This window comes from Schistocerca serialis, chromosome 5, assembly GCF_023864345.2.
Source record: "Schistocerca serialis cubense isolate TAMUIC-IGC-003099 chromosome 5, iqSchSeri2.2, whole genome shotgun sequence".
NCBI lineage: Eukaryota > Metazoa > Arthropoda > Insecta > Orthoptera > Acrididae > Schistocerca > Schistocerca serialis.
The window spans coordinates 423,438,120-423,582,298 of NC_064642.1; the positions used below are offsets into that span (position 1 = coordinate 423,438,120).

A 144,179-nucleotide genomic window follows, 5' to 3' on the forward strand; every position below is an offset into this window, starting at 1 on the left:
AGGTAATTTGTAGAAGATAAAAATAGTATAGCATCGACAAAATTTGAAAAAATATATAAAACATGTAGCCATTAAAAGGTTATTGACAGGGTGAGTGAGTGTGAACACTTCTATAAAGAACCAGAGATTGTCATTACTGAAACCCTCCTAGAAATTGAATAAAAGGATCATTCATTGCTTAATCCATACTCCTGAAAATAAAGTATCTGAATTTAAATAATATTAGAAAGAGGTGTAAATACAAATTATTCACTGATCTCACTATTTATTGTTACATTCTCAGTGGCTCCCAAATTAATGAATAATGTAATATACGTGTTACACACTTAAATTGTACTTGTGCCTCTGGTGAGTTCGCAAAGTTTCTAGCATACATACAATCTTATATAACATTTAAAAATAATGTACAAAAATGTTCTGCTGTAACGAACAATGTTATTGTCTGTCAAGCAACAATTTATACAAAACTACATCCTTCAGCAATACATTTAAAATCCAGCCATTTATTCAGGTATGCGTTCTCTGACCCAATCACTCCACGCTTTAAGCTCTTGCTTCTTTAGTTCATGCAATGCATTCTTGATAGTGTGGAACTGACCCTTCACACCAAGTTTCTCTAGATTCTTAAAGGTTTCTTCACCCCATGTCAAGGGCACTAGGTCATCTCTATCACCATGACACATAAACAAAGGTGGGAATTCTTGCTGCTCCTTGTAGTTCTCCAAATGCTAAAAAAAAGTTACATTGCAAATCAGTGTCAACATTACACATAGGTTCTCATAAATTAAGGAAAAAAATTGCAAAACAGTAATAATTCAAGGAAACAGAAAATAAATGACAGAAATTGGGTGTATTACCACAGCTGTGCTGTAGAAAGTTACCACATTCAAACCAAAAGTGTTGTAATTTGTATCATTTGTAGACAACTAACAATTGCATACTCAAAATAAAAAAAAATAAAAAATAGTTTATGCTATGAGAAAAAGAGGAGACGACTAGGACAGCATGCTTGAGCAAAAGGCAAAGAGGTATATGAGTGGTAGAGCACTGCAAGCATGTGCCCAATCTGCATGGCATTCTTGTGGCTGTGGTATGCAAGAGATAGGGTGAATAAACTTCACATAGTTTGACAGAAGTTGCCAAAGATGCCAGACACTAAACTGATTAATGACATAGCTGCTTGCGCACTCAATGAGTGCTCATATGGTTAGAAGCAACTGAGACCAAACCGTGCATATAACAAGTGATAACAAATAGCTACCACTGAGTCTGCTTTCCATGTGGATGCAGTTCTTTAATAAGCAGTGGTGGGGTGTGGGGTAATGAAGAGTGAGCACGACAATGATCCTTATAGCCACAGTTCAGTTAATTGAACATGTCTTTATTTTTACCATGATACATACATTTAAAAAATGCAATCTAGGTCCTGGCTGTGAACTGACTTAAACCCACTGTGGACGTGATCACAGCATGCCCAAAAACTTGGATTCCACATGGACAGCTTTTATTTGCTGCCAGTAATCTCATGTGAAGTCAGCTGACACAGGAATGTGTGTACTGATTGCTCTTAGAATTACTCTGTCAGAGTATTTCATGGATCCTGAAGTTGATGCATTCTCCAGTCTAATAAAAAACACAAGGACATCCTCAGTCATTCTTCCCTGAGAAACTGGAACTGTAGGGATCAAAGGAAAGTTCTTAACTACTGTTGAGTCCATTGCACTTTCATTGGTCAAACTCCAAGGGCTGTTATTTACTTGACTCACTTCCTTCATATCGTTTGCATCTGCTTTTAACCACCCGATTTCTTAATGTACTTGTTCTATAACAGTATGTACATCTACACCTTGCTGCCTGTCTGTCTGTCAGTCATGATTGATTACACAGTTACTCCATTTGCCATCATTGTCATTTGCACACATGCCAAGCAAAGCTGATATCTGCTGGATATCTGCTGTAGTCCTACAATCAATGTTTGGTCACTCTGCTGCACAGCCAAAGAAAAGTGCTCTGACAGAAGAAAATTGTCTGCATCAGCCAGAACTATTTCTTCATTCAGATATCACACACAGACTTCCAGGAACAGTACCAAACACTACTACAACTGATGGAAGACAAGGTTTTCTTCTCCCCTTAGGAATAGTAAAGGAACACTGGAGATCACATTTATGACAACATTTTATAAAGGATTTCATTCAGATGAATGCTGGTGGGGCATGGGGGTGATCAATACTAATAACCGTAATCTAGTTAACTGCACAAGTCCTTATTCTTACCACAATACATACATTCACATACAGGGCCAAGGACCTGGCTGCCTACAGACTTAAAAATCCAGCATGAATGTCACTGGAGGCAATGATAGCACACGCGATATCTTTGATTCAGTATAGATAACTTTTACTGGCTGCCAGTGGCCTCGCATGAAGGTGAGTGCTAGAGGACAAATGTTCTTCCACCCTACTTCCATGGGTTTTTGCAGAGGAAACATTTATTAAATGAAGTGCAGTGGTGTGACACTGGCATACTACATTCAGCTCAAACTCAGGAAGATGTCACCAAGTGGTTAAATGTTCGGTCTTTCTGTTGTTCAACAATGTTTTCTAATGCTAGTACTGGTATCCAGAAGGAAGACTTAGTAGGGTTTTATGTCACATGGGTGACAAACTCATTAAAGACAGGACACTAGCTAGTGTGGACAATGCAGGGGAAGGAAATTGGTTATGTCCTTTTTAAAGAACTCTCCTGGCATTTGGCTTAATCAATTTAGGATAACAATGGAAAATATAAACCTTTGTGCCCAGATAAGGATTTTCACCTGACTCCTCCTGAATCTCAATTCAGTGTCATAACCATTGTGCCACCTACTTTGTTGGTACCCAGAAGGTCCAACCAAGGATGCTGAAGAATAGTCATGGCAAACACTTTCTGTTATACACCAAAAGAAGACCACAATGCCATTGAAATTATGGTCTATCTTTGCTTGAATCATCAGAATGATACGATTAAGTACTGCACACATAAGGCTTTATGATAGTGCTTTGTAAGGCACATAATCAGCTATAGGTACACAGCTTGTTGCTCATAGCAACAAATAACTTTTATTGTGGATTTAGCAGGACACACAGTGGACTACAAAGCAATGAGGAAACATTCTCTTCAGACATGAGTCCCTGATTAGCTGGCAAATAACTTCAGGCGCATTTTGAGTTTGTAAGAAGCTGAAACAAATTAACAGTTACAAAACATCCATCAAAAGAATGCCTTCAGCTGAGGTGGTGTCTATGTATGGTGGTTTATATTTTTAGATGGGAGCAAAGACATCATGTAACTGCTCAAAAAAATTGTTGGACACCTTTCACTCAATACGGGAAATCCCTACATACAGCATTTGCCTAAAGTTGTAAAAGCAGGCCAGTATTCTGAGTGCAGTTCAGTAGTGTATACTGTGTTTCCAGTCACAGAAAGAAAAAAGTGTCTTTTTATGCTGTCAACAGACCTTAAAGTTAAATTTCAGTCTTAGACAATATGCACACTGTCACCTTCTGGTGAGAAAAGTTGTCAGCATGGGATGTTGCCTGTAAATTGTTGTACACCACAGAAACATTATTTGAACATCCAACCATTATTGTGAGACACAAAACACTGAAGGTATGCCTCATAGTGGTTTCCCATCAGCTGAGGGTCATTATCTACAAATTATGGCTCATAAGTCTCCAAGGAGAACAAACAGCACTGTGCATTGTCTTTTCAGAGGTAACACAGAGGGTTGTATTGATCCAGAAAATACACAGCTGATTCCACACAATCAATATGGCCTTGATGCATCCATTACAAACAACAGTACAAACCCTCACCATTCACAGAGTACAAAGACATTTGGTAAAGAGAACACCTGGGGTAGAACTTGGGTCAAGAGCCTAAAATTCTCTTTACAAACAAGTGCAGGATTTGTCTGTTGCTTGATTATCAACATAAAAGGTTGGACACAACTAGGTACCAATTCATATCTCATGCATGCAGTCCTCCACAGGTTGAGCAGGGAAGTGGGTTAGTCATATTTTGGACCAGTAACATTTACAGATGTCGAACACCTATCATGACCGTTAAGGCTAACCTGAGAGCTATTTAGTATTGGACCAACATTTTTATGGTGGATCTGTCTTGAAAAATGACAATGCTCAAGCAACTGCACCCACCTCATGAACATCTTCCCACAGGAAGCAGGAATAAATGGAATGCAATGACTTGTGTTAGTGTGACACGAACTCAACTGAGTATACATGCGAGCAATTGAAACTTGCAGTGTAATGGCACACACTGAAATCTCCACATCACAGCACTTGAACATACCACAAGAGAAACTAAAATAACATGGTGCAGCCCACAGAAAAAGTGGAGATAGGCTGCACCTTTTTGCTCATGTTCACAACCAAGTACCATGATATGGGAATTTCAACATGTACCAGGACTGCACACATGTACCCTGTAAACAAGCAAAAACTTAATTACGTAAATTTATTTTTCTAAGATGATAATTAAAACTTTATAACTATCCCTCGTATTTCAACTTGTATAGTGTCTATTCCTTGCATGTGAATTGAAGTGGAGCATTGGTAGCGTAACTGCAGAAATATAAATGAAACTCAAAAATGGAAAACTGGTCCCACTTCTACATCATAGTCAAGACTACTGGTCACCTACTGGGCATTCACACTTATACAAGTATGATCACAAACTCTGGAGGTCATTTTTTATTAAATACTGGACAACAACAATGGCCACTGAGATCAATAAAATATGATATACCATTACAACTCAACTCTAGGCAACAAAGATAATGGCAATAATCATTTAAGCCTTCAACTTTAATTTTACATGAATAATGTATCAAGTATATTTTACCAGTTACATTTTATTTGCTGCATAATACGCGGTATGGCGTTTCTATACTCATTCATTTAGTTGTCCTTTTTTGCAAAAACAGACATAATGTCTGATGGGATAGCAGCAATCAGTGATTGTATAATGCCTTGATTGCAGTTGTTTTTTTTTTTTTTTTTTTTTTTTTTTTTCATATGACCGGTTTCAGTTCATTCAGAACCATCTTCAGATCTGATATTTCAGTTACAGTCCAAATTCAGCAACTTAGCAACTTTCACATGCTGACGCAGCATGTGAAAGTTGCTGGATTTGGACGGGTTACTCCTGTAACTGAAATATCAGATCTGAAGATGGTTCTGAATGAACTGAAACCGGTCATATGAATAAAAAAAAATTTTTTGCAATCAAGGCGGATTATAGGTAACATTTAGTTGGCAGTTTATGATTGAAATCCATGCTTACCTTATACACAATTGAATTGTAGTTGAGGAAGGACGACAAGGCAAAAACTCCTGTCACCTGTGGTTTCAACCTGTATCCAACATGAATGGCCATTGCTCCTCCCATTGAAAAACCACCTTAAAAAAGAGTCGTCCAAAAAATTAGTACTTTGAATGTTTCATAATAAACATCGCTATATATTTCCTTAATACACTTGAGTTCTATTACATAATGCCACTTCAGAAAAAAACATATTATGTGTGTTCAGAATTTCATTTAATGAAGCCACTGTAATTATACTAATTATAACTACATACTGAGAATTTCTTTAATAAGAAACCATTTTGTGGGTACAGATTTTCAGTAAGAGGTAAAGTTATTGATCTCAATAAGAATTAAATTCTGGCTTATAGAGGTTTTATTTTGTAGCAGAAGTTTTATTATAAAGCACTTAATTTCTTAATATTATTCACAGTTTAGAAAACAAATACACAGCAATGCAAAAAATTTCTTTCTCAAACTTTATACATGCATTATTGGACATTGAGGTTAATTACACACATGTACTGCTCTGGGAAAGAATCATTATATAAAAAATACCTATTATTATGTGTTCAAGAGGAATTCCAGACATGACTTCCTTCTCAATCAAATTTACTACTTCTTTTCCCATTGGCTCTATTGTGTCTAGATGTTCAGGTACATCAGGAGAAATATTTTCACGGTCAAACCACACATGACTGGGCTGAAAATTACACAGATGAAATGACAATTACTTTTATATTCAAGACATAAAACAAGTGGATTATGACACTAAGTGAGCAATTAATGGCTATGGTCTTATAATAAATAGCCCAATTGTATGGTACTTTAAATTGATTCTACTTGTTGAAGTATTTGATTTGACAGGAAAACATCAGATTACAGGATGGATACCAGAGACTGAGATCTGGTTTCTGTACAAGTAGTAAATAGCCTTTCACTCCATGTATTTTACCTCTCCTACTTTCATAATTTCAAAGAGAGTATTCCAGACAACATTGTCAAAAGGGGACATGAAAAGGAAGCGGTAGATGAGAAGGGAGTGAGACAGCATTGCAACTTATTCCAGATGTTATTCAATCTGTACATTGAGCAAGCGGTAAAGGAAACTGTTGTAATTAGGTATAAGTTCAACACAAGCAGTAGACTGAACACAACTTTATTCCACAAAAGCATTAACAACTTGAACACAGTATTTAAGTAACATTCAGCAGGAACCAATTATGTACACAAAGAGCTGTAGCAATACACATAGAGAACTGAGGACTGGGGACTGTGGCTTGTTCTGACAGTGATCTCTCTCTGCAGGTGACTCAGCACTGCCACACGCTCAGTGAGTTTTGAAAGTATGCACACATATCTCTGCATTCCTCCTGTCTTAGGGAGATTACAGATTGTTGAGGTGTTCATCCTGTCATTGTCTGCTGGGCTCTGGTTAAGTTGGCATGCTGCAACTGGACCATATGGTCTGAAGTGCTTCGGGCACAGACGCATTCTGCACCCACCTTTTTGTGCCAAACCACATGACAACACTGGTGACACCGGGGCTGTTTCCGTGTCAACCTTGGGCATCGGCTATAGTGATGGTGCTGCAGTGCTGATGATACTGGTATCAGCAGTTGCCCAGGAATTGGTGACAGAATCCCTGACAGTGGTGTCAGAAGCAATAGAGGAACTGCTAGTTTGGGCACTGAGGATGCATGACATCACCTGCACTGGAGTGGAGAACTGGCAGCAGCAGGTGACGTGATGCCCGATGTGGAATTTGGTACCATAGAGAAAAACATGGTATTTCTTCACAGCATATACAGTGGCCAAAGCTTCCTTTTCTATCTGAGAGTACCTAGTTTGAGCAAAAGTCAGCATTTGTGAGGCATAAGCAATAGGCCACCCACAGTCATCGGGGACATCTATGAGCCAGTGGTGCCCCCAACCCCTACTGTGAAGCATCCATACCAAGGACAAAGTGGAGGCCTGGTTGGTATGTCACTAGGCAGGGCGCAGACTGTAACATGGTCTTAAGCATGAAACATGTGGTTTCACAAGCCAGTGACCAGAGACATTGAGCCCCTTTGTGCAGCAAAGCATATAACGGCTGCGCAACTGTTGCTGCCCCAGGCAAAAACTTGTGGCAGTAGGCGACTTTGCCTAGAAGAACCTGAAGTTCTTTGACAGACATCATGGAAGCGACACAATAGCAGAAACATGTTGATGGTGTGCTTTGAGAAACTTCACACCCAAGACAAATGATAGAAGGTTGAAAAAATCGACATGTTTCTAAATTGTACTTCAACCCAGCCACTTGGAGGACAGAAAAAAAGAGTACAGAGTTTTTGTATATGTTCCTCAGTGAAGGCACCAGGAACTACAATATCATCCAAATAGTTTGCACAACAAGATGTTCCAAAAAATGTTGAAAAACAGCGGGAGTGCTGGCAAAGCCAAAAGGCAACTGCAAGTACTGGTACAGTCCGAAAGGGGTATTCACATATAACATATGTTATGACTCTGTATCTAAAGGAAGTTGTAAATAGGCAACTGACAAGTCAATTTTTGAGAAATATTGACCACCTGATAACTTCGCAAACAGTTCGTAAAGGTGCAGTATCAGGTATGTATCCACTACGCAGTGCATTCACAGAAACTAGAATCACTGCAGTGGTGTAATCGACCTGGTGTTTTCTTTACTATAACTAAGGGGGTAGACCATTCACTTGATGCCATAGGCTGAACAATGCCAGATTCCGTGAGTTGATCTAATTCATCATTGACTTGTTCCCTGAGTGCCACTGGAATCAGAAAGGCACAGAAGAAATGGAGCTGAGCAGAAGGTTTAATGCTAACAAGCACTTGAAAATTGTTGGCACACCCCAATCAACGACAGAACAAAGAGTAAAACTCAGAATATAATGCATCTAACTGTGTATACGGCACTTGTTGAGACACTAAATTCATTTCATCTGAAATGGTAAAACCAACAATTTAAAACCATCTAATCCAAAAAGATTCTCCATAAGTGTGTTACTTACAATAAAAAAATGTAAGTGATCAGACTACTGACTTGTAGGTCACTGTAGCAGAGATAGGCCGAGAATAGGAATACTCTGTTTATTGTAATTTTCTAACTTTCAAGACACAGGAAGAAACGCAGGGGAGCCCAAGTCGATATAGTTTGTAAGTTTAATAAGTTTATCACAACTCTTGAATCTACTTGCGTGTACAGAACTTTACAAAAAACCATAACATCAGTGAAAAACTTGTTTGGTGCAACAGAAATAGTTGACACAATGTTTACATCCATATCCATATCAGGATTGTTGTGCTGAATTTTTGCATTACAAACAGAAGCAATGTGACCTTTTTTCTGAAATTATGACAGGTAGCTCAGCATTTTGGGCATTCTGGACACTCGTGGTTAATGAAAAAATAAGGGCAAGATGGGAGCATGTAACACATGTTGCTGGTTACTGGCCTGTTTACATTGTTGGTGCAGTTGCTGCTGGGAGCGAAGCCAGCAGCCTTGATGCTGTGATTGTGTGTGGACCGCTGTGACCATGTCTTCCTCCTGCAAACTATCTGAAGCTTGATCTAGAGGATTGCTGACACTTCTAACCATAACTCAATTTGGTTACCCGCAGATTGTGACACCTCAAACGACTGTGCAATACCCAAAACCTAGGAGAAGGGCGGATTTTCACAATGGAGGGCACACTCTACCACCTCACAATCCAGAGCTAAACAAATGATATAGCACCTCTCACCATCTGATCAGCATATGGCTCTTTACGCACATCAGACATAAAATGACAATGACAATTAAACCCATGGAGCTCGATATGATCGATGTTGTTGCCTCCTAAAGCAGTAAAACTCAACCCAAGATGCAATAGCATGCATGTGCTTACAATAGTACTTCGAAAGAAGTTCACAGATGTTAAAGAAGACCGAGTCTGAAAAGGGGTGAGATGACATAAGACTTCATACATTCTTGGCGATATCCATGAAGGGAACAACGCACAACAAAAAATAGTGCCTGTAATCCTAAAAGCTTGAAAGCGTTGTTGCAGATGTTTCTCGCATACATCCCATTCCTCAATGGACTCACTGTATGTAGAAAATGGAGGTGGATAAACCGTGGGGACTGCTGAGGGTGAAACTGTGGCCAAGAAACAGCTGGACCATCCAGTTGCTGAGCATGTTTCCCAACATGATGTTCTACATTTCAATGACTGCTTCAAAGCCTATGCTATCTGGATGCTTCACACCAGCACCAGCTTTTCTGATTTTCACTGGTGGGAACTCTCCCTACAGTATATCCTGCATCCCCATAATTCTCCTGACCTCAACCTTCATTAGTCATTGTCCTTAACCGACCCACTCCCTTCCCTATTCCCAATCCAGCACTACACAGCCCTCTGTTCCGCCAATGCACCCACAGTCTTTTTTCTTCTCTCCTTTTCTGCTGCCATGCCTGCTACCCATACCCTTCCCCCTCCCCACTGTCCCCCTCGCAGCAACCCCTCCCCTCCCCCCAGGCCTGCCCACCGTCTAACCATCCAACTGCACCTAGCTGCCCTACCCTCTCTTCACCTCATCCCTGCACGCTCCCACAAGCAGCACTTTACCATCCCCCACCCCTACCCTGCTACCCTCCTCATCCCCACCCCAGCCTCCTCCTTAGCCCCACCACCCAGTCGCCCTGTTGAAAAGGTTATTCTGGAAGCCACTGAGCAAACAGAGTGCAAGCAACTGCAGATTTTGATGCACATTGGAACAAATGATGCCTCTCGTCTGGGCTCCAAGGGCATACTTGGATCATTCTAGCAACCAGAACAGAAGGTTGAGAAGACCAGCACTGCGCACAGAGTTTCAACAAGGCTCACAATTTGAAGCATTTTCACCAAACTGATCTTGGACATTTGGTTCTGAGTCAAGTGAAAGGAGTGAACCAGATACTTCAAAAGTTCTGTGACAAGATGGACTGTGACTTCCTGGACTTGCGTCATGGTTTTAGAACTATAGGGGTGCCCCTAAGAGGGTCATGTGCACACTACACATCAGAGGCTGCTACCCAGGTAGCTGACTGTGTGTGGGATGCAAGAATGCATGCAAGAGGTTTTTTTTTTTTTTTCATTAGGTAATTCTGCATCCAACAAAAAACCCAGAAGTGTCAGTGTAAGATCATAAGATATTACTCCCACATGTGACAGTATTAAAATCCTAGTGGTTAACAGCCGAAGCATTCACAACAAAGTGCCACAGTTAGAACTGCTCCTGAAAAACAGTCAAGCTCACATAATAACAGGTACACAAAGCTGGCTGAAAACTGCAGTTGATGGCAGTCAGATTTTGGGGGGAAATTTAAAAGCATACCAAAAGGTTAGGCTAATGGGAAATGGAGGTAGCATATTTGTTGCAATAGACAAGACTATCCACAAAGATAGAAATTGAAGCTGCCTGTGAGGTTGTTTGCGCAAGACTCAGTGGCTGATGTGGGCACAAAATAGTAATTGGATCCTTCTATCAGCCACAAAGCTCATCTCCTGATGTAACGGAAAACTTAGAGAAAACTCCAGTTTGCTGGTATGTAGTTTCCTCGGTCATACTGTAATCACTGGTGGAGACTTCAACCATACAACAATCACCTGGGAAAATAACAATGTTGTTAGTGGTGGGCATGATAAGACATCATGGGAAACATTACTAAATGCCTTCTCTGAAAACTTTCTAGAACAGATAGTTCAGAATCCGATTCATGATGGAAATATATTCAATCTAATGGTAAAATATAGACCAAATCTCTTTGAGGATGTCCACGCTGAAACTGGTATTAGTGATCATGGCGCAGTTGTGGTAACAATGATTAGAAAAGTACAAAGAACAACTAAAACAAGATACATTTGTTCAGTAAACTGAACCTGAGGTCTAGGAGTAACTTCTTTGATTAGTAATCACAACGTCCTCAAATCCTGTGTTCAAAACCTGCCAGTGCTTAAATTTTGATTAATAACCAGCATTGGTGACTGAAGACTTCCGGTGAAAGAAGTCACCTTCATTCTGCCAATGGCTTTGTCAAAGATGGCACAGGAGCAGACAGAGGTTCGTGGCACTCTCTTGTCCTTGGGATGGGAAGCTGCTCCTACAGGCAGAAGAATCAGCAATGATCAATGGCATGAGGATGCAGAAGGCAATGGAAACCACTGCATTAAAGACAAATAACATATATCCACAGGATATGTAGCCTGTAATTAAAGAAGTGTCACAATGACCTCTCCATTGCCAAAAGATTCCGAGATATTCCCCCATTCGGATCCCTGGGAGGGGACTGACAAAGGGGAGGTGATCATGAGAAACAGATTTAATAACAAATGAAAGGATAACATTTTATGAGTTGGGACATGGAATATCAGAAGCTTGAACGTGGTAGGGACACTAGAAAATCTGAAAAGGGCAATGCAAAGGTACAGGATTTTTGTTCAGATGATTATAGAGTAATACCAAAAGCTCCAGAAAATTGTGTAACAGGAGTAGGATTCATTATAAATAGGATGGCAGGGCAGAGAGTGTATTACTGTGAACAGTTCAGTGATAGGATTGTTCTTATCAGAATCAACAGCAAAGCAACAACGACAACAATAATTCAGTTATACATGCCAATGTTGCAAGCTGAAGATGAAGAGATAGAGAAAGTTTATGAGGATATTGAAAGGGTAATACAGTACATAAAGGGAGATGAAAGTCTAATAGTCATGGGGGAATGAAATGCAGTTGTAGGGGAAGGAGTAGAAGAAAATGTTATGGGAGAATATGGACTGGAGCAATAAATGAGAGAGGAGAAAGACTAATTGAGCTATGTAATAAACTTCAGCTAGTAATAGTGAGTACTCTATTCAAGAACAACAAGAGGAGGAGATATACTTGGAAAAGGCCAGGTGATACAGGAAGATTTCAGTTACATTACATCATGGTCAGACAGAAATTCCAAAATCAGATACTGGATTGTAAGGCATACCCAGGAGCAGATATATACCCAGATCACAATGTAGTAGTGATGAAGAGTAGGCTGAAGTATCTGAGATTAGTCAGAAAGAATCAACAGGCAGCAGAGAAGTGGGATATGAAGAACTAAGTAATGATGAGATATCCTTGAAGTTCTCTAAGGATGTAGATACAGCAATAAGGAATAGCTCAATAGGCGGTATAATTGAAGAGGAATGGACATCTCTAACAAGGGCGGTAACAGAAATTGGAAAGAAAAACACAGGCACAAAGAAGATAACTGCAGTTGCTCATGGGCAACAGAAGAGTCATTTCAGCTGAAAGAAGAAAGAACAAAAATTTTCAGGGAAATTCAGGAATGTAGAAGTACAAGCCTCTGAGGAATGAGATAAATAGAAAGTGCAGAGAAGCAAAGATGAAGTGGCTGCAAGGTAAATATGAAGAAATTAAAAAAGAAATGATTGTCAGAAAGAATGACTCAGCATATAGGAAAGACAAAATAAACTTTGGTGAAATTAAAAGCAATTGAGAGTGCAATGGGAATTCCACTATTAAATGCAGAGGAGAGAGCAGATAGGTGGAAAGAGTACATTAAAGGCCTCTATCAGGAGGAAGATTTTGTCTGATGTGATAGAAGAAGAAACAGGGGTCGGTCTAGAAGAGATTGGGAATCCAATATTACAGTCAGAATTTAAGAGAGTTTTGGAGGACTTAACATCAAATAAGGCAGAAGGGAAAGATAACATTCCATCAGAATTTCTAAAATCATTGGGGGAAGTGGCAACAAAATTACTATTCACGGTGTTAAGTGTGAGAATCATCGCACAGTCAGCCTAACAGCTCATGCATCCAAATTGCTGACAAGAATAATATACAAAAGAATTTAAAAGAAAAGTTAGAATTTATTGATCACGGTCAGTTTGGCTTTAGAAGAGGTAAAGGCAACAGAAAGGCAAGTCTGATGTGGTCGCTGATAATGGAAGCAAGACTAAAGAAAAATCAGGCATGTTCATGCGATTTCTCAACCTGGAAAAAGCATTCAACAATGTAAGATGGTGCAAGATGTTCAAAATTCTGAAAAAAATAGGGGTGAGCTGTGGGGAGGGGCAGGTAAAAATACCATATGTACAGAAGCCAAGAGGGAATAAAAAGAGTGGACAACCAAGAATGAAGTGCTCGGATTAAAAAGGGTGTAAGACAGGGATGCAGTGTTTCGCCCCTACTGTTCAATCTGCAAATCGAAAAAACAATCATGGAAATAAAAGAAGATTCAGGAGGGGAATTAAAATTCAAGGTGAAAGGATACCAATGATGCGACTCGCTGATGACATTACTATCCTGAGTGAAAATGAAGACAAATTACATGATCTGCTGAATGGAATGAACAGTCTAAAGAGAACAAAATATGGATTGAGTGTAAATAAAAGAAAGACGAAAGTAATGAGAAGTGGCAGAAATGAAAACTGCGAGAAACCAACATCACGATTGATGATCACAAAGTAGATGAAGTTAAGGAATTCTACTATATAGGCAGCAAGATAACCAATGATGGGTGGAGCAAGGAGGACATCAAAAGCATACTAGCACTGGCGAGAGAAGTCTACTAATATCAAACATAGGCCTTAATTTGAGGAAGAAATTTCTGAGAATGTACATTTGGAGCACTGCATTGTATGGTAGCGGAACATGGACTGTGGGAAAACCAGAACAGAAGAGAATCAAAGCATTTGAGATGTGGTGCTACAGATGAATGTTGAAAATGACGTGGACTGATAAAATAAGGAATGAGGAGGTTCTCCACAGAATCAGAGAGGAAAGGACTATGTGGAAAACACTGACAAGGAGAAAGGATAGGATGATAGGACATCTGTTAAGACATCAGGGAATGACTTCCATGGTACTAGAGGGAGCTGTACAGGCAAAAACTATAGAGGAAGACAGAGACTGGAATATTCCCAGCAAATTATTGAGGGTATAGGTTGCAAGTGCTACTATGAATGAAGATGTTGGCACAGGAAAATAATTCATGGAGGGCCACATCAAACCAGTCAGAAGACTAATGACTCAAAAAATTTTTTATTAAAAATAAATAAATAAAATAAAATAAAATAAAATAAAAATCCAGTACAAGGCAGGAGCATGCAAAGGAACTATGGCCAAAGTTTAAAAGAATAGCTGACCATGCACTGGATAGATATGTGCCTAGCAGAATAGTTCATAATGTGTGGGACCCTCCATGTTATACAGTCACTGTAAGGAAACTTCTAGAGAAACAGAGACTACAACATAATAGGTATAAAAGAAAGCATAAGACTACAGATAGAGACAAGTTGAATGAAACATGTTTGACTGTCAAGAGGGCAAGGCATGAAGCCTTCAATGACTTCCGTAGCAGAATACTGTCAAGTGATCTTTCACAAAACCCAAGGAAATTATAGTCATATGTAAAGGCTGTTAGTGGCACCAAAGTTAGCATGCAGCCGTTGGTGAATGAGACAGAAACTGAAATTAACGGTACCAATGTGAAAGCTGAAATGCTAAACTTTATTTTCAAATGTGCTTTACAAACAAAAACCCAGTAGTAATGCCCCAATTTAATCCTCACACCATTAAGGAGATGAGTGAAATCAGTATTAGTGTCAGTGGTGTTGAGAAACAGCTGAAATTGTAAAACTGAACACAGGTCCAGGACCTGATGGAATCCCTACCAGATACTACACTGAATTTGCAGCTGAGTTAGCCCCTCTTCTAACTATAATCTACCATAGATCCCTCAAACAAAAAACTGTGCCCAGTAGTTGGAAGAAGGCAGAGTTACCACCCATCTACAAGATGGATAGTGATCCACAAAATTACCGTTCAATATCTCTGACATAAATTTGTTGCAGAATCTTAGAATGTACTCTGAGCTAAAATATAATGAGCTATCTTGAAAAGAATGGCCTCCTCCAAGCCAACCAATGTGGTTCCGAAAATATCAATCATCTGAAATCCAACTGACACTTTCCTCACACAACATACCGAAAGCTTTGGATCAAGGTAGTCATGTAGATGCAGAGTTTCTTGATTCCAGAAAAGCCTGTGACTCAGTACCACACCTAAGCTTACTGTGAAAAATTCGATCAGATGGGGTATCAAGTTAAATTTGTGACTGGATTAAGGACTTTTTGGTAGGGAGAATACAGCATGCTATCTTGGGAGGAGAGTCATCATCAGATCTAGAAGTAAATTCAGGTGTCCCCCAGTGAAGTGTGTTGAGACTCTTGCTGTTCATGTTGTATATTAATGACCTTGTAGACAATATTAATAATAACCTCAGACTTTTTGCAGGTGACATTTCAAAGTGGTGCAAAGTTTGGCAAGTTGCTTTAAATGTAAAATTGTGCTCTTCACAAAATGAAAAAACGTAATATACTATGAGTATAACATCAGTGGTTCATAGCTGGAATCAGTCAACTCATACAAAGCGGTCTGATATGTGGGAGTTGGCAATCATGTGTGCATGAGGTGTGCTTGCTTGTGTGAATGAATGATGTGTGTTTCTCTTTCTTTTTCTGATGGAGGCTGTGACTGAAAGCTTATATGCAAGTGTTTTTTAATTGTGTCTGACTGTCTGCAACTTAAGGTGTCAGCTTTAACCTATCTTTTTCTACATTGTTATTATTCCTAGCTGGAGTTTCCATTGTTTAAATACCTTGGTGTAACACTTTGTATGGATATGAAATGTAATGATCACATAGGCCCTGTTGTGGGCAAATCTGGTGGTGGACTTCAGTTTATTAGTAGAATACTGTGGAAATGCAATTGGTCTACAAAGGAGATAGCTTACAAATCACATATGCGACTCATTCTAGAATATTGCTCAAGTGTAAGGGACCTGTGCCAAACACAACTAACAGAGGATACTGAATGTATACACAGAAGGGCAGCATAAATGGACACTGATTCGTTTGACCTATGGGAGAGTGTTACAAAAGTGATGCTGAGGAAACTGAACTGGTAGACTCTTGAAGATAGACATAAACCATCCACGAAAGTCTACTAAGAAAGTTTCAAAAACTGGCTTTAAATGATGACTCTAGAAATGTACTACAGACTCCTATGTACTGCTTACAGAGGTATCATGAAGACAAGATTAGAATAATTACAGCACATGAAGAGGCATTCAAACAATCATTCTTCCCTAGATGTAGATGTAGAAATTCTTTATTTTACATTGTCATTATCAAAATAAGCATCATTGTATGCTACACTATAATGTTTACCCCTTTCTTGTTTTATGAGATTTTCTTCTTGCACCACACTGTCAATCTCATTTTTCTTTGCTTCATACTTTGTTTACTCAACTTTATCAGTACTTTAGAGGGAACTATTGAGTCTGAACATCTGTATTTGTCGAGTTATTAGAAGTGCTGTCACTAAGATTGCTTGCAGACTTGCTATTTGTAGCTTACAAATTTTGTGATATATACAACTGATATCTTCAGCCATCAAATTACATCTACCCTACCTCACGGTGGTCATTCACAAGCAGCCCCTACCATTAATGCACTGTTTGCGCAGATACATGCCAAGTTGTTTTCTGCGATTCCACATAGTAGTGAGACCTGAATTTAGCGGTAATGACCTGTTCATTATGTGAAATGTAATTAATTACTGAAGATCTAAATTCTTTTCCTACTAATATGTGGACTTGTGCAGAGGCTCTCATACTGCATTACACTCCAGACTACAAAAATATAAAATGCTGCATAGTATGTGTTCCTTTGGATTTCTTTTAAATTCTCACTGAAATCAGAATATCAGTCTTCTTTTTAACATATCACTTTGGTAAAGTGATGTGTTACCCAATGTCTAAGTAGCTGAAAAAATGACAGCAATAGTTGAAAGCATTTATTAGTTAAATAGTCTGGAATTGAGAAATGGAGGTTCCTTGTTGCTGTTTTTGAATGTAAGTTGATACTGATGGATGCTGCATGCCTTCAGGGTGGGATGGCTGTTGCAGTTTACTACCACAAGTTACCCAGGAGGACACCATTATCAGGAGAAACAAAATTGGCATTCTATGGATCAGAGCGTGGAATGTCAGATCCCTTAATCAGGCAGGTAGGTTAGAAAATTAAAAAAGGGAGATGGATAAGTTAAAAGTTAGATATAGTGGGAATTAACGCAGTTAGTTGGCAGGAGGAACAGGAGTTCTTGTCAGGTGAAGACTGGTTTATGAACACAAAATCAAATAGGGGTAATGCAAGAGTACATTTAATAATGAATAAAAAAATAGGAATGCGGATAAGCTTATATGAACAGCATAGTGAACACATTATTGTAGCCAAATAGATGCAAAGCCTGCACCCACAACAGTAGTACACGTTTATATTCCAACTAGCTCCGCAGATGAGGAGGATATTGATGAAATGTATCATGAGATAAAATAAATTATTCCGATAGTTAAGGGAGACAAAAATTTAATAGTCATGGGGGACTGGAATTCAATAGCAGGAAAAGGAAGAGAAGGAAAAGTAGTAGGCGAATATGGACTGGGGGAAAGGAATGAAAGAGAAAACCGACTGGTAGAATTTCGAACATAGCATAACTTAATCATAGCTAACACTTGGTTAAAGAATCATGAAAGAAATCTGCATACATGGAAGAGACCTGGAGACACTGGAAGGTTTCAGATTGATTATATTATCATTAGACAGAGTTTTAGGAACCAGATTTTAAATTGTAAGGCATTTCAAGGGGCAGATGTGGACTCAGGCCACAATTTTCTTGTTACAATTGGCAGATTACAACTGAAGAAACTGCAAAAAGGCAGGATTTTATGGAGATGGGACCTGAATAAACTGAAAGAACCAGAGGTTGTACAGTGTTTCAGAGGGAGCATTAGAGAACTCTTGATAAGAACCAGGGAAAGGATTACAGTAGAAGAAGAATGGGTAGCTCTGAGAGATGAAATAGTGAAAACAGCAGAGGATCAAGTACGTAAAAAGACAGAAGGCTAGTAGAAATCCTTGAGTAACACAAGAGATACTGAATGTAATCAATGAAAGGAGAAAATATAAAAATGCAATAAATGAAGCAGGTGAAAGGGAATATAAATATATAAAAATGAGATCGACAGGAAATTCAAAATGGCTAAGCGGGAATGGCTAGAGAACCAATGTAAGGATGTAGAAGCATGCATCACTAGGGGTAAGATACATGCTGTCTACAGAAAAATTAAAGTGATCTTTGGAAAAAAAGAGAAACACCTGTATGAATATCAAGAGCTGAGATGGAAAACCAGTCCTAAGCAAAGAAGGAGAAGCAGAAAGGTTGAAGGAGTATTTAGAGGGTCTATATAAGGGATATGTACTTGAGGACAGCATTACGGAAATGGAAGAGGACATAAATGAAGATGAGGAGGGAGATATGATACTGTGTGAAGAATTTGATAAAGCACTGAAAGAATTAAGTCAAAGTAAGGCCTCAGGCGTAGACAACATTCCATTAGAGCTACTGATAGCTTTGGGAGACCCAAGTATGAAAAACAACTCTTCCACCCGGTGAGCAAGATGTTTGAGACAAGTGAAACACCCTAAGACATCAAGAAGAATATAATAATTCCAACTCCAAAGAAAGCAGGTGCTAATAGATGTGAAAAATACCAAACTATCAATTTAATAAGTCACGGTTGCAAAATTCTAACATGAATCCTTTACAGAAGAATGGAAAAACTAGTAGAAGTTGAACTCAGGAAAGATCAGTTTGGATTCAGGAGAAATGTAGGAACGCGAGGCAATATTGACCCTAAACCTTCTCGTAGAAGATAGGTTAAGGAAAGGCAAACCTACGTTTATAGCATTTTTAGACTTAGAGAAAGCTTTTGGCAATGCTGACTGGAATACTCTCTTTCAAATTCTAAAGGTGGGAGGGGTAAAATACAGGGAGCACAAGGCTGTTTGCAATTTGTACAGAAACCAGATGGCAGTTATAGGAGTCAAAGGGCACGAAAAGGAAGCAGTGGTTGAGAAGGGAATGGGACAGGGTTGTACCCTATACTTGATGTTATTCAATCTGTATACTGAACAAGCAGTAAAGGAAACAGAAGAAAAATTTGGAGTAGAATTAAAGTTCAGAGAGAAGAAATAAAAACTTTGATGTTTTCTGATGACATTGCAATTCTGTCAGAAACAACAATGGTCTTGGAAAGGCAGTTGAATGGAATGGACAGTGTTTTGAAAAGAGAGTATAAGATGAACATCAACAAAAGCAAAATGAGGATAATGGAATGTAGTCAAACTAAATCATGTGATACTGAGGAAATTAGATTAAGAAACGAGACACCGAAAGCTGTAGACGAGTTTTGCTATTTGGGAAGCAAAATAACTGATGATGGTAGAAGCAGGGAGGATACAAAGAGTAGACTGGCATTGGCAAGAAAAGCATTTCTGAAGAAGAGAAATTTGTTAACTTCGAGAATAGATTTAAGTGTCAGGAAGTCCTTTCTGAAGGTATTTGTATGGAGTGTAGCCATGTATGGAAGTGAAACATGGACAATAAACAGTTTAGACAAGAAGAGAATAGAAGCCTTTGAGATGTGGTGCTACAGAAGAATGTTCAAGATTAGATGGGTAGATCATGTAACTAATGAGACGGTACTGAATAGAATTTGGGAGAAGAGAAATTTGTGACACAACCTGACTAGAAGAAGGGATCAATTGGTAGGATGCATTCTGCGGCATTGAGTGACCACCAATTTAGTACCAGAGGGAAGTGTGGGGGATAAAAACTGTAGAGGAAGGCCAAGAGATGAATACAGTAAGCAAATTAAGAAGGATTTAATCAGAGATGAAGAGGCTTGCACAGGACAGAGTAACATGGAGAGCTGCATCGAACCAGTCTTTGCACTCTAGACCACAACAACAACAACCTGAAAGGTGTTGCATTTGTTTCACATTTCAAGGTGCTGGCTTGCAGAAGCAGGGTGTTCATAGAGTATTAATGCACCATGACCATGCGGGTGACATCACAGCAAACAAAAGATGATGAGTTAGCTGTCAAATCTACGGATGACACATTTCAAGAAACCTGGGCTGGATAGCTTCTTGATCACACAAAATGAAGAAAATGCTGATAGGCTCTGAGCACTATGCGACTTAACTTCTGAGGTCATCAGTTACCTGAAAAAGCTGATAGTTTACTATAAATATCATAAGTGATGTACCCAGTTTGCTGCACCTATAATTTCTAAACATTAAAGAATTGTTTTAATATTATGTTAAAACAAAAATAAAAAAGGTGTTCTCCTTCTCATCTTATTTGTAATGTATGGATTTGCCATTTGAATATTAAATGAATTTTTAATGAACATTTACAGGCAATGTTATCAGTTCAATTCACAATTCAGTTAAAAAAATACAGATTAAAAATCTTTAAGAAAATGTCCCACAGTAACAAGATCACTGATTTCTATCTTTGATGATGTATTTTGTGTTGCTCTTTGTTGCTTTCAGTAGTCCTTCACTGTCCCAATTCTCTTCCATACAATTCAAGAATTTCAGCAAAATACATTTTATTTGAAGTTCTCTTTTCACTGAGATCATGGAGGTCCAATTTCTTTCTTCTGACCACTGGTTCTTCATCACACTGAAGATTGGTTCAGCAAATGAGATACTGGGAGTGGGGGGGGGGGGGGGGGTGTAAACTGTGGTATGCTGCTTAAAGAAATCTACCCAAGACTGTTCTTTTGCTTTATGTTTATCAAATCCAGCAAATGCATTCTGGAAATCACAGAATTCATTGTCCAGTTTATCTTCATTCAGTTAGAGATTTAATGTACTTGTAACCTTTAAAACACACTACCATGGCAGATGAAAATCTTCTTGTCCTTTAAGGAAAAAAATTGCACATTGCACACACTGTTCTCAGAAAAGTCAATGTTGGGACAAATAATCAGTGCAATGTGACAAGAAAGACTGCAGCATTTTCCAAACTCAAACCTCTGTGCACTCGATATTTCTTCCATGATTTCATGAACTTTTTTTTCTAAGAATTTATTTTATGCTGATCTCTAGATTGCTTATTATTCTGTCCAACTAAACAGAGGTAACTGAGTTGTTTTCCAGTTTTATAACAGCAGTTTCAAACAGTGGCAAAATATGCTGCAGAAAATGTAGTCAGAATTCAGGAAGTGAATGTTCAGTTTCTTCAGCATCAATCCCTCACCTGATGTCACAAACTGCCTAATCAAGCTTGAACAATCCTCCTTGCACTTGAAGTAAAATATGACTTGATGGCAGGCCAGCAGTACACAATTCTGTTAATTGCAGGAAACAGCGACAATCATCTTGTTACGACATGTTGTAATATTTCCTTAATCTCTATCTCCACAAACTCTGAAAATACTCTCAGTGACTGAAAATTTGATGCATAGGAACCAAATTCACTGTAGATTTTGAGAAATATTGCCTCTACATCATGAGACCCTGTTTTACAACATTCTTTACATACATACATACATACATACACCCATACATACATTAATCCTTGTCCCATAGATCATGAATACATTTAGGAATGATGTGGAACATGTCACTTTAAGATAAGTTTTCTTTACAGAAAATAATTAATTAATTTTTTTATTTCATTTTTTATTTATTTTTTAAAATGTTGTTTTACAGTTACTACTTCATATCTAAGAATTCACCTACTGAGTAGAAGGAGGTGTCATTCAGAAATTATTTTAATTTGCTTTTCAGTGTTGGTTGGCTATCTACCAGACTTTTAATACTATTTCACAAATGACCAAACATTTTTGTGGCAGCATAATTCATCTCTTTCTGTGCCAAAGTGAGATTTAATCTCTTTAATCATGACAAGACAGTTGCAATTACCTCTCAAAATGGATTGCTTTTCATTTTCAGTAGGATAAAAACATATCACTAGGGCACTATATGCATAACAAGGTTCAGATAAAATCCATTACATTATGCAATTTTCTTTACTGCATGAAAAATTTCTTTGTCACTTTATTTGTTGTCTTCACAAAAATTTAGCTATCTCTGAATCATACCATTGTTAAAACCACAGTACTGAGCTGCACAAGGAAAAGTTTTTATATTTCCTAGGTTTTAAAGCATCAGAGGATGCAGGAAAATAAAAAGCTTTATGACACTTGCCTATGGCTACATCTTGACTGTATGGGCCAAGAACATTTTCAGAGACAGCCATTGCCTTATTTTTTCTACACAAACTTTTAGATGCAATATTACTGTCTGGAAACAAGGAATGATGCAGTGTCGTTTGGCATTCCAATGGCTTGATGCTACAACCATGCTTTACACTGTGCTAAACAGATCCAATTTCAGCATGCATCACCGCATTTTCTTCAGAAATACGTATTCTCTTCACAATGAAAGTGTTGCCAGAAAGTGTTTTTGTGTCTTCTGATGATCTATTACAGCTTTTCTTCCTTCAAATTTTATCAAAAACATGACATGGCAAATCACACATTTCAATGTGAAGTTGCTTTCTTTCATCAGCCATGTGGAAAAATCTTTGTTTTCCAAGCACTCTTGGTTGAAAGCTGTGTACCTTTCAATTTTCTTCTTTGGATCAGTTGAACTTAGAGGAAGGAAAAAACACCTTTTCCAAATGCCGATCCTTTATAATTCTACAATGCTCAAACTGGCAACTTAACTACCCAATAATCTCTAATTTAACAGGCAAATGAGTATTTTGAATCATGTATAGTGATTGGGAAAGGAAATTCACACATAATTCATTCCGTCTGTTCACATGATTTTCAAATTTGGCACAAGGCGGGATTAACTTGTGTCCTGTGTCCCTTTACCTAGGATACTGAGCAGTACTTAAAATTGCGGGACAATGCTGCCAAAAACTGGATGGGTGGCAATGCTAGTCAAATCACTCATGTCCATCCAAATGTCATATCTCATTAACGTAATGTCAAAGTGAATGTACACATACAAACTGTACATACAATTTTCATTTACAGTTACTAACTGTATTAAGAGATGCAATCTACTTATTATCAGAAGAAGAAGAAGAAGAACTTTCTATTCATTTGTATAAAGTCTAGATTAAGAGATTTTCCACACAAGACCCAACTGCAGGGGTGAAGAAGTCGAAAGAAGAGTGCCAACATAGTCCATGCAGAAATGTATTTTACAGGCACAAAGGTTCAGAGTTGAAGATAACATCAAATCTTAATCTGAACCACACACAAACCACACACACACACACACACACACACACACACACACACACACACACACACACACACACACATATGTGGAGGAGGACTGTTACATAGAAACTGAAATATGAAGTATATATAAAACATAACACTGCATGCTGGTGCCCTAGTGCACAACTCAGAATAAATTTGTGCTGAAAAATTAAAACAAAAATAAGATTCATCTTACGTACCAATTAAGAAGAAACTGATATTTTAAAATTAAAAATATTCAATGAGTGTCACTGTTACTTCATATTTCGGTTTCTTTATAATGATCTTACTATCCTAAATGCCTTAAATTATATTTTTCTTTCACTATCTCTATCTCTCTGGCTGGAATAATGAGACACTGGCAGACAATTCCGTAACAACAAAGCAGTTACTTTTTCTCTGGCAGGCATTCTTATTCTTAGCAAACTGCGAATAAACATAATTTGTAACAAACAGCAATAGCTCATGTATTTTCAACATCTTATTTCTCAGTAACTTTAAAATGCCAATAAAGTATGGCCAAATGAAATGTTTACAAAATCAAATACTTATAAATTAAAAGCATATTTCATAACTATTACTCACTGAACAGTAAAAGACTATTTGATAACTGCTATGCACTGAAGAGCACTGTTAGCTGTTACAAGCAGAAAATATGCTTTGTTGTTTTCAGAATTTGGTCTGAGACAAAGTGAGGTTGCAATACTCATATTCGGCACACCAGTGTAGAAGTTGTCACAGATTCAGCTAAGTAAAAAAACTATGTAGTTCATACATTTATTTACATATATAAGCTCACTTCAGAATTTTACTTTGTGTGAGATCATGTGTGCCAGATTTGATTGCTGATTTGAAATTCTACATTGCAATGTTTTACTCACATCAGTTCATCATCTTTCACTGACTGTGACAATACTAGTGAAATTTCAAACATTTGCAAGTACCGTGATAAACCCATACTCGCCAAGAAGCTTCAATAGCTACTGTAGCAGAATACTGTCAAATGATCTTTCACAAAATTCAAAGAAATTCTGATCATATTTAAAGACTGTTAATGGCACCAAAGTTAGCATCTAGTCACTTGCAGATGAAACAGGTACTAAAATTGAGAGTAGGAATGCAAAAGCAGAAATGCTTAACTCCATTTTCAAATGTTTCTTTACAAAGAAAAATCCAGGAGAATTGCCCCTCTTGAATCCTCACACCACTGAGAAGAGGAGTGAAATAGACATTAGTGTCAGTGGCATTGAGAAACAGCTGAAATCATTAAAATTGAACAAAGTGTTATGGCCTGATGAAATCCACCAGATTCTATACTGAATTTGAAGTTGAGTTACTCCCTATTTTAACTGTAATCTATCATAGATCTCTCAAACAAAGACTGAGCCCAGTTTTTAGAAGAAAGAACAGGGCATGACAGTCTGCAAAAAGCATAGTAGAAGTGATCCACAAAACCACTATCCAATATCTTTGACATCAATTTGTTGCAGAATCTTAGAACATGTTCTGAGCTTAAACACAAAGAGGAATCTCAAACAGAATGCCCTCCTTCATGCCAACCAGCATAGATTACAAAAACATCAATCATGTGAAGCCCAACTCATGCTTTTCTCATATGACATACTGAGAGCTTTGAATAAAGGCAGTCAGGTAAATGCAGTATTTCTCAATTTGTGAAAAACATTTAACTCAGTGCCAAATCTAATACTTTTATAAAAAGTACAATAATATGGAGCATCCAGTGATATTTGTGACTGGACTGAGGATTTTTTAGTAAGGATGATGCAGCAAGTTGTTTTGGACGGACAGTCATCAACAAAATGTAGAAGTAACTTTGGGTGTGCCCAGGGAAGCGTGTTGCGACCCTAGCCATTCATATTACATATTAATGATCCAGTGGACAATATTAATAGCAATCCCAGATTTTTTGCAGATGATGAAGCTATCTATAATGAAGTACTGTCTGAAAGAAGCTGCAAAAATATTCAGTCAGATCTAGACAAGATTTCAAGATGGTCAAATACTGGCAACTTGCTTTAAATGTATATAAATGTAAACCTATGCACTTCACAAAACGAAAAAAAAGTATCCTATACAAATACCTGGGAGTAATACTTTGTAGGGATATGAAAGGCAGACTTTGGTTTATTGACAGAATACTGTGGAAATGCAATTTGTCTACAAAACAGATTGCTTACAAATCACTTGTGCGGCCCATCCAAGAATATTGCTTAAGTCTACAGGACCTGTACCAAATAGGACTAACACAGAATAATGAACATATGAGGGTGGTTTGATAAGTCTGGTAAAGAAGCAAGAAAAAATGTTTGTTTTTTAAACAATACACCTTACTTCTTGACCAAATGTCCTCTTTGGGATACACACTTGTTCCAGCAACCCTCCAACTTTTCAGTCTCACTAGAAGAATAGTTTCTATCAAACTGTAAAAAAGATTTATTGACTGTAGCTATAATTTCCTCATTTGATGAAAATTTCTTCCCAGCAAGCCAAAGTTTCAAGTTAGGGAACAGAAAGAGCTCACTTGGGGGTTGAGTCTGGTGAATAGGGTAGATGAGAAACCAATTCAAAGTCCAATTCATGCACTTTCGCCATTATCATCACTGATGTGTAGGGTGGTGCATTCGAATGGTGAAAGGGCATTTTTTTTTTTTTTTCCATGGCAACCTTGATCTTTTTTCAGCCAACACAAGCTTCAAAGGAGCCCACACTGAAGCATAATAGGTACTTTTATGGTTCTGCCTTTTTCTAAGTAATCTATGAGGACTATTCTATGGTAATCCCAAAAAACAGTGCCCATCGCCTTAACAGCTGACAGAATGGTCTTTGCCTTCTTTGGCGCACTTTCACTACCCCTTTTCCATTGTGGTGACTGCTATTTTGATTCTGGTGTGTAATGATGGATCCACGTCTCATCAATAGTCACAACTGGCACAAAAAATCCTGTGGATTGCAATTAAATATCGCCAGACATTGTGTTGAAATGTTGTACTGGATGCGCTTTTGGTTGACCGTGAGCAATTGCTGCACCTACCTCATACACAGCTTCTTCATAGACAATTCTCTGTGCTGGATATTATGCACTCACTCAGTTGAGGTGCCCACAGTCTCAGCAATCTTACAAATTTTTATTTGACGCTCTTGCATTACCACATTACGGATTTTGTCAATGTGGTGACCTCAACGGGATGGCCAGAGCATGCTTTGTTGTTCGTGCTTGTCAGATCATATTTATATTCATTAATCCAAAAGTAAATGGTCTTGAATGATGGTGCAAAATCCATGTGAACTTCATTCAATTCTGTTTTAGTTTGTGTGGCAGTCCAACCCTTCAAACGAAAATGATTAAGAAAAGCACAAACTCAGTTTCCTCTGTTTTCAGTTAATTCAATGTACAGACTAATTCAGATGGCTGTGAATAATGAACTGTATGCTGTACATTGTTGAAACTCTTTATATGATCCTTGAAATAATCAAGCTTACCAACCGTCAAGCTGCAGCAACAATGTTCTGTTCTTCGATGGAAAGTTACTAGACTTATCAAACCACCCTTGTATACACAGAAGGGCAGCACGAATGGTCACTGACTTGTTTGACCCTTGGAAGAATGTCACAATGATGCTGAAGAAACTGAACTGGCAGACTCTTGCAAACAGATGCAAAATATCCCAAGAAATCCTACTTAAACAATTTTAAGAACTGGCTTTAAATGATGACTCTAGGATTATACAACAACCCCCTACAAATTGATCCCATGGTGATTGTGGGGAAAAGATTAGATTAATTACACCATGCATGGAGGCATTTAAACAATCATTCTTCCCATGCTCCATATCTAAATGGAAAAGGAAATCATTTGTACCACGGGATATACCCTCTGCCATGCACTTCACAGTGGTTTGTACACTATAGATGTAGATGTAGATTACTTGCGTCACACCAATGATTTGCAATAAGATTAACTTACAGATACATAAGATTGCGATTCTCTAATAGACTTTATTTACAATCTCTCAGCACAAATAAGGAAGTGAGAGCAACCTTAGTTCAGAATTTTTGGAAGCACCTCAACCATGCAGTGACCTTGCTTCAACTGTATTGGGAGACTGTATTTATCTGAGTGCCACACAGTCAATTATCATACATTATCTTAACTTTACTATGAATCTGACTATGTCATAGTTATGGATCATAATTTTCCGCACGATATCTCATCTAAGATGAACAAACAGCTACAGAATTAAAGCACAGAGTTCAGGTACAAAAGAAAGATTACCCTCTCACACAAGTATTCTAATGAATTTTTTGTTATTTTTTTATAGTGGGGACAACTATATCTATTTTTAGAAAATTTATAATTGTGATTTGTACTTGGATAAGGCAATTAGGTGGTAAACTTGTAGAACAGAGGTGTTACCAACGAAACTGAAAAATGTAATTTACCTATTTATTTACTTTTTAAACCACAAATCCACCATTGTAAATGGAGGATGTTAGCAGCATCAATCAAGTAATGGAAGAAAGGAAGGGTGGAAAAGTACTATATTTAAACTAAGTTGGATGACATGCTAACATCCTGGCTACATCCAAATAAGATCATTACGTTCCTAGCATCACAGTTGGTGTCAATTTTGATAAAACAAAGAAATTTGATAAATAAATAAAATTTTTTGGTCACTCTTAGTGGAAGGCAGAGGAGTACTTAAGAGACAGAAAATAAAGAAACCAATCAGGAATGGATTCATAATCAACTGGGAGTAAGTCTAGCACAAGCACAAGAGTAAGAAGGTGAGAATAGAGGTATATGATGATAAACAGGATGCTGTATCCTTATATATTAGTTGTGTAATGAATAGGACAGGTGTATCAATAAAGGAGGACCTACACTTGATTTTGTAGAACACTGCAGGTTCTTGAGGCTTACTCATAAGTTGCAAAATAGAATAACCTACCTGAGTTGTAAAGGTCAAAGAAGGATACTGAATTAGAATATAGTTAATAATGATACAAGTGTCTGAGTTTTGTATGCTGTCCCTAAGGATAGTTACATTTAATAACGGAATATAACATGTATAGCTAAAAAGTTACTAGTTGTTCCTACATGTAACACCTTTTGTTCAATGGTAGTGACCATGAAAGAAGCACTGTTGTAAGGAATGAAAAGACTAAAGATAATAATGAATGTGCACATCCATAAACTCATTATGGATGCGTATTTTGGAAGTATGCCTTAGTGTGTTTTATAAAGGGATTTATATATCTAATTTATAATATGGTTAAACTTGGTAAGGGTTTGTACAATTTTCTACTGGGTGGTAGTAATAATAATTATTATTGTGGCTTTTGCACAAAGTGATTTTGTACTATTTAGAATCTACTACGCTCTATGGTTGTAACAATATTATGAAAAGGGTAGTTGCTACTCATCATCAGCAGAGATGCTGAGTCGTAGATAGGCACAACAAAAAGACTGACACACACACACACACACACACACACAAAGTCATGAAGGAGGACACTGGGGGGGGGGGGGGGGGAGAGATGGGGGGGGGGGGGGGAGATGGATAGCAGGGTAGGGGTGGGAGACGGTAAAGTGTTGCTAGTGGAAGCATGAAGCGGCAAGGTGAAGTGAGTATGGGGCAGCTAGGTACAGTCGGGAGGTTAGACAGTGGACAGGGGAAGAGAGAGGGGGGGGGGGGGTAGTGGAAAACAAGAGAAGTTGGTTGATTGTCTGCTTGATTTGGAGGCAGGCTGTGTAGTGTTGTAATGGAAACCAGGTAGGGGCTAGATGGGTAAGGGCAATGACTAATGAAGGTTGAGACACTTTACCATCTCCCACCGCTAACCTGCTATCTTTTCCCATCCCCACCCCAGCCTCCTCCTCCTCGCCACCTGACTGTCTCTCCCATCATGCTGCTCATAGTGTGGCCTCAGCTGCCAGAGATCATGGTCCTGCCCTGTGAGTTGCGTTTGTGTGAGTGTGTATGCGTATCTTGTCTATTTCTGACAAAGGCCTTATTGGCCGAAAATTCATTTACTGACAGTCTTTTTGTTGTGCCTATCTGCGACTCAGCATCTCCGCTACATGGTGAGTAGAACTATCCTTTTCATAATATTGTTACATTACATCCTGAATTTTCCATTGTTTGTTTATGCTCTATGGTTCGGTTTATGTACATTTGTTAGGTGAGGCTGTCTTAACTTAGTACAAGTAGCTGAGCTATTTGCCTCCCTTCTTGCTTAAAATAATTTAAGACCAAGTAAGAGATGCAGATGACTAATCAGAGTTTCCTTTTGCAGTTCAGTCAGTGAATATGACAGAAGTTGCTATTTTGTTGCTAAACTCTCCATAGGGTGCTAGAACCAATTTTCGGGGCCCATGAGGATAAGAATGGCAAAGATCTTCATCCTCTGGCACACCAGTGAAGTGCCCCAAGTAGATAGAGCCTTGGGGAGGGGGTGGGGGGTGTAGGACTGGTCTGTCTTCATTATGTTCCTGTCCGCCCTCAGTAGCTGAATGGTCAGTGCGCCAGAATGTCAATCCTAATGGCCTGGGTTCGATTCCCAGCTGGGTCGGAGATATTCTCCACTCAGGGACTGGGTGCTCTGTTGTCCTCATCATCATCATCATTTCATCTCCATCGATGCGCAAGTCGCCGAAGTGGCATCAAATCAAAAGACCTGCACCCAGTGAACGGTCTACCCAACGGGAGGCCCTAGTCACACGACATTTATTTATTTATTTATTTATTATGTTCCTTGGTTCCAACCTTTCCATTCTCATTTTCCCTTTCTTTCTTATCCATCAGGAGTACCATTCTATCCTCATTCAATAGTTCCACTGCATAAATCATTCTCTTGTTTGTATACTTCAACCTGTTTTTACAGAATTGCATGAGATGTAGTGATACCCAAGTCATAAAATGAACATACATTCACGTGATATCCATTTGAAATAAATAAATAAATATATAAATAAGGAACGCAAAATTTTAAGACAAAAATGGAATCTGTAAAGCCAACAGAGTAATTTAAAACTATTGAGTTCAAAGATACAGAAGTTAATGATTTAAATAGTTGTGTCAACATCATTTGTCAAAGAGAGAGGGCTATGTGGTGTAACATATCACTTCGGTAAACAGATGTGTTACCCATTGTCTATGTAGCCAATGAAAGGTGGTCGCAATAGAGAATCAAGTGAAATTCTTGTACGTGCTTATCTCATAATTACCACGAGCAATTAGTCAGGGAACTGACTCAAGAAGATAACATTTTAGACCTGCTGGTGACAAACAGACACAAACTTTTCAACTCAGTTAGCACAGAACACGGAATCAGTGATCATAAGGCCATTACAGCAGCATTGAATACAGCTGTAAATAGGAATACATGGAAAGGTAGAAAGATTTTTCTGTTTGGCAAGAGCGACAAGAGACAGATTTCAGATTACGTGACAGTTCTACATGAAAATATCATCTCCAGCACTGACAATGTTCAGCATCGGTGGAAAAAGTTCAAGAGAATCGTACAACATGCTTTATAGAGGTATGTGCTGAGCAAAACTGTGAGGGATGGCAAAGTACCATAGTGGTTTGACAACCATGTCAAGACAGCTGCTAAGAAAGCAAAGGCTGCTTGACAGCAAATACAAACACAGCCAAAGCCTCACAGACAAACAAGAACTAAATTAAGCCAAAATTTGCATAAGGAGGGCTATGCAGGAAGCATTCAATGAATTTGTAAGTAAAACTCTATCTACTCTATCAAAATCCTAAGACATTTTGATCTTATGTTAAATCAGTAAATGGAAAGTGGATGACACAGAAGAGGCCAAAATTCTGAATGACTTTTTACAAAACTGTTTCACAAAGAAGATCACACTGTAGTTCCTCCTTTAAATCATCGCATAAGTGATAAAATTACAGATATCGAAATACGAGGGCTATCCACAAAGTACATTATGTTTAGGAACTAAAAATAAATAAAGTATTGGAAATTTTTTTTATTATATACAGATGAAAGCCACACTTAAATACTACTTTTCTACATAGTTGCCATTTAAATTAAGGCACTTATCGTAGCGATGGACGAGCTTGGAAATTCCTTCATCGTAAAATTCGGCCGCCTGCGCCTTCAACCACGTGGTTACCTCTTCTTGAAGCTGTGCGTCGTCATCAAAATGCTGCATAGCCAACCACTTCTTCATTGCTGGGAATGAGTGGAAGTCGCTCGGTGCAGGTCAGGACTGTACAGCAGATGAGGAAACAACTCCCACTTAAAAGATTCCAGAACTTCACGAGTGGCATTTGTCGTGTGGGCCCGAGCGTTGTCGTGAATCAGCAAGATCTTTGAGCCCAACTTTCCCCTGCACTTGTTTTGTATTGATCTTCTGAGGTTGTGCAGAGTTTGGCAATACCTCTGAGAGTTTATTGTAGTGCCTCTTTCCAGGAAATCCACAAAAATCACACTTTTTCTGTCCCAACAGAAGAGGTAACCACGTGGTTGAAGACGCAGGCGGCCGAATTTTACGATGAAGGAATTTCCAAGCTCGTCCATCGCTACGATAAGTGCCTTAATTTAAATGGCAACTATGTAGAAAAGTAGTATTTAAGTGTGGCTTTCATCTGTATATAATAAAAAAAATTTCCAATACTTTATTTATTTTTAATTCCAAAACGTAATGTACTTTGTGGATAGCCCTCGTAAGTGTAAATGAAATGAAATGAAAAATGAAATGATCGTTTGGCATTTATTGGCCAGTATATCCCCTTTGGGGTTCGGCCGCCAGATTGCAAGTTTTTTTAGTTGACACCATTTCGGCGACTTGTGTGTCAATGTTTATGAAAATGATGATGAAGGACACACAACACCCAGTCCCCTGCCGGGAATGGAAAATGGGCCGCCTCGCATGGTAGGTGGTAATGCTACCGCTGCACTGGGGAGGCAGACAGTGTAAATGAAAGATCACTGGACTTCACAGCATACCAGTTCATCTCTATAGAGTATGCAAAAGAACTTGCCACTGTTCTAGCACCAGTGTACTGTAGCTTTCTAGAGTAATGAAGCATTCTTAATGATTGGAGAAAAGTACAGCTCATTTCCGTTTTCAAGAAAGGTTGTCAAACAGACACACAGAACTATATGCCCATATCTCTGACATCGGTATGCTGTGGAATTTTGGACCCCGTTTTAATGCCTGTGTATTATGACATTTTAGGAGACCAAAAATCTCCTCTGTAGGAATCAAAATGGGTTCTATAAACATTGACTGTGTAAAACCCCCAACTTCCTCTATTCACCTCTGAGACCCAGAGCACTAAATACATGTGCCCAGGCAGATTCAGTGTTCTTTGACTTCCATAAGGCATTTGATACAGTTCCAGTCCGCCACCTAATAAACAAAAAATAAGTGTACAAAACATTCAGGCCAACTATGTGATTGGATTGAAGAATTTCTACTAAACAGAACACACCAAGTGATTCCGGATGGAGAGAAGGCTCCAGACTTAAAAGTAATTTTGGGTGTGCCCTGGCGGATGTTGCAGGACACTTACATTTCACAATATATATAAATGATGTAGTAGATAATGTCGGAAGTTCCATGAGGCTTCTCATGGATGATGCTGTTTGTACATAGAGAAGTTGTGATGCTAGAAAATTGTAGTGAAATGCAGGAAGACCTGCAGATGAATAACACTTGGTGCAGGGAGTGACAATTGACAAGTATGGTGAATACATAAGACAGAAAAGCACTTTATTGTATGGCTACAAAACAGCAGCAGAACAATCACTGGAGGCAGTTACCTCCATAAAATATCTAAGAGTATTTCTACAGAGTGATTTGAAGTGGAATGAAATCATGAGTAAGCCAAATGCCATATTGAGATTCTTTGGAAGAAACCTCAGGAAATGTAGTCCACCAACAAAGGAAGTAGATTATAAAACTCTCATTTGACCAATACTTGAATAATGCTCATTGCTATGGGATCCATGTCAAATAGGGCTGATAGAGTAAACAGAGAAAACCAAATGAAGAAGAGCATGTTTTGTTACAGGATCATTTAGTAAAAGTGAAAGTGTCACAGAGATGTTCAGCTAACTCCAGTGGCAGATGCTGCAAGAGAGGGATTCTGCATTATAGTATGATCTACTAGTAAAGTTCCGAGAGCGTATGTTCCTTGAAGAGTCAACCAATATATTACTTCCTCCTACATATATCTTGCAAAAAGACCATGAAAATAAAATTAAAGAGATTTGGGTCTACATAGAGCATTACCAGCACCCATTCTTCCTGCAAAACGTATGAAACTTGAACAGGGAAAAGGGGAAATGACATTGGTACACAAAGTATCCTCTGTCACACACTGTAAGATGGCTTGTGAAGTGTAGATGTAGATGAAGGTAGGTGAAATCATTTATCAGCTAAATACTTTAGAACTAAATATTGTTTGAAGGTTTTGTCATTGTTTTTGTATGTAAACTGATATGGATGGACACCATGCACGTTCAAGGCAGGGCAGCTATTGCAGTTTACCACGAGTTGTAGTACCTGAATGGTGCTGCATTTGTTCTAAATTTTGTAGCCACAGCTTGGAGAATTGGGGTATATCATTGAGTAAGAGCACACCATGACAGTGTGGATGACATCACAGTGAACACAAGATGATGAATTATCTACCAAACCATTCATTTTCATTCAAATGTCAGATCTCGTTCTTATAATGTCAACATGGATGTATCCACTCAAACTGTATAAGCAAAGTTCTTTTATATTAACTAATTGTGTCATAAGATGAAAAATACTAGTCATCAGAAGGAGTACTTGTAGTCATTAGCAGAAAGTTGGAAACAGTTCAATATCTACAGATTTTCAGAACATGACCAAACTGCAGAAGAAATGAAGTCCACCATGTTGTGCCTGCACAATCTATGAGTAAACTTTAATTACAGGTATTGCAATTCAGAATTTGAAGATAAGTGTATACATTTCTACAGACAGAACAATGTGTTATTAATGAACCAAAAGATTAAACTCTATCTTTTTTATAATGCTGATGGTAGTAAGTGTCCATTCAAAAGCACTAAATTTATATTCTTTTCAACTGCATTGCTCCTAAGCTGATTTATACTGGTTTGGTTAAATGGAGTTCAATATATTTGTGTGAAACATTGCTACAGATCATTCCACCAACAAGTCAAGCTTAGTTATCACTGAGAAGACAAAGAAACTGGTACATCTGCCTAATATCATGTAGGCACGCGAGCATGCAGAATAGCTGCAACACGACATGGCATGGACTCTGTCTGAAGTAGTACTGGAGGGAAGTGACACTGTGAATCCTGCAGGGCTAACCATAAACCCATAAGAGTATGAGAGGGTTGAGATCTCTTCTGGAAAGCACATTGCAAGGCATCCCAGATATGCTCAAATCGTTCATGTCTGGGAATTTGGTGGCCAGCAGAAGTGCTTAAACACAGAAGAGTGTTCCTGGATCCATTATGTAGCTCTTCTGGATGTTTGGGGTGTTGCATTGTCCTGCTGGAATTGCCCAAGTCCGTTGAAATGCTCAATGGGCATGAATGGATGCAGGTGATGAGAAAGGATGCCTACGTACATGTCATCTGTCAGAGTCGTATCTAGATATATCAGGGGTCCCATATCACTCCAACTGCACATGCCCCAAACCATTACAGAGTCTCCACCGGCTTGAGCAGCCCCCTGCTGACATGCAGGGTCCATGGATGCATGAGATTGTCTCCATACACATCCATCCACTCAATGCAATTTGAAATGAGACTTGTCCGACCAGAAAACATGTTTCCAGTCATCAACAGTCCAAAGTCTGTATTGACAGGCCCAGGCCTGGCATAAAGCTTTGTATCGCGCAGTCATCATGGGTACAAGAATGGGCCTTCTGCTCTGAAAGCCTATATCGATGATGTATTGTTGAATGGTTTCCATACTGACACTTGTTGAAGACCTAGCATTGATATCTGCGGCAATGAGGAAGGGCTGCTCTTCTGTCACGTTGAACAATTCTCTTCAATAATTGTTGGTCTCGTTCTTGCAGGTTCTTTTTCCGGCTGCAGCGATGTCGGAGATTTGATGTTTTACCAGATTCCTGATATTCACGGTACACTCACGAAATGGTCGTAGTATGGGAAAATCTGCACTTCACTGCTACCTTGGAGATGTTGTGTTCCATCACTCCTGCACTGACTGTAACACCACGTTCAGTTTCACTTAAATCTTGATAGCCTGGCATTGTAGCAGCAGTAACTAACAACTGCGCCAGACACTTGTTGTCTTATACAGGTGCTGCCCACCGCAGCACCGTATTCTGTCTGTTTATATATCTCTGTATTTGAATACCCATGCCTATATCACTTTCTTTGCTGCTTCAGTGTATAATGCTTTGATGGGTGAGTGGCTGTGTATAAATGCCCTGACAGAACAGAGACAAAATTTGTGTAATTGCCATTTTCTGGTTCTTTCCACTTTTGGGGTTTCTGTGAGTTTGGTTCTTATGCTATACAGTGTTATTGTTGTTTACTGACCAGCAGAAGTATTGCTAAATTAATTTAAATCTAGTAGGTTCCTCAATATTTGGTGAGTAATCCAGTATTTTTTTGTTTTGGTATTCTCCAAATTAACTTACACACTTGGGAACATCAGTATTTATTTTCCTTTTTCGTTATTTCTACATACATTCCATTGAGTCTTTTATCCCTGTGAGATGCTAGGATGTGGACAGAGTCAAAAAATATGTAAATATAAACTACATCCCACATGTAACAAGGTCTACCAAGGAAAGTAGAGTTAATTTACAACAGTTGCAGAGAAAATAAAAACATAAGACTAGAGCCAAAACAGAAACAAAATGAAACAAAAACATGAAAGTAGGCATAGTATAAGGATTAGAAAATGTTGTACACCAATACATAACAAACAAACACTCAAGATATGCAAATAAAACAGTTTATGCATATGTGTTAAAAATTCATCTAATGACTAAAATGTTTTATTAAGTAAAAACATCTTTATTTTATTTGTAAGTGATGTGCTGTTATTGTGTAAAACTTTGATATTATTTGGCAGTGAAATATATTTTTTAATACTGCAGTACTGTACACCTTTCTGTACCAGGGTTAGATCTTTAATTCACAATAGATTACAGCCTTCCTTCTTGCATTGGGATCATTTCATTGGTTTCTTAGTGCACAGGATTGACAACCATGAAGCTCATAATGGAATAAATACGGGGTGTTCAGAAATTTCCATTACAAACTTCTGGGATTTGCAGGTGGGAGTGAATACATAATATTTTGAATAGCAACCCATGTCTGGAAATGTACCATTTCTGTGCTACAGCCATTTGAAAACATATCAGCTAGGTAGATATCCAACAGGGTATTCATGGTGAGTGGTGGTTACATTGGATTGGCTGATGCCATTTGACACCTATCCCACCTCACTGACCTGGTCTGAGTGTCATTCATGTGTCTGTGAGCATTAGAGCAACATGGCTGAGTACAGATTTGTAGAGTACACAGACTTGATGCTTCCGAATAGCGAAGTTCACAGCAATGGAACAGCTGTTTGTTGCCTTTATCAAGGTTGTTCTCCACAACATCCGACTCCCTCACATACACTTTTCATCACAAATGTTGTGTCTAGACAAGACAGCCTAGACACAATGAGAGGAAGCCGAAAGGCACGCGCTACGCTCACGCAGATGGGCGTGAGGTCTGAAACAGGATACGTAATGAATGCTATAAAGAAAAGTACGTAGCTTCTGGAATACTTAACTTTAATCCATCCTTTTGGTACATCTGGAGATTGTGGCGATACAAGTGAGACTCTTTAGATACATGCAATGTTACTAATGGCGCCTTGCTAGGTCGTAGCCATTGACTTAGCTGAAGGCTATTCTAACTATCTGCTCGGCAAAGGAGCGAGGCTTCGTCAGTGTAGTCGCTAGCTACGTCGTCCGTACAACTGGGGCGAGTGCTATCCCGTATCTCGAGACCTGCCTTGTGGTGGCGATCGGTCTGCGATCTCACAGTGGCGACACGCGGGTCCGACATGTACTAATGGACCGCGGCCGATTTAAAACTACCACCTAGCAAGTGTGGTGTCTGGGGGTGACACCACAACAATTATGCAGCAGCTTTGAGAAATGGTACTGTATTAACACGATTCACATTGTCCGTCGCACTTCACATAGTGTAGACCGGGAACTGTCCACTAGGCATGCCCGATGTAAAACTGACTGGGCACAGCCCATGCTGCCTGAGTTGTTGTTCCGCCGGCAGAGGGCGCGGCTGAATTCTCGCATGCCCTCTGGTGGGCGGGACTTTACTTGCGACAACTACTGTCCGTGACGCGCCATGCCGATGAGTGCCTCCCGCGATCTTTCTGGTGGCTACTGCAGGTACCTTCACCATCAGGAGGCGTAACTGTGGTACACCGAGGACACACCTCACACCCAAACTGAACAAGGCCACACTGCATCATGTTCAAGAGAACCTACCAATGAGTACATAAGCAATTTCTTTGTATGTTAATGAGAGGAATTGTAAAACAAGTGATTTGTTGGCTCACACCTAATCAATTACTTGTAAAAGTGGCTGTGTTACCAGCATCTTTTCAAATCATTGTAGCATGAAAACAATACATTTCAGGACATGGGTTCCAATACAAAATATTATCTGCTCACTCCCCTCTACAAGTCCTTGAAGTCTGAACACCTTCTACATTGGGAAGTAGTTGTAAGAATCCAAGCTTCCTTAAAATGATTGCGACAGGTGGTTTTCTGAACACATGACTCTGCATTTAATTTCAACAGCCTTTTTCTGCAGAAATAAAATTTTCTTTGTGGGTGAACTGCCCCAGAAGATAATCCTGTAACTCATAATAGAGTGAAAGTATTCAAAGTAAGTGGACTCTGTGACACTAATGTTACCAATATATGAGATTTCCCCAATGATAAAATTAGCTGAGGACAGCTCTCTTATGGTCCAGAGGTCATGATGTTCCCAGTAAGTCAATTACGAGATGAAATCTGACTGGCATGGATACACACTTTCACTGATTTACATCTGATGCTCAGATTTAACACAGTCTAGGCAGACAGACAGCTAAGTTAAATTTAAATTTAGTATGCTATTTTGTTCCACAATTTGGACAGAAAGTACATAAATACAGGTCAAATTAAATTTCAATGTAGTAGTAGTAGTGGTATTAATTGCCTGGTGAAAACAGTAATGGCATGGTGACAGTCATTTAACTGGATGCCACTTCAGCATCTTGCTTGACCCAGAGCCTGGCGTTCACAGGTGGTCACCTATCCAAATACTAACCATGCCCCGCTCTGCTTAACTGTAATGACTGGGTTAAAAAACTGATGTATCCAACGGGGGAAGGCCACTGGCTAATTTCAAAGTGTTCTTAGGTCTAAATAAAATAAACTGCTCCTTTACAGTGAGCCATATGAAATAACAGGTTTCTAAAACAACATTGCTTGTACAGTACAATATTCACTATTTAAATTCTTCTCTTGTCCTGCCCTGCCATATCTCCCTTCTGGGACCATGAGTGACATTTCTGCTTAATTCCTTTAATTTCATTTTTCCAATGCATTCCTGTAAATTGGCAGATGAAAGAAACTTTGCTCCTAAATGGTAATTTCCTTGAATGCATTGGAATATTTCAAAGAAATCATTTGCATTATCTTCTACTGGTTCTCTCATCAGCTATTGGTTGGAAATTATGTCTCCTTTAAGCCTATTCAATTATAGTTACATTGGAAGGCCTTTTCTTCTATGGATGTTTTAAAGATAATGTCTCGATGTCAGAACAAGTACCCAAAACAAAGCAGAATCTAGACTTCATTATGAAGACAAAGTGAGAAATGATTATTGATTAAATGTCATATTACAGAAGTATGCTTTATTGTTTTCCATGTAGCACAGTTTATTGGCTAGTTAATGTCACTGAAAAACAGCTCAGTGCCTCAGTTAAAGTTAATAATTGGAATCTGTGACTACTTTACACTTTGCAAAATTATCAAAAAAGTCAGTAAAGTTTATAATACTCAACTTACTGCTCCTCCTAAAGGTGTATATTTTCTTACAGGTGCCGTGGGAAAAAGAACTTTCAAATGAGGAAAATTCCAGTCGTTTCCCAACAAGAAGTTGACCCATTCTTTAACACCTTTGCCGGTATCACCTGATGTCAAGAAAACAGTAACTTCAGTTATGAAATTGTGAAAATAACAAGTAGTTTACTAAAATGGTTAGGAAAGTTCTGCCAGAATGTAAATAATTTAAGAGCAAAGAAGACCACTCATTGAATAGCAGATCTCTCTCTATCTATCTAACTTTTATCTCTATGTCTACATTGCGTATCTCATTATTCCAATACCATTCCGTGTGGGCGACACTAAGAACAAAGATGTTACAACAAGAGAATTTTTACCATGTGTGCATATATTGTGGCTTACTAAAAATATCAAGTCACATAAATTACTTCATAAATATATGGAACATTTCAGCTAGACATTTCTAGGTTTCAAATTTCTCTCTATGTGTCTAATGGAGCCTATTGCATATTATATGGAGTCTATTTTTCTAGTTTTTCATTCACACTGGTAATTAATTTCCCATCAGATTTCAGGTTTCACTTGGTTGCTGCACTGGTAAGTATCATACTACACATCTAAAATTTCAGTATTTGATCCCTTGTTGGTTCTACAACTTTTTCCCCTAGTTAGGTTTATTTTCATACCTAACAAGATTTTGAAGATGACAAAAAACTAAAGGTGTAGTTTAGCTTGTTTAACTATAGGCTCCCCTATAAATTGCTGGATGAGCCAAATATCAGATTAGAAACAGACAAGGACATACCACCCCTAACAGCACCACACCTAGTAAAGCACTGGGATGTTCAAATAAACTTGGTGTACAGAGTTTTAAATCCCCTTTTGGCTATACAGACTCTATGAATTCCACAAGTCACTTAGGATAAATTCCAAAATAAAACAATGGAAACTCCAGGTTGGAATATCAACAACATTACAAGAAGTATAGATTGCTACTCGCCATAAAGACGGCATGTTGAGTTGCACACAGGCAAAATGAAAAGACTGTTACATATTCACTTTCCAGTCAAGGCCTTTTCAGAAAAGAAAACACACACACATTCACACAAGCAGGCACATCTCGTGCGCACATGACTGCCATATCAAGCAGCTTTCCTATGTGAACTGCCACAGATGGCAGTCATGTGTGCGGGAGACGTGCTTGCATGTGCGAATGCATGTGTGTTTGCTTTCCTGAAGAAGGCTTTAGCCAAAAGCTAAATGTGCAACAGTCTTTTCATAATGCCTGTCTGTAACTCAACATGTCATCTTATGGTGAGTAGCAATCTGTCCTTTTCCTAATAAGATGAATTCCACAATGATTAGTTGAAAAGGCAGGGCTGATTTCCTCATCCATCTGAGCTTGTTCTTGTCTCTATTGACCTGAATATTGAAAGGAAGTTGAACACTAATCTTCCTTCCTTCCTTCAAACAAACCGCACGATTAAAGGCAACTCTACTTTTCACTCAGATTTCTAGATTTGTCAAAACTTCTGTCTGTGTTCGTAGGTCTCTTGGAGCAACATACTCTTATGAAAAATATAACAAATGCATATTCTGCTTCAATACCGATGATGGTTACTCTCTTGGTGGGGTAATTTCAAAAATCCTGATTTTCCCTGAATGGAAAATGCAACACAGAACTGCAGAGCTCATAAACAAAACAACTGAAACATCTGAGTTGCAAAATTGCTTGAATTTGGATCCAGGAAAATCTATGATGAAACAAGCATACACAATGTGCAAATGCAACTTAAATACCAGCTGCTGCTGAATCAAAATTATTTCCAGACCATATGACAACAGAACATTGTAAAATACACCCATGAGCAAATGGATTAAAGATGGCTGTTGTGTTGGAGAGTGAACATACCTGTCTCCATGACAAACTGAATATTTCATCAGTTATCCATCAGTGCTAATCAAACAAGTTATGTAGGAAACATTCTGTGAAGTCAGGACAATAGGAGAGATGTACTGGATGGAATCAGGTCATGCATTAGTAGGGTTAGCATTAGTTTCTCATCAAAAGACAGAGGAAGGCCATCAGTGTTGTGTGTTTTTTTTTTTTAATTTACAATACATTGGATGGTGCAGAAAGCATTTTCAGAGGAACCAAGGATAATACCCACTGTTTGCACATATTCAACATTCTCTACTTATCCATCCAGATAAGCACTTCACAGACCTAGGAAATATTCCACAAAGCAACAATAATTATGGGCCTAGTACTTTATTTATTTGCATTCAACCACTTTCAGGTTACTTTAGACAATTCAACTATGCATTTCAAGAGATGATGCTCGCACCACCAGGTTGTTAACATTCAGTTTGTAGCATTCATTAAATAAAATAAAATGAAAAACATAACAGAAAACAGGTCCTCATCTTACATAAAATTGTCCACTTCACATGCAACCCCATAGCAGGCCACATCTTCATTTGTGGCTACCATGCGTGTCTACTTGACACTTCTGTGGCTGTCTGAGCTGCTACGCCTGAGGTACCATGAGTACGCACAGCTTATGCTCATATTTTCAAAGAAGTTTTTTCTACACCTACATTCATACTCCACAAGAAATTATAAGGTGTGTGGCAGTGGGTACATTGTACCACTACTAGTCATTTACCTTCCCTTTCCGCTCACAAATAGGGCAAGAAAAAAATGATTGTCTATATGCCTCCATACGAGCCCTAATTTTTTTCCTTATCTTCATGGTCCTTGTACGAAACATACATTGGCAACAGCAGAATAATTCTACAGTCAGCTTCAAATGCCAGTTCTCTAAACTTTCTCTGTAGCTTTCCTTCAAAAGAACATCACCTACTCATTTGAGTTTCCGAATCTTCTCTGTAATACTTGTGTGCTGATCAAAACTAGCAGTAACAAATCTGATAGTCTGCCTTTGAATTGCTTCGATGTCTTCCTTCAATCCGACCTGGTAGGGATGCCAAACACTTCAGCAGTACTCTATAATGGATTGTACTAGTGTTCTACGTGCGGTCTCCTCTACAGATGAACCACTCTTGCCTAAAACTCTCCCAATAAATCAAAGTTGCCCACTCACCTTTCCCACTACAATCCTTACATGCTCACTCCATGCTCTATCACTTTGCAATGTTTTGTCTAGATATTTTAATCAACAGCACACTACTAAGGCTGCATTTAAACATTACAGGATTGTTTTTCCTATTCATCTGCATTATCTTACGTTTTTCTACATTTAGAACTCGCTGCCATTCATCTCAACAATTGGAAATTTTCTCTAAGTCATCTTGTATCCTCCAACAGTCACTCAATGATGACACCTTCCCATACACAACAATATCACCAGTCCACAGCCACAGATTTCTGCTCACTCTGTCTATCAGTTACTTTATATATACAGAGAACAATAGTGGCCCCATCATACTTCCCTGGAGCACTTCCAACAATACCCTTGAATCTGACAAACACGCACCATTGAGTACAATGTACTGGGTATCTATCAGGCCAACCTCTAGCCATTATTTCCATGGAAACTAAATATTTATAACCATTCATCTGTATTGACATAAATTCAAAAATCTGTTAGGAATTTCATTCTGTTGCCATTCAATTGCACATTAAGAACATTGTTGAATTTCTAACATTGTTGAATTTCTTCTTGTGAATCACTGTTTCTAATTCTTCCAACAAGTCAAGTTTTCAACCTTTCTTTCCACGTGCAAAATTTTCGGGTCATCTTCTATAGCGTTTAAGGGGTGGCTTGTTTCATACACATGATCAGCTACTGCTGGCTTGTCATAGTTCCTCAGTCTCAAATCATCTTTGTCTTCTTTGAATCTAAAAAAAAGTTGTCCAATATAGTTTGCATCACAGGATGTGCACTGTATTTTGTATACTCCCAACCTTTCAAATTTGCTCATATTGTTACCAATATCATGTTACAGGCCACATGTCATTAAACTTTTTTATGTGGAATGCTACTTTGATGCCATCAGGCTCTCTTTAGTGAGCATGTTCTATAACATGGCATAGTGATCTCCTTCATTTTTTCTTCAGTTTGTTCCTTGACATCTGTTAACTGATAAAGCCTTGATAATGTTTAATTCTGTCTCTCTATTCTGCTTACTGAGTTTTCATTGTCCACCCTATGTACTAAGCTCCAAAAAGCAGCCTTTTAATAAACCCTTTAATGGCATTACTCATTCAGAATTAAAGCATCAGCCATTTTTGGTTTCCTATAAAATTAAATACATACTTACTGCCCTGCTTTTTAACGTTCAAATTGAGAAATTGTAAACTGTTATCAATTTTATGCTCAACAACCTTACAATAAGAACATTGTCTCTTGAGATGTGTAACTGAATTGTGTCAAGTACTATCAAAGTGTTCGAATACATGTAATTATTACTGATAAACAACTATCTAACTTCTGAAAAATGGAAAATATTAAACTATATCACTGATAAGACTCTAATAAAACTATGGAACATTATACATGCAAATGTTTCAGTTTCAACAACAAAAGACAGTCTGGAATATGAAATGGCTATAATGAGACGTGATGTAGATGATAAAGAAAGGCATAAAAATTGCGAAGCTCTGCACCAAAAAGTGTAACTGTTGCAGTAAATTTTGTCTATTGGATATGTAATGTAATGACTACTTCCACTGTAAAAAAAATAAATAAATAAAAATGCTCAGGGGAAAACTCATTCCCCATTCAGATATCCAGGAAGGTATCTTCAAGATGAGAACGAATGAGACAAATATTCTATAAATTTGACCAGGGAATTTTACAAGTTTAACTTTAGGAAAGTAAAATCTAAAGAGGAAGAGGTGAGATGAAGCTGACATTTTCTGTGGTGATTGAAAAAAGTAAAATGAAAAAGAATACGGCATCATGCACTGGGGTGACAGAGATTATCATTATGAGCAGGAAGGCAGGTGACATGGGTTGCTACAAACAACCAAATTCTTCCTCTCAGTATTGAAACAAAGCCAGTGCCATCATCCATGTAGAGGTTTAACTGCCTTCATCACAAACTGATGTTGAAATTGACATAATATTTGAGGAAAAGGAAATCCAATAAAAAGGTGAGAGGAAATGTGTAAGGGCTGTCCAAAATTTAGACTTTGCTTTCATTTACTAAGGAAAAAAGAGTAGAGTTTAACGTCCCATCAACCAAGTCAGTAGCAACAGAACACAAGCTCAGAACTGGGAGATGGTGTCCTTTCCAGAGGAACCATACTGGTTCTGACACAAGTTATTTAGAAAGACCACACAAAACTTATACCAGACTGGCTAGCGAGTTTGAACTGCCACCCTGCTAATGTGAGTGTTGCATGCTAGCCAATGCACTACCTTCCTTGCTTTTCACGTAGGGTTTGCAGTAGCAGGGGAGGAGGTTTGTTATAGGGCAGAAACAGCTACAACAATCAGTCATAGCCACTGAAGCAGCTATGGATAGCAATCTCCCTGAGAGGGTAGTGCAGCAATGGGTGTATCTTACACCTATCTCATAGTATCGCCATGGCAACATGGGCACACATGTCAACTATGAAGAAATTTTGTACCATGCAATCAAAACATAGTTGTTTACCTTTCACCAATCAAACTGCTGTTCTCAATTATACCTGGATTATTCTTGCCTATAATGACTTTGGCGCTTTGTGGACATTCTAGTGGAGGATTGTCTAAATGCTAGTCAAAATAGATGTACTACTAAGTAGTGTGGTAGCCCCCATTACTTCCATTATTTATATAAATAACATACAGACACTGCAGGTTTGATCATGATGTCTGCAGATGATAGTAGTGTAATAGTGGGCAAAGTTAAGGAGCCGACTTTTAAAACAATTGATTGTGTCCTGAAGTGCATTCATTCATTGTTTAATGCCTCAGTCTGACCCTTAGTATGAAGAAAATAAACTATATTCAATTTGGAAAAATGAATCAAAACAAAGGTCTCCAACTGGTACTGAATCGCAATGACTTAGAAACAGCACAATGAGCAAAACTATTAGAAATATACACACATTAAAAAAAGTTTTCCATAACCCCAGTTCCCAGAACTCCGGAAGACAGACACAGACTGTGGATATTGTATCATAGACACAGTCCCTCTGACTGTTCAGAGATGTCACTAAACCCACCCAAAGATGTAAACATTCATGCATGAGCAGCACCTATTAGACGGAGGGGGTCTGACAGCCGATCAGTTCCAGTCATTCCACCAGGAAGGAGGTACATGCCTCGTGTTGTCTGTAGTTCAACCATGCCTAGATGGTCAATACCGCAGTTTGATCGCGTCTGCATTGTTACTTTGTTGTGCCAGGAAGGGCTCTCAACAAGGGAAGTGTCCAGGTGTCTCGGAGTGAACCAAAGTGATGTTGTTCGGACATGGAGGAGTTACAGAGAGACAGGAACTGTTGACAACATGCCTCGCTCAGGCCACCCAAGGGCTACTACTGCAGTGGATGACTGCTACCTACAGATTACGGCTTGGAGGAACCCTGACAGCAATGCCACCATGTTGAATAATGCTTTCTGTGCAGCCACAGGACTTCATTTTACTACTCAAACTGTGTGCAGTAGGCTGCATGATGCACAACTTCATTCCTGACGTCTACGGCGAGGTCCACCTTTGCAACTACGACACCATGCAGCACAGTACAGGTGGGGCCAACAACATGCTGAATGGACCGCTCAGAATTGGAATCACATTCTCTTCACCGATGAGTGTCCCATATGCCTTCAACCAGACAATCATCGGAGACATGTCTGGAGGCAACCTGGTCAGGCTGAATGCCTTAGACACATCGAATGCAGCAAGGTGGAGGTTCCCTGCTGTTTTGGGATGGCATCATGTGGGGCCGACGTACGCCACTGGTGGTCATAGACAGCACTGTAAAGGCTGCGTGGTATATGAATTCCATGCTCCAACCAATAGTGCAACCTTATTGGCAGCATATTGGTGAGGCATTCATCTTCATGGATGACAATTCACTGCCCCATCGTGCACATATTGTGAATGACTTCCTTCAGGATAATGACATCACTCGATTAGAGTGGCCAGCATGTTCTCCTGACATGAAACCTATTGAACATGCCTGGGATAGTTTGAAAAGGGCTGTTTCTGGACAACGTGACCCACCAACCACTCTGCGGGATGTACGCCAAATCGCTGTTGAGGAGTGGGACAGTCTGGAACAACAGTGCCTTGATGAACTTGTGGCTAGTATGCCACAACAAATACAAACATGCATCAATGCAAGAGGACGTGCTACTGGGTATTAGAGGTACTGGTGTGTACAGCAATCTGGACCACCACCTCTGAAGGTCTCGCTGTATGGTGGTATAACACGCAATGTGTCATTTTCATAAGCAATAAAAAGGGTGGAAATGATGTTTATGTTGACCTCTATTCCAATTTTCTGTACAAGTTCTGGAACTCTTGGAATCAAGGTGATGCAAAACTTTTTTTGGTGTGTGTATGTTAACCAAGACTTAAAGTGGAAAGACCATGTGACAAAACACTCACAAAGACTCAGTTTGGCATGTCCTATTCTAAGAATCATTTTATCTTGTTCCTCAGAAGGTGCTAGAATGGCTTAATTTGGTACTTCTAGTTCCTTGTAACTTATGGAATAGTATTTCGGGGTAAATCTAGTAGTCAATAAAAAAATTTCTACATTACAGGAAAAGATTACTCAAATTTTGACCCACAGTTTTATAAGGGCACTCACGGTAAGCTTCTATTTAAAGATGTGTGGTTCCGTGCAGAACCCTCCCTATAGATATACAAATATTGTTGTTGATCAGGGATAAACTTTGAGACCTAGAAACCACCAGTGACAATCACTGTTGCAAGACATACCACTATGCATCACCAAGAAAGATTGAGCAGTCTGTGAGAGCTATGTTCGTTTAATACTTTATGTCACACACTGCAGTGACGCATGTGCGTACTTTCAAAAGGCCGCATGGTTGGCAGTGCTAAGCCGTTGGCAGAGGTCACCTCTGTGTGTGTGTGTGTGTGTGTGTGTGTGTGTGTGTGTGTGTGTGCGCGCATGTCAGAGAGAGAGAGAGAGAGAGAGCAAGAGCACTGTCAGAGCTCTTCATGGGTGGCAGTCTAGCTACACTCATCCTCAGTTCTCTATGTGTATTGTGTGTATTGCTACAGCTCTTTCTTTATGTAACTGGTTGCTGCTGAATGTTACTTAAATATTGTGTTCAAGTTATTAAACCTTCCATGGAATAAAGTTAAGTTCAGTCTATTGGTCATGTTGTACTTATACTTAATTACAAAACAACTGGTTGCAACTGAGGTTCTGTTCTCCACGCAAATTTCTACTCTGCTTGGTCCTCCATTTATTCTCATGATGTCTGATGGTGTCATGAAGGACATTTTATGTCAGTTGGTTGAACAGCAAGAATCATTTGCCACACAGCATTACACAACTAGTCACAGGCGCTGGACAATCGCACTCAGGTACTATAATCATTGGCTTCTATTTTGTCTAGTTGACATGATCCTCTATCTGTGTCACCTGCTATTTTGCCCTCAGTGGTTCCCATGGTTTTGTTTGCCACCATTTTCTACATACTATGAGTTCATTGGAGGAACAGGGTGCATAAGAGGAACATCTACAACAATACTTTTAAGCTTTTTGGATTACTGATAATGTTTTATGTCATTCCTAGTTCCTTTCATGGATATCACCAAAGTTGTATCATGTCTTATGTCAACTCACCCATCTGCAAGATCTATCTTGTTTAATGTTTGTCCAAATGTGTGAACTTCTTTCAAAATATTACTGTAAGTGCACCCACATTACTGCATCCCAGATTGAGTTTTGCTGCTGTAGGAAGCGACCACATCAGTACTATCGAGCATGGGTGGCCGAATTCCATGAGTTAAGTCGTTGTTGTCATTTTGTGTCCAATGTGCTCAAAGAGCCATATGCTCAGATGGTGAGAGATGCTATCATTTGTTTAACTCCAGATCACGAGGTGCGAAAGCGTGCCCTCCAGATTGAAAATCAATCCCTCTCAGATTTTAGCTACTGCGCAGTTGTTCGAGGTGGTGTGAGCAGTGGGCAATGAAACTGAGTCATGGTGTGGGATAATAGCAATCCAACCCTCTCCTCCACACCAGCTTAAGACATTTCACCACAAGAAGACATAATCATGGTGATCTGCACACGATCACAGTATAAAGGTTGCTGGCCTAGCTCCTAGCAACAGCCTCGCCAATGAAGTAAACAGGCCAGTAAGCAGCAACATACATGTTCCATGCCCTTATTGTTTATTAACCATTAGTGCCAGACTAACCAAAACAAATGAGTTCCTGTCATAACTGCAACAAAAAAGGTCACATTGCTTCTGTTTGCAAAGCAAAAATTCCGCACAATCATCAAGATGCGAATACGGATGTAAACATTGTATCGGCTATTTCTGTTGCACCAAACAAGCTTTTCATTAATGTTATCACTTTTCATAAAGTTCTGCATATGCAAGTGGTTACAGGAGTGGCGGTAACCTTGTTAAACTCACAAAATTATATGGACCTGGGCTCCTTCTGCTTCTCCCTGTGTCATTAAAGTTAGTAAATTATAATAAGAAGGGTATTTCTTATTCTCAGCCAGTTCTTTACCCACTGAACTACAAGTCATTAGTTCAGTCACATTTCTTGGTGTACATAACACATGTAAGGAGAATCTTAAGGTGTCTGGTTTTACCATTTCAAATGAAGTGAATTTCGTGTCAGAAAAAGTGTTGTATACACACTTAGATGCAGTATGTTATGAGGTTTCCTCTTTGTTATCTCCTTGACTGGACTGTGCCAACAATTTTCAAGTGCACATTACCATGAAACCTTCAGCTCGGCCTCATTTTTTTCAAGGCACGTCCAGTTCCAGTGGCATTCAGGAAACAAGTCAAAGATGAATTAGATCACCTCACAGAATCCGGCATTGTTTGACCTATTGCATCAAGTGAATGCCTATACCCTTAGTTAAAGTAAAGAAACCATCAGACGAGTGATCCTAAAGTTTCTGTGGATGCACAATCTGTAGTGGATACATACACGATACCGTGCCCAGACGATCTCATTACAAAATTATCGGTGGTCTATAGTTCTCATAAATTGACTTGTCAGATGCCTATTTACAAGTCCCTTCAGATGTGAAATTGTGTGCTTATGAAATATCATCTCAGTTATGTGACTGGATTTATGATTTCCTGTCAGAGAGGTCACAGGTCGTAGTAATTGATGGAAAGTCATCGAGTAAAACAGAAGTGATTTCTGGTGTTCCCCAAGGCAGTGTTATAGGCCCTTTGCTGTTCCTTATCTATATAAATGATTTGGGAGAGAATCTGAGCAGCTGTCTTAGGTTGTTTGCAGATGACGCTGTCATTTATCCACTAATAGAGTCATCAGAAGATCAAAACAAATTGCAAAATGATTTAGAAAAGATATCTGAATGGTGTGAAAAGTGGCAGTTGACCGTAAATAACAAAAAGTGTGAGGTCATCCACATGAGTGCTAAAAGGAACTCGTTAAACTTCGGTTACACGATAAATCAGTCTAATCTAAAAGCCGTAAATTCAACTAAATACCTAGGTATTACAATTACAAACAACTTAAATTGGAAGGAACACATAGAAAATGTTGTGGGGAAGGCTAACCAAAGACTGTTGGTAGAACACTTAGAAAATGTAACAGCCCTACTAAGGAGACTGCCTACAATACGCTTGTCCATCCTCTTTTAGAATACTGCTGCGCGGTGTGGGGTCCTTACCAGATAGGATTGACGGAGTACATTGAAAAAGTTCAAAGAAAGGCAGCATGTTTTGTATTATCACAAAATATGAGAGAGAGTTTCACAGAAATGATACAGGATTTGGGCTGGACATCATTAAAAGAAAGGCGTTTTTCATTGCGACGGAATCTTCTCACGAAATTCAAATCGCCAACTTTCTCCTCCAAATGCCAAAATATTTTGTTGACACCAACCTACATAGGGAGGAATGATCACTGCGATAAAGTAAGGGAAATCAGAGCTCGTACTGAAAGATATAGGTGTTCATTCTTTCCGCGCACTATACGAGATTGGAATAATAGAGAATTGTGAAGGTGGTTCGATGAACCCTCTGCCAGGCACTTAAATGTGATTTGCAGAGTATGCGTGTAGATGTAGATGTAGATGTAGAGTCACAATGTGTGTCAGTTGTCAATACACATTTTGGACTATATCAATCCTTGCGGTTGCCTTTTGGAGTTGCCACCACTCGCGCTATTTTTCAATGTTTTTGGAACAACTTATAGCATCTGTGACAGGTTGTACAAACTATTTGGATGACATTGTAGTTTCCGGTGCCTTCACTGAAGAACATTTACAAAATCTCCACACTATTTTGTCTGTCCTCCAAGTACCCAGGTTTATCTTGGGTTTGAAGTTTCTTGTGAGGGTCTCAAAGCATAGGACCAACATGTTTCTGCTATTGTGTCACTCCCAGACAAAGAACGTACGGTTTTCCTAAGCAAAGTCATCTACTACCGTAAATTTTTGCCCGTGGAAGCAAAAATCGTGCAGTCATTAAATATGTTGCTGCACAGAGAGACTCGATTTTGCTGGTCACCACCCTGAGAAGGTCATAACAGTCATACAACATGGGTGGCCGCATTCATCACCTTCTTGTGGATCTGATACCCCTCCATAATTATTACATCTTTTGACATCTATTCTCTGTTGTGGATGGTGCTCTGCTTTTAGAAATGGATCATGTGGCCCCTCAGGTAGGCAGTTCTCCATTTATTACACGGAGATGATTGGGGTGTATCACACACAAAAGCTATGGCCCATCGACATGCATTTTGGGCCAGCTTGGACGGTAATGTTACCTGCCTTGCAGCCTCCTGTTACCAGTGTGTGACACACCAAGCAGCTCACCAGGAATCATTGTCTCCTTGGTCGATGCAGTCACTTTCATGGGACTGTATACATGTAGATTTAGCTGGCCCCTTTCTTAATACTTATTAGTTGTTGGTCATTGACATATCCACATTTTCTATATGTCATTCATCGTGTTTCCACTTCCACAACTGCCACAATTGCAGCCCTGACCAAAATTTTTTCACTTGAAGACTTGCCTATGATGTTAGTGTCCAATAATGGTCACAATTTTCATTGTAAGAGTTTGTGGCTTTTTGCATTTCGGTATCCATCACATCCGCACCCCACCGTAACATCCATGATCTAAAACTGAGGTGGAATGACTAGTGTGAACATTCAAAATTCAGATGAAAATGCATGTTGCTATCTCTTTGTCTGACACTGCCTTAGATCAGTTTCTCTCCTTGTATTGTTTCATGCCGTTCGGCTCAAGAGCCTGATACTTCATGGGTGCCAGCCAAGAACCTGCTACACTTCCTGTGTCATCCAACTGGACATCAACCCATGCAGCCACTACACCTCTTTCAGCTGGGTATGGCTGTCTGGGAGCATGGTTTCGGAAGTCACCATAGAGGGATTCGAGCTGTCATTGCAAGATGCCAGGGGCAACGTCTCTTCAACATCCACATGAAGGATGGCATCTGCTTGAGGCAGCACAATCAGCTTCGCCTTTGTGTGGTTGGTCAGGCGCCCTCTGAAGTCACACCTTTGCCTCCAAGCCCGTCCACACCAGGCATCAAATCACCTACTGCTGCCAGTTCTCCACTCCTGTGCAGGCAAGGACGCCTGTCCTCAGTGGCTGAACCATTCAGTTCCTCTATTGCTTCTGACACCATGGTCAAGGATTCTGTCACCCATTCCTGAGCAACTACTGATACCAATATCTTCAGCACCATGAGCACCATCACCAGATCCAATGCCCAAGGTCGATATGGAAACACCCTCGGGATCACTGGTGTTGCTCTATGGTTTGACATGGGAAGGTGGGCACAAAATATATCTGTGCCTGAAGCACTTCAGACCATACACTCCCATAGATGCATGCCACCTTAGCCTGAGCCCACTGGATGAGAAGGACAATATCGATGTCTCAAGAATCGATGATCTCCTTAAGAGAGGAGGAATGTAGTGACGCGTGTGCATACTTTCAAAACCTAGAAAAGAATAGTCACAAGCAAAAATTGTGTGGAATGACAATTCTATAAGAAACTGATCAAACGAAAGGACATCCATATAGAGAATTAAAAATAATGAAATCTGTAGCTCAGTACTAAAAAATAAGAATGTTTCCAGAATGAGATTTTCACTCTGTAGCAGAGTGTGCGCTGATATGAAACTTCCTGGCAGATTAAAACTGTGTGCCCGACCGAGACTCGAACTCGGGACCTTTGCCTTTCGCGGGCAAGTGCTCTACCATCTGAGTTACCGAACCACGACTCACGCCCGGTCCTCAGAGCTTTATTTCTGCCAGTATCTCGTCTCCTACCTTCCAAACTTTACAGAAGCTCTCCTGCGAACCTTGCAGAACTAGCACTCCTGAAAGAAAGGATACTGCGGAGACATGGCTTAGCCACAGCCTGGGGGATGTTTCCAGAATGAGATTTTCACTCTGCAGCAGTGTGTGCGCTGTGAGGACCGGGCGTGAGTCGTGCTTCAGTGGCTCAGATGGTTGAGCACTTGCCCGTGAAAGGCAAAGGTCCCGAGTTCGAGTCTCGGATGGGCACACAGTTTTAATCTGCCAGGAAGTTTCATATCAGCGCACACTCTGCTGCAGAGTGAAAATCTCATTCTGGAAATATCCCCCAGGCTGTGGCTAAGCCATGTCTCCGCAGTATCCTTTCTTTCAGGAGTGCTAGTTCTGCAAGGTTCGCAGGAGAGCTTCTGTAAAGGTTGGAAGGTAGGAGACGAGACACTGGCAGAAGTAAAGTTGTGAGGACTGGGTGTGAGCCGTGCTTCGGTAGCTCAGATGGTAGAGCACTTGCCCGCGAAAGGCAAAGGTCCTGAGTTCAAGTCTCGGTCGGGCACACAGTTTTAATCTGCCAGGAAGTTTCAAATAAGAATGTATCATTAACATCAGAGGACTCAAAAGTCACACACCCAAAATCAGTTGTGAAAAAATTCAATGACTACTGAACTTCACTTAACTGGCTGAAGATCTCATTCAAGTAAACTGTGCAGGATCAGTCCATGTTTCTCCAGTAAGTCCTTCATAAATAAATATTCACATTGTACCATCCAAAAACATGGCTTTAGAAAGGCAAAGTCTATACACATGGTAATTTTTAAATTCTTAAACTGTACTGTAAAATCCTTCAATCAGCATAAATTACTGACAATTATTTTCCCAAACCTTTCAAAAGCCTTCTATGCCCTGAACCATAAAATAAGATGAGGTGTAAAAGATGTAGCATGTAGCTGATTGTGTTCATACTTTAAAAAATGCAAGTGGAAAGTGTCACTTCAATATGATTCCAATACTTATTCCTTTTCAGTGAATTATCTATAGAACATCATGGCCTTAGGGCTTCATCCTGGGACTGCCATGCTTCTTGATTGATGCGGACAACTTTGTTGAATACAAGAGTCCTCAAAAGGCTATCATATCTGTTGATGACACCAGCATGCTGCTCATGGGACACAGCCCCAGAAACCTTGCTATCCTTGGCAGAAAGTTCCATGAAAAGGCTTTCAGAGTGGTTCACCAAAACAAACTTACTGTAAATACTGAAAAGACCATCTGTGTCAACTTTCATTTACTTCCACCTTCTAAACAAATGTTTATTCAAACAAGAATTTAAAAAATGATCCTCCATAAAATGCAAGTGTGATAAAATTTTTGGGTCTGTGGGTTCAGCAGCAAGTAACTTTCCAAAGATACCCTCACCCACTTGCTATGGTCTAAGAATATTAAAGTCTACAAGAAGAAAAACAATAGTACTGCAGGTATACTATGCACAGTGGCACTCACTGTTCTAATTTGGGGGTCATTTTCTGGGAACATTCAACTCATAGTATAAATGTTTTTGAAAGGCAAAAAAGGGCCCTAAGAATATCTTGTGGCCTTAAAAAAATGGTGTCCCATAAATTTCACTTCACTGCGCTTGGTGTTCTGAATTTTCCATGATTATTAATCTATGAAATTATCTTGTTCACTAGGGACCACCTCTCAAACACAGGCAAACTACTACACAACAAGAATGTACAAAACTAATCTACCAGAGGAAATTCAAATATACACCAAATATGTTTCAAACTAACATCCTATCTGAGGAGCATAACTAACATTGATGTCATACAAAACAATAAGATCCCAAGGAAACAAAAATTGCTACATATCCAACATTTAAAATGAAACTAAATGTACTGTTTCTATTCCATAAAATAATACCTAAGTACCGCTATGTAAAAATAAATGTCACTTAAAAAATTGCAATGTAAGAATAGGCACCTAATTCTAATTTACCTACTATTCTGCTGATACTACGTATTAATGTGTCCTTATTTTGACCCATCCTTAAATAGTTACTGGTAAACTTAGCAATTTACAGTCACTTTTTTGCTGTATCCTCATTTTGACTAGTCCAATATCAACTGTACAATTCCTGCTGTATGATAAAACTTGATAATAAAAAATCAGCTCAAACTTTGTTGCTCAAATAGTAAAACTCATCTCCTATTTTTAGTGTCTCATTTCCTAATCTAAATCCTCCTCGTCCCCTGATCTCATTTGACCACATTCCATAACTGTCGTTTCACCTTTGTTGATGGTTATCTTACAACCCCCTTTCAAGACACTATACATTTAATCCAACTGTTCTCCCAAGTCCCAAGCTGTCTCTGACATAACTGCATTGCCATCAGAAAACATCAAAGTTTTTATTTCTTCTCCCTGAGTTTTAAGTCCCTAACCAAATTTCTCCTTGGTGTCCTTCACAGTTTGCTTAGAGTAAAAAATGAATAACACAGGGGCAGGCTACAAATCTGTCTCACTCTGTTTTCAACTAAGGCTTCCTTTTCATATCCTTTATCCCTTGCAACTGCATTTGGTTTTCTGTAAAAGCTGTAAATAGCTTTACATGCCCTGTATTTTAACCTTGCTACCCTCAAAATTTCAGATTGCAGTTCACAAAACACACACACACACACACACACACACACACACACACACACACACACGACTGCAGCTTCTGGCAGCTGAAGCCACACTGCGAGCAACAGTAGTGTGCATGATGGGAGTGGCAACTGGGTGGGATAAGGAGGAGGCTGGGGCAGGGATATAGGGAAGGGGTGGGCTACAGTGAAGTGCTGGGTGCAGCTGGAAGGTTAGACGGAGGATGGCGGAGGGGGGGGAGGGGGAGGGGGGGGGGGGCAAGGTAGCGGAAAAAGGAGAGAAGTAAAAAGACTGGGTGCACTGGTGGAACGAGGGCTCTGTGATGCTGGAATGGGAACAGGGGTAGGGGGGATGGGGGGAGCAGTGTTGCTGGCATTCACCCAGTCGTATCTCACAAGGTACTATCCATACAAAACAGGCAACACAGTAAGCTTGAGGCACTTGAGAAAAAACTATGACTGGGTGATGGCTAACGCCTACCACCTTACTCGCTGGAGTGTCAATCACAAAGCAATTTTAATCAGGGTGTAGAAAAGATAGGGCCTTAAAGTACCGATATTGCTCAATGGAAATGAATCTAGAACAAATGGTTTTAAGATTTAAGAATAGTTCACGAGAGGTCATCTGGGATGAAATTTATAACAAACCAAAGCTGACATAAAATTTAATCCATTACTTGATAAATTCATATCATTATATAAAGATAGCTAATAAGAAAGGCCATTAAACAGCCATGTAAAAAAACCATGGATCACAACAGGGATTAAAGCATCTTATGAAAAGAAACAGGAAATATATCTGTCGGCAAGATCAAGCAGAGATCCTGCAGTAGTTGCACACTATAAAAACTACTCAAGGTTACCAAGAAAAGTTACTTAAAAATTAAGGACTGTGAACATTATGTCAGAAATCAGTAATTTCACATTCAAGAAATCGTTCACACAGGAGAATTGTACAAACATACTGTCATTTGACCATCAGAGAAACTTCCGTATGGATGATGAAGTAATAAGCATCTCTGAGTCACAGATAGCCACAACAAGAAGTAGCTTTCGGCCATTAAGGCCTTCATCAACAATAGACAGACATAGGCACACAAACACACACTCGTGCAAATGCACCTCACACACATGACTGCAGTCTTGTCTGAGACTGCAGTTGTGTGTGTGAGTTGTATTTGCGTGAGTTTGCATGTGTGTATGTCTGTCTATTGTTGATGAAGGCCTTAATGGCCGACAGCTATAATTGTTGTGCCTAACTACAACTCAGCATCTCCACTATATGGTGAAGTAGCAGCTTTCCTTCTCATAATATTGTTACATTCCATCCTGGATTTTCCATTGTTTAATAAGCACCCCTGGCATAGAGAAACAACTGAAAGATTTGAAAGCAAATAAATCACCAGATCTGGATGAAATCCCAATTTGGTTTCACAAAGAGTACTCTATGCCACTGAAACCTTACCTAGCCACATTTATTGTGAATCTCTCACCCAGTACAAAGTCCCAAGCAACTGTGAAAAAGCATAGGTGACTCCAGTGTATCACAAGGGTGAAAAAATGGACCATCAAAATTACAGACTGATAGCCCTAACTTCGGTTTGCTGGAGGATCCTTGAATATATTCTCAGTTTGAATATATTAAAAACTTTCTTGAGATTGACAAACTTTCGTCCACAAATCAGCATGGTTTTAGAAAGCATCACTTATGTGAAACTCAGCTTCCCCTTTTCTCACATGATATACTGCAAACTACGGATGAAGGGAAACAGGCAGATTCCATAATTCTAGGTTTCATGAAATCATTTGACATGGTGCCCCATTGCAGGCTGATAACAAAAGAATAAGTTCACAGATATGTGAGTGGCTCAAAGACTTCTTAGCTAATGCCAGATGCTAAGTTTGTTTTGTTTTCAGATGATACAAACATTGCAATAAGTAGCAAGTCAAGTACAGATTTAGAAATAGCTGCTAATCAAATTTTCGCTGATATTAATAAGTGGTTTAAAGCTAATTCTTTGTCATTAAACTTTGAGAAGACCCACTATATGCAGTTCAGAACATGTAAGAGATTTCCTTCCAGCATGAGTATAACGTATGAAGCCACGCAGATTGAAGAGGTTGACAGTGTTAAATTTATGGGATTACAACTCAATAATAAATTCAGTTGGGAAGGGCATACCACAGAATTGCTTAAGCACCTAAACAAGTCTGTATTTGCCATGAGAATGAAGTCAGATGTAGGAGAGATAAATATAAAAAACTTGCATACTTTGCTTACTTTCATTCTATTATGTCGTATGGGATCATATTCTGGGGCAACTCATCAAACCGAGCAAAAGTTTTTAGGGTGCAAAAGTGTGTGATAAGAATCATTTGTGGTGTAAATTTACGAACATCTTGTAGAAACCTGTTCAAGGAACTTTGTATTCTAACCACTGCTTCTCAGTATCTTTATTCCTTAATGAAATTTGTTGCAAGTAATACATCTCTATTTCCAATCAATAGTTCAGTACACAGTATCAATACTAGTAAGAAGAAGCTGCATAAAGGCCTAAAATCATTTACCTCGGTCCAAAATGGGGTCCAGTATTCAGGAACACACATTTTTAATAAATTGCCAGCAACCATTAAAAACTTGGTTTCAGATAAAGCATGGTTTAAACAGAGTTTGAAAGACTTTTTGATAGGCATCCCTCCTACTCCATAGATGAATATCTTAACAGAGACTGGAGCTTAAGTAAAAATATCTGTTATATTTCAGTTTTGACAACACTTTGTCACAACAGTCAAGATTAGGTATTTTACGTATGATAAATTTATTAATAGTGGATAACAGTGTTTCATTCTGACATTGTGTTAATTCTGTAAATATTAGCTGCCCCAGTTTACTGCATTGTAAAACTTATTTTCAGCTATCTCCTGACAAATGATCAGGGTAGTAAGTATTATATTCAAATGTTTTATGTTTTTATGGCATACTTTCTGACATGTTCCACATCCATGAGAATCATCTCATTCTTTGGGTCTGTGGAACAAAAACTTAATCTAATCTAATCTAAAGAACCCAGTATGTTGACAGTGTTGGTGAGTGTTCATCAGAGCCAAGGATATTGTCAGGAGTGCCCCATGGACATGTGATAGGACTGCTGTTGTTCTCTATATACATTAACAATTTGGCAGACAGGGTGAGCAGCAACCTGCGGTTGTTTGCTGATGATGCTGTGGTGTACAGAAAGGTGCTGAAGTCAAGTGACTGTAGGAAGATACAAGACGACTTACATAAAATTTCTAGCTGGTATGCTGAATGGCAGCTGGCTCTAAATGTGGAAAAATGCAAGTTAATGTGGATGAGTAGGAAGAACAAACCTGTAATGTTTGGATACATTATTACTAGCGTCCTGATTGACACATTACAGATGTTTAATTATCTGGGCGTACCATTGTAAAGTGATATTAAATGGAACGAGCAGGTGAGAACTGTGATAGGGAAGGCGAATGGTTCACTTCAGTTTATTGGGAGAATTTTAGGAAAGAGTGGTTCACCTATAAAGGAGACCACATACAGGATGCTGGCACAACCTATTCTTAAGTACTGCTAGAGTGTTTGGGATCTGTACCAGGTCAGATTGAAAGAAGACATTGCGGCAATTCAGAGGTGGGATGATAGATTTGTTACCAGTAGGTTCAAACAACATGTAAGTATTACATAGATGTTTCCGGAACTCAAAATGGAATCCCTGTAGGGGACATGACAATATTTCCAAAAAACGCCAACGAGAAAATTTCTAGAACTGGCATCTGAAGCTGACTGCCAAACCATTCTACGGCTCTCAACATACATTGCGCACAAGGATCATGAAGATAAGATACAAGAAACTAGGGCTCATACAAAGGCATATAGACAGTTGTTTTCCCCTTACTCTATTTGTGAGTGGAACAGGAAAGGAAATGACTAGAAGTAGTACAGGGTACCCTCTGGCACGGACCATATGGTGGCTTGCAGAGTACTGACATAAATGTACATATATATACATGCATAACAGACTTAAGGCTATATGGAATGTAAATACACAAGACACAGGAAATTTGGACAAAAAACAGGATAACATAAAAAAAACACAGCTCATCTGGATATGTTGGTGTTTCCAACAGAATAATAAAGATCGGTTTCCATTTTATTAGCTCTGTCTTATCTGAAACAAGTAATGTACCACAAACTCAAAGCATTTTTCCAGAGAAACTGAAATATGCCATTGTTAAACCCCTCTTTAAGGAAGATGATAGGAGAAATGTCAACTACTACCAAGCTGCTTCACTACTGGCATCAATTTCCATAAATGAGAAGGTCGTGTAGTCTAGAATAGCATCCCACCCAAGCAACATTAACATCCTCAGTAATTCACAGCTGGGATTTCAGAAACATTGTTCTACTCAGAATGCCATTTATATGTTCACTCAAATTTTATATGCATTAAATTACAAAACAGCACCAGATGGTTTAGATTATATTAGATTTACTTTCATTCATATTGATCCATAATGAGGATATCCTCCAGGATGTAGAACATGTCAGAAAAACAATAAAGCATGACAAATATTTACAACTAACACAAATGAGCTAATGTACCTTCTATAGATCCCAAGTGGAATGACCGTCCCTTTTTTTTATGAATGGTATTTTCTGTGACCTATCTACGTCATTTGACTGTGTGAATCATAATATTCTCCTAAATAAACTGAGTTTTATGGAATTTGTGGTATAGCCAATTAATAGATAATGTCCTAGCCAAACAAAAGAATGAAGAATGTTGTACTTAGTAATTGAACCAATGAAATCAGGGGAGATTGTTCTGATTGGGGAGAAATCATGTATGATACGTAATCGATCTTCCATGTGATACACAAGAAGCAGAATTAATTACTTTTGGAGATGACACTAGTATTGTAGTCAATCCAGGCATACATACATCAACAGAAGAAATTGTAAACAAAGTTTTTAAGAGCATCATTATCTGGTTTTCTGTGGATGGTCTCATTCTCAATTTTAAAAAGAGAGAATTTAATCAGTTCTGCAATCTAAGAGGTACTACACCAATGATATGTGCAATACATGGTGAGAAACTAATAAACAGGGTGGAATGTTCAAACTTCTTATATGTCCTTATTGATGAATTTTAATTGAAATAAGCACATTTTGGAACTTCTAAAACAACTCAGTACAGCCGAATTTGCACTTGGAATCATTGCAGATCTTGGGAAGAGACAAATCAGTAAGTTAAGATGTTTTGCGTAGTTTTCTTCAACAATTTCATATAGAATAATGTTCTGAGTTAACTCATCTTTAAGAACAAAGTCTTCATTGTTCAAAAACATGCTATAAGAACAATAAAACTATGGAAACTCAGGATTGGAATAACAACAACATATGGAATAAGATATGCTGCTACTCAACAAGTTGCAGACAGGCACAACAAAAAGACTGTAACAGTCTTTTCATTGTGCCTGTCTACAACTCAACGGGTCATCTTCACAGTGAGTAGCAGTCTATCCTATTTCATAGTTCTTTGGAATTTATCTATGTCCCATCTCCTTGAGTTCCTACCTTTCTGCAACTTCTTTGGTTTCGACCTATAGTTCATACTCAATAAATTATGGTCAAGCCCCCTTTGCAATGTTTTTCAGTTCAAAATTTGGTTCCAAATTCTCTGTCTCATCATTACACAATCTATTTGCTCTTCTGGTCTCTTCCATGAATACAAGATTTTTAAACAAAGTATCAGCGATGATGAAATTATGCTTTCTGAAAAACTTTACCAGGCAATTGCCTCATTGTTTGTTTTTTGTTGTCGTTTTTTCGAAAAATAACATTATGTTTGCAGAGACAGTGACTGACTTAAAGTAAGGATTTTTTTTCTGCCTCCCCTCCCTCCCCCCTCCCCGAGCCCACGTTCTCCTGCCATTTTTCTGTCTCTTGCATTTCCTACTATTGAATTCCAGTCTCCATCACAATGAAATATTTGTCTCCTTAACTACCTGAACTACTTTTCTCTCATCATATATTATTCAGTTCCTTCATCATCTATTGGGTAATTTGGTATATAAACTTGTATATTGTGGTTTATGTTGGCTTCACATCTATTTTGGCTACAATAATGCATTCACTATGCTGCTCATAGTAGCTTACCTGCATTCCCGCTTTCTTATTCATTATTAAACCCACTCCTGCATTACCTACATTTGATTTTGTATTTATAACCCTACACTCACGTGATCAGAAGTCCTGCTCTTCTTGCCAACACACTTCACTAATTCAAAATATATTTAATTTCCACCTATCCAATTCCCTTTATAAATTCTCTAGCCTACCTATCAAATTCAACAGTCTAACACTATAGGATCTTACCATACAAAGTCAGTTTTGTTTTCCTCTGATGACAACATCCTCCTGAGTAATACCCACCAAGAGATCCAAAAAGGGGATTATTTTACCTCCAGAGGATGGCATCATCATCTAAATACACAACAGAGCTGCATGCCCTTGGGAGTAAATATCAGCTAGTTTCCCCTTGTTTTCAGCCACTCACAATACCATAATAGCAAGGCCATGTTGGCTATGTTACAACACCAGATCTGTCAATCATCCTGACTCTTGTTCCTGTAATTACTGAAAAGGCTGCTGCCCATTTTTAGGAAAAACAGTTTAGTTTTGCCTCTCCACTGATACTGGTACCCCTAGAACATGGCTGCGCCTACAGTACATGGATATCTGTATTGTAGAGGAACGGAAACTGTCCCCCCCCCCCCCCCCCCCACACACACACACCTTTGCAGCATTCTGTTTCTTGAGGGTCCAAGTTTCTAAATGTTTTATATATGTATAAATTATATTTGTAATGTATCTGACATGTCCTATATTGTTGTGTTGAATGGCTGAACACAAATACATAAATAAGACAACACTAAGATAGAAGATATTAATATTGTTAGTATTAGAACTCTAGTGAAAGATTTTCTGGAGGAGGAAGAAGAAGAAGAAGAAGAAGAAGAAGAAGAAGAAGAAGAAATTAAAGAACCAAAAGATATTATTCGGTAGTGTGAAAGTGTTGTGAAATGACAGAGATGTTTTATTATAATTTATTTGTTTCATTTTTTTTATCAAAACCCTACTCTGTGTTGTCAAAGTAGGCTTTAACTGTAGAAAATTTATTATTTAATAGGTACTTTCTAAATGCTTTTTCAAGTTTTTTTTAGATCTCTTTAATTGTGTTAGGCAATTTATGCTAAAATTTTGTTCCTTGGTAGAAATTGCTGTGAGGATGGGCTATGAGTCGTGCTTGGGTACCTAACTTGCCTGCAAAAGGCATAAGCTCCCTGAGTTTGAGTCCCAGTCACACACTGAGTTTTAATCTGCCAGGAAGTTTCATATCAGTGTACACACTGCTGTAGAGTGAAAAATTAATTCTACAGTCTGGATGTGCTTAACTGACTGGTAAATGAACTCATTTGGTACATTAAAAAAAATAGAACAGACTTTTATAATAAGCCCAATTACTATTTTTTCTCTTTATTCTTACAGTCATATTCTGCAGACTGAAAGTGGTGTTCATGTTCTGTTCACTTGTTCTCCAGAAAAGAATGTCATTCCATGTCCCATAACATTTCCACTAACTCCTTTTCATATTATGTTAAGAATGTACACTGCTGTGAAATGTGTTAAAATTTGTAAAAAAAATTAAAGGAAGTAGGTGTGCTAGAGTCTCATTTACATCAAGCTCAGTACAAAAGAAGAATTAGCTCTGGGTGCAATCACATCATCTGTGGCAGCTTGATGTAACTATCCCAAAACTCTCTAACTGCTTTTTAACTAATTTTTCAGAATAAAATTCAGTAGTCTCTTTCATATATTGTTTTATTATGCTTTACCAGCTGCAACAAATTAGTTTGTCAACTTCAAGTCTAGTACTGGGTTCGTAGATGTCAATATCTTCTTCATAGAAGCATAATGCTATCATATGTCCTGAAATGTACACATTGTATGTGATTATTGTAAATACAGACTGCCAATTTACATTAACTGACTCAATTATATGTATCTGTACATAGATACATAAATGTGATTCAGTCACTGTAAATTGTCAATCTGTGTTTACTGTAATTACACACAATATGCATCTAGATTTCTGGACATACTCTGGCACTATGCTTCTATAAAGAAGATACTTACATCTGCAAAACCAATACTAAGCTAGAGAACTTGGCAAATTATTTTGACGAAACCGGTAAAGCATAATAAAAATATATATTTGCAACTGACCACTGAATTTTATTCTAAAAAATATATGCTATAGTTGCTAAATATTACAGCCATGAAGAAAATACTAAGTTTTGGTAATCTATCTAATCTCCTAAGGTAATTTGTTGTCGAATTTTAGTTCTGGTGAGCAGTCCGACGTTACCACTTAAAAAATTGGTTAAAAGCATGCATTCACGACTACTCAGAGCGATGTAATTAAAATACTGTTATTAGAAACATTTGAATATTAAATGTATTTTGTGGCTGAAATACCATAAATTTCATTCACTAACATTTCCCTGGTACAATCCGTAGGCTACATGGTCGCGATTTTATAGCTCTGATACTTTTAGGGTTCTTCAACAGGTTAGACAATGAATGCCTAACACTAAGTGACTACACTTTTAAGTATATTTAATGTCATGTTGCTTTAATTATTTCTTTATTTTTCAACTACAAAACATTACAGGATTTTGCTTGCATGTATTTCTGCTCCTGACTATTTGGCCAGTGTCGCAGTTTCAACAGAAAAACTTTAGTCGATATTTTTTTAACGATACGGACTGCGGATCTCTCAAAACAATACTGCTACTCAACACAAATAACATACTTATTTCACATTACAAAATTACGATATTGTGATCAAAGATACTACGGGGAAGTTGAAGTACGGCGGCGTCACCGTGATGCCCACTGTGAATCAACCGATAAGTGCCGAGGAGAAAGTTAAGTTGTAAACATTATTTACCTGATCCATGTAGAAATATAACAGTCCCTTTATTAGAGGCGTTCTTTTGCATAATTGCAGCAACGCTTCCAATCTTTGAACTCATCTTTAGGCAGATGTTTATGTGCTATTACGGAACTTCTGTTGCGTGTGTTTCAGTGGTGCACACAGTCTTGTAACTCTTGAGCAAATATTTCGTATGTCAGTCATTTTCGAGAGTTTCCGTGCATGCAACGGCTGCTGTTTTACTTGAGAAGCGTGCATTCCTGTGCAACAGTTGGTGTATTGCAACCAAGTTTGATGGTAGTACGCTGGAGAAAGTGAGTAGTGAGAATTCAACTTGTTTTCACGGGGGCCCGAAAGGGTGACTAGGAGCATGCTGAGATCTTCAAAGTGCGAAATTTAAAGCGACTTTTTTTGGAAACATTTAACATATTGTGAAAGTAGTATAAATGTCATAGCTTAAAAGATGCCACCAGGAAAGCAAAATGCCCGGATGTCTCGTGCCAACGGCGCAGGCGAAGATAATCGAACGATTGCTGAGAAGTTAGCTTTAGGATCTGAAGTGAAAGAATTAAAAATGGGCCGCAGTTTCATGAATGATAAATCTGTATCATTCCATACTTTGCGGTATGACTTCAAGCCAGCTAGTGTCGACGTTTCAAAAGACGCAGCTGTTGCGATTGAAGAAAATCAGAAAGTGACCGTAACAGTGCCCCATGTAGATGGTGCAGGCACTCCCCATACTGTATATAAAGGCTCATACCGCCCTTACCAGAAAGAATGTGTTCTGATAATTGATAGAAAAACCGGAAAAGTGACACTGGAGAAACTGAGCAGTAATTTACAATTGAAGAAAACTCGCTCAGAGACAGAAGGTTTTAACAAGAGAAGCAGCTTGTTGCGTGCACAGCAGATGGCTTCATCACTATCAACAGTTATACCACGTCATTCACCATTGCATCCATCGCCATCACACCATTCACGTAGTCCAACCCAGACTTCAAATCAAGCAGCATCAGCAGCAAGCAGTTTACCACTTATTGGTCTGGATGAAATTACTGATACAGTCTCCCCACCAGCACCTTTATCTTCTCAGCAAGAAAACATGGGCCAACAGTCATCGCTCCCCTCGCTTTCAGAGTCATCATCAAGTGACAGTTCTCCAGATCAGTCAGACAGTGAAACGGAGACTAAACCTTCAGCTGGTCACCAATCTTTTCCTAGTGGTGGTGGTAATAGTACCAATGGACAATTTTCAGGGTTCTCCAAGATTCTGAATGAGGATTTGCAGCTGTCAGAATCAGGTTCAGATGACTAAAAACAATACTTCAGAAATGATCCTTTTGAACTCCAGTTCCTCTGTTATTGCAGGTTCTGTTGTAGTTGCTTTATTTATTTGTTGTCATGTGACATGTGATTGTTCAAAAAGTTTGCCAATTGAGAGTTTTGATTTTTATTTAAAAAGAGGAACTTGCAAATCATCGCTATCTGTGTTAAGAAAAGGAAATTTGTCATCTGTTGGAGGATACTTTTGAAAGAAAAAGTTGAGCTGAGTAACATGAAAATTTGCTGTGTAAAAGTTAAGTGTTGATGGGAAATAACTTTCTGCCAGTTGAACATTCTAACAGATTGTGGGAGCTGTCTGTTTAGTAATAGTGCAATATATACTCTATTTATATTGTTTTGTATTATGTAAAGATGAGAAACAAACCTTGTCAGATGTGAATAAATTAGAAAATGACATATAAAACAGTGAAATTTATTTTATAGCTCAGTAGGTATATGACAGAAGTGTACTAATCTGTGTGTGTGTTTTATGTATCCTGATAATACACAGTAACCAATGCATGCTTTCTGCAAGATGGGTAAAGCCGGCCTCAGCTTGAAGGTTGGTTTGAATACCACAGTGCTATACTAGGTTCAGTGCTATATTAAGTGGTGTGCCCTAGCCTTCTTTTGAACTGACTCACAAAGCCAGTTGAAGGGGGACTTCAATTAATCGAGAATCAGAATCATGGAGGAGCTTGGTATTTTTCACATGTAATTTATAAATCATTGCCAGAAAAGGTAAAGGGCAGGGAAAAAAATCATTTGATTACTGATGATTGCCCCAAACGGCAAAAATTTTCATTGTGGCATGCTTTGACAATGTACAGTGGGCTTACCGCATTTTTTATGAGTATTTTGTTTGTGTGTTGTAATTTCCCCCCCATGGAGATACCAACTGGTGTCTTTTGCAAACGTTTGAACAATGGGAGTAACACTGTCATTAGTGAGATTATATCTGATCTGATAAATAATGTAAGACTTCTATCTGATGGTAGATACTTCAGAAAATCATAGTTTTGGACGCCACTGACTTGAATTTCTTCTATTTCATCCTGGAACAACTTAACAATACAGATTTACTTGATTTATCTCAATCTAAATTTCAAATGTATTTTATCATCTCATTCTGGCTTCAGTTACTGTCTTGTAGTAAAGTCATTGTTATTTGGAGCAAGGTTGACAGCTGGGCGCTATAAGATCCTGCAATGATGACAGTTAATAATGTCTTATTCAAAATAATGTTAATTTCCACATCTTTCTAGTCAGTAAAGCCATACAAGTTTCTCCTCCATATCTCAAATGTTATTCATTACAGTTCCATGTCAGTAATTAACACTCATATTAGAGGGCAAGTTTTGTTGTTTGTTACAAACATATGCGCAACAGTTTCTCATAAGTGAAAGTATAGAATGACACAAAAGTAGTTAATGAAAGGGGGCCAGTTCTGGCATATAAGTTTATTGAGAGAACTATGATGTGAAACTGAAGAATGGTAAAACTTGTTATGAGTGGATGTAGGTACTTAAATGTAGTTTCTGTCCTCAGTAACTCCAAAAGTAGAAATTGTCAAAATTAATTTTAGGCAATGTTTTTCTTCTTTCTGGCCATGCAGTCTTTGCTTTATATTTTTTAAAACCAAGCGTGATTTTTATGTAATTTGTAGAAGCCTTTCCATCAGTGCCTTATGTGAGCCAACATGGAGTGCTAATGAACATCACCATTCAGAGGAAAAACAATTTAGCTCAGAGCTGTAGCAACACAGGGAACTGGAACATCACATACCTAAAATTGATGTTCTGTCTGTGCTGTCATTGTTCACATACTCACCCCTGAAGTAAGTGCTAGCTGCATTGGTAAGCCAAAGTTCCAGATTTTCTTATGTAAGCATGCTGTTTTGGCAAAACATTGCAGTTTTTTCCAGTTTCACTCCAAATGTAGGGCTCTAGATTAATTTCGAGTGTGTGAATGATTTTGCTGATGTCATTAGTCAAGCTACTTTTTGCAACTGCAAAAGAAAGGAATGGATAGGGCTGACGTTAAGGGAATATATGGCAGTGAGCTAAGAAAATAAAATCTGTGGAAGCTGATCTCAAGATATAACCATATTCCTTTTTTCCACATATCTTCAGCCCTATTAAAATGTAAATGTCGTGTGACTAGGGCCTCCTGTCGGGCAGACCGTTTGCCTGGTGCAAGTCATTCGATTTGACGCCACTTTGGCGACTTGCACATCGATGGGGATGAAATGATGGTGATTAAGACAACACAACACCCAGTCCTTGAGTGGAGAAAATCTCCGACCCAGCCGGGAATCGAACCCGGGTCCTTAGGATTGACATTATGTCGCGCTGACCCCTCAGTTACCGGGGACGGACTTCAGCTCTGTTGTTTCATATTAATAAAACTATTAGCTATAGAGAATTTAGTGGTTGGCTGCACCTCTGTCCACAACATTAATAGCCAAATTCTTTTGAGTGCTAGGACTTTTCGTGGCTCATAAGATGACTCTCCACTCCTAGTTTTTTTTTTTTTTTTTTTTACCCGAAACAGATTCTCTTGCATTGTGATTTGCATTTCAGATAAAAACTAGTAACGGACATGATTACCTAGGAGTGATACTGTAAACTGTTATAGGAAGACAAACATACACAACCATACTTGTTAAGCCAAACACGGTGCCATGCCTCATTAAGCTCTCTTTCAACAAATTGTCTGATTTCACTGACTGAAAGGCTAAACACTTGTATAGCGTTTGTTATAGAGTTGTATGAGAAGTAGTAATGTATTATAAATAGGACACAGTATCTAAAAAAATTTCATTGAAGAATACCATCATCATGAAGTAAATATTAAACTATTAATAGCAGATAAACAGCAGGTATGTAGCAGAATGGAGGAGACACCAGATTTTTTTCAGAGTGATAGATTCCTTACTAATGTAGTCAAGCACATTTAGATGATTATGTGTGAATAGCATTAAGCAGCACAATGCTAGTTCATTGTTAACACGGTATATAGATTAAGTTTCTGTGAGGCCTTTGTCTCATGTTAATGTCTACCTTGAGTCATTTCACATTTCTGAATACTCTCCTCCTTGATGGGCTATATAGAACACAATGAGTGAGTGTGAATGAATGAATGCCATGGTCAAGATGCTGTACTCGCATTTGGTTGGACAGTAACTTAAATCTCTACTAATTTAAATCCCTCCAGATTTAGAATTCCTTTGTTTCCCTAAATTCTCTTATTCCCCTAACCCAAGCTTGTGTGTTTCTAAGGACTTCATTGTCGATGGGACATTACACTGTGATCTTCCTCCCTTCATACTTGTTAATCCATTGAACAAACCATACCAGCCTTTGTGTCAGTGAGTATATACACTTAAACAAATTTAAAGCATTCAACACATTGGTGTCAGTTAATTTTTAGAGTGCCCTGCAGGCCAGTTGTATGGGCAGATAGTGTACTTTAAGTAGTGGCCTGGAGTTACTAATTTCCATGTTAATACTTTTCTAGCTTCCAGCATTTTTTTTCAGAGGAGATACTTTGATTACAAACTGAAATTTCTATGGAATACCCTTAAAAGTAACTTGTAACTTAAAACCGTACTAGCCAATGTTACAGCTTTCACAGTTATGTAATTAATGGGTGAATATGCACTCTTATAAGACAAAAATAGGATGTACCACAAAGTAATTATCTGAATGAGACTCAATTGGTTGATGTTATGTACATGTACAGACGAACAAATGATTACAATTCCAGAAAAACTGAATGAGTTATTAAAGAGAAAGAACTTCACAAAATGAGAAAGTCAGTAACGCTTTGGTCCATCTCTGGCCACTGTGGAAGTAGTTATTGTACTTGGTATCGATTGATAGATTTGTTGCATCTCCTTCTGAGGGATATTGTGCCAGATTCTGTCCAACTTTTATATTAAACAAAGGAAAATCCAGGATGGAATCTTATGAGAAGAAAAGTTGCTAACTCACCATATAGCGGAGATGCTGAGTCACCGATAGGCACAACAAAAACACCCACAAGTGTGGTTTCAGTTGCCTGAGACTGCTGTCGCGTATGTCTATTGTTGAAGAAGGCCTCAATGGCCGAAAGCTATAATGGTGAGAGTTTTTTTTTATTGTGCCTATCTGCAACAGTATCTCCACTATATAGTGCGAGACAACTTCTATATTAGATCTTCAAAATGAGATGATTGGAGAACCCTGCCCATAATGCCCCAAAAGTTCTCAAATGGGGAGAGATCTGGCGACTTTGCTGGCCTAGGTGGGGTTTGGCAAGCATAAAGACAAACTCTCACTGTGTGCAGGTGGGTGTTATCTTGCTAAAGTGTAAGCCCAAGCTGGCTTGCCATGAAGGGCAACAAAATGAGGCATAGAATATTGTTGACATACTGCTGTGCTGTGCGGGGGCCACGGATGATGACCAAAGGAGTCCTGCTATGAAAAGAAATGACATCCCAGACCATCACTCCTGGTTGTCAGGCCGCCATCATCACACACATATTCACTGGTCATTGGGGCTTAGTTTGAAGCAGAACACATTGCCAAGACAATTAGATTCCAGGCTGAAGATGTGTCTGGAGACATCCCGGACGGCAATGGGATACAAACCTGACTGTTGACCACCATACAGCTTTACAACTAAAGTGATGGTTTGGGGTGCCATTTGTTTTCATAGCAGGACCTCTTCAGTTGTCTTGTCATTTGCAGCACCAACACAAGCACAGACTACATTGACAATATTCTACACTCTGATTTGTTGCCTTCGTGTCAAGCCATCCCAGACTTATATTTCAGCAAGATAATGCTTGCCTGCACATGACGAGGCTTTCTGCTGCGTGGCTTTGTGCTTGCAAACCATATCTTGACCAGCAATTTCACAGATCTCTCCCCAATTGAGAACGTTGGTAGCATTATGGACAGAGCCCTCTAACCAGCTTAGGATTCTGACAATCTGATGTGGCAAATGGACTGAATTGGTGTGATATCCTTCAGGACAACATCCAGACGCTGTGTCAATCAATGCCAAGCCGAGTAACTGCTTGTTTAAGGGCCAGAGGAGGACCAACATGTTACTGACTTGCTCAATTTGTGAAGTTATTTCTCTTGAATAAATCATCTTGTTTTTCTGAAATTGTAATCATCTGTTTGTCTACCCATCCAGATAATTCCTTTGTGATGCATCCTTTTTTTTTTTTTTTTTTTTTTTTTAAGTTTAGATGATGATTCATGGATTGGAGATATTTTCAGAAGTATGTGGTATATAATTATGTCTGTTGGTATCAAAAACAGCTGTATGTACTGGAGAAAGACAGTTGGGTGACTTTTTTGCCTTCCAATTTTATTTGATCATGTTGGGATAAATACATAATAATGTACAGCATAAACTGTCAAAGTTGAAGTACTTTTGATGCAAGTATGTAAAAGATATTGTGTACATATACAATGCTCCAACTTACAGGCTAAGTGATAGTTGTATACCTGACACTGAAGGAAATATCATTTACGCTATTCCATATGGAATCTGTCATTATCTCAAGAAGGAAATAACTAAATAATATCAGTAGCCAACTGATAAGAAATATTTATGAATAACTTTTTAAAACATCTTTTTTTTTCTTTCGATAGAACCATAGTTCAGTATTATATGAACTGAGGTGATTAGTTAAATGGGGAAATAACTGCACTATAGTCTTTTGTTCCTTTTTCAAAATGTTAAAGATATTACAGTTATCAACTTCCATTTATAACACTTTATTTGTGGTGAAAGTGCTGGGTAAAAGTAAACTCTCAGTACACCGAAAACTCTGGATTGCCACACTAACAATAAACTGAAATCCTTTTATGTGGTACCCAACAATGAGCTATAGACTAGCTGCACATAAGGAACCAAGGATACTAAGTACTGGATGGATGGATGGATGGATTGATTTTACTTTCATTCTGACTGATCCGTAGTGAGGTGGTCTTCCAGGATGTAGAACATGTCAGAAAAACAATAATACATGACAAATATTTACAGCTAAAACAAATTAGCTAAAGTACCATACCACAGGTCCCAAGTGGAATGATCATCATTTTTTTAATGAACACTATATGAAAGAGACATTTTACAAATACTAATGCACTGAATTTGAAATAAAAAAGTTTTTAAATTTATTTATAAGGTAATAAACGTGTAATACAACTACTATAATACTTATTTACAATGAACACATTACCGCAGTGAAATGGTGCAGAAGTTAGATATATAGACACACACACTCACAAATCAGTTGGTTTTACTGAGAAATTCATCAATGGAGTAGAAGGAGTTGGCCACCAATAAGTCCTTTAGGCTTCTCTTAAACTGAATTTGATTGGTTGTTAAGCTTTTTTATGGCTGCTGGCAAGTTATTGAAAATGTGTGTTCCTGAATAATGCAGACCTTTTTGTACAAGACTAAGTGACTTTAAATCCTTCTGGTATCAAAAACAGCTGCAACATGTGCACAGAGCTGCTGCAGTGTTTTCTTGAGAAACTGCAGCATCTGTAATCAGACTCCTGTTTCGTGTGTCACACTTGACTTGAGTTTGAATCCTCTAATGATGTGTCACTTGACTGTTTGTTATGTAGCACTATCAGAAGCCATGACGCTGCAACAATATTGTGGAAAATAGTTCAGTAAATTTGATTATAGCCACTTATTTAAAGTGTGCAGTGCTAACAGTCTTGAAAGCAACAGGCCGAGAAAGCAACTGAATACTCTGATGAGCCTAAAGTTGTCCACCTTTGATCACCAATACAACTATAATTTACATACAAAGCAGATTCTTCTGTTTTACTTTGTTGGTTTCAGATGGATGAAACAACAATGAAGAGAACCACCGCCACCCACCATACTATCCACTTGTAGAGAGTGAAAAGGATAATGACTATCTTACATTATGTCCTTTCAGAGTGCCGATGCAATAGCTCCATACTTAACAATAATATACAACCTCTTAATTGACGAAAGATCCACCCAAAGACTGGAAGTTGTGCAGGTCACACTAATATTCAAGAAAGGCAATAGGAGTAATCCACTAAATTGCAGACCCATATCATTAATGTCAATGTGCAGCAGAATTTTGGAACATATATTGTGTTTGAACATTATGAATTACCTTAAAGAGAACGATCTATTGATGCATAGTCAACACGGATTTAGAAAGCATGGTTCTTGTGAAACAAAACTAGCTCTTTACTCACACAAAATTTTGAGTGCTGTTGACAAAGGATTTCATATTGATTCCCTGTTCATAGATTTCCAGGAGGCCTCTGATACTGTACCTCTCAAGCAGCTTGTAATCAAATTGCGTGCTTATGGAATATGTCTCACTTATGGATTCATGATTTCCTGTCAGAGAAATCACACTTCGTAGTAATTGATGGAAGTTCATTGAGTAAAATGGCAGTGATTTCTGGTGACCCCTGAGTTGGTGTTACAGACCCTCTGCTGTTCCTTACCTACATAAACAATTTAGGAGACAATCTGAGCCGCTATCTCAGGTTGTTTGCAGATGGTGCTGTCATTTATGGTCTATTAAAGTCACAAGAAGATCAAAAGAAATTGCAAAACAATTAAGAAAATATATCTGTATGGTGCAAAAATTGACAATTGATCCTAAATAATAAAAAGTATGGCATCATCCACATGAGTGTTAAAATCATTAAACTATTGTTACATGATAAACCAACAAATCTAAAGGCTGTAAATTCAACTAAATACCTGGGAATGACAATTACGAATAACTTAAATTGGAAAGAACACATAGAAAATGTTGTGGGGATGGCGAACCAAAGACTGCATTTTATTGACAGAACACGTAGAAGATGCAACAGGTTTACTAAAGAGACTTCTTACACTACCCTTGTTCATCCTCTTTTGGAGTGCTGCAGCGCGGTGTGGGATCCTTACTAGGTAGCATTAACAGAGTACATCGAGAAAGTTCAAAGAAGGGCAGAACATTTTGTATTATCAAGAAATGGCGACAGTGTCACAGACGCGATACAGGATTTGGGGTGGACACATTAAAACAAAGGCGTTTCTCATTGTGGCAGGATCTTCTCACAAAATTTCAATAACTAACTTTCTACTCCGAATGCAAAAACATTTTGCTGACACCAATCTACATAGAGATAAAAGGATCATCATAATAAAATGAGGGAAATCAGAGCTTGCACGGAAAACATTTACTTTTCATGAAAAAAAAAAAAAATTAAAAGCCACTGTTTTCAGTTTCAAGTATTCCCCATAATGCAATCTTTTTCATTCGGTTTTGAGGAAACTATTTTTGGGGGGAGGGGGGGGGGGGGATCTTATAATTTTATAAAAGCTTGCATTGAAAAATGTTGTTGCTGGACAGTTTATGTTCTGTGAATTTTAAGGTATATTTGCTGCATACAAACTACAGCTGACATATCAAAATTGCTTTTAAAGCTGGAAGGCGAGCCATGCCTCTTTCCCATGTTGAGCAAGTATGTGATACATTTTCACATTTGGCTGCAACCAGCTATGATGAACCCCTCATTGGGTACTATGGCCATGTGCAATGCTTTGTCCAGAGCTGGCTCATGTTTGTCTTTTTCAGTTTCTGCTGATACAAGCTGAAGCATTCTCTCACACTTGTGCTTTTAGGTTAGAAGGCTGTTTTGGTCTGTGCATTTCTTCCTGTGCTGCATATAGTCAGTGTGTCATTTGCACAAGAGGACAGCACGAAGATCATGTTTTTCATCCATCTTTTATATAAACTTGTCTACAGAATTACACAATGAAATCGTATTCAAAGGCAGATGTGACCAGCTTGGGATGGAGGAAGATAGCAACAGAAATTAAAGAAACAGTTAAGAACTTGGTGTGGAATCGGTACCATCATTTTTAAATCCTTATTTTTATTCAAAACTGAAAGGAAGGAGTCACTGTTTAAGATTCTGAAAGGATCAGCTGCATGTGTAGAAATTGAGCAAGTCCCAGTTTCAGTACATTTAAACATGCAGGGTCTCTCATTCCTTCACCCATACATGAAGCGGTCCTCTTCTTCTGGGCACGTAACTCCACTTGAGGAAAATGAAGACAGTATAGCGATTTCAATGCAGTGCTGTATACTACATATCCTTAAGATGTGGAAAGTTGTCAAGTGTCAGAAGAAACAAGTGCTCTGGTTGAATGTGAAGTGGTAGTACATCCACCTCCCCTCAAAAGAACAGATGAAGTCAACAAGAGTGATGATGCCGAGAAAGCATTTTCTGGGCAGTTGGAAACTAAAAAAACTTAACAAAATGAGAAGACATCAGGAGTCATCAGCTGATGATGCTGACTGGATATTTTTTTTGGTCCATGCTCCCTGATTTCAACAAACTTAGTAACAGATGTAGAAGTCCTCTAAAGGGGAAATTCCCATTACTTTTGAATGAGCACCTGGTTGAAGACAAGAGGAGACACTGGAATCTCTCTCTTTATAATGAGCTGCTTTCATTTCAAACAGAAGATCTATCCCTACACAGAATCTATCTGCCACTTCTACAACATTGATGGTGGCTTATCTAGCTTCAAATCTGGCAATATATCTTGTGAGTAACTCTGAAACCAAATCACATTCTACCTTAAGATATTGAAGAGATGGAGTTTTTAAACTTTTAACTATTATTTATATATGTACTTCGCAGACTGAAGTACCATACCAGGTGGTCTTAATAAAAATAAACTTTTGATGTTGGCCTTTTTAATATCACTGACACACTTTCACCAAATTACATTCTCAATAGAAGAAATAGAAAGTCAAAATTTTGTGTTGTGTTTTGTCAGAATGGCTGATATTATTGGCTCAAAAAAGTGTAAACTGTTTGGACTTATTCTGTGGAATTCATGTTTGTGTTGAGAGAGCTGATGAAACACCTCAGCCAAATTATGTTTGAGATTAAAAGCATTGTACAGGTGTACCCAGTACTTGTATTTCTTTTTCAGTTGTTTGAACTTTAGATACTGGTACACCACTGTAACATCCTCTTCAGAAGACCTCATGAAGAGAAATGAGCCAGGAACATGATTTGTGCTATCTTGTTCCTTGTTGTAATATGGGTTGCATCAGATATCCTATTGCATATTTATCATCACAGTGTGACCCACACCTTGACCCTACATATATAAGTGATTTTCAGTCTCTGGAAGCTTACTACTGAGCTTCTCTTTCTCTCTCTCCCTTTTGGGCATTATATTTTTACACATTAAAAAAAAAAAAAGATTAAGGTTTAATGTCCTGTCAACACTGAAGTCATTAGAGATCGTGCATAAGCTCGGATTGTTTCAAGTATGGGGAAAGAAATCGGCAATGTCCTTTTAAAGAAACCATCCCAGCATTTACCTGGAGCAATTTAGGGAAATTATGGAAAACTTAAACATGGGTGGCTGCACATGAATGAAAGTCATTCTCCCAAATGCATGTTGAGAGTACTAACCACTGAACCACATCACTTGGTACATTTAAAGAGAGCCACACATGATATGTTATGGGGAAATAGTGTCTGAATTTCCTGGAGGTGATATCACGTCAGCGAATAATGTGAAATGATTAGCAGCACACACTTGAAATATTTGTGCACATTGTAAAAATTAGTAGTCCTTGAGATGCTTGAGCTAAAACATATTCTTGTTAGGTGCTCTGTACGATCAAGTATAGGTTATCAGCCCACGGTGTACTACAGTATAGGACACCTTACCAAAATCTAGGAAGGCAGAGTATGCCTCCCACTTGCACTTGCAAATTTCTAGAAATTATGATGGAGAATGAATCGTTTCTCACTTGAACAAAATCAGTGAAGATTCCTTAAGCAAGCTTAAAATGTGCTCTATGATTCTGCTTGAGAAGAATATTAAGGGTATTGGTCTGCAATGCTGTGAATGTATTATTTTACCCATTTTGAAAACAGAAAGGTCGTGCACTTTTTTCCAGTCATGGAGGAGTACCCAGTGAATCAGTGTGTTTTGATAAATATGAGCTCAGAAAGGGGCATATTGGACAGCATATCTGATGTAAAATATAATAGTGTTTCTTACAGTGGCTGCTACTTTGTTCATTCTGAGTAATCTCAATATTGTTTGCAATGATAGGAGTACATATTTCAACATATCACATTTGCGCGTGTAGCATTCAGATGATTTGTACAGTGGTAGTACCATCATGTGCAAATGCGTAACTTCTAAGGTCTCCAGTTAAAACACCACAGTGGTCTACAAGAGATTGGATGGAAGATTTTGATCAGTTCATTGACTTTATTCAACACAATAACTTCCTAGGAGTTTTGTACAGGTCTTTCTACTAGGGCGACTGAAAATGTGTAGGTTAATGATAAATGTGCTTTCATTAACTATTCTCTATATCCTCCCTATGTTCTTTTGTAGAAAAAGTGTAACAGCCTCCATTTTTTCCAGCTATTTGTTAAAAATACCTTTAAACCAGTTTGTCTAAAGAATGACTTTAACCACAACTGTTTTATATTTTTTCAAAATATTTCAGTTAGTTGTTCACAGTTGTCTTCATTAAGATGTCAGTGACAATCTATCAGTTTTACTAATCACATACACAAGAGGGTTTTTTTCTGTCACTTCACCTCTTTCACCTCAGGCAGTGATTTGTATGAATGAAAAAATGCCAAGTTGTACCATGGTTCAGAGTGTGCATTCAATTGTGCATCCCCTCCCACTCAGAACTGGGCAAGACAACTCAGGAGGTCAGATGAAAGTAAGAGCAAACCATTTCAAATAAAACCATGCACAGTAAAGTCCTTTGGTGTTCAAACCAACTGTTGGTTTAATGACAGCTTTACCTTACTGGGCTTCAGGTGAGCCAGACATCCAGACAAGTGATGACTTGCAGTTCACTGTGGATCTGCAAGTTACGAATCAGAAATGCTGCTGTGGCTTGAAAGTTGTCTAACTTCTACAAAAACTTTAGTTTTATTTGGGTCTACAACTTCAACATTTCAGGATGCCACATTCAAGTGCAAAGCTGTAGTGTGGCAGTTTAACACTCTATATATACCTGTTTCATGACAGCAATTTTGCCAGCATGACACCTCCGTATCCAGAAATAAGAGCCAGTAAATAATTGGTCAAAATGGCTTTTGTTTCATCCAAAGCTGAGAAATACAGCACAGTGTTTCTGATCAGTGTAGTACATTTCAACACAAGAAAATAACTTGTCACATTGCAGCTCCACTTGAAACTTGTGTTCCATTGAATCAATGCTCTAAACAAGTCCACACTGACATTGTTGGTCCATTCTCACCATCCAATGGACATGTGTACCCATGGACACCACATTTTCACTCTGGTCTGAAGGATTTCCGATGGAGGACACAACTATCACCAAAACTTATGTTTACTGATGAATTGTGCAGTTCATGATATCACTTTGCACGGCAATAGAACAAAATGTGCAATTCGAATCTTGTTTGTCCAATGCCCTTAGTGCACTGCTAGAAGGAGGGGGGGGGTGAGAGGAGGCAACTCATTTTTTTGTTTTGCAGTGAATGGCGAAAGAGTATTGAGGTTTCATGATAAATCCCTCTGGGTACACTTGCTAGTAATCAATATTCATTACATGTTCTGGCTTTCTTCAGTCTGATACTGAAATGATATGGCCGTGTCTGACAGGGCAGGATGTGCATTTCTTATGTAAAGACTTTTTCCTTGAAGAGGCTGCTGTCCTCCCCTACCACTTTTGGGTACATCCTTGGTAGTGCTCCTGAAGTGCCAATTAAGTCTCATTCACGTGCCGTAACTATAAACTCTGGACTGACAATGTATGTACAATATGACAGAGTTCGCATACAATCTTTAAATAAGACATACATGCTCCATTAACAGATCTAGTCTGTTGACAGATGTTCACTTACAAGAAGTGGTTTTCACAAACACATCAAATAGTGATACTGAAATTTTGTGCAGCAGTTACAATCACAAGTCCTGAAAATTGACATACAATCAGGAACAAAGATCTACAAATGACATGACCCCACCCAGAAGCTGTTACAACCTTCAAATGGTACCACCTTCACAGTGCTTTTATCTAGTGTAAAAGTATTTTATCTCAAAATAAACTGATCTGCCACATTATCTGTCTACAGACTGAAAAACTGCTTCGTCACAAAAGAGCTTCTCTCAAAGAAGAGAAGTGTGACCTTAAGGTGTTACTTGCACATCACAGCTCGAAAACAAGTTGCACCACTCCTCTAAGCAATACCCAGCCATCATGCCTTGTGAAGGTTGAGTACATTTTAACCTACAGTAAATCTGAGAGTGTGTGGGGATTACAATAAATGAAGCAGGTGCTGATACTCTTAAATGTATTTAATGGTTGGCTGCGTCTGCTCTTTCTAATAAAAAAATTCTCCAGAATCAATACGATGATGTGATTTTTGCCTTTTCCCGTCGTAGTCACATGATTTTAATTTGTTTGTAATAAAATGTATGCAGTCTGCAACATGGAAATCCTAACCTGAATTATAAAATGAAGAATTTCAATTCACAAGCACTTCAGTGTAGGTGTATATTTCTTACTCATTGAATAAAAGTGCAACAGATTCAGTAACTATACCCTCACTTTCAATTCCTATCCGGAAATTATATTAACTCAATTGTAAGTATTGACAAACTGCTATTATCAAGCTGCAATTCACCTTTTCACATTTTCTCCTGTAATCTAATCCCTGCTGAATGTAGTGAAACACATCTACTTTTACCTTTGCAGTACATCAGTCACAAATTACCTACCCAGTGTCATTTCTTAGCTTTCTATTTACTGCATTTTTTATGCAGTAGTCTTCTTGTTTCCCCTGTATTAAGTACATTTCCAGCAATTAACACTAACAAATACTTAGCAAATAATGTAACAAAGAGCAGCAGTATTTTGTAATTTGTTGAATTTCAATGCAAAAAGTCCTAAATAAATATCCAGTTACAAATGGTACCAATACAGCAATCCATTTTAGTGTTCCTGCAAATTTACTGACAACACCCAGCAAATAAAAATCTGAAACCATGTTATTGAGTTAACTTCAGTACTTTTTCTCTTCACACCATTGGTGTTTTAGGAGATCAACGACTCAACATATTTCGCATACTTACACTCATTACTGTGTTGTACATAATCTTCTGGGGTAACTCATCGCTTAGTAGGGAAATATTGTTTGTACAAAAGTCAGTAGTGATAATAATGTGCAGTATGCACCTGCAGCCATCTTGTATGCACATATTCAAGGGAGTTGGCATTATAACTGCACCTTCATTACATGTAAGGGCTATCAAGAGAGTAATCTCCATCTCCATACAGCAGAGGAAGTAGTGAGGGAATTAAACAATTACAACAATGGCTCATGCACGAGGTCAGCTGCAATAGTGAGAAAGCCACATTGATTCTCATTTGTGTGCAGCAGCTGTTCAAAGTGAATGTTGCAATTAACAGTCCTGCCATGTATGAGATCCATTCTGTGGCATTTTAGTGGCAAAAAAAAATCTTAAAGCTGCAGGCATACACCGCAAAATTTGTGCTGGGTGTGAAGCAAATGTGGTCAGTGATGGTGGTGTGTGTCAGTGGCATCATAATTTAAGAGTGGAAGGACATACAGTATGTTCATGACGATGAAAGAAGTGGCTGTCCCTTTTTTAATCAGCAATGAGTTGCTTCAGAATACTGAAGAAAAAATTCTGTTACCAGTGTTTGACAATATCTTAATTGTGAGACAACTTTCAACTATTTTCTTGGAGTGTTTTGCATGAAATCATGACTGAAAAGTTAGGGTATCCACGTCCTATGCTTCCTGGATTCTAAACTTACTGAGAACCACAAAAATTCAATGAGTGACTACTTCTCATGATTTTCTATTTTGTTAAGATGCAGAGGGAGAATGACAAATGAACAAAATCCTGACAGGTTTCATGGGTCTGTTATGTTAACATGGAAACGAAAAACCAGTCAATGGTGTGGTGTCATATCACCTCACCAAACAAGCCAAAAGAAGCACACCAAGCTGTCAGCCAGAAATGTTATGGCTTCCACTTCTTGGGACACTAAAGGAATCTTCTTTGCAGATTTTTTGAAATGTGGAAAGACAGTTCTGAAGCCTACTGTGCAACATTAAAACAAGAAAGGCAGTTTCTAGTTTGGTGTTGTGTTTTTGCATAACAATGTTCGGCTACACTCTAGCTGACACACAAGAATTGTTGCTTTGATCTATTTCCACAAAGTTGGTGGGGGGTGGGGAAACAGCCACATCAGTTCAAATGTCTGAACATCTGCCTTACAGCCCACTCTTTATACAGGCAATTTATGCCTGTCTATGTACACAGAAACACGGCTCAGTTCCCAAAACTTTGACTCCAAAGAAAAACTTCCAGATGCTTGTCATCAACTGGTTGCAATCTGAAGTAGCAGAATGTTATATAGATATGTAGACTAGCTAAGAAATATGATAAAGCTGAAATATGAATGGTGATTATGTAGAGAATGAGCACCTACATACAGTTAAAAGATTTTTCTAATAAGTTTACTGTAAATATTTTATTTCTAGCCTGGCAAAATTATCTTGTATATCTCCTACTAAAATATGCCATGTGCACACTGAATTGGAGAAAAATAGTAATATCCACAGCCACAACACTAAAAGAAAAAAAAACAGTATTGTCAGTGGCTCAGAATGGAGTTCAGTATACAGCTAAAAACAATCTTTGAACATTTGCCCAGTAAATAAAACATCCATCAGTAGAGCAAAGAAAAATTTAAATCTAATCTGAAATGATGTCTCCCAGAATACTGATATTCTTTCACAAATGGGTATTTAATGGAAAGCTGGTAGCATACACAGAATAGTAGAAAAATATGTCTACAGACTTTCGGCTAGTTTGATGTGGCCTACCCCAAATTCCCCTCCTATGCCAATCTCTTTACTTCAGAGCAGCACTTGCACCAAATATCCCCAACTATTTGTTGTCTTTCCATACAATTTTTACCCTCTGCTGCTCCCTCCAGAACCGTACATATTATTTCTTGATGTTTTAACCCATGTCCTGCCATCCTGTCCCTTCTTCTTGTCAATGTCTTCCACATGTTCCTTCTCCTGCCTGATTCTGTGGAGAACTGTCTCATTTCTTATCAGTCCACCTAATTTTCAACATTCTTCTATAACACCACATCTCAAATGCATTGATTCTGTTTTTTTTTTCCAGTTTTCCCATAGTCCATAATTTACTTTCATAGCATACTGTGTTCCAAATATACTTTCCCAGATTATGGCTGATGTTTTCTACTAGTAGTCTTCTTCTGGCCAGAAACCCCATTTGCCTGACCTGGTCTGCTTTTTATGTCCTCCTTGCTTCATCAATCATTAGTTATTTTGCTTCCAAGATAGCAGAATTCCTTGACTTAGTCTACTTTGTGACCACCACTTATGAGTTTTCTGGTAATCCTCATTAATTGTCCATTTGACTTCAATTTACTATACTCATTAGATAGATCATTCCATTCAGCAGGTCCTGTAATTGTTTACTTTCACTGAGTATAGCACATTATTAGCGAATGTTATCACTGATATCCTTTTCACACTGAATCTTAATCCCACTCTTGAAGTTTCCCTCATAGATTCTTATGTGAACATGTTGAACAGTGGGGGCAGGACGACTGCACCCGTCTTACAACTTTTTAACCAGAGTACTGTGTTCTTGCTCTTCTGTTCTTATTATCCTCTCTTGTTTGCTGTGCAGTTGACAAAACAAAACTGTTTGCATGTACTGATAAGCTTGGGTACTTTTGGCTGTGTACAGCTTGCATCAGTGATAAGGCAACACACATGGACAATGCTGGCAATACCACATGTAACACTTTCAGTAATGTATTTATTCCCTTCTTATTGCAAAGATTTTACATTTAAGCCTTTTTCATTTCCTGTGATGGCATATAATTAACGCATATTGTTTATATGAACATTTCAACACTTACTTTCATCAGTCTGAAATGCCAAAATGCTTCTGCCTCAAATAAACAAATAACAGCAAATCTGTACAGTTACATGGTAGCTGCCTGGCAATATTGGAAGCTCTGGAATTCCACTGGCATAGGTTTTGCATCCCCTTGCTACCATTTTTTTTAAATGTTGCATTGTTTGTTAATGTGTTGCAATGGTAACACAAATGAATAAGATAACAAACTGAGTCAAAATGTCATTTACTGCCAGGATGTCTCAGGATATGCAGGCCACAAGAGGCAGCATCATGGCACTCATCCAGTATGATGGTTTCAATGCACATGAAGCAGCAGCAGCAGCGACATGCAGCATTCAACCTTACTGTACCAGAAATGGATAAAGCGGTGGCGTGAGACGGGTAACTGACCAGCTTTGAGGGTCGGGCTTAGGAAAGGTGTTTAAACCTCAGCAATACATGTTAGTTGACACCTGCATGGGACATTCATTTTTAAGTGAGTCCAACTCAAGAATATGACCAATTTCCCTGGATGCTCTCAAACTGTCCACAGCTGTTTATGGGATGCTTATCTTAGGGCCCATAGAGCTGCTAAATAAAGAGGCCCTCACTGATGATCATACACTTTTGCTGAATTGAATGTAGATCAAGACATCACATACTTTGAGTATGGGAATTGGCCATTTTTTATTCTCATCATCTGTTGTTGCTATCACCCTGTTGTGGAAAACTGGTACACATCATCTTCAGCACAGGGATCCACATATCATTCAATTTAATACACCCCTCCTTTCTATGGAAATTCTTCGAATGTTTTACTGTCTTTATGGTATCTCTGTATTGCCTTTCATGGTATCTGCTTGTGGCTGCCAGATCTTGATTCCTATCAAAATGAATGTGGTGGTCTCCTGGCTGGAAAGCAAATTCCAGAACATTTGATCTGTCAATTTCCCTACCTCCCCCCCCCCCCCCTTTTTGCAATTGCCCTTGTGCTTTTCCAGTAATTTTTTGGACGTTCTTCTTGTCGTACCCACGTACATCTCCCCACAATTACACGAATCCTATAAATTCCTGCTTTTTCCAGTGGCTGTGAGCATCCTTTACCAATTTTAGGTGATGATCTATTTTCCCAGTGAGTTTGTAGATTACCATGATGTTCTGTTTTTTCCAAGACTTTTGCTTGAGAGTCAGTAACATTCTTGAATTTTTCAGTAAAGAAATTCACTACATCTGGTCTTAAGGGGCTCCCATAGCCACGCTATCTGTCTGTTCATAGAACTCATCATTCCATTTGAAATACAAGGTTGAGAGACAACAGTTACGCATTTTGCAATATCAAGAGGAAAAATTCAATTCAGCTGTTGCAACACCTCATTGAGCAGAACCACAGTAAATAGTGATACCACATCAACACTACCCAATACATCCTCTGGATGGACCACTACACCATTCAATTTACTGATAAAATGTACCGAATTCTTGATATACAAATCTGATTGGCCCACATATGGTCTCGGCCCACATACGGTCTCGTGCTAGGGCTGGATGTCATCAGATTGGGCAGGGATACTTCACTGAATTTATGGTCATTTCGCTGGAGATTAGTATGTACATATGACAAAACATTCTGTTGTGCTATGTGGAGGGATGTGCTATACCAATGGAGCGCTCCTAGCAGGATCATGCACTGTTTCTCGAGTCGAACCATGCTACAATTGTTTTCACAACAGACTGACATCAACCTGATTGACTGGCCTATTTGAGCTCTAGATCTGAATTCCACTGAAAATTTGTGATCCAAAATGAAGCATCACACAAACTTAATCTTGCCAACACTAGCACCACACACACACCTGGTCAACTGTGGGACCTAGTGTTGGACACATAGGAGAGTTTCACAGATGATATGTATTTCCAGAAGCTGACTGCCTCCATGCCTCATCAGACAAGGCAGGTATTTTGATGCCAGTGGTGGATGGACCTCACCCCTGATGTGAAACTTTTCTTGTCTTACATCATTCCACTCTGTATTACAACACTTGATATAACTGTATGTTTGTTAATTGGAAATGTACATGAAATCACTATAATTTACATTTTGTTTATTGAATACCTGTAAATTTGATGAAAAACAAAGAAGTCAATTTGAAATGAAATATAAATGATGTGCTAATATGAGACAGTCAGAAAAAACATGTATTATCGTTGAATAAAAAAGAACAGGTAAAATCTAAGATGATGATAATCTCTTCCTTACTGCTTCTCCAACATTTTCTGTGCAAAGTACAGTCAGGACATACAAAAGCTCTTTTTCAAGTTAACATTCTTCAGGAACCCAAGGATAGCATTCCATACACTGTGCCCATTTCTCTCTCTTAGTCTTCAGAAAGACGATCACTGCAGAATATGCACTCCGTGTCTTCTTCTTCAGACTGCACATCTGAAGTGCTGTTCTCAATTAAGTTTGTACAACTCTGAATGCTTGTAAGATCAGGCTCTCCCCTGCTGCCCCCCCCCCCTTTTTTTTTTTTTTTTTACCAAGAACAAAACTTTTGCTTCCGTTTCCACTACAGCTTTCTTCTCTTTGAATGGTTTCACACGTTTGCTGTATGAAGACAATGTTAGTTATGCAGCACATTCAGAATGTGCCGATTTTATTAGAACTGGTGGTTCTTGATTCGGCTTCTTGATGTTGAGAGCTGGCCAGATATCATTTTGATTCATATTTACTCCATTGCACCTTTTGTGTCAAACTCTTGGTGTCCTGCAAAGTCATTGTCTCTAATAAGTATGTGCCTGTTACATGGGAAGAATCCACTTTTACAGAGGCTGTTTATAGCATTTTCCATCTTTACTGTCACGGAGGCCACTCGGAATACCCACATAATCAAAAATGGGGTTGCAAATTGACCTGGGTTATTTGCCCACCAGGGTTCTATAAGGGGCATTCAAATGAATACTGGCTACTACTATAAAGTAACGGTAATGGTTTAGTTAACTCAAAAATGTAGTTATACACAGTACACATACTCAAAAATAGTCACCAAAACTGTTGGCACATTCATCCTATTGCGACAATAGCCAGTTGAATCCACCCTTGAAGTAGTTAGTAGGCTGCTTTTGGATCCAGGCCTGGACCCAGTCACACACTTCATCACCTGTTGTGAATAGATGTCCACAAATAGCTTGTTTTAGGTGTCCAAACACATGGAAGTCACATGGTGAAAGGTCGGGACTGTATGGGTGGATGTTCCAGAGTTTCCCACCAAAACTGCTGCAATGTCATCTTCACCACACTGGCCATGTGTGGGCAGGCATTATCATGCAGAAGGATAACTCAGTTGGACAACATGCCTCAGCGTTTCAACTTGATGGCTCGTATAAGGATCTGTATAGTGGCTTGATAACGCTGGGAATTGATGGTTGTTCCCCGTTCCAGGAACTTGACAAGCAGTGGGCCCTTGTGGTCAAAAAAGGCGGACACCATGACCTTGTCAGGATTGGCATGCATGTCTTGATTTCTTTGGAGGTGGTGAAGCCGCATGTTTCCACTACTTGGTCTGACGCTTGCTTTCTGGTTCAAAATGGTGACACCATGTTTCCTCACCTGTGACAATACACCACAGAAAGGCATATTCCTCCTCATGATAACATTGCAGATGACTCAAAGACAGCACCATTTGAGTATTGCGCTGTTCAGTGGTCATTTGATGGAGAACCCACTGCGCACAGATTTTTCGAAAGTTCAAGTGTTGATGCATTATGGTGTCGGTGGTGCCCACGCTCATACCCAGTAATCTATCTTGTCCATGGTGATTCTGCAGTTGTCAAAGACTAAAGCATTCACTTCCACAGCCATTTCTGATGTGATGACACAATGAGCCTGTCCAGGACAAGCATCACCTTCCAGTGACTTGCGACCCTCAAGGAACTGTTTGTGCCATTCCACAACACTTGAATGACTCAGATTGCACCCCCCATACACAGCATTCACCTGTCAATACATTTCACGGCTTCCAACTCCCTCCGCCGCCAAAAATCAAATCACTCCTCGTTCCTTTTTACTCACCTGCATGTTCGGTAGTGGACGATAACTTGTGAGACCACCTTCTCTTCGACGTGAAAGCACACTGGCACTATGCAACATCAAACGGTGCACACACGTCAGTCTCTCTACCAATAGATGGTGCCACTATACCCATAGTTACATGGTACCATCTTACATGTCAGGCAAAGGTAAACCGCACTGACCATGTTTCATTTAAATGAATCTCAATTTTCTTGGTGATAACATGTTTTAAACAGTGCCATGAATTCCACAAAAGAGGCTGCATTTTATGCGTGGAATGTGGTGATAAATAGATGACGTGAACATGGCTTTTTCTTGTTTCATCTATCACACAAATGTGAAATGGTGCCAGTCCAGTATTAGAGTAACAGGATCATCAACAGAAAGCTTCATAAAATGTACAAAATTGTCAGACCACTTAGTAAAACTGAGATGTCAAATTGAAGTTATCCTCACATGAGATAGTGTGTCATAATATGCAGTACAGTCAGGATACCCCTGATGTTGCATATTTGGAATAAGTCTACTTGCTCTACTAATCTAGCCTCACAGTTATGCTCGTCGGTTTGGAGGACAAATCATTACAGCAAATGAAACAGTAGCTTGTGAAGAATATTGTCACATGAATATTGCTGCAACAGCTACGCAACTTCAGATATTACAGCCCTACAAGCCCGTACACACAAAAAACCTGAAATTCAACACTTATAAAATAAAGGATTCTTGACAATGTCCGTAATGATATTGTCACTGGTCTATGCCTCCGGCCCTGTGAGAACTACGTTCTGATACTTCGCAACAGACATGAACAACTTAAGTCACAATTTAGCTGTATCCTTCATAGTAGGCACCTTTCCTCTATATTAAAAAACATTTACCACAATACTAGTACTGTTGGATAAATTAAAAACAATGTCAATTCAGAAAATAGTCATTTTATCAAATTAAATACTAATTACAGTAAGGCAAAGTACCCTGCATTCCCTCATATGGCACTTGTAGTTTCATACCCGAAGATCACCGAAATTACTGAGTTGTATTTTCCTTGAATATTGTGGAAAAACAAACTATAATTTCCACTGGGGCTCATATCCTACATTTGTCCTGTCAGTTGAGAGGTCACACAATTTTGTACTTTCTCCATCTCTTTCAGGTTGTTATACGTATCCACCTACATTATAATAAATACTGTCTGACAGAATTTAAACATCTTATTCAAACCCATTATGCTGAATAGCTGTACACATTTTTCTCAGTATATTTGTAATTTTATTTCAAGACCTAAATTTATGAGCTCACTGTTAAATATTTATTCTCAGTTACACAATTTCATTTTAATGATTTTTTCTGCTGCATCTGATTTTCCATTCTGTGCGCTACTTCTGTTAATAATGGAACCCATACAGACAAATCTTTTTCTTCAGTGACTTAATTTGGATCCAACTGTTTTAGAAATTGGGAGTGATAGTGCATTTCTGTGTTCCTAAAGAAAGAGCAAGTGGGCTGTTGAACTTTGTGCTTACATTCGAGTGGATGATATGAAAAGAAATAAAACTTCACGAAAGACAAAATTTTGCTAGAAGTCTCAGAGTCAAAATCAATTACCTAAAAAAATAATAATATTCTTAGACTGCTATAAAATGAATGCCCTTAAAATAACTTGAATGAATTTTGTTTAAAATTTTGTGATATTGTTTGTAAAAGCTATCTCCACAATGTTGCTGGCACCTACAACAAGGGGTGGGGAAAGGCAGATTGGCAGAACTGGACTCTGATTCAACAATGACAACCATGCACTCTGACCATGAGCTACTTGCACAGCAGTGCCAACATCGCTTTCAGAATGCATCTAGCGCAGCTAGTCAAATCACTACATATTCACTATTGCTGTTAACAGCCTACACTTCAGTGTAAAATTTTTAATTGATATTGATTTCCATTGTTGTCTACAATATATCTTGCTGATGTGATAATATGTTGCCAACACGTGCATTAATGAAGCGAAAGTGTTGCTGTAATTTGTGATGTGGCTGTACATATTGAGAATGTCTGATAGAGAATTACCTATTTTCCATGCAAACAGTTTTGTTTTGTCAACTGTATGTATTGTATGTTACTCATCTTATTCTATAGTTTACTCCCATTTTTCTCAGAATTTCAAACAATTTGCACCATTTTGTCTAATGCTTTTTCTAGGTTGCCAGACCCTACTAACGTGTCTTGATTTTTAAGTCTTGCTTCTATTATTACTTCACAGGAGTATTCCTTTTGTTCTTTCTGGCTTGCCTGTTGTGTAGCAGATGATTTTGTAGGCAGCGGCAAAGATTTGGTGGCTTGTTGCGCAGCTGTAGGAGAAGGAAACGAGGGTACTGTCGTGGTACTGGGTGATTTGACAGCTGCAGTGCCGAATTAGAAGTTGCAGGTCTGTGTGGCCATGTCCTTTGTGGGGTTAGGCATATCAAGACAGCCACTATTAGTGCCAGATGATAAAATGCAGAGCTTTCAACCAGCGAACAACTTGCGAGCAACAAGGTAAGGTACTTTTTCCTTCACTGGGATCTCCCGGATGGCCCACTCATTGAGATACATGGGACATGAAAACAGGGAATGAGGTGGCATGGTCACCACTACAATTGATACAGCAGAGAGGAGGAGGCAGGCAGTCCCTCTTGAGCATCCCTACCACAAGTAACACATTTGGCTGTGACTTGACAGGACACAAGTGTAGTTGTGACATCAATACTGCCAGCAATGCATCAGATTTGGAAAGTATGGCCGGATTGTAATGACTTCATAGCTTGCCTTGATCTTCAATGGAAGCACTAAATGATCAAATGTGAGAAAAGAAAAAAAGTGAGTTGGCACTCATGTTGCATCAACATTTTTCATTACCAGATGGAATGCAATGACACCCTGATCAGAGGGATAAGTCTGGATTTCTCCCTCAGTCAGACCATCAAGCAGCTGAGTGTAAACACCACCAAAAGAAGAATTCAGCATTCAGTGGGCCTCGACTCAAAACAGGATAGCTGTGGAGGAGTGAAGCTGTAAGCAGTTGTTGGGCTTGAAAATCACAATTTGTCTGTAGAAGCAAAGTCTCATTATGTAAGCGAGAGCAATTTCACACAGCCTACAGTTGTATCAACACCTTTCTGAATAATAAATGAATCAAGTGTAGCAAAGGACTGAGCTTCTCCGGTACATGATATCATGAGGAACCAAGGTGCAGCTGACAGAGTCTTTGAATCTTTAGCCTCATTCTGTTTATGTTCAGTAGATTCAGACAGAGATGGTGATTAGCTCATTGAAAAAAAAAAAAAAAAATCCACCATGATTGCCAGCATCTCCTATGGCACACTTGTTCCAACTGGGGGGGGGGGGGGGGGGGGGGACGACTCAGAGGGGGCTCACCCACCTTAGATGATTGTTCACACCTCCCAAACTCCTGACAGAGGGACCAATTGGCAAATGGGAAGGCTATCACCTGTCCCTGGGCCTGGCCTTTACCAAGTGGTACGTGCGAACCCTACCTGTCAACCCAGGGCTGGTAATTATGCGTCACCCAGGCAGCTGTTACACTTCAAATGTGTAGGCTGGCCTTCAGGAGCACATAGGGAGGAAGAAGAAACAAAGAGAAACCTCAAACGTTGAAGCAGAGTTAGGAGAGGCAATGGAGATGAAGAAAGAAAGAAAAACAGATGGGAGACTGTTCCAATGCTGTGCTATTGAAACTGCAACACACATTCTCAAAAATATGCAAGACATGTTCTTCAAGAGAGGGGAAAAGAACAGCAGGATAGACATGCTGCGTGGAAAACAGAGAAGTGCTGCAAAGGCTGAAGCCCCGTGGTAACCAAGCACAAACTTACCAAAGAGCAGTGAACCCCCTGAGGGGCCGTTTCATCATGGCTTCTCAGCATTTCCTATTTATTTCATTTCTAATAACTTATACTGCTGTATTCCTGTTTCTTCTTGAACATTTTTGTACTTACTTCTTTCATAAATCAACTGAATTATTTATTTTGGTACTAAAGATTTCTCTGCAGTAGCCTTCCTTGTATCTCTATTTGTCTGTCCAACATTTGTGATTGCCCTTTTTAGAGATGTCCATTCTCTTCGACTGAACTGCGTACTGTAGCAATCCTTACGGCAGTATCTACAGCCTTAGAGAACTTCAAACACACCTCACCATTCCCCAATGCTTCAGTATCCCACTTCTTTCCAAAACGATTCTCCTACTCTTCATCACTACTAAGTTATGGTCTGAATCTATATCTGCTCCTGGGTACCCTTGCAATCCAATACCTAATTTCAGGATCTCTGTCTGCCAATAATGTAATCAAAATGGAACCTTCCAGTGTCCCAGGCCTTTTCCAATTTTACCACCTCCTTTTGTGAGTTCCGAGTAGTGTATTCACTACTGCTAGCTCAAAATTGTTGCAGGACTCAATTAGTCGTCGTCCTTACTCGTTCCTGCAACCTGAATGATATTCTCCCGTAGTGCTGCCGTCTATTCCTTCCCTCATTACAGCATTCTGACCACCCAGGACTACTAGATTTTCATCTCCCTTTTAACACTGAATTACCCTTTCAATTGCCCCTCTATCTCTTCATGTTCTGCTTGTAAAATCAGCAGGTATATCTAATTCTACTGTTGTTGTCACTAGTTTCATTTGATTTTGATGGGAAAAACCTATCACTGAAATGTTCACTGTAACTCATGTTCTGCCCTACCTTTCTATTCATAATAATTTCTGCACCCATTAAGACAATTTTCTGCAGATGTTGATATTAGTATACATATTCATCTGACCAAAAATCCTGATTTCTTCATTTCGTTTTACTACCACAACTATATCTAGACAGAAACTTTCCATTTCTCTCTTCAGATTTTCTAGCTTCCCAACCACATTCAGACTTCTGACATTTCATGCTCCAACTCTTGGTATGTTACCCTTCCATTAGTTATTCCATCTTTTTCTCATGACACCTCTCCCTTAGCAGTCCCATCTGGAAGATCTTAATGGGGAACTAAACCAGAATTTTTGATAATGGAGATCACGATGACACTTTTTCAATAACAGGCTACATGTCCTGTGGGTACACATTATGTGTTGTTAATGAAGTGGTTTCCACTGTCTTCTGCATTGTGATCCCATTGAACATTGCTGATTCCTCCACCTTTTACGGGCACCCAGGTACAAGAGGGTGCACCAAAACAGTCTGCTCTCCTGTCCTCCTCGACAAGACTGTCCACAGAATGGGTGAGACTCCTTAATACCAGAAGTCATTGGTTTCCATTTTTATTGATTTTTATTCAAAATTTAAGCAGTGGCCGCATTCAACCCTGAGATCTAGGATGTTATGGTTCTAGTAAAAGAAATTATACATAGACCACAGCAAATAGTGCTTGTAATGAGTAGTGATAATTAATATGTTCATTTTTATTACATTTAAGCCATCATGCTATTTAGTATTTTGTAAATGCCCAGCATGCAGCTACACACACACACACACACACACACACACACACACACACACACACACACACACTTACTTCATTCATCTTGATATGTGTGACTGAGTAAGGAAAGAGCCTACTTACTTTATTTTTGTCAATATAGTAGTAATACATGTACATAATACCTAAACAGAGCACCAGTAGCTTATTTTTCATAGAAGTGGTGTTTTTATGCATAATAGAAAAATGTTATCGAACACAGTGTATTAAAGATTGTTACAACAACAACACGGACAGAAAAAATACCATTTTATTATTCACAGAACAAAAATTGTGGCAATGTCTGACTTCTATAAGTTGCATGATGTCATGTCCTCTGCACCTGAATGTGGAATTTGCATGCTGGCATTGACTGGACTTCAGCTGTCACCATACTATTGATACCAAGATTAGACAAAGCACCACGTATCAGTCCACAAGTGAATGCTACATACTGTAAAGAAAACATTGATTTATGAAATAAACCAACATTTTTTCCCTAAAAGCATCATACTATAATGGAACAATTTAAATCACAGAAATGAAGTAATTGTGGATTTTTAATCAAAGTGTAAAAAAATGCTAACTACTATTACTTGCAATATCAAAGATTTTCAGATAGCAAACAATGACTGTGTAATAGTCCATATAATATTAACCGTAATTATCATTAAGGAAACTATGGGCTTACAAAATAAAAGGGCATTGGCATACAAAATTTCATTGTTTGCTTTAACTCTATTTAGTGAGATTACATAACAATGTAGATATTTTATAGCTGGACACACTTGTAATTTGTGTACATACCCTAGGAGCTAGTTCAAGATACTGGCGACCTGTTGACAGTCTAGTTAGAAATCGGAATGCATTATCTTGGAGTACATATACACCTTGATGATTGGTCCTTAGATTATCAATCTGTTTCTTATTGATGGATGACCAAAAATCAGTACATATAAATTTCATGGTATCAAGTTCATCTTTGAACCGTGGCCACTCTTTTGTTAACCTGTTTTAAAGTAAACAGGAATATTAGTTTAGAATCAGAAATCGCCTTCTCAAAATTATAACTATACAAGGTTAAAAAATAATCCAAATCCAACTACTACAAGTGGAAAATAGAACTTCTCAGTAGCCTGTAGTAAAGTAACTCCCCCCCCCACACACACACAGCACAATACAGACTTGGGCAGGGGGTGGAGGGTGGGGAGATGAGTGCAGGCAGGAACACTGGAGAATAAAAATTATTGGTACAGCTCCAATATGACACACACATTCCTTTAGATGATACAATCCCATATTTTTATTTGAGAAGTATACCGTAAACCCACTTCTGCACATTGTACTTCTTTGAAGTTCTAGTACTTTTCTCACATACCTCCCTTGAGGCAAAAGTTAGGAGTACAGAGGCTTCTTTACTTACTCTATCCTTTGAATGAGATTCAACAACAGTCCCCAATGTTACCTGTAATTTTTTTCTGATTTTCTAAAGGAAGCAGATCAGTTATCAACCAGATATTGTCAAGAAGTGAAACACAAGCTCAGATTGGGAAGGAAATCAGTCATGTCCCCAAAGAAAATGCTCTGTATACACCTTAAGCAATTTAGGGAAACCACAAAAAAATCTGAATACAGGTGGCCAGATCTGAATTACTATTCTTGGATTTTTTCGAAGTTTTGTTTGTTGTTAGCATTTTACTGTTAACTTTCATACTGCCTTGAACTCTACACTGCAGAGCAGCCAGTGTGAGGACTGTGAAGTGACCATCACTTCTTCCACCCTTCACATTACTTTCTTCTATAACTCATCATGATTAGCTTTTCCTTCAGCCCATGAATATAAGCAGAATTTGTTATCACATCATTACTACTTTGCCTCCAAAACAGTGTCATATAGAAATAATGCTTACATTTATAGCTAACATGGCATTGTGGGGTTACACCGCAGTTTGTTCACTTGGCACTGCTTTTTTATATCCATCTGTGGAACTACAACTGCTGTTTCTCATAGAGTATTGTTTGTCTGCAATGGGTGTGGACAGACATCAAAGTAAACAGTACTACTTGCTCAAAGAATTGCAATTTCTGCTAACTGACAGCTCAAATGAAAATGCAACAGTTGAGGAAGCATGCAGAATATGTGGAAGGGAATACGCCCTTACTAGCTACCCCAACTGCCAGTTTCAATGATCCCAAATATAGCTGTCCATGCTAACTATTTATTGTTAAGTTCTGTTTACCTTTTCTCTTTTCCTAAAAGATCTTAACTCCAAGTTTCAAAAGCCAAAAGTCTTTAATTTCTGTGTGACAGTCCATCTGCTGCATTTGATTAAGGAGTTAACTATTCTGTGTTTACACTTCATTGTGCACTATCCTTTTCTACAGAAAGAATAATATTGAAAAAGTATTGTGTTTTATATGATCCAGCAATTTGAAAATTTGTCACTTTCAAAATCACAAAGAACCATTTCCAATCAACAAACAGCCACTGAAATAAAAATTAATGATGATCTGACAAAGTTATTCACTACATTCTGGTGAATTTCTATTAAGCTGCTCAGCACTTCACTCTAAATTTGCACAAGTTTTCTATCAGCGAGTACCTATTTCAGAAAACTATTTAAAAACAATAAATACCTGATATAGCCTTAAACAGAATATTTACCATGAGATGCACATTTTTTGATGGGAAGGAAACCAAATGGTCTCTTATGTAAACTGTGGCCTCTCAGGCAAGAAAATACATCCCCAGTGTGCACCAGTTTAGAATACTCAGTCCTTAAGCAATTTAAACAAAGAAATACTCACCCTTCAAACAAAGAATATTTAAAGGCAATCAATGTAAAAGTAATCATCTTGTGGCTTGGTATTTCATGGCCATTTACAGACCACCTGAAGCTTTTTTTTTAAGCACACAAAAGAATTTCTGTGTCTACTACATCACAAAGCAGACCGTGGGTATGTTAAACTGACTAAAATTGCAGTGTGGCTGCATTGTGGGGTTTTAAGGTACTAAACTACTATGGTCGTTCAATTTTAAAACAGAAAGGAAAGTAGGAACTGGTGAGGGGTTGGGGTGGGGTGGGGGCTAATAAGAAAACTGGCATACGATTGCAATATAGGGTTTTAAGGGACCAAACTACTATGGGTAGTCAAATTTAAAACAGAAAGAAAAGGAGCGGGGGGTAAAGAGAAAATTGGTATAAGACAACCATCAGCCACAAGAAGGGTTAAGAATATATTAATAGTAAGGAGGACGGGCGGGGGGGGGGGGGGGGGGGGGGGGAACTGAAAAATGAGAGATTACAGGGGTAGCTGTCAGCTGAGAAGAATTTGTAGCCCATCATGGCTTGTCATGCAGCAGAACGCACACTCCCAACTGACCAGGCTACCGCACATACTTACCAGGTCAACAGAGTCAACAAGTCAGGTATCTCATAGTGGTACTAAAACATTTTTTACAAAGAAATTAAGACTCGGAGTAATATTAAAATTGAGTTGGGATGTCAAGAGCCAAACCAGCCATCCAATTGGGGGGAGTGGCAGCCACACGTCCCCTGGTGCTAAAAATGAAGCAGAAGGTGAACCTTCTCCTTCATTTGACAGCCAGTAAGACAATAATATGAAGGTTTTGAAAAACATATACAGTCTACTCTGACAGATAATATTTAAAATCTGATTTGCTGTCTGGACATTATCAGCCACATTTCAAGAGTGTCTCAGCCACTGCAAAGCTCACCGTGTGATAGCAAAGATGGGGCAATGCCACAAAATATGACAGTCTGTCAGGGGAGCACCACAAATATTACCTAGTGGGGCAATTTGTCGTATGATATATCCAGAGATCAGATTGGTGTGACCAATATGGAGGCAGCAGAAGATTGTGAATTCATAGTGAGATAGACAAAAGGGTGATGCAAATTACTTGTAAATTCTTTTATAGTCCGAACTTAGGTTATGGCAGTGATGCTCCATTCTCTGTTCCACACCGCTATGAGTCTGATGTATGTATGTCAGATCCCAGTACGCTTATTTTCAGAGCATCCTTCCCGATGGCCTCCTTGGTGAGCTGAGCCACGAGTTATTTCCTCGTGATCCTAACATGACATGGAGAACCAGAAGACTACCACCATCTTCCCATTATTGTGAACGTCTCTGAGGAGATCTTGTATATGCTAGGAACAACAGTGAGTTACAGTCTATAAGCTGCTCTATGGTGTCACTGCAGATTAGGAAAGTCCACATGATTGGATGCAGATGTAGTAAAGGCCACATTTTCCATCAGTTCTAACATCCACTACATAACTGGGGTGTTATTCAAATTTCTGACCAATACCACTTTCCCGAAAGTCTTACTTGTTTTTCATGAAATGGGGCACTGAAATGGAAATTCTGGATGGCTACAAACGTGTGGTCTAGCTAAGGAGTAATTGGTAGTGTCCGATTCATAAAGGGGGGAATCCTTTCCTCTACCAGTGGAGGCCGACCACATACCTCATCCAGAACATAGTTGTCATGAGACCGATATCCCACAATGGTATATCAGGACTAGGGTCACAATGCTAATGGCACTGTTGATCCATAGGCCAGACTTTCATAATATGAACATGATAAATAGTCAGCGCCACAGGAGATGTTTCTGAGACAACTTAGGATATTAAGTTTTAACTGTTATGTCCATTTAAGCTGTCATGTATGGGGTAACTCAGTTCAATAGTCATCAAATATGAGTCCTAAGGAGTAAAGTGTCTTGACCGTACTGAACAGCTCATTATGTAGGTATACACTAGTGTGCCCAGCCTACCAAGTTTCCTGCACTCGCTTTTGCCATGCTTCTGATAGGCAGCCCACAGTGTGTTTATATGACTGTCATGTTCCAGGACTTGTCTTTACTGTAATGTAGACTTCTTAAGTCATGCTATTGGCACAACTCTGTGCAGATTTGTTATGAAGATTGTTAGATGTTTAACCTGATGATATTATTTTGAACAAAATCAGTTGTGACACAACAAACACTTACCAATACAGCTGTGGCAGTTTCTTATTAATATTAGCATATTAATCTACACTCTTTAATGGGCAAACTGTGTGGATACTGCTTTAACACGTTAACTGAAAGAGTTCCCTGCTTTTAAAGGAAATATTTTGATCTGTATTTACCAAGTTATAGTTCCTATCACTGCATGGTTATTGATTGTGTAATTATTTGGCAGCACAGCTGCTATTTTTTCCAGAAAAAATAACTCCCACTCTGACTCCATGGCAAAACCAAATAAGACCTTGATTTAATGGTAGTATACAATATTTTGTCAGAGAGCAAACTCAGCAGTTCAACAGCCATGACTTTCAAGTCTGCTTCATGATCCAGGTAATTTGGGTTTCTTGTATCATCTGTACAATCATCTCACTACTAACTCCCTATATCTGTCACCCACCCATTCCCTGACATCCATTATATTTTTTTCTCTCTCTTTTGTCCTATACCATTAGTCTACTTCCCTACTACTTGCTTCTTTATTCCTTTCCCCTCTAACTGCCTACCTCAGTTACATCATGATTGTAGTTACAGTTGCCACTGTTATTAAGCAGCAAGAAGCAAGTTGGTAAGAAATACATAGTTTCCTAGCTTTTCAAAGCTGACATTTCATTTTCTTGTTTCTCTTTGTTTCTTTGTACCCACAATGAATTTTTCTTTGGCATAACATTTTTTAAATTAAACGTGAACATTAAAAATGCCTTAATCAATAAGTAGACCCAACATTATACGACCATGAGTAATTTTTCAAATTTGAAGGCATGGTTCTATTTCCAGTTTTTTGATGACATAAGTCAAGAACAACTCAGTTGAAAACATAACAGCTAAGATAAAGTAGTAAAAAAATTATTGTTTCACATCACAGAGAGAGTGCTAGTACTGAAGCTAACCCAGCTCTTTGGAGAGGAACTGAAATATATTGAGAGCACAATTTAAAATTTAGCAAATACTGCACAATGTCCCAAGAGAGCGATTTGTTTTACTATAATGACAATCATTACTTAAAAAATCAACAACAGAATAAAAATGGGGTAATGTAAACACTAGAGCTTCACCAGCTCCCAAAATCAGACTATGCACAGTACACACAAAGCAACTGATTCTCTAGTGCCAGTTCTCAAATAGCATGGAAGTCCAGAAGGAAAAACAATTTCCCTCTGACTACAGGGTATTCAGGATAGATATTACTGTCATACAATACGTTTGTTTAATTAAGTAACTCTCAGTTCTACATACCACACAACACACCTGCTGCTTGACTTAAAAAGCAGCTGCACACAACAGATTTATCATCATCCCTTTGAAAACAAAGACGGACTAAAATTGTCACATAAACTGTGCAAACAAATACAGTCAGAAAAAATGCCTAAAATTTTCTGGAGAAGTAATAAAATCAAGCCACAAACATTCTGCTTTTATGTGACGTTACTGTGAGGAACATGTCCCTTATACAGTGCCATACATGAAAATCAGAAAGTGGCCAGCTATACGAGAAATTTATGTGTTCCATTTGCAATAATTCAAGGCATGTTGAAGAAGGGGGATTGCATCCAGAAAGAATCACACATTGCGACACGATAAAGATAATCAGTGTTGGCATTTTAATCACAAAAATACTTGCTTGGGTCACACAAATATTATGTTCTGATCAGCTAAGGAGAGAACCATGCTTTTATTGCACATAGAAAGAGGGTAATAGGAAATTATGTAGTATGCCTCCATAAAAAAAACTATGCTATTAAGGAAAGCTAATTACTGATCATGCTAATTAATAAAGAAAGTAATGTAGAGGTTTAATGTGCTGAAGACAGTTGAATGATTAAAGACAAAGCACAAGCTAGGATTTGAAAACAAATAGGTCACACCCTTTCATAGTAATCCTCTAAGCATTAGCAAAATCACAGAAAATCAAAATTTGAATGGCCAGACAGGGATCTGAGTTGCTGTAGGCCTAACTCTCAAATATAAGTCCATGCTAATTAACTGTACCGGTAGTGATGGGAGGAGAGAATTCTTCTTGTCAACTGAGTTAATGGCAATATATTGTACTGCTCTGAAACAGACTATACTACAGAAACAGCAACGCTGTGGCAATTGCCAATAGTAAGAAAAATGAATTTAGACACTAAGAGGACTAAAAATTTGTATAATTTCCAGAAAATAAATTTACATTTTCTACAGGCAGTGCTCAGAAAAATTAAGAATAAATTGGATGGGAGGTTAAGTTTAAATGAATGCTGACGAAGGAAAATGTGGGAAGGAATAATGACAATATTATGGAAAAGAGAGGTTGCACCTCACCATCCATGTGTGAGAGCATTGCATTTGTGTGAATATATTGATTGATTTTAACAAGAGAGTTAAAACAGCTTAGGTCTAACCCGCCACTGCCCGCACCAAAACTAGGTTTATTGTGCGCTATCGCTCCCTGTATCTCTAGGAAAGCCAACCAGTGCCCTTAAATAGTGCAAGAAGTCTCTCTACCAGTTTTTTGTTAGACACAATTTCTTCAGGTCTAGTTGTCCCGAAGTTTCTGTATCTTTTACTCTCAAATTCCATGCATTCAAAGATTAGGTGTGATGCAGTTTCTTCACCTTCATCACAGATCCTACATTTAGGGTCCTCTTCCATTATAGCCATTCTGTGTAGGTGTTTTTTGAAGTTCCCATGGCTGGTCATCAGTCTAGTCATGAGTTTGATCTCTTTCCTGTTCAATCCCAGGATTACAGAGCTTCTTTTAAAACATGGCTTGGGCATCATTACCTTACCATGTTTTTGTTTATGGACCTTGGTCCAATATCCTACATGCTGTTTCGTAAGCCAGTTCCGTAGTTCTAATTTGTTCATAGCCTTGGTGGTAGTCAAGACAGGTTCTGGTCCAATAAATCGAGTTGTTGGCCCCATCCTACCCAATCTATCGGCTTGTTCATTGCCACAGATCCCTGAGTGGCCAGGGACCCACACTAGGTACACCCTATTGCTTCCTCCCTAGCTCCACCAGAGCCCTGTGGCAATCTGCAACAATCTTAGATCTTGTTGCAGGAACTGCCAATGATTTTAGGGCTGCCCAAATAGATGTAGATGCTACGGTCATTGAAGCACCTACTCATATTCTCCTCCACACATGCCCTGGTGTGAATATATACATGTGTGTGTGTTTTTTTGTCTAATACAGAAGAAGGCTTTTTGTCCAAAAGTTTACTTGTTTAGAATTCTTTTTGTTGTGCCTGTCTGCAACTCAATATTTACATATAGGGTGAATAGCAATCTATCTTTTTCATAATGTTGCCTTGAATGTTGACTAAGTAGCAGTAGACAAGGAATTTAAAGTGATTGTGTGGTCACTAAATCTGCAAGTACAATCAGTTGGGATGGACAAACTCAAGATTGAAAAGGAAGGGGGGAGGGAGACGGAGAGAGAGGGAGAATGAAAAGAAATTGGAGTGGAGAAGTTGACTGAGAAAATTGAAAAGAATAGATTAAAATGGTTTGGGCATGTGAAGGGGATGGGAGAGGGAAGAATACCAAGAAGACTTGTGGACCGAGAACAAGATGGACTGATACAATAAAGGTGAGTTTAAGGAGGAGAAATCTGCTATGGAACCAAACAGTGGAAGAAGCATGGTGGAAACACCGAGTAAAGTGGCGAAGTACCATTGATACCCCAACCCGACCAGATGTTGGACTGAGGGGAAATGAAGATGAATGTATTGTGGGACAAATTATGATTCACAGTTACAAAAATTTGGACGAATACATACATAGTTAGAAATGATACATCCCCAGCGTTTACTAGTATTGTCACCAAAAGCCCCTAATAGCAATTGCAAGTGTTGCAAAATAGGTTTAAAACAAAGTGTACATTCTACAGATGTCGAATGCAGCACATTTTACTATTACTGAGGTAATTCATGAAGTGTTCAATGTTGTTTTAAGGGTCTCCTATTACAAAGTCTCTCAAGTGTGCAAGGGAAGCAAGATAACCATTACTCATCATATTAATGTAAATTAAAGTATACCTCTTCCTCCATCCTGTATATGTGTAGCACAGTATCAAGGCCATTTTAAGGTTCCAGCAACACATGACACCATTTGGAACAATACAGCTGTAAGGTTTCTAGATAGATCTTGTTATTATTGGTAGCAGCTACTTGGAAAGCCAAGCTGAGTATTGCCTCAAAAGCATACAAAATGTTCTGAGAATACAAAAATGTCTTCAACTCTACGTGATTTACCAAGTTCTAAAAGCTTGCGTGTGATGACTTACACTTTACATTTGTAATCTTGCCCTTACTTCTGCTCTTCTTCACCCAAAATATATTTCTGCTGCCTCTAATTATATGATTTGTTACATAACATCAGAAAATCTGCAGGTAAGGTCATTACTTTAATTACAGGAATCAAGTTGGATCTTATCAGTTTTCAATTTAATCCAAACACTGCCATCTGACACCACATGACAAAAACATTGAAATGCTATATTGGTCTTAAAAATACCTAAGTTTATGAGTACAGACCTACTGTCAAAGAATCAAAACTGGAAGCATTTAATTCATACAAGTACTGAACTAATGATTTGATCACCTACAGTTCAATTAAAGCCAAAATAACTGGCAGAATTTCGAACAATTTTAGAATATTATTAACTTGAGTCTGTGCAGAAAAATAACTTGTACAAAGGTGTAAAAAGCTACCATTCTCCCCTCACTTCGTAGGTACATTTATTAAGACGGTTCTGTGACATACGGGTCAACGGAAGAAATTAACATCACAATACTTTGGAGAACATATCTAGGCGTGTAGAGAACTTCAAATTTTTGCACAATCTCGAAAATTCATAAAAAAAGACGACGGGATGCACATCTATTTCATATCGTACATTTTTTACATTATCATGACCGTCCGAAGTTTACGTGAACTGGAAGAACCAGCGTCATAAAAGCTAGTTGCTGCACTAGCACAAACGCCTAGGCTAGCACATAGTTTACGGATAATATATCTAATTTACACGGGTAATCCATTAGAATTTTACACATTATACCCAGTGCTTTAAGAACTATATCATAGCATAAACTACAAGGCACTGAATTTTTCGGTAAGCTATCACAAACATGATTTTTCATGACGCATCATTCGTGTGTGTTTCACATTTTGCACTGAGCTGTTACCCAGCAGTTTTCTCGACAAATGACACTTAACTCTGCGTTCACGCACCTTTCAATAATTCTATATCCTGACGAAAATCCAATGTATTCCAATGTTGACAGGTCCGATGCCTAGAAGAAATTAATTGTTACACTATGCTGTCATCAAAACACATTTTGTTATCACCAGAATTATATCACTCTTCTACCTGTTTATCTTTCTCGCAATCTTTGAAAGCATAGGCGACGAGTTCCGAGTGAAGGTATTCGAACAACGCTTCGTCTGCCATACTCTTCTTTAATATAAACAGTTAATGTGTATGTAACGATGAACTTAACCAAACATCTCTTCTCTCACTGACATTTTCAAAACAGACACTTGATAGTCTTTGGTTATAGGTTAGAAGAGTAGGAATGTCTATGGAGTGAGGCAGCGAGAATTGGCGCAGAATGAGATTTCTGGTTGGTTGGTTCGGCGGAGGGGACCAGACAGCGCGATCATCGGTCCCATCGGATAAGAGAAGGAAGTCGGCCGTGCCCGTTCAAAGGAACCATCCCGGTGTTTGCGTGAAGCGATTTACTGAAGTCACCGAAAACGTAAATCAGGATCGCCGGACGCGGTTTTAACCGTCGTCCTCCTGAATTTTTTTCGACACTGGGACAAGAAGTGACAGGAAACATTAATACTTTGTTAGGTTTTCTACTGCACTTATTCAAGTTATCGAATTTCTGTTCTAATTAATTACGTTACAATGACGCTGTAAATGGTGCCAAACTGTCACGATAAAAAACACATTTGGAACTTCTTCCTGTTACAGCAAATACGTTAAGTGATTTGCACTATCTGCTTGTTCATTATTATTTTCAATTTTTCGTCATTTACCCTTCTGGATTTTCTAGACAAGTAAAATATCTATAATATTTTTCGCCATCTCATCAGAAAAGTAAAAAAAAAAAATCTATGCTTGAATTTTGGAGTAACTGAAGAAGTGGCATCCACAATTTTTTTAGGTTTTCTAATTACTTACATTACAATTACACTGTATAGAAATCTGTCTTACGCAGAAATACTTATATACACACAAGATTACGAGAACCTGTGTAAAATGGAGGAAATTAATCAAACTGTCATGTACGAATATTATATCCATATGAACAGAGCACCAATATGTATACACTGACTGGCAGTTTACTCAAACACACTTGCAAATTTATCCAGCAGTCGTCTTGAAAAACAATGGCCATAAAATTATATCTACAGTACAAGACTTTATGATATTGTGTCTCACAAAAAGTGTGGTAATATCTAAATTGCTGTGGCGCCACTCAAGCGACGCCACTTTTATCCATGCCACAAAAGTTAAAGTTGCTTTAATTTTGTCATAGCACTTGTCTTCACCCACCACCAATTATCATCTTTTGACCCTCATCTTGTGTCTCAATCTCAAAGCACTGTCACAATATTTTCATTTTTATGTCAACAATTTTTCCATGTGTGTATCAACAACTGTACAGTTTACTGAACTGTAAATGAAGCGAACTTGTTCATGGAAAAACAAAAAAAGAGCGCTACAAATGCAGTAGTTTGAGCATTGCTTGAAATTGTGGAGCATATGTAGGAACATGTCCCCACATGTGATTTATTTTTTGCAAAATCTAAAATAAGCATTTACAATGCCTACATCAGTGAATATAACAAAGAGTTAAAATCCTGTAACAGTCAATTTACACTGGGTATCATGTCACCATGTCATCACATTGGATGCACTTACACTGTATGTCACACCACATTAAGTCAGTTCGTGTCATGTGATCTCAACTTGCTTGGTTGTCCTCAACTGTTTGCTGTCTAAAACAAAAAAAGAAGGAAGTAATAAAACAGATGTAGTTTAATAACTGATTTCAACCATGGAAACTAATGTAAGAACAATGAAATGCACTATGGAGGATGAGTTAATGGCTGTGTATTGGGAGGAAATGAACTTTTGTGTGTGAGTGGGGGGGGGGGGGGGGGGGGGGGATGGCAGGAGGGCATGTGCTCATCAAGGTACAATGACAGCTCTTATTAAAACTTCACTCCCAAGAAACCTTGATGGTGCCTTGATATTACACATCTGGAAGAAATTGTATTTAAATTAAAGAACATTGTGCAGTAGTGACCAATCAGACAGCACACTGCAGCTGTTAAGACATTGGCTTCACATTCAGGAGGATACAGTTTGCTCTGTCTGGCCGTCCTGATTTAGGATTTCTGTGGTTTTCCGAAAACAGCTTAGACAAATGGAAGATTTTTTCGTCTAAACCATGTCTGACATTTGTCTCATCTTCATAGACCCATATTTATATGAGTCCTGGGTGAAAATAAAGAAGTACATGGAGTTGTGATGGATGTGATGCTTCATTAAACTTAATGAATGGTGCACTTTATGTAGCAACATGGATATGCAACAACAACAACAACAAAACACTCGGTCATAAAGGAAGAAAAAGAACATACAGTTTTAGAGCAGAGCGGTTTCATAGTGATCCCCAGAACACAAAACTGGGCTCTCCAGTTGGAGGGAGAAAAAACATATCATGGTTCGATCTTTTGGTTCAATGGTTCCCCTAATCGATCTGTGGTGCTCAAAATACTTTTCAATAACCACACCAAAATAAGGGAACAAAACAAGACAGTTAACAATTTTTAATTCACTACTCAAAACCTATTTGAGTTTAAAGGCTTTGTAAACATGTCCCCAAGCTAATTTTCAGAAGTCACTTATTCCACATTGATAATCCTTCTTTCGTAAAGACAGACACAATATAATAACACACTTTGATTTGCTAACAACTTTGCGAAATTTTGGATTTTTCACCAATATAATGTTTCTCACATTATCAATGAATAATACACTATGTTCCTTTTTCCATTAATCTGCAGCAACAGTCAGTTAAGCCACACCAGTTCCTCAGCTCCTTCACTGATGACAAGAAACTCAGCTGTAGTGGTGGATGGTACAACATACTTCTGCAGCTGAGACATCCACAATATGGTTGTCTCATTGATCTTTGAGACAAAACTATTACTTGATCATCTTGGTTTAATGTCGCCTGAAAAGTCAGTATCAGCGTAGGTACAAATCTTACTGGCAGATGAAACGTACACTATGTGATCAAAAGTATCCAGACACCCCTAAAACCATTCGTTTTTCATATTAGGTGCATTGTGCTGCCACTTACTGCCGTGTACTCCATATCAGCGACCTCAGTAGTCACTAGAAATCGTGAGAGAGAAGAATGGGGCTCTCCGCAGAACTCACGGACTTCAAACGTGGTCAGGTGATCGGGTGTCACTTGTGTCATAAGTCTGTATGCAAGATTTCCACACTCCTAAACATCCCTAAGCCCGCTGTTTCCGATGTGATACTGAAGTGGAAACTTGGAGGGACACGTACAGCGCAAAAGCGTTCAGGGCGACCTCATCTGTTGACTGACAGAGACTTCCGACAGTTGAAGAGGACCGTAATGTGTAATAGGCAGACATCTATCCAGACCTTCATACAAGAATTCCGAACTGCATCAGGATCCACTGCAAGTATTATGATAAAAGGCAGGAGGTGAGAAAACATGGATTTTGTGGTCGAGCGGCTGCTCGTAAGCCACACATCACGCCTGTAAATGCCAAACGACACCTCGCTTGGTGTAAGGAGCGTAAACATTGGACGACTGAACAGTGGAAAAACGTTGTGTGGAATGACGAATCACGGTACACAATGTGGCTATCCGATGACAGGGTGTGGGTATGGCGAATGCCCAGTGAACGTCATCTGCCAGCATGTGTAGGCTTTTCAACAGAAAATGCTATATATGCTTTCACTGATCAAATATTAAATGCTCTGAATAACCGGACATCATCCATTAGTATTTTTTGTGATCTCTCAAAGGCCTTTGATTTTGTAAATCATGGAATTCTTTTAGATAAGCTAAATCATTATGGTTTGAGGGGGGCAGTGCACAAATGGTTTAATTCATACTTAACTGGAAGAATCCAGAAAGTTGAAATAAGTGGTTCATTTAATGTTAAAACAACAGCTGATTCCTCAAACTGGGAGGGGGGTCTATCAAGTATGGGGTCCCACAGGGTTCGGTCTTAGGTCCAATACTGTTCTTGATATACATTAATGACTTACCATTCCACATTGATGAAGTTGCAAAGTTAGTTCTTTTTCCTCATGATACAAGTATAGTAATAACATCCAAAAACCAAGAACTAAGTGATGTAATTGTAAATGATGTTTTTCACAAAATTATTAAGTGGTTCTCAGCAAACGGACTCTCTTTAAATTTTGATATAATACACTATACACAGTTCCGTACAGTAAATGGCACAACTCCAGTAATAAATATAGACTTTGAACAGAAGTCTGTAGCTAAGGTAGAATTTTCAAAATTTTTAGGTGTGTCCATTGATGAGAGGTTAAGCTGGAAGCAACACATTGATGGTCTGCTGAAACGTCTGAGTTCAACTACGTATGCTATTAGGTTTATTGCAAATTTTGGTGATAAGAATCTCAGTAAATTAGCTTACTATGCCTACTTTCATTCACTGCTTTCGTATGGCATTATATTCTGGGGTAATTCATCGTTGAGTAGAAAAGTATTCATTGCTCAAAAACATGTAATCAGAATAATTGCTGGAGCCCACCCACGGTCATCCTGCAGACGTCCATTTAAGGATCTAGGGATCGTCACAGTAACCTCACAGTATATATATTCAATATATTCACTTATGAAATCTGTTTTTAATTATCCAACCCAATTCAAAGGTAATAGCAGTGTGCATAGCTATAACACCAGGAGAAAGGATGATCTTCACTATGCAGGGTTAAATCTGACTTTGGCACAGAAAGGGGTAAATTATGCTGCCACAAAAGTCTTTGGTCACCTACCAAACAGCATTAAAAGTCTGACATATAGCCAACTAAGATTTAAAAATAAATTAAAAAAATTTCTAGATGACAACTCCTACTCATTGGCTGAATTTTTAGATATAAATTAAGGGAAACAACAACAACAACAACTTAAACATTAGTGTCATGCAATATTTTGTGTAATGTAATATCATGTACAGACATCTTTAATTAACCTGACAAGTTCCACATCATTACGAAGTTTTGTATTCATGATCTATGGAACAGGTATTAATCTAATCTGTAGTGCCAACAGTAAAATTCAGAGGCGGTGGTGTTACGGTGTGGTCGTGTTTTTCATGGAGGAGACTTGCACCCTTTGTTGTTTTGCATGGCATTATCACAGCGCAGGCCTACATTGATGTTGAAGCACCTTCTGTCTTCCCACTGTTGAAGAGCGATTCAGGGATGGTGATTGCATCTTTCAACACGATCTAGCACCTGTTCATATTGCACAGGCTGTGGCGGAGCGGTTACAGGACAACAACATCCCTATAATGGACTGGCTTGCACAGAATCCTGACCGAAATCCTATGGAACACATTTGGGATGTTTTGGAATGCAGACTTCGTGCCAGGCTTCACTGACAGACATCGATACCTCTTCTCAGTGCAGCACTCTGTGGAGAATGGGCTGCCATTCCAGCACCTGACTGAATGTATGCCTGTGAGAGTGGAAGCTGTCATTAAGGCTATGGACGGGCCAACACCATATTGAATTCCAGCGTTACCAATGGAGGGAGCTACGAACTTGTAAGTCATTTTTGGTCATGTGTCTGAATACTTATGATCACCTAGTGTATGAGAGGCCCAAATCTGAGGTGCTAGGAAAAAATCTGAAAACGTATTTTATGCCACTGCAATCAAAAGAAGTGGCTTTAGCCACTGAGGGATTAAGAGCATAAGAAATATCTGAATGTTAACAAGTCAAAGATATTAATCATCCAAAGCTGAATGATTAAGGAATGGAGCTGTCGAGAGTGTTGCTAGATTCATTGTTTTATTGTTCATTACCACATGGAGTCTTTAATGGTTTCGAATCAGCCATGTTAAAACGGTGTAGAATCTTCTCTGTGAATGCTCACTCGCAAATAAACAGCCCGCACTCTCGCTCTTGCACGACTAAAAATGAATATAAACAACTCAATCTTATTTAAAATTCTGACTTTACCAAATCTAGAAATGAATTCACTGCCCTTTGAGTTGATCTTCCAATGAGACCACCACGAGTGTAAAGAGCAGTCATTATTTTTTCTGTTTTTGTCTGTTGACTACAAATACAAGGATATTCTATTGAATGAATACATCTAGTTTCTTTGATGAATGAATGAAACTTATTATGACATGATTGCTTGAGTCTACATAATGATTTCTTGCGATGATAAACATGACCTGAGTAACCATCAAAACCTTTTGTTTGAGTCATCTATATTTCAGCATCAGAGTCACCATACGAAAATACAGGTACATGTCACATTGATCAAGCTTCAAGTTTTCTTCGATTGAAATATCTATTAAGGTAAAAATAGCATCATAACAAGTAACTGGACTGAGTTCCCTGATAATCAAGACCTGCACATTGAAATTTCTGCAAAGAACCAAGTAAGTATGACACTTCTCATTTCACCCACCAGGTTTATATTTTAAATGAAGTACCCCTTGATTATCGATAACATATTTACCCTTAGGCACTTCTAGTAACTCCCAAGTAACATTTTCTTTAAAGGCCTTTATTTCTTCTGTCATTGCATCAAACCATTTTTTGGAATTGTGGCCAGTGAATCGTATGCCACATTTTATGTGTGCAGTGTAAACTCTCTGATTCTCTGTGCTGCCATTGAGCTAGAGACAGATGCTTTTGGCAGCCTCGTGATTTGCGCTGTAATTTATTACTTGTATTGAACAAATGGATTGCATTTAAGCACAACATTTGCTGATTCCAAATTTCTAAATCATGCACTGGAATGATTTTGTCACACACTAAAAAATTAAATCGTTCATGGAACGATAAATGCATGTGACATAACTTTTTGCATCAATCACATCATGTGGAAACACACAGAACAACTGCCTTGCATAATCAATGCCTACCATTACTAACAAACAGAATTCTGCAAGCACTGACTTAACATTTGCAAACTTGATCCTTTACTTGATTCCAGTGAAACCTCTGCCATTGTGGTAAGATAATCCAGTATTGTGGTTCACCCAATTTGAGAACCAGTTTGTTTTGGCCCATATTACCTCAGACAAATCTAAATATAGTTATGTGCTGGCTGCACTTATCGAGCAAGAAGTTCAAGGCGTCGCAGCATCACCCCCCAAGTATGGAAAAATACATTATCAATCGTCCACTTGTAATGCACTCGTCACAGTTATAAGCTAAGCGACTTAAGAAATTTCTCTGCTCAGGAAACGTACATTGTCTCAGCTACTCCAATGTCTTTGACAGGGAACACAATTAGCGACTACATTCGGCCGAAGTGTGACTGCTGCACTTGCCAGCAGATTCACTGAAAACATTTATAGTCTGTACTGGTGACTCCAGACGCTCTCACTCATTTGCTGACAAAAAAGTCAAGCTATATCCACAGTGCAGAGGTATGTGCTGAGAGGTCAGACAAACATGTTGTTCCTGAACAGGGGCAGCAGCCTTTCCAATAGTTGTTGGGTTGACTGATCTGGCCTTGTAACATCAACCAACATGATTTTGCCGGGCTGTTACTGGGAATGGCTAAAATTAAGGAGAAACTACAGCTGTTAGTTTTCCTGATGGCGTGCAGCTGTATTATATGGTTAAATGATGATGGTATCCTCTTGGGCGAAATATTCTTGAGGCAAAATAGTCACCCATTCAGGTCTTTGAGTGGGAACTACTCAGCAGGATGTTGTTATCAAGAAAAACAAAATTGGCAATATATGAGTCAGAGGATGGAATGTTAGATCCCTTAATTTCACAGGTGGGTCAGAAAACTTTAAAAGGGAATTGGATCAATTGAAGGTACATATAATGGGGACTAGTGGAGTGGTAGATTGAAAGGTCTTCTGTTCACGTGAGTATAGGGTTATAAATATAACATCAAAAGGCGGTAATTCAAGAGTAGTTCTAATAATGAATAAGAGAAAAGGAATGTCGGTAACCTACTATGAACAGCATAGTGAAAGCATTATCATAGAGATGATACATATGAAGTCAACATGACCCACAATAGTAAATGTTTATTTGATGACTATCTCTGCAGATGGGGGACTGGAATTCTATAGTAGGATAATGAAGAGAAGGAAGCATATTAGATGAATGTGGACTGGGGGAAAAAAAGAAACCAGATGCCATCTGGTAGAATGTTGCACAGAGTATAATTTAATCATTGCAAACACTTGGTTTAATATCATGAAAGGAAGTTGTACACGTGAAAGAGACCTGAAGACACTTGCAGGCTTCAGATTGACTATATAATGGCGAGATAGAGATTTTGGAACAGATTTTAAACTGTAAGACTTTTTTAGGAGCAGATGTTGACTCTGACCACAATTTATTGGTTATGAACTATAGAATAAAACTTAAGATACTCCAAAAAGGAAGGAATTTAAGGAGATGACACCTGGATAAGTTGAAAGAATCAGAGGCTATTCGGAATTTCAGAGGGAGCATTAGGCAAATACTGAATGAAATAGGGGAAATGAATACAGTTGAAGACGAGCTGGTAGCTTTGAGAGATGAAATAGTGAAGGCAGCAGGGGACCAAACAGGTGAAAAGATGAGGCTCAGCAGAAATCCTTGGATATCACATAAGATATTAAATTCCATGGATGAAAGGAGAAAATGTAAAAATGCAGCATATGAAACAGGCAAAATGTAATACAAATGTCAAAAAATGAGATTGAGAGGAATTGCAAAATGGCTAATCAGCAACAGCTAGGTAAAAAACTGTACTGACACAGAAGCATATACAAGAAATGGTAAGATAGATACTGCCTATAGGAAAATTAAAGAGACATTTGGAGAAAGGGAAAGCTGCTTTATGAATATCAAGAAAACAGATGGAAAACCAGTACTTAGTAAAGAAGGGAAAGGTGAAAGGAGTGTATAAAAAGACTATGCAAGGGAAATCTACTTTAAGACAATATTACAGGTCTCAAGATGACATAGATGGAGAGATGTGATTCTTTGAGAATAATTTGACGAGGCCCTGGAAAACCAAAGTCGAAACAAGGCCATCAGAGTAGACAATATTTCCTCAGAATTATAGACATCCCTGGGAGAACTAGCCATAACAAAACGATTCCACCTGATATGCAAAATGTATGAGAGAGGCGAAATGCCCAGAGACTTCCAGAAGAACATAATAATTCCAGTTCGAAAAAAACACACACTGACAAGTGTGAATATTATTGAACTATCCATTTAATAAGTCATGGTTGCAAAACACTAACCCAAATTGTCTACAGCATTATGAAAAACCAGTAGAAGGTGACCTCAGGGAAGACCAGTTTGGATTCCAGAGAAATGTAGGAACATGCAAGGCAATGCTGACCCTATGACTTAGGTATTTTGGAAGATATGTTAAGTACAAGCAAACCTATCTTCATAGCTTTTGTAGATTTGGAGAAAGTTTTAGGCAATGTCGACTGGAATAGACTCTTTGAAGTTCTGAGGTAGCAATGGTAAAATACAGAGAGCAAAAGATCATTTACAACTTGTACAGAAGCCAGACAGCAATTATAAGAGATAAGGGACATAAGATGGAAGCAGTGGTTGAGAAGGGAGGGAGAGAGGGTTGTAGCCTTTCCGTGATGTTATTCAATCTGTACAATGAGCACTCAGTGGAGGAATACAAAGAAAAATTTGGAGAAGGAATTAAAGTTCAGGGAGAGGAGATCAAAACTTAGAGGTTTGTCAATGATATTGTAATTCTGTTGGAGACAGCAAATGACTTGGAAGAGCAGTCAAATGGAATGGTCAGCTCCTTGAAAGGAGCATGTAAAATCAATATCAACAAAAGCAAAACAAGGGTAATGGAATGTAATGGAATTAAATCAGGCGATGCAGAGGGAATAAGGTTAGAAAACGAAAGAATAAAATTTGTAGATGAGTTTTGTTATGGTTCAAATGGCTCTGAGCACTATCGGACTTAACATCTGAGGTCATCAGTCCCCTCACTAACCTAAGGACATTACACACATCCATGTCTGCTGCAGGATTCGAGCCTGCGACTGTAGCAGTCGTGCGGTTCATGACTGAAGCACCTAGAACTGCTCGGCCACCGGTGGCCGTCTGAGTTTTGTTATTTGGGCAGTAAAATAACTGATGAGAACCAACATAGTGAGGATATAAAATGTAAAGTGGCGAAGACAAAAAAACGTTTCTGAAGAAGAGAAATCTGTTAACATCTAATACAGATTTATGTGAAACATTCTGGACAGATTTATGTGTTAGGAAATCTTTTCTGAAGGTATTTGTCTTGAATGGAATTAGGAGATAATAGCATTGTGCTTCAGAAGAACAATGAAGACTAAATGGGTAGATTGTGTAACCAGTGAGGTGATAGTGAATAGAATTTGGGAGAGAAGAAATTTATGGCATAATTTGATTGAAAGATGAGATACAGTCAGAGAAATCAAGGGATCAACAGTTTAGTTTTAGAGGGAAGTACAAGGAGTAAAAATTGATGATGGAGATGAAGAGATGAATACAGTAAGCACGTTCAAAAGAACCTAGGTTTCAGCAATTATTCAGAGATGGAGATACATGCACAGGATAGAGCAGTGTGGAGAACTGCATCAAACCAGTCTTTGGACTGAAGACCACAACGACAACGTGAATTGTGTTTGAACTGCACAACGCTCTTCAGACTTTCTAGCTCTTCATGAATGAAGCAACTAGAGACGTAGAGTTTTGTTACATCTACATTGATAACCTACGTTTAATAATACCCAGCAAGGCAGAGTGTCTAGTACACCTACAACAACTTTTCACTAGATTACAAGAATACTGTATAGTGATTAACCCACAAAAATGTGTATCCAGGGCGATGGAAGTAAAATTCTTGGGGTACCTTATCAGTGTACAAGGAATCCTACCCCTTCAAGACACTGTGGTGCCTATTTCTCAGTTACCCAGCCTATTAAAATACTTGAATTACGCTGTTTCCTGGGCTTTACAAACTTTTATCGGAGTTTTGTGCACAATAACATGTTGTTGGCAGCACCTATCAATTAAATGCTAAAAGATTCACCTAAACGTAGAGAAAATCTACAATGCACTGATGAAAATAAAGCATACTTGGCCAGAGTGAAAACTGCTATTTCAGGGGCTGCATTGTTGGATCACCCTTTCCTGATGACCTATTGCAGTTATGGACACATTATCATTTGCAACTGGAGCTATGTTACAACAACATATGTAGTATCACTGATAACCTGTAGCTTTCTTCACCAAAAAACTATCAGCACTGCAAGCAAATTGGTCAGTGTATGACTATGAGCTCTATGCAACATATGTTTCAGTCAAAAAGTTCAGGCATATGCTTGAAGGCACACATTTTATGCTTCTCACAGCCCACAAGGTAATTGTGTTTTTTCTCTCAGCAGGTGGACAAGGCATCACCGAGCCAATTGTGGCATTTGGGCTGCATTGCACAATTTACTACAGATACTCAACATGTCGCCGGTGAGCAAAATGAACCAGCGGATGTACTATCTCGCAGTGGCACTACAGAGATGATCTTGACTTCATACTAGTTTCCAACGCCCAGGAAGGAAACAGAGAACTGAAGGCATTCCATGAAACATCGTCAGACTTACAGCTTTGATGTAGTCGAACAGAAGCTTAAACACAATGCTACACTTCGATGTATCAACGCCACAGGCCCGTCTATTTGTTACAGAAGATTTCGGAAACAAACAATTTCTTCTCTTCACAGCATCTTTAATGCAGCTTCTGTATGGCTTGTGAAAAAGGTATTTGTCTAGTCAAACGTTAAGAAAGAATGTGAAGTAATCGTTCCCCAGTGCAATTCTTGTGATCATAGCAAAATGACTCTGCACATTACAGCACCGCTCACTACCTTCATCCCACCATGTCATTGCTTTAAGCTTATCCACTTCGATGTTACTGGACCTTTCCCACCGTCAGATTAGACACTGGACTCGCATTCGGGAGGACGACGGTATGGACAAACACTTTAATTAATGTGAGAGTACTTTATTGACACATTTGATAGTACTCGTATTATTGAAAACTCACACTTTGCACAACGTCTTCGCTCAAAGATTTGCAAGACCCGTTGTGTCGTAGCAAAAAAACATTTTAGCCAGCAATAATTCATCTTCTGCAACTTTTTCCGTCATGCAAGTGGGTTTTCGTCTGACATGATACCATTCAGAAACCTCTAGAATTACCATACAGTGTTCCATACAAACCATTGGCATGCCTCTATAAAACATTCGATATTGATATCGATGGCACATCCTTCACGATATCCATTGACAGACTCAAGTCAGCGTTTACCACAGCCGAGATTCATGTCAGTTAAGGGACAGTAGCTAACACCAAGTCACTATCCATGAGGACACCAGATCCACCCAGTCTTCCACTGCTATATCCTGTGCCTCCAAATAAACCTTGTCACAACTCGTTTTGGTTGCCACATGTTTCATCTTCAAATATCGTTGACATCTGGGGGAGAGTGATATGGACAGTTAATCGTCAGCTACATTTTATGCATGTAGTGTAAACTCTCTTATTTTTTGCACTACCTCTGAACTGCGAACATGTGACAGATATAGATGTTCCTTGTAATCCTAAGACTACACATTGTAATTACATCATTCGATGGTACAAGTTAAATGATTTATTGAAATCCATTTAAAGAATTAATGTTGTGTCTCTATGACAAATACAATAACATTTTCTATCAAAACATGTACTGGCACAAGATGTACTACAAATGTAATAGGTTCAGCTTCAAGAGAGTTCAGCGGTCTTTGGATCACAGTCTTACTCTGTGAATGGACCAACTTTAACATTATTAATGCAATGTAACTTCACATATTTCACTTCTTTCTGAGTTCTCTTACGAGTAAGTCGATGTATTACACTGAGAATCTTTAGTGTAATATATACGTTTTTGGCAGCTGTCTTTGCTGAATTTTCAATTCAACTAAAGTTCTATGAATTACTACAATGCTGCCAGTGTCAGAATTCAGTTGATTTGTGACGGAAAGTGTAATGGTCATTTCGGAATAAAACCTGATTACCGTTCAAAATGAACATAGTGGATTTATTTGCTGAAACAAAAACTTCCTCACTACAGTATCCTATAGCATTACATAGACTGTGTGGACTGATGCAGAATTGGTGTGTAGTCAGAATCTACATCCACATCACATTTGTTTCTGGAAACACTATTTCTGTGTTACAGATTTTGTAATGTATACATACTGGACACTTTTAATCAAGATAGCTGTACTTGCAGACAAACGGATTCCACTCGGTCTATGTAGTCCAGTTGATGTCTTTTTCAGAAATTTCAGTTTTTTATTTTTGCCCTTTGACTTGAAATAGGACAAGCTTTAATTACTCATATTGGGAGAGAGACCTGTTGTATAATTGATAGCTTATTTTGTGTTAAATATAAACAAACTGTATTTATGTATGACAGAATCACAACTTTCTACACCTTGTAACATAATTGCTGTGCAAACTAGCAGAGCCTCCAGAAAGCTGTATGGTGAATATTAGCAAACTACTAGTGTTGCTATATTGAGACACCATAAAAATAATAATAAAGTGTGTAATGAATACAAATAGAAAATATCTTCAAAAGAATTAGTTTCAGGTCTTAAGCAAAGACCTGTTCTAAGACTGAACAGTAAACAGCATCTGCATTTTTGATTTGTCAATAATATTCAGACACATCCCAATCACTTCAAATCAATCACTTATAAAAACTTGAAGATTTAAAAATTTTAGCAGATTATTTTTTCCCTTTGTCTTGAAATAGGACAAGTGTTAATTACTCATGTTGGGAGAGAGACCTGTTGTGTAATTAATAGCTTATTTTGTGTTAAATATAAATAAACTGCATTTATGTATGACAGTATCACAACTTTCTACACCTTTGGCGGAGTTTGTTGATGCAAACTGTTCATGGATTGATATTTTTAAGTGAAATAATGTATTTGTTTCTTGAGACTGATGAGCCTGGTAACTTAGTTTGTAATCACTAAACCTCAGTGGTGAGTGCTTTTTATGAATTAGACAATTTAGTAATTCATCAGACCATTCTTCATTGCTGGTCTCACTTTGATCAATAGTAGATTTAAATTACTCATTTGATCGAAAATTACTAATCAAATCACATTCCTCTCATATTTCTTTACATATAGAATTAAATTCCAGCTCAGTTGAATTTCTAGTTGTTTGTAAGTTCTGTCATCGAATAACAATATTGCTTAGTTTCACTGCACGATTTTTTTATGGGATCCACATTTTACAACAATTTTAGTCTTTATGTAACCGATAAAATAGCCAGATAGATTCGCCAGTTTACTTAGAACAAAATTTCTACCAAGTTTTGATTCAAAATTGTATAAATAGCTAAGTGTGTTATTAATTCGAATGACTTTTATGTTCTTAGAACCACATCATTACACAAAATTGTTAAGGCTTTCGTGGCCACTCCTTGACAAACTGCCTGATGCCATCTGTCTCGGGATCTTTGGCTGTCGTTTGTTTGGTGAATTTTCTAACGTTTCGACAGCATGAGTGACTGTCATTGTCAAAGCTTCACATTCCATTGTTGGTGGTGGACTGGAGTCAAGCTCGCGACCGCCGATTATATGCACCGGACGCGTCAACGTTCAAGGGCTTTTCTGTGATCATTTCTGGTGTGGTTGTCCTCTTCCTACTTGTAACAGTCGTTCGCTGCAGCATGGAAATCCATGATCCGTTCATCTTGAGGCTTTCTGCTTTCTAGTGAAACCATTCTCATGTTTGTGTATTTCTGCAGCTTTTCTGAACAAGCAGGTGTGATAGCTCCTCTCTACGGTCAGAACTTCCGTGTCGGCGAATTTTTCTGTGTGGGCAGCCCCATACAACACGTGCTTTGCCCTGGCCGGTTTCTCCACCTGTCCCAACCTGCAATGCCGCTTATGTTCTGCGATTCTGGCGTTGATTGATCGCCCAGTCATTCCAACATAAACCTGTCTGCACATGCATAGTATGCAGTATATTCCCGACATTGCAAGTGGGTCCCTCTTCTCGTTTGCCGATCTGAGACGCTCGCTCTTTGGTCTTGTTTGTCGGTTTATAGATAGTCTTTACGCAGTGTATGACCAATATACGCTCGTTTCTGTCCGACACATTGGGAATGCATGGCATAAAAGCCGTAACTGACATTCCTTTTTCGATGTGTCACTTCGTCGAGTGTTTGACTCTGTTACACTTCTTACATAACTTGTGGAGCACCCATTGCTCCTCAAATCGCTTTCCAGGTGTTGCATCTCGTGTCTGAGGTGGTGCGGCTCACATATTCGTCTTGCTCGCGTTATGAGCGTTTTAATCATGTCTCTCTTCTGGCTTAACTTGTGATTTGACCGTCATTTCGTAAACACTTGCGCAGTATATCAATCAAGGGCTCAACTGGATCTGCTATGGTGCACCAAAAGGGCAGGCAATATGGTGCAACATCGTGGATAGGCAGAATGTCCTCTCATTGGCTCCCCTAAGCAGATCCTCACATGTTCTTTCCCGCACTACAGACTGCAATGTTTATTAGAGAACACTAACCCACATCGGTGATGTCTTTCAAACTCTTTCGTCACTGGGAGCGCTGTTGATTATCACACAGTGCCGGACATCTGTACTTTACAACACTTGTTTCAGAGTGTCTTAATGGGACGCAGAATCTTCCAGAACTGCTGACTGAAAATATCTGCAGTCTATTCTCAAGTCTGATTGCCTGGAAGACCAAAATGTCAAACAATTACCTAGAAATGAGGAGAACTGATACACCTAGTTGTTGTGAGTGTGGACATTCCACATTTTTTCGGTCGTTATACACATATGAACGATAATTTCACTGCTTGTCTGAAGTGTGTCTGTATTGGAGTGTGAAGCTACTGTGTTCAGTATTCCGACGTGTGCAAAGAAAATGATGTGGATGGGAAGAGAACAGACTTGTCTGGTCTAAGAGAGGTATAGATTGTCCAGTTCTTACATGGAAAACTGCTATTTCAACTGATGTCCAGCCAGAAGTCTATGAAAGATTTCACTTGGAGAATTATGTCCAGTCATAAAGAGGCTATAGATTTGCGCGCCAAATTGATATTTCCAGAGCCACAGTCGTCATGAGGAGGTATTTCCGATACTTAGCTCTATGTCGAATGTCACCAGATTGGCGCTGTGAGTGTAATATCTTATTATAATTGCACTGATAAATATGTGGGCGGTTTCCTGGGACGATTCCGCTTGGTGTCTTGGCACATGGCAGAGCTAGCTTATGCTCCGATTTTTATGTTGAAACTTTAGAGGATACAGTATGACGAGTGGTTGCACTGGACGATTATTCAACTCCACCTCTCGTAAAGTGATGGACTGACTGGTTGGCAGCCACAGTGACGGTCTCTCTGGCCTCTGAGCGTCTGGTACAGCTGGAGATGTGCGTGCAGAGAGGAAGAGCGATGATGGCCTATGGAAGTTCCCATAATCTCCGGCATCTAACCATGATGATTACTACACAATGGATCATGGTTTAAGTGCATTTATTTACAAAGTACCCTGTCTATGTGGTGACAGCTGCTGTGTGTGGCATTGTGTGCTTCTCAATAGATCCCAGTGCGCTCTGTCATGCAACGGAAAGGTGGAGTGTTACTTGTTCAAATTAAGATGGATTTGTTGTCGTCACTATCCTACCACACCGTAGATCCTTTCTCCTCCTTCTTCTTCCTGGTGTAGCAGAGAGGATCATTGTGGAAATTCTGTAGTGTTTTAAAAAATACATTTAGCAGACCTGTAGATCATCAGAAATTACGCAACCGTGATGCATAAATTCCAGCTGAAATTTGAAATTACAATTATCATTTTATACATCACTGCTTCCAATCATGACGTCAAATTCCCAGTTGATCAATTTGTTGTTTTGAAGAGTGGTACTGTGAGCATGCCCCAGTCAAACCCCTCTCCTATCTCCTGCAAATTGTTTTAGGAGATAGCACAACTGAGCTGAAATTTGAAATTCTCGCTACTATATTCAGCTACTGCGAATATAATGGATTTCCTGCCAAATGATCTATGTGTAATAGTGTGCACCAACAGGGGGCAAGCAAAATCCAGAAGGGGAGAGAGTAATATTTGGAAATCGGAAAACTGAGGAATGCCAGGTAGCTCCAGAATTTCCTGCCAGATATGCCAGTTCTAGTATCCACCAAGCAAGCAAAAACTGTCCCACACTGAGGGTATCGATTCATTTAATTAGCCAAAAGAGGGTTTAGTGTGGTTTCGAGTGGTATGTGACAGATGCTAGATGGTCAGGAAGCAATCACTTGAGAGAGAGAGCATGTGCTTTGGCAGGAACTACCTAGTACCAAACATCAAAGGATGCCCCCATGAACAAACGTGACAATGCCCACAGATTGACCTGCTGGGCAGATAGCCACAAAAAGTGCTTGCATCCATTGTTGTGGGCAATGCCCTCTAGGCAGCTCAATAACTCAGTATGCATTGCGATCGCATGTAATTTCAATACTGATCGACAGTCCCCGAGTGTCTGGTATGGCAGGTGTGCAAATACTGGGAGTTTGGTTCTTAACTGTCAATGCGTGTAGTACAGCCATTTTTCCACAGTGCAGTGCGGTCGTGAATCCGGTGCCAGATGCACATGGTGTGGCCTGGTGGATGGCGGACGACGCAATCGGAAGTTGTTTCGCTGGGTATGTTTAGTGGCATCTGTGCAGTGTGCGTTTTATGTTGGCTTCTATTTCACGACGGTATTTCTTGCACAATTAGAAGAAAACAATCTTTTTTACGTAATTACTTCTTGTCGACGTATTTTACAAGACCTGCATCTTCCTGAATTAAATAAACAGCAGATAATGATAAGATTTTCCCGCCAAATACAGAGATCCAACTCCTGCAAACTGGTATGCGAACTCAGTTTTATAAATAAATAATATATTGTTATGCCTCTGCAATGTAGTTGAATTTCCTGTTGTGGGATCCTTCCATTCCACCAACGTAGAGGGATTTTACCTGAAAATTTTTTCTGGGAGGGGGGGGGGGGAGGGATGTGGCAAGGGGTGGCGGGACGTCATCCGGTGGCGGCATTGTGCACTAGCTCAGTTGATTCCTGTACATCAAGGTGAGCGCACACATGAAAATTTTCCAACAAGACATCTCCAATCTGCAGTGGTGTACATTCATGCTCTTAAATTAAGGATAATTGCAGACTATTGTGCCACACAACGTGGCACTACTCAAAACTGGCGCTAATAGCATAGGCACTTAGGGAACACACACAACACAGATTTGTAAGTCCACAGTATTGGTGATGAGTTGAAAAAACCGTCCTGAAACACTTTTGCTACAAAACGCCACTGTTTCCTGCGCATGTACCCCGACATCAATATGCGATATGATCACAATGCACATATACACATGCCGCACAATGGGTTGACATACTCTGGATCAGGTGGTTGAGCAGCTGCTTGGGTATAGCCTCCCATTCTTGCAACAGTGCCTGTTGGAGCTCCTGAAGTGTCATAGGGGTTTGAAGACGTGCAGCGATACGTCGACCGAGAGCATACCAGACGTTCTCGATGAGGTTTAGGTCTGGAGAACATTCGCCTGATATCTTCTGTTTCAAGGTACTCCTCCACGATGGCAGCTCGGTGGGGCTGTGCGTTATCATCCGTCAGGAGGAAGGTGGGACCCACTGCACCCCTGAAAAGGCGAACATACAGGTGAAAAATGATAGCCTGATACACCTGACATGTTACAGTTCCCCTGTCAAAGACATACAGGGTTGTACGTGCACCATTCATAATCCTGCTCCACACCATCAAACCATGACCTCCATACAGGTCCCTTTCAAGGACATTAAGGGGTTGGTATCTGGTTCCTGGTTCACGCCAGATGAAAACCTGGCGAGAATCACCGTTCAGACTATACCTGGACTCGTCCGTGAACATAACCTGGGACAAATGTTCCAATGGCCATGTACTGTGTTCTTGAAACCAGGCTTTACGGGCTCTCCTGTGACCAGTGGTCAGTGGAATGCACCTTGCATGTCTGTTCAGTCGTCTGTAGACTGTGTGTCTGGAGACAACTGTTCCAGTGCCTGCGGTAAGGTCCCGAGCAAGGGTACTTGCAGTACTCCGTGGCTGTCTGCGGGCACTGATGGTGAGATATCGGTCTTCTTGTGGTGTTGTACATTGTGGATGTCCCGTCTGCTGGAATCGTTGCCATAATCTTGAAATTATACTTTGTGGCACACGGTGGGCCCAAGCTATGACCTGCTGTGTTTGACCAGCCTCCAGTCACCCTAGTATTCTACCCCTCATAACGTCATCAATATGTGTTCTTTGAGACATTTTCAACACACAGTCACCATTAGCACGTCTGAAAACGTCTGCACCGTACTCTGACATGCACCAACACACCTCTGCGAATGTGGACTGCTGCCAACGCCACCATGCGATGAACACTGGTCAAATGCACCGCATTATCATACCCCAAGGTGATTTAAACCCGCAAACCGCCCACCAAAGGGTTGTTTCAGTATGTATCAACATTATCCTTAATTTATGAGCGTGAGTGTAGTTACATAATTAGGACACGTAGTTGTTGGACAGGGTAATACTAACACCTTCCACACCAACAATTCTGCACAGATTGAGTGATTTTCCCACCAACGTTTTTCTGTGAGGGAGAGGAGGAAGAGTAATACTGGGCGATTTTCCATCGTGGGAGGAAGGGGGGGAAATCAGCACAATAGGTTAAGGGGAAAGGAGGAGAGTTTCTCAGAAGAACAGATTATCCCCAGTGGGCCATGAATGAAGTGGTGGGAAGAGGTGGGGGGGGGCGCTTCTCAGAAGGATTGACTATCCCCAAGGAGCCATAAATCAATCAGTATATTAATAGGTTTGCTTCTGAATGTATGCCTGTATGCAATCCACTCTAACAAAATGCACCAGCTTTCTCTTTGTCCAATACTCACAGAGACTAATTTCATTAGCATATAGGTTTCTCCAGATAGTGTTCTATATATATATATATATATATATATATATATATATATATATATATATATATATATATATATATATAAGAATAGGAATATGGGTGCATTGTTAAAATGTTCTGTGCTTATTGATATTCTTTTGGGCATTTTTTTATTAACTGGGTTCTGTTACTTGTTTGTTTGTTCGTTTCAACTTATCTTCGTTCATATCACATACATAAATTAATTACATATCATATTTTTATGACACGATACAAGCATATGATACATTTTTCTTCATTTTATAGATAGGTTTTATCACTTATGGGAGCTTATTTCTTTCTTAGGTAGAGGAAGGAGAAAAACATTGGAAAGACGACTAAAACATCGCGCATTGCTGGCCTAACTATCCTTGGCGCCGCCTCCTTTGTTTGGAAGGTAAGAAAGGAAATACTCATCTAATGGTTCAAGGATGTAGGAGAAAATATTACTCGCACAATCATGGACTAGTTGCCAAGGAACTTTCACTTCATTGAAGTAACGTGTACTGAGTAATCATTGACGAAATGTCGGGTCATTTCTTCATGTACTAGTGTTGTTTACTTGAATTCACAGATAGCTTAGTGTGAAATCTGATGTTTTAACCATCGTATACGTGTCTTTCTCAAATACCTGGAAATGTAATTATTGAAGCTTTCATGTATGACGACAAGAAATCAATTGGTTTTTGTAAAATCTCATGCTTAAATGTTTATGTGTGCTCTGCAGCGAAGAGGTAGTGATAATTGTCACTGAGACACACTGCGACGACGTATATTTAATTTTTCAGTTGCCTTATGACCTTAATTGTAAATATCCATATAACTAAATTGTTTACTCGACATATGGCCAGTTTCATCATTTGGTACCTGCTACTCTCGACGTAATTCTCTTATTCTGCGCCGTGACGATGCACTGGTCGCTGAAAGAAGAAAAAAACATATTAAAACTGATTGCATTTCGTAGCTCGATGTCCACTGATACAATTGGTCATTGCATACACCCGATGATATTTCCATATTTTGTTTAAATTTAGTCTGTTACCCTTTCTGATCATTTTCCCTGCAAAGAAAATTATATGACATTTCTAACAGTATTTTGTCCTTCGTCCTTAGCTTACACGTCTCGTACAGGTTTTCAATAATGCTTCCTTTTCGTTGTAAATATGTTGTATATAGTTTAGTATTTAAATAAGCCTCTGTGTACATACTTCAGTAGGTTCCTTAGTTCTTAGACAGTTGATGTATTTACGGAGTATTTCCGATTACTTTGTATTTAAGTTAGGTACATATTGCAGTCCTATTTTGGCTGCGCCTTCAGCCAGTCTGTCGCGTATGCGCACAGGCCAATGTCTCCTCTCCTGCTACTGGTGTACTTGTTCCATAGATCATGAATACGACACTTTGTAATGATGTAGAACATGTCAGGTTAATAAAATATGTCTGTACAAGTTATTATATTACACAAAATACTGCATGACACTAATGTTTAAGTTTTTTCCCCTTAATTTATATCTAAAAATTCATCCAATGAGTAGAAGGAGTTGTCATCTAGAAATTCTTTTAATTTATTTTTAAATGTTAGTTGGCTATCTGTCAGGCTTTTGATGCTGTTTGGTAGGTGACCAAAGACTTTTGTGGCAGCATAATTTACCCCTTTCTGTGCCAAAGTCAGATTTAACCCTGCATAGTGAAGATCATCCTTCCTCCTGGTGTTATAGCTATGCACACTGCTATTACTTTTGAACTGGGTTTGATTATTAACAACAAATTTCATAAGTGAATGTATATACTGTGAGGTTACTGTGACGATCCCTAGATCCTTAAATAGATGTCTGCAGGATGACCATGGGTGCGCTCCAACAATTATTCTGATTACACGTTTTTGAGCAATGAATACTTTTCTACTCAATGATGAATTACCCCAGAATATAATGCCATACGAAAGCAGTGAATGAAAGTAGGCGTAGTAAGCTAATTTACTGAGATTCTCATCACCAAAATTTGCAATAACCCTAATAGCATACGTAGCTGAACTCAGACGTTTCAGTAGACCATCAATGTGTTGCTTCCAGTTTAACCTCTCATCAATGGACACACCTAAAAATTTTGAAAATGTTACCTTAGCTACAGACTTCTGTTCAAAGTCTATATTTATTACTGGAGTAGTGCCATTTACTGTACGAAACTGTACATACTGTGTTTCATCAAAATTTAAAGAGAATCCGTTTGCTGAGAACCACTTAATAATTTTGTGAAAAACATCATTTACAATTACATCACTTAGTTCTTGGTTTTTGGATGTTATTACTATACTTGTATCATAAGCAAAAAGAACTAACTTTGCAACTTCATCAATGTGGAATGGTAAGTCATTAATGTACAGGGTGATTCAAAAAGAATACCAGAACTTTAAAAATGTGTATTTAATGAAAGAAACATAATATAACCTTCTGTTATACATCATTACAAAGAGTATTTAAAAAGGTTTTTTTTTCACTCAAAAACAAGTTCAGAGATGTTCAATATGGCCCCCTCCAGACATTTGAGCAATATCAACCCGATACTCCAACTCGTTCCACACTCTCTGTAGCATATCAGGCGTAACAGTTTGGATAGCTGCTGTTATTTCTCGTTTCAAATCATCAATGGTGGCTGGGTGAGGTGGCCAAAACACCATATCCTTAACATAACCCCATAAGAAAAAATCGCAGGGGGTAAGATCAGGCCTTCTTGGAGGCCAGTGATGAAGTGCTCTGTCACGGGCTGCCTGGCAGCCGATCCATCGCCTCGGGTAGTTGATGTTCAGTTAGTTACGGACAGATAAGTGCCAATGTGGTGGCGCTCCATCCTGCTGAAATATGAATTGTTGTGCTTCTTGTTCAAGCTGAGGGAACAGCCAATTCTCTAACATCTCCAGATACTGTAGTCCAGTTACAGTAGCACCTTAGAAGAAAAAGGGACCAAAAACTTTATTGGCTGAAATGGCACAGAAAACGTTCACCTTAGGCGAGTCACGTTCGTACTGAGTTGTTTCCCGCGGATTCTCAGTGCCCCATATACAGACATTGTGACGGTTGACTTTCCCGTTAGTGTGGAAAGTTGCTTCATCACTAAACACAATCTTTGAAACGAAAGATTCATCTGTTTCCATTTGAGCAAGGATAAAATCACAGAAATCGATTCATTTAATCTTATCAGCTGCAGACAGTGCTTGAACCAATTTCAGACGATAAGGTTTCATAACTAACCTTTTTCGTAGGACTCTCCATACAGTTGATTGTGAAATTTGCAGCTCTCTGCTAGCTCTGCGAGTCGATTTTCCTGGGCTGCGAACAAATGCTTGCTGGATGCGTGCTACATTTTCATCACTCGTTCTCGGCCGTCCAGAACTTTTCCCTTTGCACAAACACACATTCTCTGTAAACTGTTTATACCAACGTTTAATGCACCACCTATCAGGAGGTTTAACACCATACTTCGTTCGAAATGCACGCTGAACAACTGTCGTCGATTCACTTCTGCCGTACTCAATAACAGAAAAAGCTTTCTGTTGAGCGGTCGCCATCTTAGCATCAACTGACGCTGACGCCTAGTCAACAGCGCCTCAAGCGAACAAATGTACAACTAAATGAAACTTTATAGCTCCCTTAATTCGCCGACAGATAGTGCTTAGCTCTGCCTTTTGTCGTTGCAGAGTTTTAAATTCCTAAAGTTGTGGTATTCTTTTTGAATCACCCTGTATATCAAGAACAGTAATGGACCTAAGACCGAACCCTGTGGGACCCCGTACTTGATAGCCCCCCAGTTTGAGGAATCAGCTGTTGTTTTAACATTACATGAACCACTTATTTCAACTTTCTGCATTCTTCCAGTTAAGTATGAATTAAACCATTTGTGCACTGCTTCACTCAAACCATAATGATTTAGCTTATCTAAAAGAATTCCATGATTTACACAATCAAAGGCCTTTGAGAGATCACAAAAAATACCAATGGGTGATGTCCGGTTATTCAGAGCATTTAATATTTGATCAGTGAAAGAGTATATAGCATTTTCTGTTGAACAGCCTTTCTGAAAACCAAACTAACATTTTGTTAGTACTTTATTTTTACAAATATGGGAGGCTACTCTTGAATACATGACTTTCTCAAAAAATTTTGATAGAGCTGTCAGAAGAGAGATTGGGCGGTAGTTGTTGACATCCGACGTATCCCTCTTTTTATGCAATGGTTTTACAGTGGCATATTTCAGTCTATCGGGGAAAACACCCTGCTCCAAAGAGCTATTACATACGTGGCTGAGAATCCTACTTATCTGTGGGGAACAAGCTTTAAGTACCTTGTTGGAAATGCCATCAATTCCGTTAGAGCTTTTACTTTTCAGTGAGTTTATTATTTTACTGATTTCAGAGGGAGAGGTTGGTGGAATTACAGTTGTTTCAGACTGCACATGTATGGCCTCTTCTATTAGTAGCCTTGCCTCTTCTAGTGAAGATCTAGATCCTATTTTCTCCACAACATTTAAAAAATTATTATTGAAAATATTTTCAATTTCTGATTGTTTGTTAGTACACTTGTCATTCAGTTTTATGGCACTAAAGTCTTCCTGTGCTCTTGGTTCTCCTGTTTCCCTTTCAATAATATTCCAAATTGCTTTAATTTTATTATCAGAGTTACTGATCTCAGACATGATACACATGCCTCTGGACTTTTTAATAACTTTACTTAGTACTGCGCAATAATTTTTATAATATTGAACAATTTTGGGGTCAGTACTCCCTCTTGCTGTTAGATACAGTTCTCTTTTACAGTTGTAAGATATTCTTATTCCTTTAGTTAGCCAAGGTTTTTATATGTTTTCTTGGAATTATGTTTAACTATTTTCTTGGGAAAACAATTTTCAAATACCCTTAAAAATGTATTGTGAAATAAGTTATATTTCAAGTTTGCGTTGGGTTCCTTATACACTTCATCCCAGTCAGACTGCTGTAGGCTTTCTCTAAAGTTTGCAATATTTATATTATTAATTGAATGCACTGCTTTGAAAGTCTGATTTGATATACTGCATTTACTGTAACTAGCTGTGCACCGTGATCTGAAAGACCATTCTCAACAGGATAAGCATTTATGTCCTTAAACTTATCTTGGTCTATAATAAAGTTATTTATCAATGTACTGCTGTTCTTTGTTATCCGAGTAGGAAAATCAATGACGGAGCTCAAATTGAAAGATCTGAGTAATACTACAAGGTCATTCTTCCTATTACACACTTTCAGGGAATCAACATTGAAATTCCCACAAATGATAATTTGCTTCCCCCTGTCTGACAGATAGCACAACAAAGCATCCAAGTTTTCTAGCAATAGCTGGAAATTCCCTGAGAGGGACCTATACACTGTTAGAATTATGAAAGTGCCATCATTTAGTTTAAGTTCAGTGGCACATGCTTCCATATGTTGCTCTACACAAAATTTTTTAGTTTCTAAATTTTTTACACTGCAGAAGCTTTTGACATATATGGCAACTCCTCCTCTTATCATATTATCTCTACTTACATGTGCAGCTAATTTGTACCCATTGATGCTAACCTTTTGCATATCAGTGACAATGTGATGCTCAGATACGCATAGTACATCTATTACATTCTCAGTTTCTATATCTTCTAAACAAAGCAGAAGCTCATCAATTTTATTCTTCAATCCCCCAATATTTTGATGAAATATACTAACATTATTTTTCACTTTACTTTTGTGAGTATCTTGAACTTTTTTAACATCTTTAGTACTTGCCTGGCTGAGTTTCCCACTGGACACTGATCTTACAGTAAAAAAGAGTTTCCACCATGAGATGTAGTTCCCCCCCCCCCCCCCCCCCCCTTTAAATTTCCTGCTATCAGCCCAGCCAGTTTACCCTTCCCTTTCTTGTTGAGGTGTAGGCTATGTCTATTATAGTCCCACCTACTGAGTGAATCAACAGGAACCACACCAATCTGTGACCATGCACCAGATCCAAGTAGCCGTTCCAACTCCAAATTAAGTCTCCTGACAGAAGAGCTCAAATGAGGTCGGTCGTGGCGCTCCAGAGCCGACAGAAGCCCAACACAGGTATGACTCGATGTTGATGCAATCTTTGCCAGGTCACACTCTATGCTGTACCCTGGATCTCTGTCAATACTGTTGCCCGGTCCACCCACAATAACCATGGTGTCTTCCTTAGTAAAGCCTCTACATAGTGAACCTAAATCCTCTGTAACCTGCCCCAGTCCAGCACTAGGTTTGAAAAGACTTGTGACCTGGTATCCTGACCCTAATTCATCTTGCAGAAGTTGGCTCACACCCCTAGCATACGAACTACCTAGCAACAAGACTTTCTTTCTCTTTGCAGACTTCCCTACATTCTTATTCAATTTGCTGCTGAAAGCTTGTTGAGCCCTGTCTACATCTACTTCTGTGAGAGGCTCATCAGTTTCTGACTGAGACAACAGGTCAAACCTATTTTGTACATTAATAACAAAGCTGTCAGAAGAATTTCTTGGCCTGTTCCTTATACCTGTTGCCACTTCCCACCCCTGTTTACCCTTCTCCCCCCTTAACCTGCCCAGTTCTCGCCTAGCCTCATCTATCTCAGCCTGAAGGGCAGCAATTTTCCCCTCCTGTTCCACAATCTTTCTATCTCTACTGCATAGCCTACAGAACCACTGATGACTCTCGATCATTTTCCCAATTCCCGCGCCACTACAATCGCCCCAATGAAAAAAGTTACTACATCCATCACACCAGACCCCGGAGCTAACGATTCTACGGCACGTCAGGCACTTTACACTCATGGTACAAATCGATTTTAGTGACAGAAAGACAATTATGTTACCGGAAAACAATGAAAATATGTGTACGAAAAATTAGGCCTACTCGCGACTATGTAAACAGTGGTTCAGAAGTTTTTTACTGGAAATTACTTAAGAGATGACGATACTCTACAGATATAAAGGGGCAGCAAACGTATTTAGCACACTAAACTATCAGCAAATGCACTTAAAATTGCGGCAAGAGGTTTAATCTGAAAGCTCAAAAGTTCGGCCTGGCAGCGACATGTAAACAAAACGAACTTCACGTGAATACTGTGAAAATACGCGAGTAAGACAAAAACCTTTAATGGTACGCTTGAAGAGCACTATAATTAACCTAACAAATTAGTTTAAAGTGTTAAAACAGTTTATTACTACTTAAATTACTTATCTTGTACGAGAGCTGTGACTGAGACGTCCGTATAGCAGGTGTAGGGCTAATTTTGTTTATACTTTCGCTTCGAACGAACCGGTGTATTACTTATCATTGCTGATAATTTTTATGCCTATGTTTACAAATCAAAAGAATCACTTACGTCTATACACATTACTTTATCTTAACATACACTCTAGAAGAAAAATTACACTTAGAATTATGTACAATTATCTTGTGGAAAAAAAAAAATGTTTGCGAGCTTCGTCATTCTATAAAGGCTTTTATATCTTTCTGAGAATAGAGACCCTTGTCTCTTCCTGTTTTCTCACAGGCTAATCTTTACGTCCCAGGACATGGTATTTTGGAAATTACATATGGTCCTGAATAGAGTAATTGCCACTTGTTATTCAGTTTGTCAAATGTTTTCGTTTTAGGGTGAGTCCATAAGAGGACTCGTTGCCCTTCAAAAAATTGTGTAACACGTTTTAATTTCTTGTTATAAATTTTTTAGAGTAACTATGGCTTGTTTGATTTTATCTTGTAGTGTCATTCCTGTAGTGGGTACCTTTGGTATGGGCGACTCCGACTCACTCGTTTGCTTTGTCCAGAACGTCAATTTATTAGGTGTGAAACCTGTTAAGGAATGTAGGAGGTTATTGACAACTTGCATGAAAGGAGTTACATATTCTACACATTGGGTATGTTTGTGAGAGGTGTATGTCCTAATAAACCGGTTAAATTCTTTAAAGACTCGCTCCACTGGGCTTGCTTCTGGGTGAAAAAAGCACACTAATATGTGCTTTATGGCATGTGAGGTCATAAATTGTTTCCACTCCCCCTAACGAAATATGGGGCACTATCAGTTAGTAGTACCTTTGGTTTACCAACTCTTCTCAAATAGTCTCCCTCAATTCTTTTTCTGAAATTTGTGGCTGTTGCATTTTTAATGGCATACATTTTGATACGTTTTGAGAAAATATCATATAGTGCTACTATGTATTTTACTCCTCCTTTACTTCTTGGATATGGATTAGCTACGTCCAGGGATACAATATCTAGAGGGATTTTTTGTATTGGTTGTAGCTCAGTATATTTTGACATGTTGGACTGTTTTGATTTTTGACATATCGCACCCTTTCTTAATACCTATAGGACTCGCTTCTCAAATTTGGAAAATAACAAAGTGTTGCAATTTTTGCAGTACATTTACTCGTACTATAATGTCCCCATACTTAATGTGTGTGTCTTATAAATTCGTCGATATAATCTTCTGGGATAGACACACACCATAGATCAGATTTTTTATGTTTCCTATGAAACAAAACGCCCTTTTACTCCTGATACCATTTAACTTACCTTTCTACCTTCATCTTGCTTAAGGTTTTGCATGACTTTACTCCATTTGCGATCTTGCTGTTGTACAATTTTCATCTGCTTACAAAACTTATGATAATCAGATGGTTGTGTTGTACCTTGCATTAATAACGTTTTCATTTCTGCATCTTGCTCTGTTTGTTCACTAAATTCCTCTAAACCTAGTGCTAGCCTAGACAAGGAATCTGCAATAACATTCTGACTTCTTTTAATATAAACGATCTCAAAATTGAATTCTTGTATATATAGACACTACCTAGCTAATATACAGTGCAATAGTTTATATGTTAAAAGAAATGACAGTGACTGGTGGTCATAGTAAACTTTGGTATTGTTGCCCCACAAAAAATATTCAAACTTTTTGAATGCCCATATTACTGCTAAACTTCCCAATTCTGACACAGAGTAAGACCTTTCTGCTTCTGATAACTTGCAGCTACCAAAACTGATTACCTTGGGTACTTCCTTACCTTCTTCCTGTCGCATCCGTAATAAGCATGCCCCCAGCCCTTAAGATGAGGCATCTGTGCACAGACAAAAATCCTTGGACATATCATGGTGGCTAAGGATGTTTGCATTTACCAATGCCTGCTTAATGTTATTAAAGTCCTCTTGACACTCGTCATCCCATAACTTTTCGTAACAAGTTGAGCTATGCATCACTGTTCATCAGTTGTTGTGGTACAAATTTACGAAAAAACGAAGCTAGTCCTAAAAAGGCGTTTAGTTGTTTTTTATTCCTTGGAGCTGGACAATTGCGTATGGCATCACGTTTTTTCAGATCAGGTAATATACCTCGTTCTGACAGAACATCTCCTAAAAATTTGACTTCCTCCTTACCAAAACTAGACTTTTTAAAATTGCCTGTTACTCCGTATTCTCCTAATTGTTGAAGCACCTGTTCAATGAGCCTGATATGTTCTAACCAGGTAGGTGTGGCTATTAGCAGGTCGTCTAGATAGACAGTGACTTTGCTGAGCAATTCTGGTCCTAAAACCTGGGCCAATGCAGATATAAACACTCCTACACTAATGACCAGTCCAAAAGGAAGAATACAGAATTCGTAACTTATGTCCCCACAAACAAATGCAATATATTTTCGACTTTCTTCATGGAGTTGTAGTTTCCAGTAGGATACTTTCAGATCGAGTACACTGAAATGTTTTGCATTGTAAAAGTTAGAAGCTGTTCATCCAAATTTGTTGGCCTTACGTCTACTGGTATTATAATCTTATTGATACTTCTAGCATCGAGAACTAATCTTACAGAACCATCTGGTTTGCTTACTGGTAATAATGGACTGCAATAGGGTGAAAATGAAGGTTTTGTAATTCCCCATTTAATCATACGATTGATCTCTTCCCTTACTGCCTCTCGTTTTGCCTGTGGAATAGGATATGACATTACACAAAATGTCTCATGTGGATAGACTTCAAATTTATATTCATAGTCTTTGATTACTCCTGGCTCGTTACTGAAAACACTGGCATACTTAAATAACAAGTTAGAAAGTTCTTGTCGTTGGGTATCATTTATTGCCCGTGATTCACTTAGTTTCTGCTCTACCATTTCGTAACTAACCTCAGTGTTCGCTTCTTGTTCAGTATCAAATTTGTTTGTGTAATACACAGCTGGAAAGGAATATTGTACTACGACATTTGACTCTTACTTTCATCAGGTGTTTTGACTAAATCAGTAGAAAAGATCTGATCCTTCACATGAAAGTGGAATTTGCCATTACCTATGTCAATCTGTGTTTTATAAGTTCTAAACGTGTCCATGCCAATAAGACAATTAACTATAAGTTTGTCAATTATAAGAAAGTTGCACTTTACTGTATAATGTTCAATTTGTACTGGAATAAGTGCTTGATGCTTAACCAATTTAGTCTTACTGCGAGTAGCACTTTGCACCCTGCAATTTTGTACAGGAAATGTTGGGAATTTGCCTCTCTTTCTCAATTCACAAAAAATATATTTGACATGAGGTTGGTAGTTGAACCTGTATCTAAAATTAACTGTGTGTCAATGTAAAATGTTTTCACCTTAATGATTGCTTGTACTTGTTCTTCCTTGACTTTATCTGATATATCTAACTCATGCTGATACAAATCATCCTTGACGTCATCTTGTTAGTCAAATCTTATAAAACATGTTTGTAGTTCTGCCTTGCCTCCACTCCCTGAGAGGTTAGTAGCCTGGGGCTTAACTACGACCGGTTGGTGTTTTCTGACGGCGTAGTGTGACTTAGTTCATTACCTGGAGAAATTTCAGTGAGTTGCACTGTGGGTGTACTTCGCCTGTTTGTGTCGTTAGCTGCTGTACAGTTATTTTGCTGCCCAAGGGTCGGCTGCAGTACAGCGTGAGGCATGGCATTGTTGCCGCGCGTCGGCCACTGCTGCGGCTGGCTGTTTCTATTCATATTCGGCATAGGGCCTTGTGATGGTGAAATTGTAATTCGCTCGTGCGTTGAAATTACCCCTGTTGCTTTGGAAATTTCTTTTAAATCGTTTGTTTTTTCGTTCTCGATACTGTACTGATTACCTCTGGGTATGTAATTTTTCTGTTGTGTGTAACAACCTTGCTGTGTGTTTAAATCACGTTTTGCTGACTGATTTACACAATTATGTTGTTGTTGTGCCTGATTTTCTGTTGCTCTATGGGGTACCGGTCTTTCCTCATAGATTAAGTCAATAGAATCGAGCACTGACAGAAAATATTTTGTGTCGTGCTTGGGCGTTGCGACTAATTTTTCTCTAATGTGCATTGGTAAACGACTTTTCAAAATTTTTAACACGTCTACCTGTAACACTGGGTTCGTTCAGTAGCATGTCTTGTTAAAGTATTTTTTAAAGTATCCACGTAGACTATCGTATTTGTCATTGAATGGTGCAGAGTTGAAAACCTCGCGTCTGAGTCTTTCTTGTACTGCCACAGACCATTATTTGTCGAAGAAAGCTCGTTTAAATTGGGTATAAGTGCTGCAACGTTTGGCCACTTCAGTTGTTCATAAGAGCACGTCGCCTTGCGTATTGAAACACGTATGTATTCAGTAGCAGCGATGGCGAGGCATGACAGAATCTCTGACCAGAGAGTTGTTTATCGTTGCTAGTCTGCGCTTGACTGCGCGAGAGTTCAGTTGCGAGTTAGCAGTTGCGAGTGGGCAGTTGCGAGTCGGAGTTGTGTGTGAGGAGTCGGCGGGCGTCGACATGGGTCTCTGGTCAAGGTTCGGGACGAGGTATATTGTTAAATAAGGTAATGAAGCAGCATTGCGCACATCTGATAATGTAATGTATGTTAATTGTAATTAATTTGTTCAAGAAATGCCCAATAATAAGTTCGTTTTCAAAGCAATCGTTTTTAAAAAGAAGAATCATTACAATTGAAACAATATTTCCTATGTTTTTCCTGCCAGAATCAATTTATCAGATTAATTATTGCACAGGGCCTAAGGTCAGTGCAGCTGCCCTTATAAAATTTATCAGGTTCACCTTAACGTTAATTTTATGGGGACTTAACATTTTTGCACATTTTTATTATCATTGAGTTTTATTACTGTGGGAAGCTAACATTTGGCACTATTTGTATTTTCATTCAATTCTTGCCATTTAAAATTTTGCGGGGATTATTATTCACTTTTGTGGGTTGACAACATTTGGCACAATTTCATTAACATTGTCATCATATTTTTGCGGGGAGGCTACACTTAGCACGATCTCAATTCTCATTTAAATATTTTCTCAAATTTTCACGGGGAGGTTACACTTGGCGACATCTGGTCCAGGATCATATTTCTTTGAGAATCTTCTGAAAAGTAGCCAGATATCTGCTCTTATTTACTAAAATATAATTAGCATTTGGCGCAACGCTTTTACTAATTTTATGACTTTCTTTCCTCAGATCGTCGGCAACTCGTTGCTCTTTGTTGCATTTGTGTTTGTTGCATTTTGTATTGTCTTTGTTTCATTATTGAATAATTGTGATTTGTGTAAAAATGCCACGAAAAACTTTTAATACTACATCACGAGATATAGTGAGTGAAATAACCAAATTAAACAACTTGACCAATATCACTTGCGACACGCAGTGTAATGATGACAATCTTTCAATTACGGACAATCAGTGTGTACCGACCACCAATGTTGATTTTGATCTTAGTGATGAACAGACGAATTCAATGTGTCCTCTGTTAATTTGATGACAATTGATGATGCGGGGCGTTCTGTTGCAATGAGCGCTGTCCAGCTTAACACAACCGGTTTGCAAAATTCACGTGACGAACAGACAAATTTGTCTAATGAAACCGAACAGTGTAATCAGAATGCGTCGGATTTATTTAATTCCGATTTAGTGAATAACAGTGCACATCTGACTGGCGAACCTTTTCAAGAATCACAGAATAACCAAATGGTTACACAAAACATGACAATTGCAGGTACGTCATCAAACAGCACAGAGAATAGAGCCGGTAATACTGACTTGGAACAAATTATGGCAAGATTGCTACAACAACAATTTAGTGAAAATTTCAAACAACTTAATGAAAATTCCAAACAACAGAATGAAAGGCAAGACAACAATCTCAAACAACTTAGTGAAAGTCTCAAACTTCAAATTAATGAAAAACAAGATAATAATTTCAAACAACTTAATGAAGATTTCAAACAACTTAGTGAACAGAACAAACACCTTAATGAAAAATTAGACAACAATTCCAGACAGTTAAATAAAAAATTAGGCAACAATTCGAGACAGCTTAGTGAACAGATTAGAGCCGTTGCCGCGCAGTGGCATGACACTAAGGAACAATTACGTGTGGAAATTGAGGCTTGTGCTAGGAAAAGTAGCGAAGAAATTAGATCTGTTGCTCAGGAATTAAGGGATATGCAAACAGCCACAACAGAAACACTTAGAGACGAAACAAGTGCAGTCGGTAAACAATGCTCTGAGAAGGCAACACGAGTTTAAGCTAATGACAGCAGAACTTTCGCGCACAATGGATGTAAAGATAGACGCGAAATTCGACCAACAGAACACTCAGATTGACGAACGTTTTAATCATCACATACAAAATAGTGATACGCGTTTCCGCAAATTCATACATGATCAAAATAAAGTAAAACGTCAAGTAATGGAAACAATCACAGCACATCGACAAGAAGACAAACGTAAATTGTTCGCGAAGGCAAAGACATACGTGGACAGCAATATTGCTGCAGTGTCCGATGAAATTAATACCATCAAACAGTCGAACACAGAATTACGTGACGAAATTTCTGATCTTAAATCGAAAACAGACACATACACAACAGATTTTCAAACAGTGACCGACAGACTCGAACAATTAGAACTAACACAGGATTCCGATGTCGTCAAAGCTGACGTTAAAAAATTGAACGAAACCACACGTAAATTACAAAAACAGATTAATACTTCTGACACTAAAAACGATGATCAGGTAAAAATACTGTCTGAAAAATGTGATGAATTGGCCAGTCGTATTGATGTTATTGAAAGTAATAATGAGAGCAAATCAGACGATACTACACCGATTTTGTTTAACCAAACACCTGAATTCCAAAATCTACAACAGACAATTAATGAGATAGATTCATCTAATAATACATTGCGTAGAAAATTGTCAAGTTTACAGCAAGAGGTAACAGAGATAAAAAATATTTCAGTTAATAACACATCACAGCAGACGCCACTTTGCGAACATTTGTCAGACTCACGCAGCGCGTATAATTTGGGTAATCTACAGAGACTACGCGACTTAAAATCTGAAATGGCACAGACAAACAGATTCTCACACAATCGTGAACATGCTCACACATTCAGTGATAAGAACGTTGATTATAAGCAATTTGTATGTGTAAAAAAATCTAAGGAATTCAATAATGACAGAGCACAGATACACGATTTGAACCGGATACGTCGATTTATTTTTGTACTTTCACCGGCTTGGTCTGTAACGCAGAAACTAGCTTTGAACTGGATACGACAATTTGCTCTTGAATTTTTACCAACATTTCATGTAATGCAGAAACTACAATTAGCATGGATACAGCAACTTGTTTTTGAATTTTTACCGCCATTGCCTGTAACGCAAAGGCTGAAGTTTATTTGCAGCGCGTAATAGACCTCAGGGGATTCATTACGCTTTAATGAATATGCGCCGTAGCGTGCATAGGGCCCCGAGCTGTAGTAGTGCTGTTTCATCTTTAGTTTTCTGCACTGCTGCCTTCTCTTCTACTATCCTTTATATCTATCAAAACAGCTCTTTAACTATTGCTCTACCTAGAATTAAGAAAAGTGTAAAGAAAACCCGACATGACAAATTTTACGGAAAGTGACAGTTCTCTTTAGACACTCCCGAAATGACAACTATTGCCGTAACTTTAATAACAGATAAATTCGTAATCATCAGTATGTGTAAAATTTTTTTAGCAACAGGAACCACATTTTAATAACAATAGACGTTTTTCTCCGCAACAGCATGAAAGTCAGCCGATTAGCATACCTAACCAACAATGGAATGCACAAGGTCAACCAGGCTTTAATGTTTCGCCGCGTGCACGTATAGTCCCAGGCACAACAAATAGTAACGCACGGCAGCAAGGAAATAACTACGTACAGAAAAGACAGTATTTTAATTCCTATCGCAATGCACCGTATAGGAATGACTATCACGACGGACGTAAAAACAATGAGCATAATTACCAACATACGTTTAATAACAGTCGGTCCTACCAGCAGCACAATGATCAGCAACAACATATTCTCATGAATGAACCCGACAGTAGGTATCATCCAGAATGTAATACGTCTGGAAGAAATAATAGAACAGTTCAAATAGTCGAAATGCCACAACATCCTCCAGAAAATAATAACACGTCAGATAGAATCTGACTAGATACTGTACAGGTCGCATCTTCCAATAACACAAGCACTACTTTTGACACGCAGAATGTTGTTCACGAAAATGTTATTACTTTCGACGACATCCGAGACACTCTTTTACAGGAAAGACCAGTTGTTCAAAAAACCATTTCACACCCTGTCATCGAAATTAAAATTGGTTCATCGAAATTTTCAGCAGTAATCGATTCTGGATCACCTATGTCAGTAATAAATGAAGAAACTTTTGACGAGTGTAACAAAGATAATACCTATCCTACATTTCCATTAGGCAGAACGAAAGTAAAAGGAGCAGTATCGAGTAAAGGAGTAGACGTTAAATTACAGACACATTTATCATTTTGCATTGCAGGTCATACATTTCACTCAAATTTTTGGATTGTTCCTTTATTGACAACAGACGTTATTTTAGGTACGAATTTTCTGGTACAACACGATGCCATTATTGACTTTCAAAATTCCTATTTAATGTTGAAGGATGAAAATGTACAATTGGCTTTAGAATTTCAGCACTCACTATCTGCGGAAGAACAAACAATTAATCGCACAGAGGTCATTTCCGCAACACGTAACATAGACTGTAATTCCACATTGTTCACAGATACGTACGTACACAACTATAACACTCCAGACGAAGCTGACTACGACGTAATGTAGATGATTTCTGATAAAGTTAAACAAAGCAGTGCAAATACAGACGACGAACGCACGCCACTACACAAAATTCTTTTACAGCAAGCTTCAGTTTTCGACAACATTCCTGGTACGATGTCCGATTTTATGTATGAATTTCAAGTCAAACAGCACGACACATTTAAAGCAAAGCATTATCCCATCCCATATATCCACAGAGAACAAGTTAAAAAAGAGTTGCAAGATATGCTCGACCAAGGAATTATTGAACCGGCAGTTAGTCCGTACATAAACCCGCTCCATATTGTTAAGAAAAAAGATGGCTCACTTCGCCTAGTGCTTGATTCACGTCACATTAATGACATTATTATTAATGAAACTGATCGACCACAGACACCAGAGGAACTTCTACAGAAATTTCATGGTACGGCTATTTATTCCACACTAGATATGAAATCGGGAATTTGGCAAATTCAGCTTCATCCGAGTTGCAGAAAGTACACAGTATTTCTCTGTTTTGGCGACTGTTATCAATTTTGCAAATTACCATTCGGCTTAACTATTTCTTCTGCAGCTTTTATTCACGGTTTGAATGCAATACTTCCGACAGAACTTAAAGACAGAATCACGACGTACGTACAGGGTGTTTCAAAAATGACCGGTATATTTGAAATGGCAATACAAACTAAACGAGCAGCGATAGAAATACACCGTTTGTTGCAATATGCTTGGGACAACAGTACATTTTCAGGCAGACAAACTTTCGAAATTACAGTAGTTACAATTGTCAACAACAGATGGTGCTGCGGTCTGGGAAACTCTATAGTACGATATTTTCCACATATCCACCATGCGTAGCAATAATATGGCGTAGTCTCTGAATGAAATTACCCGAAACCTTTAACAACGTGTCTGGCGGAATGGCTTCTCATGCAGATGAGATGTACTGCTTCAGCTGTTCAATTGTTTCTGGATTCTGGCGGTACACCTGGTCCTTCAAGTGTCCCCACAGAAAGAAGTCACAGGGGTTCATGTCTGGCGAATAGGGAGGCCAATCCACGCCGCTTCCTGTATGTTTCGGATAGCCCAAAGCAATCACACGATCATCGAAATATTTATTCAGGAAATTAAGGACGTCGGCCGTGCGATGTGGCCGGGCACCATCTTGCATAAACCACGAGGTGTTCGCAGTGTCGTCTAAGGCAGTTTGTACCGCCACAAATTCACGAAGAATGTCCAGATAGCGTGATGCAGTAATCGTTTCAGATCTGAAAAATGGGCCAATGATTCCTTTGGAAGAAATGGCGGCGCAGACCAGTACTTTTTGAGGATGCAGGGACGATGGGACTGCAACATGGGGCTTTTCGGTTCCCCATATGCGCCAGTTCTGCTTATTGACGAAGCCGTCCAGGTAAAAATAAGCTTCGTCAGTAAACCAAATGCTGCCCACATGCATATCGCCGTCATCAATCCTGTGCACTATATCGTTAGCGAATGTCTCTCGTGCAGCAATGGTAGCAGCACTGAGGGGTTGCCGCGTTTGAATTTTGTATGGATAGAGGTGTAAACTCTGGCGCATGAGACGATACGTGGACGTTGGCGTCATTTGGACCGCAGCTGCAACACGGCGAACGGAAACCCGAGGCCGCTGTTGGATCACCTGCTGCACTAGCTGCGCGTTGCCCTCTGTGGTTGCCGTACGCGGTTGCCCTACCTTTCCACCACGTTCATCCGTCACATTCCCGGTCCGCTGAAATTTTTCAAACAGATCCCTTATTGTATCGCTTTTCGGTCCTTTGGTTACATTAAACCTCCGTTGAAAACTTCGTCTTGTTGCAACAACACTGTGTTCTAGGTGGTGGAATTCCGGCACCAGAAAAATCCTCTGTTCTAAGGAATAAACCATGTTGTCCACAGCACACTTGCACGTTGTGAACAGCTCACGCTTACAGCAGAAAGACGACGTACAGAATGGCGCACCCACAGACTGCGTTGTCGTCTATATCTTTCACATCACTTGCAGCGCCATCTGTTGTTGAAAATTGTAACTACTGTAATTTCGAAAGTTTGTCCGCCTGAAAATGTACTGTTGTCCCAAGCATATTGCAACAAACGGTGTATTTCTATCGCTGCTCGTTTAGTTTTTATTGCCGTTTCAAATATACCGGTCATTTTTGAAACACCCTGTAGATGACATTCTTATTGCAGAAGCTAACTAGACTGAACACAATGTTATTTTAGAACGACTGTTGCAAACTTTTCATGCTCAAGGACTCACAGTTAATCTCAGTAAATCGCATTTTGGTAAAACTTCTATAAAATTTCTTGGACATGTAATTTCAGCAGAAGGCATTGCGCCTGATCCGGAAAAACTTCAAGCTTTACGTGACATTACTGTTCCTACAACGAAGAAGCAATTACGCAGTTTTTTGGACTTAATTAACTTTTTCCGTAAATTTATTCATCACTCTGCTTTAGACACACCTAGATTATGCCAATTGACAGGTAAAAACAGTATTTGGTCCTGGGATAAGCAAGCACATTCTGAATTTATGAACCTGAAACATGCTTTGTTGAATGCACCACTTTTATCGCACACAGACCCTACCAAAAATTTTTCCATTGCCACCGACAGTTCTAACACCGCTTTAGGAGTACATATTTTCCAGGAAATTGAAGAAGATGGTTCTACAGTAATTAAAAACATCGCATTTGCAAGTCGCATTCTGTCACCTGCTGAACGAAATTATTCCGTTACCGAACTGAAAACATTATGTGTTGTATGACTTTTACGAGATTTAGACACTTTCTTTATGGAAGACATACCACCGTATACACAGACCACAGAAAGATACAATTTTTACTTTCAGCTAAATTTACTCACGACAGATTAAGCAGACGGAAGCTTTATTTATAGGAATTTAATTTCACAATTGTTCACATTCCCGGCACACAAAATGTTGTAGCAGACGCACTATCCCGTTCTCTCAGCAACAATCAGCAAGACATCGCAACCAACTTCTGCAAAGCAAATTTCAGCGTCATGTACATTCAACAAGTTGCATTTGAAAATTTTATTTCGTCGTCATTACAGGACATAGCACAAGAGCAGAATAAAGACAACGTGTGGAAAGAGATTAAACACCTTTGGCAAGTTAGGAATAATGTTACCATTAGAAACCATTACACTGTATGCAATGACATTCTGTTTCGCCGCTCTCATCCTGACAGCAACAATTGGTTATTATGCATTCCTGACGAACTGGTTAACAAATTAATATGGTATACTCATTTAAGTTACGCACATTACGGAGCCAGAAAATGTTTTCTTATACTGAGACAGAACTGTTATTTTACCAACATGGAAAAACGTATACGACGAGTTTTAGCGTCATGTAAAATCTGCCAGAAAGCTAAGTCAGACACAACTTCACATATTCCTCCATTACATCCAATTGTATCTGTTAAATTGAGACATATGGCCGCTGTAGACATTTTTGGTCCGATTCCCAGAACTAATAGAGGTTTTTGCTACATCTTTGTCGCTGTTGAACTGACTTCAAAATTTGTTACCTTCACTCCGTTACGCAAAGCTACTGCTAAAACTGTTTCGAAAGCATTTGTAAAGCATTTTCTATTTCATGTAGGGCATGTGTTGAAAGTAATTTCCGATAATGGATCACAATTTCGTTCTGCTATATGGACACGCATGTTACGAGCTAGAAACATTTCTCCGATCTATATATCCAAGTACCATGCTTCTTCGAACCCTTGTGAACTATTAATGAAAGAAATTGGTAAACTGTGTAGAATATACTGCCACAAAAGACATATTGATTGGGACACACACATATTCTCATTCCAAGATGTAATTAATTCCATACCAAATGAATCCACTATGCTATCTCCGTCTGTTATACTGAAAAATGTTGAACTACCAAACAAAATTACAGAATTAGTAAATTTTCCTACATCTCGCCGATTACGACACCACGAAATAATCGACATTGCGGTGAACAACATCAAACGTGCAGCAGAGCGCCGGAGAACACAGCAAAAACAGGTTTGTACATGCCGTGACTTTCACGTTGGACAGAAGATATTAGTACGTACACACTATTTATCCAACAAAATAAAAGGTAGGTGCAGTAAATTTGAACTTCTATACGCAGGTCCATATCGGATTCGCAGCATTCCTCACCCCAATGTTGTACATGTCGAAACTCTGAGAACCAGAAAAAGTAAAGGCAACCACCATGGCTCCAATATTAAACCCTTTATTGAATGAAGACACTTTATGATTTAACATACTATGATGCCATTTACTAATTTTTATGATCACTTATGTAATTATATTCACATGACTAATTATTGATGATTATCGTATTTTTTCTTGGCAAGTGCCCGGGAAAGTAAGGTTAGCAGGTCGCTCTTCTTGTCGTTACACATCAGACCGTGCATATTTTTCCAGATGAATTTACACATTTATGACTATTTCTGCATATTATATTTATGTGACTACTTATTGATGATCATCGTATTTTTTCTTGGCAAGTGCCTGGCAAGGTAAGGTTAGCAGGTCGCTTTTCCTGTCGTTACACATCAGACCATGCATATTTTTCCAGACGAATTTACACACTTTATGACCATTTATGCAATTATATTTATGTGATTACTTACTGATGACTGTCGTATTTTTTCTTGGCAAGTGCCCGGCAAGGTAAGGTTTGCAGGTCGCTCTTCTTGTCGTTACATATCAGACTGTGCGCATTTTTCCAGATAAAATTACGTATCTTATGAATAATTATGCAATTTTATCTAGTGACATATTAATTTTATTAAATTCTCTCTCCATTAAAGTCTTTAATTCTCGCCTCTACTAACT

General features: G+C 38.7%; 3 protein-coding genes across 4 annotated transcripts; 1 reads left to right on the plus strand and 2 right to left on the minus strand.

Annotated features, from left to right (window-relative positions):
• Positions 1 to 245: 245 nt before the first annotated feature.
• LOC126480826 (lysophospholipase-like protein 1) lies at positions 246 to 65,001 on the minus strand. 2 transcript variants are annotated; one of them, XM_050104165.1, is made up of 5 exons: positions 64,864 to 65,001; positions 39,727 to 39,851; positions 5,926 to 6,070; positions 5,347 to 5,462; positions 246 to 728 (listed from the first exon to the last, which is right to left on the minus strand). In XM_050104165.1, the coding sequence occupies exons 1-5, from the start codon at positions 64,946 to 64,948 to the stop codon at positions 504 to 506; spliced, it is 696 nt and encodes a 231-aa protein (XP_049960122.1). In that variant the 5' UTR covers positions 64,949 to 65,001; the 3' UTR covers positions 246 to 503. The 2 variants fall into 2 exon arrangements, with proteins under 2 accessions (XP_049960122.1, XP_049960123.1); XM_050104166.1 differs by lacking the exon at positions 64,864 to 65,001 and adding an exon at positions 64,389 to 64,499.
• Positions 65,002 to 65,311: 310 nt separating this feature from the next.
• Positions 65,312 to 66,595, plus strand: LOC126480825 (ELL-associated factor 2-like). Its single transcript, XM_050104164.1, has one exon. The coding sequence runs from the start codon at positions 65,312 to 65,314 to the stop codon at positions 66,161 to 66,163; it is 852 nt and encodes a 283-aa protein (XP_049960121.1). The 3' UTR covers positions 66,164 to 66,595.
• Positions 66,596 to 92,964: 26,369 nt separating this feature from the next.
• LOC126480827 (trafficking protein particle complex subunit 6b) lies at positions 92,965 to 103,331 on the minus strand. The gene is made up of 4 exons (XM_050104167.1): positions 103,145 to 103,331; positions 103,006 to 103,067; positions 93,564 to 93,765; positions 92,965 to 93,210 (listed from the first exon to the last, which is right to left on the minus strand). Exons 1-4 carry the CDS (start codon positions 103,223 to 103,225, stop codon positions 93,085 to 93,087), a joined length of 471 nt encoding a protein of 156 aa, XP_049960124.1. The 5' UTR covers positions 103,226 to 103,331; the 3' UTR covers positions 92,965 to 93,084.
• Positions 103,332 to 144,179: the final 40,848 nt, after the last annotated feature.

Coding starts and splice junctions, on each gene's coding strand:
- LOC126480827 (XM_050104167.1), bottom strand. CDS start 103,225: ATGGCAGACGAAGCGTTGTTCGAATACCTTCACTCGGAACTCGTCGCC. Junction 103,068..103,144: donor ATTGCGAGAAAGATAAACAG/GTAGAAGAGTGA, acceptor AATTTCTTCTAG/GCATCGGACCTGTCAACATT. Junction 93,211..93,563: donor ATCTTGAACTAGCTCCTAGG/GTATGTACACAA, acceptor TTTTCTTTACAG/TATGTAGCATTCACTTGTGG.
- LOC126480825 (XM_050104164.1), top strand. CDS start 65,312: ATGCCACCAGGAAAGCAAAATGCCCGGATGTCTCGTGCCAACGGCGCA.
- LOC126480826 (XM_050104165.1), bottom strand. CDS start 64,948: ATGAGTTCAAAGATTGGAAGCGTTGCTGCAATTATGCAAAAGAACGCC. Junction 39,852..64,863: donor TATATTTCTACATGGATCAG/GTAAATAATGTT, acceptor TCTTGACATCAG/GTGATACCGGCAAAGGTGTT. Junction 729..5,346: donor ACAATTCAATTGTGTATAAG/GTAAGCATGGAT, acceptor ACTTTTTTTTAG/CATTTGGAGAACTACAAGGA.